Source organism: Argopecten irradians, chromosome 16 (assembly GCF_041381155.1).
Source record: "Argopecten irradians isolate NY chromosome 16, Ai_NY, whole genome shotgun sequence".
Taxonomy (NCBI): domain Eukaryota; kingdom Metazoa; phylum Mollusca; class Bivalvia; order Pectinida; family Pectinidae; genus Argopecten; species Argopecten irradians.
The window spans coordinates 14,039,780-14,165,331 of record NC_091149.1 but is presented as its reverse complement, the minus strand read 5'-3'; the positions used below and the strand labels follow the sequence as shown (position 1 = coordinate 14,165,331).

Below are 125,552 nucleotides of genomic sequence, written 5' to 3'. Positions count from 1 at the left end.
TAGCTTGGAATCAGGATTCAATTAAATACTTGGAAGACTTTTTCCAAAGAATTATAATAATGTACCATCATCGGTTTCCCAATTAATGTTGACATTAATTATTTATTAGCAACATATAGCTAACACGGAAGAATTCCTTGTCAAAATACTACTTTTTCACTTAAGCACGTCAGACACATAGCGGGGCCCTTTCTGACGTGTCAGTGTTCTAGTTAACTTTACACCATTACCACCATTGAAAAATTAAATTTGACCTTCTTATTTTACTTCAAATAAAATTATCAAAAACAATAAATTGTGTCTCGAAAAAATCCGACATACTGATTGTGCATGCACCAAAAGCAAAATGAATTGTTTTTATTGTATTTTTGTGTTAATCAGACACATTTATAGGTTTAAAAATCAGTGAATGTTGAAATGATAAGTATCATTTATGCTCTATTGGCAATTGAGCATCTTTAAGACATTTATTAAAATATGTCCTCTTTGATATGATACCTTATAAATGTTAATCATTTCCGAAAGGAAAGGTGTGTCATTGTTTTCAGACCTATACAATGTTAATTAGTATATGTCAACTAATTATAATTTCAAATACCAACTGTATGTTTTAAAGGGCAATTAACTGTAGATAACATTTTTCCAAAATTAGGAATTAATTAAAAAATTTGGAAGGATAATTTTATTTGTAGTGACATTCATTAACAGATTACAACTTTGAAGACTGAATTTAAGATTGTGTTTTATGTTGAATTATTCAAACAAACAATTTCCATGATTTGTGTATCTATAGGTAACTTAAACAAATATTGTATGATCCTCTGTGACGACCATTGATCTGATGTTGATTTCTAGAAACAAAAACAGTGACTTTAAAATCAGAACTTAAAATCTCTTTCTCGTGGGGGATTTTTTAATTTTTTTCTTTTTCAAATTCAATAACTATTTGCCTTCATTTGTATCATGATTGATAATTTCTTTTCAAATTCAAAATCTGCTATTTCAGTTTAAGATCATTTCTTTTCAAATTTTATATCTATTTTTCCCTCACTTGTATCATGAAAGATTATTTCTTTTCAAATTCAATGTCCATATTTCTGTCATTTCAGTTTAATACAATTTCTTTTCAAATTCAAAATCTGTTGTTTCAGTTTAAGATAATTTCTTATCAAATTTGATCTATCTTTCCCTCACATGTATTATGAAAGATTATTTCTTTTCAAATTCAATGTCCATCTTTCTGTCATTTCAGTTGAAGAAAATTTCTTTTCAAATTCAATATCCAATTTTTGATTAAGATTGGGGCCGCGGTGGCCGAGTGGTTAAGATGTACCGACATATTACCACATGCCCTCCACCTCTGGGTCGCGAGTTCGAATCCCATGTGGGGCAGTTGCCAGGTACTGACCGCTGGTCGGTGGTTTTTCTCCGGGTACTCCGGCTTTCCTCCACCAACAAACCTGGCACGTCCTTAAATGACCCTGGCTGTTAATAGGACGTTAAACTAATCAAACAAACAAAAAATGAAAGATTATTTCTTTTCAAATTCAATGTCCATCTTTCTGTTATTTCAGTTGAAGAAAATTTCTTTTCAAATTCAATATCCAATTTTCTGCCATTTCAGTTAAAGATAATTTCTTTTCAAATTTTCCCCTCGTTTTTGTACAACATATCACGAACAATTTTTTTCTAGTTATCTAATAGTAAAGTTGAACAAGCTATAAAGCTGCTCATCCTATCAATTCTGATCGTACTTGTACATGAGGCGAACCTTTCAAGTCTTAATACAGCTGGAGTGGTCTAAGCACTGCACGAGTCCTGATTACAAATCAGTGGAATATGAATATTTTATACACTTCTTTATAAAATCTATAAATCCCCGACATCCTTATATAATGTCATAGTTGGATTGGAATTATGAGATCTTACATGTATAGATATAGAGTATAGGTGTCACCTGTGAGTTATAAATAATTGTATATGATACAGGTAACAAAGATTAGCCTAATTTCTGGCCGTCTCAGTGGTGGCCGAGGCATGCAGCCAGTCGGCCAGCTTTACAAGGGTAAAGGGTGGGGATTTGTTTACATTGTTGTTCCTTTTCGTAGATGTATAGTAGATTTATACACCTCTGCCCACGCCCAGACAGGTGAATCAAACAGGTGAATCGGCCAAAAGTTTACAGGTAACTGTTCATAACATTTGATTTCTAAAACTAGTTTCTGATTTTAGTAAGTTTTGCCATACTTAAATTTTAGTATACAGTCGGTTCATATACATGAAGTATCTCAGTGTCACTAATGTTTTAACATAACGATCTACAATGTCACAGATTATAGAATTAATATTGTAACATGTAAAATACTTTTTTTCATTTGTGTAACATTCTTTTGATAGCCAATGTCATTTAAATACTTGCCAGGATTTAAGATGGTGAAGGAAATCTAGAGTACTCCAGAGAAAATCCAGCAACCAGTGATCAGTACTAATAGCAACTGCTCAGCCTCTGCATATAAGTCAAACTTACGACCCAGAGAGCATGTGGTAATATGTTAAGACATCTTAACCACCCAGCTTCCTATGTACAATTCATGTGTACATGTACTGATGGAGCAGGTTCATGAATTTGATCTTAGAAATGTCCTGACACTACTAGACTGGCCATGCACCAGTCCGTAGGTTAAATTGAAAGATTTTCTCAGCAGAATTCTAATACAAGATTACCTCTCCCTAGTTTGAAACATGTCTATAGAAGCAGACATGTTGCAGGAGACATAAAATAATCAAACCAAATTTTAGTGATGTTTTAATTAGATTCCATAGCTGGCAGCTGATCTGCCTCACTGCATGTATATGTATGTGAGATTGAATTTGTTGCCATCAAAATTATTGGGTGTTTACAGCAATATCAGGAGGTGGCATATTATATAGCTATTGTATATTGACAGGCACAATATAATTCAATAACTGAAGTCATTTTCATTACCAGTCAAGTAAGACCAGGACTGAAGGGAGGTAGGTATAGATACTTATATATATACACATTATAGAAAATTTGATGTATATGAAATTTCACTTACCAGTATAGATGTCTAAACTGAATTCATATTTAACTTAACAAAATAAAATTGTTGGTCTATTTTTAGTTTTGTGGATTTTATAATACAAGGGGAGTAAAAACATTTAAAAAGATTAAACTTCAAGATAAACTTCTTCAAAATGTTCAAACTTAAAGGGGAGATAATCTAGTATTAGACTTATGCTGAGAAAATCTTTCAATAATTAAGATGGATCTAGTATGTTGCCAGTTAAGGTTTAGAGTGAAGATCATGCTTTAGGGAATTGTTTGTATATCTTAAACTCATTCACCTCTGAAAATTGATAATCAACTATCCCAGCCTTTGAATCAGGAGAATTTGTATCAATCATAATTCAGAAGTATAGCCATTTTGTTTCTCTGTCACAGATTCTGGACATCTAAGGCCATGGTCCTAATTACTATGTTACATTAAAATATTGTTACTATTGATTGGAACCTATGTTACATAATCTAGACGTACAAAACATGAATAATACATATATGGTAATGGGAGTATTATATATAAAGACACATTATATAATGATGCATATTAAGAAAGATCAGACATAGTATTTGATAACTTAAACATATTGACTGGTATACATGTACAGGTATATATTTATAGATTATTAATATTTAAGCTAATAATAACTATATATATGGCCACCCTGAGGTAGTGATTGGTAACTATTTTGTCCCTATAGTTTAATTTGCATTGAGCATGGGGAAGTACAGAAATATTGTTATTCATGGAGTCCAGATTTACTTGCAAGCTTTTCATAAACTTGGCCAGAGTTCAGGCTTTTGTTGATGGGCTGACTTTAGAGATAGCTTGAGATATTTTGTCTCTTATCCTGTCTCTCTAGTCATGTAAAGGGGAGATAATACTTCAGGATTTGAAATATTTTATGCATGTGTGAAACAAAAAATCAAATGGAATTAAACGATTTTTGAGAGAAAAAAACTTGATGCAGGAGCCAGTAGAGGTCTATTATTTAGTACCAATTGTATATGTTTGTTTTATTTTAATGAGCATCAATGCTTACGATGTACCTTTTATCTGTATCATATTGCAGCAGATATGTCTTGAAGATATTTGAATTTTGATAATATTTATAATAATAATTATGTAACAAACAAGTATGCTGGTGTTTTAAATACTGGTATCATCCAATCTCCAGAATTCTATATGTATATTCTTTTTCTTTTTATATGGAAATGTTGGGATTGTTGATCGATGTTGTAGTTGTACAGTGATGTAATATTCATGATGCATTTGTCTTGTTACCTATTCCTTATCGTTGTATGGTCATGCTGAGTTGTGACTTGTAACACTGCCAATATTCCCCAAGACATTCCCTGAATCTATTCTGCCCCCTTAGTGCACACCAAGCATGATCTAGATAGATTTAATCAAACTTTGAAACTCTTAGAGATATGGTTTGTCAATTAAAGATAAAGATTTCTTTATCTGATTAGCTATAGTTTAAATAATGACAGCATGCATTCACAGTATAACCTGCCATAGTGACCTCTGTATGAATGAAGAGTTTTACGTGCCGTAACGCCATATATAACGTTTCGGGGCAAACCTCTGTATAAAGATCACCTGCTTAATAAGACCACTTTCCAAGGATCCCAAATGACCAAAATTTCAACACAATTCCACCTATGTATAGAGATTATCTGTATATAAATAACTTTCTTTCTCTGTCTCTTGGGTAGACTTTATAGACAATGTTTGTAATATGGGATTAAAGTAATATCTGTCTATAAAGATCACCCATCCAAGGGACATAGAAAAAAAGGCATTTGTAGTCAGGTGGCTTTTATATATACACAGGTATTGACATTGACCATATTTGTGACCCTGAGAAAACTAGTAATAATTTTGGTAAGCAGGTGGCCGTTCTACAGAGGTGGTTCAAAAGGCAGACTTGACTTTATATAAACTCTATATAAACTCTATATAAACTTCAATTGGCATATATAAAGTATGTCATTTTCATTAAGACAATGTTGCAACAAATGTCAATTAAGTTTTTTAGCAAAATATGCATGAATATTTTGTTTCATTTATTGTTTTATCCTGACGACTCACTAGCTCATTATAAATCTTGATATATAATATAGATAATATTTAGATGATGTGTCATATCTATTGTATTACCGTGTGATATATTTTACCTGCGCTGATAATTATTCACAAATTGACAGGTATGTGTTAACGATGATTGAAAATTAAAGCTATTGACTCCAGATTAGATCTTTTTTTTTCACAGTATAGTTAGTTACAAGTATGTCATTAAAGATCGCTATCTATATATTCTTAGTGGCCTTTAAGCCTTACAGCTGGTCAAGATTTTGCTGTCTGAAAATTTGAAAGGTACATAAATTTTGTATCTTCTCTCACCTGGTTAATTCACACCTATACAAACATACTTATTCCTCTACCACTAACGTGATGGTGTCAGCAGAATTTAACATATACAAGATGTACAAAATTTGTATATCGTCGGATACACTGCAGTCAAATGGGAATGTAAACAGATCGAGTTTAATTATTTTGTAGAGTTGCAAAAGTTATTTGCTTAATTATGCTATATAGGGATGAGTTGTATTGGGGTGTGAGCAGGATTTAATTGTACATTATTAAGATAACAAGTCCATCTTGTAGCTTCGTGCTTAATTATTAAAAGGAGATCAGAATTGTCCTGTAGTTCAGTCGGTAGATAGGGCAGTATAGTCAATATGTCTAGTAGTAATTAAGCCATATATAGACTCAGACCACGATGCAGACAATATTAAATATAATACACATAGAATCCCAGCAGAGATGATATCCCCCTAGTTTGAAACTTAGAAAGATTTAGACAAATTGTCACATAGAAAAAAATAACATGAAAAATTTTGGTGATAAATTTCTCCTCAGATTTCATTTGCTAGATTATCTCCCCTTAGTTTCAAATGCTCATCCAAGCAATCCTCTAAATCGTCCCCTAGAAGACACCTCTTTTTATGACCTGTCTTATTCTACAGTTTTAACAAGGGGAGATAATTGTGTGTTAACAGTGGGTCTGGTTTATGTTGGCCAGTGAGAAGAGAAGATGATCAGGGCATGGCATTATATGTTTATCTTTAATATACAGTACCGTATGAATAATTCACTGTAATTAGCACCCAGGGTTATTAGCACCCAGGGTTATAAAGAATTGTAACAAAAGAGGGGGGATAGGTGGGGGGCACATGTTAGAGAACCAAAATGTAAGCTGTGGATGAAAAAAAAAGACCGTCATCATATGAGATACATTATAATATCGTGCTTCACATTTGTAATATGGGATACAATACTGCTGAAAGTTAAAGTATCAAACTTTAGTGTTAAATCCATAAGATGGGGTAGGGGGTCATACAACTTCAACTCCTTCTTCAGGAAAGGGGAGGAACGGCACTAATTACGATGAATACAGTATTAATAATATAGCATACCAGAACCTAATGTGCACAAGATAGGAACACAAGATTAATACACAGATTGGGATAGAGGAGCGATGCCATCTTTTTGTTACTTAATCAATGAAACAATTTCAACAAAGAAAGGAAATATACATGAAGACTATGTTAAAGTATATATCATCAATGAACAGAGAAATATTTCATAGCCATCTTAAGTCTGCACTTACAGAACATATGTGTACATTAATGTGTACAGTATTTATTATCTGATATATCCTATATACATTGTATATCAACATTGACCCTTGACCTTATTGTATATATACATACACACACTTGTGTAGGATATGTATATTTGTGTATATTATTTTTAATGTGACAGCATGTGTGAGAGACAGTGTATTAAGTATCTTTTCTGTCATTAACTTTGTGTCTTATATTGTTAACATATATATCTTTCTATATTTTCTTGCTTGGGACTTAACTGTTACTTTAAAAGGTAACACTATATATTATGTAAGTATAAAGTTTTAGAAGCTGCATATTAACCTAAAAGAATCCGTATATATCAAGACATATATTTTAAGATTTCTCGTCAACAAACATGGGAAATATCCATTCATCATGCAATGGTGTTTGACTTTTATTAGCTATTAAGTTACAATATTCAATTGTAGTCTTCTTATTCAAACATGTTTATGTATAAAGATAATTTCATTCTTTTTAACTGCAGTTTGGTATAGTACTGTTAAGACATGACATCAGACTCTTTCAGTTTGAGCAGTATCATAGTCATGTTTAATACGCCATGGATTTACTTTAAATTTTTTTTTTTTTTTTTTTGGCTTTGATGATAATTATTTTATATTTCTTACACAGGTGAAGGAATCACACAGATCTCACCTAGAACATCAAGGGAGACAACTCCAACGAAATGGACAGATGCTGGTTGGGACGAAGAAGGAGGCCTAGAGCAGTGGTATAAGGAGGAAGGCGATTGGTTTAATTCTTTCAGCTACAGCACCAATCGTAGTGTAAAAAGTAGTCAGAGCGACAAAGGGCCAGTCAATACATGTCCGATTTTAAAATCGGTAAATTTCTCAAAATCTGCTGAATTTGTCGAGATATGGGATGACCAATTTGATTTCTGTGTGAAAGACGATAATCCACCGGATTCTGTAGATTATGATGTGAATTCGTCACCAAGTAAACGGAAAAGTTATCCAAAGAAAAAGGCCAGAGAAGTTTTCAATAAGAGCAAAGATTTCATTCGATCAAAAGTTGAATCATGTCGTAAGAAGCTCAATGCCTCGTCCCTAAATATATTCTCTCCAGTACACAGAGGCAAACATGGCAGATTTGTAAACAACTGTTGTGAAGGTAACATTTCACACCCAGAAGTTAAACAGATATTGGAACAGCCCGATAACCATGGCAACCAGGTAGAGATTTTAAATGGAACAACTTCTATCTCATCATGTGCAGGAGCTGTAGATTATTCTGACCAATTTGAACTGATGGTGAATGATATTTCACATAAGAATGGGGCAGGCAATGATTCGTCCTCGTGCAGTCCTTTACAAGGCCAGCAAGGTGATGTCGGGGAGGTGTGTGTTACCATAGAAACAGAGGAATCTCTTTGTACCTCCAACGCTGAAGAGCTCCAACACACAAGTACGATGCCTGGGCTTATCAGACGACAAACAGGTAATGATTGTGAAAGTATACTTGACCTAACTTGAACTTTATTATCAGTCTCGAGTGAAGATGGTGAGATAAGAGTCAGAGTTATCTTTAACTGTAAAACCCTCATAGATGTCCGAGATACAATATGTTTTATAAAGATGGGTAAATATTATATAAACTCAGATGTAATATATATATATATTTATGATATGTTATACCCCTGACATCACATGTGTGGGGGAGGGCAACACATTTACATCCTGCCCATCCTTATTTGTCCTGACTTATATGGTGATATACAGTCGGACCCTTGATAATCAGAACACTTGTTCCACAAACCCAAACTACTACAGGATTCCTAAGTCAATAATCAGATTCATTCCCTAGTAACTCTGTCTGTTTAAAGAATTTTCCTGACTAAATCAGTATCCAGATTGTTACAGGTTCAATTGTTCCACAAACCCAAACCACTGCAGGATTCCATTTCTTTAGTCAATAATCAGATTCATTCCCTAATAATAATTCTGTCTGTATAGAGAGTTTTCCTGACTATATCAGTATCCAGATTATACAGGTTCACTATACGGGGTAGGAACATTTCTAGTTATAATCACTACGGGGTGTGGAGGCACAACGTCCTGGGTTATGGAAAACGTAGAAATTCTTGATGGAATTAACCGGCCGTGGATTCAAAAGAATACAGAGGCCTCACTTGTAATCCAGGTAAATGTATAAAAGAGTAAGTCCAGCACGGTAGTTAGGGCCCCGCATCGAGATGCGGGTGCCCTATAGTAATCAGGTTGTCCGTCCGTCTGTCCGTCCGTCCGTCGTCCGTCTGTCTGTCCGTCCGTCCGTCCGTCTGTCCGTTTTTTTTTCTTTTGCACATTAATGATGGAAGGTAGTGGAGTTTTTTCCCCATATTTTACATGATGATTCCCCATCCATCCTAGATCTGCTTGGTAATTTTTCAGGCTGAAATTAAAGGCCCAATATCCGCATCTTTCTTATTTTTTTCATGATTTAGGAGAATGTTGAAAAAAAATCCTGTTGTAAATCATGCAGAGACAGGACTAAATCGAAGTCAAGATGAGCGATTATGATTCGGAATACTTTGATAAAAATCAAATAAATATTAAACATCGCTAGGTGGGTCCCACTTAGTCAAACAAGCCGAAGTTAGCCGACATTGTAACGTCGTTGCCGAGAACGTCATGTGACTACCGTTACTACGTAACGTCTGTCCGAACTCTTCCGAAAACGGGTCATGAACTTTCCGACTTCCGTTCGGTAATAATCGTAACTTCTATGGCGACCAGTTTAAAATGAAGGCATGTTTACATGTATCGACTTTCAGCAACTGCTGTACTAAAGTTATTAAAAAAATCATTACAAATATTCTTTAATATATCTTAATTTCAACTACATCTACAAATACTAACAATATCGGAGTCAAATTTAACTTGAAATTTTGTTGATAGTTACGTATAGTGTGGCTTTAAATTAAAAAATCGGCCATCTTGGATTTTAACATTTAAAAAAATCACAATGTTGTTGCTCTTAACTGATAAACATTTTGTTATAACATTATGATGCAAAGTTGTTCAGAATTTAACAAGGAGTTGACTGTCCAAAGGTAAGGTCATGGGCCAAGGTTACTAAGTCAAAGGTCAAGGTCAAATTTATTTGAGTTAATTGTATGCTCTTAATGTAATGTTAGCTTGGAATCAGGACTCAAGTTAAATACTTGGAAGACTTTTTCCAAAAATTATAATAATGTACCATCATTGGTTTCCCAATTAATGTTGACATTAATTATTTATTAGCAACATATAGCTAACACGGAAGAATTCGTTGTCAAAATACTACTTTTCCACTTAAGCACGTCAGACACATAGCGGGGCCCTTTCTGACGTGTCAGTGTTCTAGTTCCTTTCAGTAAGCTGAATTTTTAATCAGATAGTTGTTAACATGTTTCGACTCTAAGCAAGTCCTTACTGGAAGGAACTACCGTGTTGGACTCGCTCTTTTATACATTTCTAGTTATAATTATCTCTTTGCTCCTAGTCAGCGACCAATTCTCGCCAAGTACCAATTCTTGCCATCATATGTGTATTTGAATGGTTATACACACAAATATTTATATATAAAGTCATATTCTGATAGAAGACACAGTACAATGCAGGTTTCTATAAAATAATGGTTGAAAATTTGTGCGTCATACAAATACACATGCGATGGCAAGAATTTTTGCGTGGCGAGAATTGGTCACTTACCAGTATAGATTTTGCCTGAATTTAAAGAATGTGAGAATTACTATGATAGCAGTGTGTCACTTTGTGTAGCATGAAGGTTATAGGTACAGTATACTGGTGTAATTAAAGGGAAATACATATACCAATTATTAGGGTTCTAAAATTTAAACATTAATGAAGGGGACGATAATAGAACCACATTAAAACTGGCCTTTCATGAAATTATCGTATTATGAGTTTCCAATAAAAATCAGTCATTTGTCATATTTTCAGTTTGATCGATTTTAAATTGAAGGAAGTGGAATAGGTACCTCTAAAGGGGAGGGGTGCTAACAGGGACAATTGACAGTTTTCAGGACTATATTGGTATCAAGGTTATTGTAGATCCTTATTGTATCCAGGTACCCCCTTATTGGGTTTGGTTTTGGTTTCATTAGTTTAACTTCCTAGTAACAGCCAGGGTCATATAAGGACGTGCCAGGTTGGTGGAGGAAAAGCTGGAGTACCCAGAGAAAAACCACCAACCAGTAGTCAGTACCTGGCAACTGCCCAAATGGGATTCAAACCCGCATCCCAGAAGTGGAGGGCTTGTGATAATATGTCAGGACATCTTAACGACTCGACCACCGCGGCCCCACTTATTGGGTCTTAAACCCAACGTATCAGATTCATTGTATCGACTCAACCACTTATTGGGTCAAATACAGTAACTCACGTTTGAAAAAGAATGGAGACTGAATCTAAATCATGATAATGAGATTAAATACGATAACAGCCAGTATTTCCCAGGCATTTATTTTCTTCCTCATAAAAGTACATATACATCCTTCCTCAAACATTTTTTTAACCTAGGAAACAATGTAATCAATAATCCTATGTAGTAGTTAAAGTCATTCTACCCCTGTTAATTAACTCGGAATGAGGCGAGTTAATTACCGGTATTACCCATACCTGGCCTGTTCTACATCTCATGATATCGATATATCATGTCCGTACCATCTTATTGCATTCTATCTACCCCTTAATCATTTAAACTCTCTTTTCGATTTCCAGCAATTAAAACAAAACTACCTAGGTTCATTCAAACAAGAGCTAGTTGGAATTTGGGGCCCTGTGACATTCTGATTGTGCATTTTCAACATGTTATAACCAGATTTTTTGTCTTATGATATCATAATGATTTGTGGAAATTAAAAGGCCTTGCCATGATTTTCAAAATTGCAAAGATATATTAAATATAAAATGATAGGTTTTTATATATCATATTGTGAATTTATTTTAAATTTACAATGTATTAAATTTCTTCTTTTGAACGTTTTTTGAATTTCTTAACTTTTAATTTTGAATGGGGGCCGTGGTGTAGTTGTCCTGACATTCTTATGATTACCAAATATTGGATTAGTAGGCTTCCTATTCAAAATAAACTTTATTTTATTTACTTATTTTTATTGATTGCCAAACAAGTTTTACAACCTAATTACCGTATTCTACCCAATAAGCGCCCAGGGCATTTAAAAAATTGAAAAAGTGCTAGTAAGAAGAAATTAATGCAAATCTATACAGTTTTTTGTCAAAATTTATGCCTGGCCAATTAAAATGAAGGTCTCAAAAAATTGGGAGGGCGCTTAGAGGGACATGGGCGTTAATTTGGTTGAATACGGTATGCATATCACTTTTGATGGCCCAGATATAAACATGTGAGAGGTTTTAGCTTTCCACCAGTGGATTACAAGATTGCATGTGGACATGTGGCGTTTGTCAACTCATGATCAAGAACTGGTCATGATGAATCACAAATCAGTTGGGTTTTTTTCTCTGGAAACTCTAGCTAAGTCCACCTCCTTATACATTAATGTTTTAGAATTACCTTGACATTGTTGTAATTAGGATAGGATGTAAAACCAAAGATTAGATCAAATAAGTACCCAGGATGTTTAAAAATTAAAAAAGATGCTAATAAGATGAAATTATTGCAAATCCATACAGCTTTTATAGTTTTAGTCTTATGCCTGGGCATTGAAATTAGCCCTCAAAAAGAGGAGGGGCGCTTATAGGGACATGGGCACTTATTGGGCCGAATACAGTTAACCAAAACCAGGATATCTCAGTGTTTGTCCTATTGGCTCTGATTAGGTAATGAAAATAACGAAAGTGTTTTAGTGTTTTAATGTAGATTAATTTCACAAAAAAAAAAAAAAAGCTCAAATTGAATTTTCTTTATGTATTCACTAATAATATATATTTGAATTCAATAATTGATGATATACACTGAATAATACACACATTCATGAATTTAAGATTCCAAGATTTTATTTGCTCTCTGTCACAATGTACGTCTAACACGATGTGTTTAAAGCTCCAACTAGCTTCAGCACGACATTATTTAAAGGATAGACTAATTAACAGATGAAATTAAAGTGGCTGTTACAAACCTGCTAAAGATAATTAATTATGTACCTGCCATGCTCTCATCTTTAAGCTGACAAGCTTCCTATCGCTTCTTACTCCGATTGGTCTACAGTTATATATGGAAATTTTGACAGGATTTGGCCATAACTCTTATGCACTTGAAATCTTAGCCAGTGTACATTTACTATGAATTATATGAAAGATTTGTGTTTTTATTTGAATTAAAGTTTATATCCGTATGAAGAGTATTGTCAGACCTGCATCCTTCTTTCTTACTGACGTAAAGAAAATGTAGGTTTTAGTTTATTTCGGACGTCAGTTGGAATTACAAACGGATGATCATTATTTGATTGCTTTTAGTGAATCGGAGCATGTAATGTATACACAGTGGCTTCCGTTTGTGGGTGTCAGATGGTTATTTTGTATAGTCATAGCCGGTTCATTGTCATTATAGGACAATTAATGATACATACTTAATCAACTTTACTAATTAATGCTAAAGAAAATTTAATATATGTAATATACATTTTGTATAATTCCTTCGGTTATATAACTTACAATATTCATAATATAAACTGTCTTTACTCCAAATTGTTGCCTACATAGCCTTCGTTAAAGTATTCCTTGACAAAGCAAAGCTATATATATAAAGCTGAGAATTTGGAGTAGAGACTGTTTATATTATGAATACATAGTCAAACCTGTCTATATGGACCACACAAGGGGCAAAGAAAAAACAGTCTTTATAGCAAGGTGATCTGTATACAGAGGTTTAATTATGTTGAAATTGTTTATTGGAGACCCTAAGAAAATGGTCTTATATTATAAGCAGGTGATCGTTATATAGAGGTATTGGCTGCTATGACAGGTTTCATTGTAATATTAAGAATGAAATTGTTACAGATCGTTTAATTGATTAGTTTAATGTCCTATGATATATATATATATATTTAATTAACAATCAGGGTTATTTTAAGAACACACCTGGTTTAGAGGGTTGAGGAAAGCATGGGTACCCAGAAAAAACCATGGTATAATACAAATTTAGTTTACATGTAGCACATAGAGCAACTGAAATGAAAACAAAGTTAGACAGTTTCTGTTAACATTCATCAAGATTTCAAATGAATTCTAAACATGGCTTGTTGACATCAATACTAACATAAATAAATTCAGTTGTTTTGATTTAAGTATATATCTGTGTATATCAGAATAACTGTGTATAGGTATATATACATGATTTGATTCATGTGGAGCTTAAGTGATATTCATTGAACCGTAAACTTTCAAAATAGTCGACGATGTCTCAGAATATCTGACAAGTGAAAGTTAAAAGCTCTGGGGAATGTTAAATGAGATTTTATAGAGTCTAATGTCATACGATTCTATTGTCCTTAAATTATGCTTACGTCTTAAGGTCAATATACGTACATAGGCTGATCATAAATATTGGCATTTAAATTTTCCCGCACAGGTATTTTAAGCACACAGTAAATCATTCATTACTAATAAGTCATGCATGACCATTATATATATCATAAGATTTTTAGTGAATGATTGTATAAAACTATATTTGTGTCCGTGAACTGAACGCTGTGTACTAGATTTTAACCTCAGACATGTCTGGAAACAACTTACACATATCCTACAGTCTGATTCACATATGACAACAATAGTCCATATCAAATCATATATTACCAGGCCTACTGCATGAATTTAGACATCTAAACTATTCAAAATATCTGATATATTGTAAAATCTAGTGATTTCTCTTCTTAAGAGTTGAATGAAAAGACATTAAATTGTATAAGGTTGCATATTTTCATGTTTATAGCTGTAACTGAATGAGCTGTCAAAATCAACCAATTCAGATCCCTGTCTATTTCAACCTAATTGTATATATAACATTTTCCTTCATAATTGATAGATATTATAACAAAAAGAATATCATGTCATTTTAATTCTGATTATAAAATAATAACCTATAACCATCATGTGTGGATACCAAATGCTGTATATTGTATTTCAATAAAGGGAAACTACAATTGAAGTGAAGGGAGACAACTTGTAATTTGTTGAAGTCTCTTGATTATGTTTTTATCTTAACAGGGGAGAAAACTCAAGGTTTCTCTTTATTTATGTTTTAGGAATTGGTTATAAAACAGATGATAATCTATCTTATTTATATTACAGATGGAGAAGTGGATTATGGGATGGCACCCAGCATAGTAGTCCAAGAGGACGACATCGCCATGGAGAATATGGAACAAAGGTATAGTGTTTGTCTATAATACAATAATTTCATATTTAATCTTTAATATTATACTTGTATGAGGTACCACTGAAATATCTATGTCAGGAAATCTGATTTTGATTCTGTATACAATCATGATATATGTTTGTTCACAGATCTACAGAAATGATGGAAGACCATAATGTAAATGATGAAGATATTCCTATGGGGACAGAAGGTAAGTTTCTACATACAATTTGAGATATGGTCATACCGTTTGTCCTAGACTTGGGGGATTGGGTCTTTGTACTGGATAAAGGCTTTGAAACAGAAATTGTGGAATTTAGTAATAGTCAATTAAAGTGAATTTATACAGTACCCTGCAGAGCTACAGCATCTAAGCTATAAAATTTATAGTAGATCATGAATCGTGCTTCTGATCCTATGTCAGATAGTCTTCAATAATATATTATCTTTCACGTTGTGAAAATGTTTTAGGAACATTTGTGCTGCTAATTAATTATTGAAAAGTCTCTTAATGAGGGGAATCATTCTGGCTTCGATTTACTTCTGAGTTTGATGGCTACATTTTCTGTCATAGTCAGAAAATTTGTCTGGGATATATGATCATGAGCTATTAATAAATTATTGAAAAGTATTGATGAAGAGTATCGCTGTGTAGCTTCAAGTTACTTCTATTTTATCAAATAGTAAAAGCCTGCTATGAAACTGACTCTTAATGTCACATAGAAAGAGAAACGAAAATGTGAGAAAAAAAACCATCATGTCAGATGGATATTTGACATTTAGCAAACAGATTTGTACAGTTAGTGATAGCACAAAGGACCAAGCTACTTCTTTCATTTGTTGTTACACACAGTACCTTCAGTATTAAAATGACATAGTCCAATGGTAGAATTAACAAGACTGATAGCAACGTCTAGAGTATCAAAGATAATAAGGGGAGACAGATTCCTTGTCCTCAAAAGCAATTCTTTTTATTTTGATTTATAAATCTAGGGCAAGAAAATTTTAATGAGGAATATTTAAATATAGACAAGTATGGATTTAATTATTATAATCACATGTTTGTGGTTAATCAGTTTGGAATACCGTACTTGACCCAATAAGTGTCCAGGGCACTAAAATATTTTTTAAAAATGAGGAGGTGATTAATGGGACCAAAGTTCACAAAAGTATTACACTAAGTCAGCCATCACTTAATACACATGCAATAGAAACCAAATAGAGAAAACTACACAGATTTCATAGTTACTGTCTGTATTTGAATTTAGACGAGTAAAATCTTGGCTTCAAAGAGGTGGAGGGGCACTATTATATACATGTATACAGTGCTGAATTGCAGAAAATGATTGAGTATATTTTAGTACAAATCATTAATGCTGATATTTATCTCCACTCTTCAGCCTTTTTACATGTGTACTTCCTAGATTTCATTTACATACATTAACATTACAATAATATATGGGAAAACTTTAATTAAAAAAGTGAAAATACATCTTAGAGAAATATAATGCATTATAGACTCGTAAATCATTGAATCATGTGGAATTGAATTGAGTAATACAAATTGGATTTTTTTCAGTTTTTCAATTTTAAACATTTTGTTAAAGTTGGGTTGTTCATCTGACTTTCACACAAAAGTTGTAATATATTTGAACTAGTTTTTGTCATATTTTTCACAATTTTTTTTTTTTTTAATTTGCAGCCAACTCTTTTGATCAGAAGGAGAGGTAAGTAATGTCTATGTTTATATGATATTTCATCCTAAAATCAGTCATATGTAAAGATGCTATACTGCTGACAAATGGTAATTTTTCTTTATCAAAAACAGCAGCAAGTATTTTTTTTCAGTTACAAAAGTGACTTACTTTACACAATAACCACCATTCAAAAGTTTGAGCTTCTGATTTTACTGCAAGTTAAAAATATTAAAGGGACAATTCAGTCTAAGAGAACATTAAAATTTGTACATATATCGGAAAAAAACTAGTTCTAATGGAAATTAGATCAGTTGGTTTTACTGTAATATGCCTGAAAAGCCCATGGTTGTGACATGTGTGTAGATGTTCAAACTCGCTCGCTGTCTGCCATTACACACTGTGATCGAACTTATTGTATGCCGAACCCTGTCCCTTGCTGGTAGAGTAATGCAACTTTTGTCTAGAACTGCTCAAATCGCTCAAACAGTAGTGTGTTTACCTTATTAGGTAAATTGTCTTGCCTAAAAATCATTTTATCACCTTCTCAGTGGTTATGTAGTTCATTTGTTTAACGTGCGTGACTTTGGCTCGGGTATGGGTACAGCGTCCATATTGTACCTACTTAATCGTATTGATCAACGATTTGATATTTCAACGATATTAATTAAAATACTAAACAATGACGTGGAATTTGTCAATATTTTATGTTTCATAAGAAAGTAGAACAATACTTTTATGCCATATTTTGCTTCTTGGTTATGTAAAAGAATTAGCCTGAGTGAATTGTCCCTTTAAAGATGATTATTATTATATCCTGAAAAAAGTCTACGAAATAAAATGAAGTGCTGATTGCACATCAACCAAAAGCAAAACAAATTATATCATATTTAATTTTTGTGTTAATTAGACATACATTTACATGAGAAAACACCAATTATTGTTCAAATGATGCATACCATTAATGATCTGTCGGTGGTGGAGCATCTTTAAAAAAAATAATAATGACTGCAATGACCTCCTTGATTGATTTATATAAAGACATGCATAGGTAATTCTGAAAGCACAATTCATTTTTAGCCATTTAACACTTTGCATTACATTAATTGATATTTAATTTCATCTTTTATGCTTAATATATGTCCATTTAAATGGTGCTTTGATTCATAATACATAAATGTTATGTCTGCACAAATTAATTTTATCAAATTTATTGATGTATAAAAGTGATAAAAAAAATATGTTACCTTGCTGCCACCTTATAGGAAGTCTATAAAGGAAGTGTATATATATCAGACGTGTTTAAACCACAGAGCTAAGTAATATTGTGCTGTCGTATCAAAATGTTCTGTTATACTGTAGGGACCTCTTTTTGTTCAGTGTAACTTCTGCCATCTATTCAATATTTGCATATTGCAGAGTTACTTCCCTTTCGATAAGTTATTATTGCTCTTTACTGGTCTCTTTTGTTCTGTTGTAATAAATATGTGTTACTTTAGTTGTCTGTTTTCGTCTGCATATAACAGAGTTACGTCCCTTGTGTGTAGGTATCCGTAGTGATGTCAATGTGAAGTTTCAATCAATACCTACCTGCAAGGGCAGATAACTCAATATCATATGCAAATACAGAATTAATATTTCCTTTTCTTTACAGAAACTTTGTGACGGTGCTGCCACCTGTGATGGATAAGAGGTTACAGTGGTTACTTGATGCACCGCAGAACCACAACAGCTTCGCGTCGGATCTCTCCCAGAATACAACCACCAGCATGTCCAGTGACATCAGGTATATATATTTTATTTATTTTTATAGACTTAAATTTCTTAGCTGTACATTGGTCTTCAGTTTTGTTTAAGAAAAGAACATTAACAGACAAGCTACTATAAACTTATTTCTCTCACTGCTATTAAATTTTGCGATCTCCATTTCAAAACAAGGTTGCGAAGATTAGCATTTGTAGGTTTAAAAATTGAATGGCAATTTCGCGATCAAAGTAATTCGTAAAAATACATTGCACACCGAAAAATGTTGGTCTGCAGTATTGATTTAATCCCAAATCTTAATTTAGGATTACGTTTTGGTATCAAGAGTCAATATCATGCTTGAGACAGATTTATGGTGCATGAAAGAGATTTATGGTGCATGAAAGAAGTGTATTCTGGAACAGTATAAAGTTTACAGACATACTACATTTACAGGTTATATTACTATTTTAACGGTTATGTTATTGTTTTTGAATTTTTTTTGGGCATATATTGTTGCCCTATTTAGGGAAATTGGGCCGCGTCGGCCAAGTGGTGAAGATGTCTCGACATATTACCACAAACCCAGCCTCTAGCCACCTCTTGGTCGCAAGTTCGAATCACACGCAGGGCAGTAGCTAGGTACTGACTGCTCGGCAGTGGTTTTTCTCTGGGTACTCAGGCTTGCGTTTACCAACAAACCTGGCACATCCTTAAATGACCCTGGCTGTTAATAGGATGATAAACTAATGAACCCTAATCTTGATATTAAGTACCAATACTGATGTAATGAAGATAATTCCTGCTGATCATGATAATGTTGTGTGTAGTAGCTTTGCTTTTTGATATGATTATTATCTTTGAAAATGGTATAGAGCTAACTTAGAAACTGTCTTATATTTTTTATATGAATCGCAGTATGATACAGTGAATGTGTGAACATTTTCTCAATTGTTCTGAAAGTCCTCGGACATATTTTATATTTTGATAATCTCATGATTATAAAAACTTTTCCACTTTTACAGCCTGGATATGCTGCTGAATGACCGTAATGAAGATCCAGAAGACATTCTGATGGGTCTAGGCTTCGGTGATACAGACGAAACAGAGGATACCATCCAAAGAATCCCGGAACGTTTTCTTAGTGAACCCTCGGAACTTGACGGCATTGATATATCCGGACTCATTAGGGATAATCCGGAACTGAGTTGTCTGTTTCAAAGTTACATTGACTCACAAAATAGCAGCACCGATCTCTCAACCCAAGGACCGAATAGCAGTGGGATTCTTGACCGTAAGTCTGAAGATATTTTCTTAGAATATGCCATTCATAATCTATTGTTCAGATGTGTACCCAAACATTTCATAAATCCTAGCAGAATTTCAGAATTTTCAATTTTATGTATGAATCAACACAAGATAGAGAATGCTTTCCAGTCTGGTTGCTATGAAGGAAACGACCTTGAACTTGAGTCTTCACGTTCAGACCACCTTGCCATACATCAAGGTTATGAGAGTGTTACCAAGACAACAAGACCAACAAGTCTGGACATCCGAATTGAAAAGGAGCTTGGCATTTCACCAGCTGGTTCACTAAGAAGCTTGTCTTCCTGCTCGAGTGAATCACTCTCAGAAATATACAGTAATTTACTACTGTCTCCCGGTGAAACGCTTGTGTAGTGTTGTAGTCATATAAAAACCACAGTTGTTAGCCAAATCTAATTTTCAAATTATGATTTCTTCTAGCTATGATATGTTAATGTTTTTTTCAATCAGTTTTCTTCCCTGTAGGTTTTATTCTCAGGCTTAAATATTTTCTAAAGCATAGTGGTTAAGGTGTCTGACTTTATTTACATAAGATTTTGATCTTTGGGTCATGTTTTCAAAAATGATTTTGATGATTCCCCATGTACTGACTAAGCTACATCAGTACTGTTTATCCCTAGTACTATAGCAAACATTTGTTGTGGCAAATTAATTTTGCTTTTTCACACATAACGACTTTTTTCGCAACAATTTTACTTTGTGATAAAAACCTGTTAAGTTCTGCCTTTCGTGTATTTGAAACATTTTCACTGTAATTTTTATCACAATTTCTTTAATTGTTGGTGAAATAAGCGAAAACTTGTCACACAAAAATAATAAAATTAACAGTAATGTATCAAAACATGATATGTCTAAATTATAAGACTCATTGTAACTAAATTAGAATTTTTAGACATTATAAATTTGGTCTCTTATGAATTTCAAAAGTTTTAATCTAAGGGGAGGTAATCTTGTTACAACATTGTTGAATGCTGAGGCTGAAACTTGTGTCTGTTATTGTTATTTTTTAATAAATTCTATTTACCTGTTTTCAATTGCAAAGAAACATTTAAAATATTTTTCAATTAATTATATTTTTTTTTCTAAATACTGGATATAATTTGCTCAACTATTTGACAGCACTGTAATAAAGGAAACTATTTATTTTTAACATGACATGCTTATTATTGAATTGTTCACTGCCAAAATTTTGCAAATGTCTCTGAATTTGATGTTGAATTTGTTACACACTTGTTACTTATTAGCACATTAACCGATGAATAGTCTTTTACTTCAGAGCTTTCAATACCCACCTGCTGTTTTATAATAATTAAAGTTAATTAATTATCATTTTGTTGATTACAGATTTGCATTATTTATCTATTTCATTTATTGCATTTTAAATTCACTCCATATTTTGATACTGTTGCAATGTTGCAGATTTTGTCAAATATTTTTCTAATTTTTCATATGTCACAATGTAATTTCATGTCATAATCTTTGAATTAATTTATATAGTTTATATTTTCATATTGACTACTACATGCGGTACAAATGTAGCCCATCCAGATCTATTTTGTTTTATATCATAAAATAAAGGTTTTAAGCTATTAAGTATTTTAAGTTTTCATAGGTAAATATTCCAATATCATATAATATTATGCTATTAAAGATGTATTCCATGTGGGGAAGTTGCTAGGTACTGACCAATGGTCAGTGTTTTTTACTCCTCGAGTACTCCCACATTCCTGCATAAAGTTGTCACATCCTTGAACAACCCAGGGAGTTAGATAGGACATTAAAATAATTGAACCAAACTATACCAGATTTTGTTATCAAGTCACAAACACATTCATGACAGGGGAGGTAACTCTCGAATTTAAAACATGAATGTGCTGCTGTAAGTATTCCTGTCTTGGCAACACTGTCAATTTGTGTCTGTTACTTGAGGTGCTGATAGGTGATTTAATCTAGGAATGAGAGCAAGTTAGAGCATCCTTAAAAGTAAGATTTTTTTTCTTTGATTTCCTGTCGATGTACAGATCCATATAGATGTATATTAATAGATTGGTTCCTGCTTTGCATCATTAGGTTGTTTTGTCGACACGAGTGAGATCATTTCCTGTTTATCTGAGGCAAATCACTTTGAAGCTATTTCGAGGTGGAATAAAATAAATTTAAAAGAGATTGTTGTGTGTGGAAAGCAAAGATAATTAAATTTAAATTAACAACTGCATCATAAAATTAATGAAAAAGTTCACATTGTCAGCAGAAACAGAATTTAGTGTTTCAGAGAAAAAAAAAGATATTTTGCTATCTCTACCTAGTTTTGCATAATATTATTATTAACGTCTTTATTAAATACATCAATAAATAAAATCTTACTGCAATTTAATACTGCTTATGGGGTTAAAACCCTAAATTAATTATCCTTATAAATCATCCCCCCTCCCCGAAATTACATAATGAACTGATCCATTCTTAGAATAAGAAAAGTCCAATACATATTTTAGGGGTGAATTAGAAATGATGTTGATTTTGATTCATTAATATGTACACTAAAAGCTGCTTTATGAATCACCTCTGTATAAAGACCACCTGCTTAATAAGACCACTTTCTCAGGTCCCAAATAGTCACTTTCAACACAATTCAACCTGTGTGTAAAGATCATTTTGTTCCGTATGTGGGTGTTATAAGACAGTTTTCACTCAATACATATTTAATTTTATAAGACAGTTTTCACTCTATACATATTTAATGTTATAAAACAGTTTTCACTCTATACATATTTAATTTTATAAAACAGTTTTCACTCTATACATATTTAATTTTATAAAACAGTTTTCACTCTATACATATTTCATTTTATAAGACAGTTTTCACTCTATACATATTTCATTTTATAAGACAGTTTTCACCCTATACATATTTAATTTTATAAGACAGTTTTCACGCTATACATATTTCATTTTATAAGACAGTTTTCACTCTATACATATTTCATTTTATAAGACAGTTTTCACTCTACACATATTTAATTTTATAAGACAGTTTTCACTCTATACATATTTAATTTTATAAGACAGTTTTCACTCTATACATATTTAATTTTATAAAACAGTTTTCACTCTATACATATTTAATTTTATAAAACAGTTTTCACTCTATACATATTTAATTTTATAAAACAGTTTTCACTCTATACATATTTAATTTTATAAAACAGTTTTCACTCTATACATATTTAATTTTATAAAACAGTTTTCACTCTATACATATTTAATTTTATAAAACAGTTTTCACTCTATACATATTTCATTTTATAAGACAGTTTTCACTCTATACATATTTCATTTGATATAAAATCAGCAGGAAAATCAGCTGTTTGGCTTATGGATTAATGATTATAATTATGCGTGTGAAATCAAACTAACCTTTTGTGACGACCAGGACATATAGTTTTGATTGAAGCAACAAATCAATATTTTGACATGTCAATAATTAAAAGTTAATATCCATAAACATCAGCTATTTACCTAACACAAAGCAGATTTTGTTTGTACGCTGATGTTGACAAATGTCTTTTGTTAATTAGTCTGACTCATCAATCAACGTAAGATTTAATCATCACATTAAAACTGATGACTAATACGATGATATAGACGATAATCAGGACATACGTGTGGACAAATATTTATTGTGTAGGTCTACAACTTGATATGAATGAAATAATAATTATTTCCTATATACATAGATATATATTATTATGAGAGTGATGATCCTTTGTTATTAGCTGTTTATATTTATGCTGAGCCTGCTGTCATTTTTACTGACTGAGTGAAATTAACTTGTTTTAATCAGCTGTCTCTAGTGGGATTCACAAACTGTCATAACTGCTACAGTGGACCTATATGTAGACCTGGGGTCATGGGTTCGATCCCGACTGGTGCCATACTAATCTCTATTGTTATACTGTACCAGCTTTTGGAAATGGTACAATGTAAATATCTTTGCCATTGTGTAGAATGGTGGGCTAGTAGTCTGGGGGTCATGGGTTTGATCTCGCTCTATGACTGGAAGTCTGGGGGTCATGGGTTTTATCTCACTCTACCACTAGTAGTCTGGGGGTCATGGGTTTGATCTTGCTCTATGACTAGTAGTCTTGGGGTCTTGGGTTTGATTTCGCTCTACGACTAGTAGTCTTGGGGTCATGGGTTTGATCTCGCTCTACGACTAGTAGTCTGGGGTCATGGGTTTGATATCGCTCTACGACTAGTAGTCTGGGGTCATGGGTTTGATCTCGCTCTACGACTAGTAGTCTGTGGTCATGGGTTCGATCTTGCCCTGTTACACTAGTACACTATGCCTCTGATGTTGTAAGTGATAGAATGTAAATATGATTGCCAGTCAGTAGCATGGCTAGTAGTCAGTGGTCATGGGTTCAATCTCTCTCAGTTATACTGGTACAATATGTGTCACTGCAGATGTTGTAAATGGTATAATCAAACTGATATTATAAATTTTGTCAAGTTGTGTTGGCCAAGGGTGGATCATCTATTACGACTGTCTCTACTTAAAGCCTGTTTTATAAATGTCATCCCTAAAGACCAAAGGAGTAGTCATATAAATTGTGTCTATGTGCTGTACCTCATAGACGTAATGGCAGATTTAACATGGTCTGATCATGTTTTACAACTTGTTGGGCTGTGTTGACCTCTCGTTAAAGTCGACACCCACTCCCAAAAATGTCACTCACCGGAAAACTTCAACAAGAAAATCAACATGAAGTTGAGTTATTTTTATTAAAAAGAAAAAAAGTTGTATTGACAGACTTACATCATTTTGATTTAGTGAAATTCTTATTTCTATCAGTTGTGTATGGGACCACCAACAGGGAATTAACTAGTTTTTCATACGGAACTCACAGGTTGTGTTATAGATATATAGCTTCCTATTTCCAGATCTTTGGTTTGTTTTAAACAGCAGTTTAGTCAAAATGTTGGAATAGTCATTGGTTTGGACTGAAAATGAACTGAATGTTTTTATGCATATGAATCTGGTGAGTCATTGTTTGATCTATATGGTTATTGTTCATGATGTCAAATTTTGGAGTTTCGGAAATCCTTTAAACTGTATCTTGACATATATAAATGTATATTTATTTTTTGCTACTGAAAAAATTTAAAAGAAATATTTTTTTGAAAGTGCTGGACTATTTTTCAGGATCTATGAAAACATATTTTTAAAAAATGTATTCCTTCATTTATATAGCTCATTATCTAATGATAAAGGTAGATGTGATGGCAGTATTGTTTTCACCTTATAATAATTTGTAATGAAGTGTGCTTGGTACATTTATGTGATATATTTTCTTCAAGAAAGTCTGTCAGTTGAGGAATTGAGTTGTCTATACTACTTGTGACTGATTGTAAATTATGCCCTAGCATTTATTGGGATACACTCAAGTGGGAACTTATCTTACTTTAGTTCGCTATTCTGTTTTAAAATCATTCTGCTATCTGGACATGTTTATTCATCAGGGAGCCATTAGTTACCACTAGTCTTTGTTTTTTGTAGTTTGTCTTGAGGTGTTTTTCTTCAGTTCTTATATTGACTACAAATTATATGCAAGTGAATAAGGCTGAAGTTCCATATTTGGGATCAATAAATTTCTTGTTAAACTTCTCAAAGTGATGTGTAAAGATTTTGTCTAATTAGCTAATATATTTCATAAAAATCTAGTAATCAGTAATTTTGGGAAGAATCTTAAGAATGATAGTTATAAAGTTGTTCAGAATGAAAAATTATTCAATTCAATGGATTTTCATTTTTAGTAACAATTTTAGTAAGTAACAAAAATCTTCATCTTCATAGTTATCTTAATTTTTGCCTTGTTGGTTCACAGACTTTAGACTTTCATACAAAGTGAAGTGTGCACTTATCTGAGAAAAAATCTTCAAACATTAAAACATTTGGGATATACACTAACATTAAGAGTTTCTGAGCCATGTCCAGATTTTCAAGGTCGACGGAGTGGATATCAAGGTCACAGGAATGGTTACCAATGGAACTTCCACTGCTGTGTAGGTATCCTCACAAAGATTTAAACAAAAACATTCTTAAAATATGCACAAATTAACATATCTTAGAAAATATGAAGGAGACACTAACCGTTATTTCAAGGATTTTTAAAACCCATTTCAACCCAAGTCAATATGTAATGGTGTAACCTATACATGCAGTGAGTTGTCTGCCCCTGCTCTATCCTCTGAAATGTACATGTGAGACAAGAATCATCAGTGAATTAAGGTACAAATGTATTACCTAAGGCCATACATTTTTTCTCCTGGTACTCTGTCTTTCATGAAACCTGTTATATATTGTATCTTTAAATGAAATTCGCAATTTAATAGTATGATGTTATTTTTGTCCTCGCTCCACCCACAACCCCTGTGAGTTAGGGGGAGGGGGGTGAGGTTAGGGGGGGGGGGAGGGAGATCCATGTGCACTTTACGTGCTTCTTGTCCTGATTTCATACAAAGGGAGAGAGATTTATGTCATTACAGACACTTCTAGGTATCACACTTTGTTTACAATTATCCACCAAATTTTAGTATTACGGAATTGAACATGCTTTTCTGACAGTCTGTTAGTAGAATTGAAAATTACGATATTTGTCCAGCACTGCAGTTGAATTAAAGTCTACGCTGTCGCTTCCCACATATTGCAGTCTCCCGGGAGAACTATCCAACATTTCGACCTCTGATGACATAGACTTGATATATAAATCAATAGCGACATTGATCTGGCAAATCAGAGGCCTAAGTATAATCTCTTATATCATAGATCAATACATAGGTGGTATAGTTTTAGATCTATGAAAATAGGAAGCAAAATACAATCATAGATTTCTTTTTATTGTCTATCTGTTTGATTCCTGGTGGCCAATATGGACACACATCTGAATTACTTGACACTAACATTTATGTGGTTATATGAGTATTAATGGTGCAATTTATTTAGTGAAAGTGAATTTAGATTGATTTCATAGTTGTATGAACTTTAGATTCCTTGGCAAATTTTAGCCAAAATTATGGATGAACAGGTTTTATCCTCATCTGTGACATGTTTTAATTGTTGATTGATCAAACTAAAAGGTATTACCGAGGGATTATAACATACTTTTCTGAAGATGTTTCCATACAATCTCAGATACAACAGGAGAGGAATCCATCGCAGAGGTAGGTTACACTTGAGGTTTTGAACAGCTCTGGTCATTTAAGTACTTAATGTCAGGTTTAAAGAAGATGGAAAAACAGCTTGAATACCCAGAGAAAAAACACTAGCCTAAAATGATAGTCAGTGCTTGGCAACTGACCCACCTGTGATTTAAACTTGAAACCTAGAGATTGATGCAGGAGGTTTTATATATGTTGTAATACCTCAACCATTTGGCCACTGCAACTCCTAATTAATTTTTTGAACTGAAAAAAAAATACATTTGTATATAATGCCGTCTAGTTATCATAAATTCCATTACACATGTTTTTTTTTGGTTTTTGGTTTTTTTTTTAAAATATCTATCAAGCCTTTAATGCCCTTTTAAGTCTGATTTTTTTTTTCAAATTTCGTGTCTCAAAGATCTTCCAGAAAAAAATGTCAATTAAGTTTTGAGATTTGATGATCATCTGCTGATGTTATGATTCAACAATTTGCCAAAAGAAAGCTTCGTTAGAGGAGCTAAGTTTGTAAACAAAGAATTTACAGAGATATTGCATACATTCTTTTATAATTGGTTACTAATAATTACTTTTTTTGTATATATGTCTTTATAATTTTGCTGACATTTTAGTATCATTTAGGTATCATATAGAATGGCTCATTTTATCATGCTTTTAATTTGGGTGAAGCCTTCACTGCTGGTTAGCTTATCTTGGTTTGCTCAATTATAGTACAGTATGTGCCGCTATATCTGTTGCTGATAGATGTAAAGACCTATTGGAAAATAAGTGAAAATTCCATATATGAGTTCCAGTATTTTCATGTATAATTAATAACTTTCCTCCCCATTCCCATAGAGATATGTGTATGTAGTGTCATATTTTTTCGTTATCTTTTGGATTATGAAATATGACTCCATGATAGATATCAGTTAAATAATACAGCCATTAAATTATGGATATTAATAGTATCACATTACTGTAGCACACAGAGTTATAACAAACCTCTGGGGCCTTCAGACCATACTAATATTACATTGATATACATTATAACAAACCTCTGGGGCTTTCAGACCATACTAATATTACATTGATATACATTATAACAAACCTCTGGGGCCTTCAGACCATACTAATATTACATTGATATACATTATAACAAACCTCTGGGGCTTCAGACCATACTAATATTACATTGATATACATTATAACAAACCTCTGGGGCCTTCAGACCATACTAATATTACATTGATATACATTATAACAAACCTCTGGGGCCTTCAGACCATACTAATATTACATTGATATACATTATAACAAACCTCTGGGGCCTTCAGACCATACTAATATTACATTGTTATACATTATAACAAACCTCTGGGGCCTTCAGACCATACTAATATTACATTGATATACATTATAACAAACCTCTGGGGCCTTCAGACCATACTAATATTACATTGTTATACATTATAACAAACCTCTGGGGCCTTCAGACCATACTAAATTACATTGATATACTTATAACAAACCTCTGGGGCCTTCAGACCATACTAATATTACATTGATATACATTATAACAAACCTCTGGGGCCTTCAGACCATACTAATATTACATTGTTATACATTATAACAAACCTCTGGGGCTTTCAGACCATACTAATATTACATTGTTATACATTATAACAAACCTCTGGGGCCTTCAGACCATACTAATATTACATTGATTATACATTATAACAAACCTCTGGGGCCTTCAGACCATACTAATATTACATTGATATACATTATAACAAACCTCTGGGGCCTTCAGACCATACTAATATTACATTGTTATACATTATAACAAACCTCTGGGGCCTTCAGACCATACTAATATTACATTGTTATACATTATAACAAACCTCTGGGGCCTTCAGACCATACTAATATTACATTGTTATACATTATAACAAACCTCTGGGGCCTTCAGACCATACTAATATTACATTGTTATACATTATAACAAACCTCTGGGGCCTTCAGACCATACTAATATTACATTGTTATACATTATAACAAACCTCTGGGGCCTTCAGACCAAACTATATTACATTGTTATACATTATAACAAACCTCTGGGGCCTTCAGACCATACTAATATTACATTGTTATACATTATAACAAACCTCTGGGGCCTTCAGACCATACTAATATTACATTGTATACATTATAACAAACCTCTGGGGCCTTCAGACCATACTAATATTACATTGTATACATTATAACAAACCTCTGGGGCCTTCAGACCATACTAATATTACATTGATATACATTATAACAAACCTCTGGGGCCTTCAGACCATACTAATATTACATTGTTATACATTATAACAAACCTCTGGGGCCTTCAGACCATACTAATATTACATTGTTATACATTATAACAAACCTCTGGGGCCTTCAGACCATACTAATATTACATTGTTATACATTATAACAAACCTCTGGGGCCTTCAGACCATACTAATATTACATTGATATACATTATAACAAACCTCTGGGCCTTCAGACCATACTAATATACATTGATATACAATAACAAACCTCTGGGGCCTTCAGACCATACTAATATTACATTGTTATACATTATAAACAAACCTCTGGGGCCTTCAGACCATACTAATATTACATTGTTATACATTATAACAAACCTCTGGGGCCTTCAGACCATACTAATATTACATTGTTATACATTATAACAAACCTCTGGGGCTTTCAGACCATACTAATATTACATTGATATACATTATAACAAACCTCTGGGGCCTTCAGACCATACTAATATTACATTGTTATACATTATAACAAACCTCTGGGGCCTTCAGACCATACTAATATTACATTGTTATACATTATAACAAACCTCTGGGGCCTTCAGACCATACTAATATTACATTGTTATACATTATAACAAACCTCTGGGGCCTTCAGACCATACTAATTACATTGTTATACATTATAACAAACCTCTGGGGCCTTCAGACCATACTAATATTACATTGTTATACATTATAACAAACCTCTGGGGCCTTCAGACCATACTAATATTACATTGTTATACATTATAACAAACCTCTGGGGCCTTCAGACCATACTAATATTACATTGATATACATTATAACAAACCTCTGGGGCTTTCAGACCATACTAATATTACATTGTTATACATTATAACAAACCTCTGGGGCCTTCAGACCATACTAATATTACATTGTTATACATTATAACAAACCTCTGGGGCCTTCAGACCATACTAATATTACATTGTTATACATTATAACAAACCTCTGGGGCTTCAGACCATACTAATATTACATTGTTATACATTATAACAAACCTCTGGGGCCTTCAGACCATACTAATATTACATTGATATATACATTATAACAAACCTCTGGGGCCTTCAGACCATACTAATATTACATTGTTATACATTATAACAAACCTCTGGGGCCTTCAGACCATACTAATATTACATTGTTATACATTATAACAAACCTCTGGGGCCTTCAGACCATACTAATATTACATTGATATACATTATAAACAAACCTCTGGGGCCTTCAGACCATACTAATATTACATTGATATACATTATAACAAACCTCTGGGGCCTTCAGACCATACTAATATTACATTGATATACATTATAACAAACATCTGGGGCTTCAGACCATACTAATATTACATTGATATACATTATAACAAACCTCTGGGGCCTTCAGACCATACTAATATTACATTGATATACATTATAACAAACCTCTGGGGCTTTCAGACCATACTAATATTACATTGTTATACATTATAACAAACATTATAACTCTGGGGCCTTCAGACCATACTAATATTACATTGTTATACATTATAACAAACCTCTGGGGCTTTCAGACCATACTAATATTACATTGTTATACATTATAACAAACAACTTATAGGAAAATAACTAGGATATAACCATGACTTTATTGTACCAGTTATGAAAAGTATTTCTTATAACTGTGTTTTACTCGACATTTATTGACTTAAAATATAAAAGAATGTAACTTTGGTGAATACTAGCATTTAGCGATTTATATTTCGGTTACAGAAAATGTTTCTTTAGCTCAATTGGTTGAGTGACCAACTATTTAACCAGAGGTCCTGAGTCTGATTCCTAATGTAAAAATTCATATGAAATCCTGTGTTCTAGCTGTTACAAGCACATCTCTATATTTCCTGTAACCATTATGTCAAAACCTCTGTTAGTTCTAAATACACACATGGATAATTACATAATGAATGTACTATTAGCAGCTGTATCACAGTATATATTAGTCAGATTTAGTCAACATTCACGAATAACATGCAAGTTTCAGATCTCTAACATAGCACGCTAGCTAAACAACGGACTAATGTGCATCTCCCACCTACTATATGTTTGTCAGACAGTTTAACGACATGACACAACAAATTCTGGGCTGGCCATGTAATATGCAGCAGTGTCGTTCAACGTGCGTTTATTTTCTGATAAGTGGACGCTATGTTTGCTTTTATGGCTTATCAGCAGAGTAAAGGAGTTGAAATGTAGAAACAGGTGTTATCATATGGATGTTTGTAACCTATACAAATGGACACATATGTGTTGAAGCTTCTTGATGAGTATGAATTTAAGAAGTGATCGGGGAAATAATGTCGCATAGAACTCACGAGTAAAATGGATTACAACATGAGTCGCTACAGATATACAGGTATATATTATTAGTCATTTTTAATGCATTATGTACTCAATTTGTATTTTTCATGTCAATCATTTTGTATTGTTCATGTAAAATATTTTTTTTCATAAAATCTTGCAACAGTATCAAATTTAAGGTATTTACATGGAGTTTTCAATGTATGTAATTATAAGTTTTATTTATCTAGATTTTTGCTTACATGTAAATCAGATATAAAGATTTTATTGTATTTATGTAATAGCTAGTCTTTAAAGCTTTTTAAGACAGATAGGATGCTTATGTAATAAGTGTACATGTATATCTGTATAATGTATGTCTCTTCAAAAATCAAATTGTGTCAAGGTCTTTTTTCAATCAATAAATAGTTCTGAATCAATATTTTTGGCTTTATTCCACATTTATGTGTAGATGTATCTATGTTTCTAAATGTTTAAAATGAAAGTTGGTGCAAAATGAATTATTGTTACACTATTAATTTTGAACTTTTTTCTTTATAGTAGACAATTTTTATAGACATTTTAAATTAATTTTACTTTTTGTCACTTTACAATTAATTAAGGCATTGATGTATAAGAAGACTTTATATTGAGTGTATTTACTCATAGGTTTTCATGAAGTAACGTACCATGAAATATTGTTTTAAAGGGCCACTACCTTTCCGAAACGGCTTTTAATTTTTAAAATAGAAATGTAAAATGAGATCAATAATTTTGAAGAGTCGCAGAAGTTATTAACTATACGTTTACTAGCAAACTTATCATCGCCTTCAGAACTATTTAATTAGAATAAATAAAATGTTAATTTTCATAACACGGGTCGTTTTATGTTTCCCGCCGTCGTCCTAAATGCCGCACGGTAGTTGACTATCACTGCGCCAGACGACAAAACAGCGAAATGAATCTTCACTGTTATCGTACATTAGACAGGTAATCTTGCATATTTTGATGTTATAACCTCATCTTAAGCCATCGATATATATTTTCTTTTGTTATTAGTGTTTTTAAGAATCCTTTAAATTTTGCTCCGGAAAGGTAGTGGGCCTTTAAGATAGCTTGCTATATATGGGTTGAGTGTTAATACTATTGAATTATATAATATCGCAGCTGCTGTGAGTTGTAAATATTCCATTCTGCTGTAGTAGATATACATTATATAACTGAATGCAGGCTATATACATGTATATATATATATTTATAATCTGGTCCAACTTTAACACATGACTATCATTCTCAGTATGACTTCCAATATTAAATATGACATTCCAGCTCGAAACATGATTTATATTTCTGTATTTCATGAAGTAGAAGTATTGGTTCTTCACATTATAAAATTACTTGGTCCAAAGTGACCCTGGTTGTCGATGAGTCGTTAAGTGCTCTGCCTATAATGCTGAAGAATACAAAAAATTGGGCCATTATAGTTGTAATATGAAGCAGTTTTTTCCAGCTCCAAAATAATTTTTTGTCTTAATATACATATTTTTAGGAAGATAAATTTTGGATTGTTCATGATTATTGTATGTGTGACTCGGGTTTGACCAGATATTTACAGATATGATTTAAATTATATATCTTCTTATGTCTACATATACCTATATATATTTATATGACATATGTTTTCTTTTCTCTATTTTACAAAGTAAACAAATTGTTTTGTTTCTTATCTGCTGCTTAATTACTTATATTTACATTTTCACTTCGCCCCGCCTCAATGAAACTAGTAAACTCTGATCACTTCATTTCCCATGAAGATGCTTGGTCACGCGCTGACCTCTGACCGGCGTGAGAATACATTTTGACATTGTTTACATTTTGACCTAGTTTTACGCCGCTTCAGTTTTGAATGAACTTTCTGCCTGTCTTTGTACATTCAGAAATGCTTGAGAAAGTGATATTAGAAATTGTCAGTAATATAATATTATACAGATATTTTACACGTATTTTGGTGAAACGCTGACTTAGGCTCAAGCCCCGGAAAAATGCTGAACATAGGCTACCGAACGCATGAGGTTCACCACTCATCGCAAATAGGCATAATCGAACGCAAATGGTTATGATAGGTGCACAATATATGTGATGCGGTGATATACATGCAAGCTTAGAAACGATAGATTCCATTAAATAGCAAACAGGCTGATTTCAGTGAAATTAAGCCTAACAAAACGATTCTGTGAGTGTCGAAACCCACAGCATTGGAGGGGTCGTTGGAAACCGCCAATATTATCAAATCAATGTTTCTCTTACTTACTTTATACAGCATTTTAATCCCAAAACTCCAGTTGACAGAGAAGTTATCACATTTCAAGAATAACACAGAAAGTCTTCCAGTGATCTGCGACTAACATCCCACATTTTAACACGTTTTTATTGAGCCCCCGGAAGCACCATGTTATTGTCGGCTGCATCACCATACCATAGACCACAGGGGTTGGATTTCACAAACATGTTTTAGTTAATAAACATTTAAATGTCAGCTACAAATAATTACCAGACGGAAATACAACATTCAGTTACATTCCACAACAATTACAATTGAATTTTAAAAGGTTTTGATTATGTTTGATATACCAACTATTCAGCATTTATTCACCACGAATCATCATTTTCTTCAAAACCGGACACCTGCTAAAGAATCGAGCCAACCGGATTACACACTGTGACTGCACTGCTAGTACTGCGCAGCAATTTTTGTATTTGAAGCTACATAATGTTTTTATGATAAAATTTAAGCCATTAATTCCTGTACATAGAAAACAGTATTTAGAAATCGCCGTTTTTAATCTTAACAACGCACAAAGAATGAAGTTATTTTCGGAACTACATTTTGTGTTGCCTTGGTGACGAGAAGAACTGACTGGCGGCTGTTCCGTAGCTGTACATACATGTACGATAACTGGTACAATGTTGCAAATTTGTATAATAATCTGATACCGAATACATATAATTTGATTTTTTTCAACAGCGGGATTTTTAAATTGATTAACGTAAATATAAGGATTGATTATCAATTTTGTTGCTTGCATTGACTGATGAAGAAAGTTAATCTCGTGCAAATGTTACATGAACTGCTTCGCAGTTCACTTCATTTGCACGAGATTAACTTTCTTCATCAGTCAATGCAAGCAACAAAATTGACAATCAATCCTTAAATGCTTGAATTTGACCTTATTGTAAGAAATTTTTAACTTCATCGTGTTATGTCTAAAAATAAACTTCCAAAATGCGTCATTTGCCCCCTCATTCTGACTGATGTATAAACACATCCTTTTCCATCAAAAGACATCAATTTGGTTTAATGTAAAATTCATCAAGGCTCAGAGTGTGTGATATTGTCAGGTAATTTATTTTCCTCTATGACTTGTACACTTGAAGCAGATCTTGTACACTTTGAGGAGATAAATTTAGACTTTTGGTGGTGTTTTTGTCCTGGAAGGCATTTCACCTTAAAGAAACTTCACCACTTTGAGGAGTTAAAAGTAGACTTTTAGTGGTTAATTTTTTGCCCTTGAAGACACACTACCTTAAAAATAACCCAAATAGGTTGTCCAGTTCGTTTATCGCTTATCACTTTTTCACCAGCAGAATCTAGATACTTTCTATTCCTGCACAAAAGTAACTGGCCTCATCTACTAAAAATGTCCATATTCAATATATTTTGTCTATAAATGGTTGAATTATAGTTAAAATAGAAACAGTTACAATATGAATGCAATCATTGTGAATGATTTTGAATGATTTTTCCTACATTATGACTCGGTCGTCTCTTATGCACATTGACCCCATGCAGGCGATTTATTTATGCTAGAAACTTTCTCGGGAACTTACTTTAGTTCAGGGTCTGTAAAAATCTTTTGATCAATACCTGAATAACAAATAAAGACATATTGATTGGTGTAAAGGTTATCTGCAGCAGGAAGTGCAAGTTCTCTGGCTGGGAAAAATCGATATGATAAGATCAGGAACAATAATATTATAGGTTCTGATACTTTTAATCAATACCCACAACTCATTTCAAATAAGATATGGGTAACGCATTCACCCCTGAAGACACATGTAGGCTCTTCTAAATCAAAGACTAGACCAGTCCATTATGAAATTTCGGGTGAATGGGTTAAAAGTCAAAAATTAAAAATTTCAACATATTTCATATTTGATTCAGTGTGATTATGTTATATATTTTCATATCTAAAGCTTAATCCATGTGTTATATGTTATGCTGTATTAATATTGCTGCTGTAAAGTTTACATCGAAAACAGATACTGTATGATATAGATCAAATCACATAACTGAACCATTCAACCATGATGTCATACAGCCATGTAAAAGATAATGTAGTTACGACATGTAGGTACATTTGTAATAACACTGTGATGTACGTCACAGGTAATAATAGCTTCATACACTATCATCAAAATATGACGTTGTTAAAGGCCCAATATCCGTATCTTTCTTATTTTTTCATGATTTAGAAGAATGATGTAAAAAAATCCTGTTGTAAATCTTGTAGAGACAGGACTAAATCGAAGTCAAGATGAGCGATTATGATTCGAAATATTTTGATAAAAATTAAATAAATATTTAACATCGCTAGGTGGGTCCTACTTAGTCAAACAAGCCGAAGTTAGCCGACATTGTAACGTCGTTGCCAGGAACGTCATGTGACTACCGTAACTACATAACGTCTGTCCGAACTCGTCCGAAAACAGGTCATGAACTTTCCGACTTCCGTTCGGCAATAATCGTAACTTTTATGGCGACCAGTTTAAAATGAAAGCATGTTTACATACATGGACTTTCAACAACTGCTGTACCAAAGTTGTTAAAAAAAACCATTATTTATTCTTTAGTATATCTTAATTTTAACTACATCTACAAATACTAACAATATCAGAGTCAAATTTAATGTGAATGTTTGCTGATAGTCACGTATAGTGTGACTTTAATAATTGTTTCGTTACATCTGAGCCTGATTTCATCTCTCTTGTATAGAAATTATATTGTGTGTGTATACAGAACAACATGGTTATAATGAACCTCTATGGACCCTACAAAATTACTTCATTTTAAGCATAGTTCGTTATACACATATTAGAAACATCTTATGGAAAATTGATGGGGAATTAAAATTACTTCGGTATAATCATGAATTTGATGCAGGTGTGTTTGCTATAAACATGTTTTATAAATACTGTATTAGAAACACTTAATATGACATTGAAGGACAAGGGAAATTAATTTGTTATATCAATATATTTGTTATAAACATATGTTTTACTGTATATTTCCATTGACATGATTTATATGAGAATAGAATTTCTTGTCATCATGGTTACACAATATGAATTTTATTAAACTCGTTAAAAAATTTAATGTATGTATCACTTGTCTAAAGGCTTGTGGCATATCAAATTATTGAAATTGTTTAATAAACTTCATTATAACCACGTATATAAGATCCTACATGTATTGTTGTAATATATAATGGATAATGCCAAGACCCACAAAAAAAATAAAAACTCCTTAGGACTCATTTCATAAAGTCTCATATGACATAAATAATCGTGTAATATCCTATATGTTTATGTGTTTGATGCTCAGTGTTAGATTGTCATCGAAAAAATTGTCTTCCTGACTATAGTTACCATGTTCAACCCAAAAAGCGCCCAGGTTGCTTAAAAAACAAATTAAAAAAATACGGGTAAGGGGGCGTTTCAAAGAATCTAATTTAGACCAGCCTTTCATAAAGTTATTGCACAAAGTAATAATATACTACAGTGTAGCCATCATTCAGTTTGCAAATGAAATAAAATAATTATATAGCCATAAATTCATTTGCAAAAGAAATCAATTTTCAGTCAGCATTTAATTTGTAGTAAGTGAAATTGAGACCTGAAAAAGGTTGTGGGGTGCTTATCAGGTCGAATATGGTATTTTAAAATTAATTGTTAATTTGCTTTGTTTAAATTCACTGCTGTACTTTGAATCAATGATAGATTTATTATAATTATGTTCAGAATTGAATTTACTTTTTGTTCCTAAGGTACATTGCTGAGTAAAGTGGGATTTTTTTTCATTTCCATAAAATGATGTGGATTTGTTGTAATTTTTATAAGTTTCTTATAATCTTTGTTAAGATATATTTTTTGTTACTCTATTTGTTACATACCTATTTTTTTGTAGAACAGAAAAGAAATAAAATTTCAAAACCAGTACCGTCTTTATTTCTGCTGTACATAATATATTCTGTATTTGCATATAACAGAGTTATCTGCCCTTGCGGTTAGGTAATGATTGTGTGGTCGTGTGTTTGCAAGCCTAACATCTTACTTTTGCAGAAAAAGGGGGATGTGAGTTTCGCTCAAAAAACAATGACATCTCAATGAAGACCTATACTCACAAGGGAAATAAGTCTGTAATATGCTAAGATGGAAGACAAAACGTTGGAAAAATAATTTTGATTTAATGACAAATTTTGTCAGGTGACAATCATAATCATATTGATTAAATATTTACATTTGGATCTTTTTTATGAAAAAAATACATATCAAAAGAGAAAAAAAAAATGCCCTATTTCGGAAATCATTACAAAATCGTGAAAAAATGAAACAACAGATAAAGGGCGATAATCCTAATTAGAAATTAATTGGTTAAGATGATAATTAAGTGTACACTAGTATTTATCAGATCAAATTTTTTGGCTTATTTTGGAGATCGTTAAAAAATCATGGTAAAAAACGAGTATGAAACTATTGATAAAGGGAGATTACTCTAAATACAAATAATTGATAATTAAGATCATCATATGATATACAGATGTACTTGATTAGTAATGTCAGTAGATTGAAAGCTGAATATATCTATGATTATTAATTAACAAATTTGAAGATCTCTTAAAATTATGAAAATAATGCAAAGATAATTTATGATTATTAATTAAAGATATTACAACAAAAAACAAAATGGCGAATTGTACAAAATCTGCTCCACTTCATATGCAAAGTCTTCCAGAGTTCTTTCAGGTACAAGATTGTTGGAGCTTCACAACAACCTGTTGGAGATGATCATGAAGTATGTTGTATTTGGTGACTGTATGACCTAGCTAGCCTTTGTTTGTTTTTGTTTTTTCTGAATCCTTAAAAACCAGCATGAATTATGTACAGTACATTTCACTCAATGATTGCATTTTCATGTTTTGTTTGCATTAATATTTTTGTTTCGTTCATGCAAAATGTAGAATTAAAGTTATAAATAACCAATTGGGTATAGCATGTTAGAAACATTCATTATGAAACCAATATTGTTTATTGAGATAATTTTCCAATTTTGTTGTTGTTCTTTTCTCCCTACCCAGGTTAATAAGGTATGGATTTTGATTAACCCGCTTTTGATATTTCAAAATATTTTGTAGTTGTTTATTTGAAAAAAAGTATTTGTACCTCTAATTGTTACATAACTTTATTTTTAATGAAAAATTTGAATGTAGATTGTTAATGATGAAAGATGCTCCACAGCTGACAAACGATATTTTTTCTCTATCAAAAAAGGAGCAGAAGATTAAGTATTTTTCTTCAGTTACAATTCAATAGTTACTTACTTTACAACATTACCACCATTGAAAGGTTTGAGCGTCAACTTTTATTTAAAAAATATTAAAGCAAATTAACTGCGTGCCGAAAAAATCCATATGGCACTATGTCCTATAGGGAATTTAAAGATACTGATTGTGCATGAAATAATTGATATCATTTTTGTGCTAATTAGATATATATATATATGATTAGACTCCAAGTATCTTTAAAATGATGAGTATCGTTTATACTCTGTCGGCAGTGGAGCATCTCTTATGACTTGATGAATTTGGAATGTTGTTTACCAAACAATTTTTGTTGTGTTGCATTGTTTACTTATGGCATGGTGTTTTTTGGGATTTAAGGTATTCATGATTTTTTTTTTTGCAAAATTTTGTTTTTGCTGTCATGGGGCTTACTGAGGCTTTTTATTTATTGTTTTCAGGTTTAAATAAACTTAAATTTATAATTGTTTGTCAAATTGTTATTCAGTGATGAAGGTTTTACACAAAAAAATTGAATACTGCACTTTTAATTTTAAATAAGAATTATCAATTTTTCTATTAAATTAATATTTAGTTTTAGAATTAATTTAAAAGTAAAAGTTATCAGCTTTTCACAAAATTTTATCAAAATTTGAAACCCAGCAATAATTTACTGTAATTAATTAGAGGTTTTGTTTGCATTTTCTACCCCCTATCTCTATTTTGATTTTTGGAATTGGATTGAAATAGTTTTGCATACCTAAAGTTATGTGTTTTTGATTTGGTGTTTGATACCATTGTTTGCTTTCACTTTTACAATGCATTATAATAGATAAAGTCTAGCTTTATTATCCTGAATAAAGAATAATAGAGTAACAGAAATCTCAGCGTTCTAAAATTAATTTGGTAAAAAAAAAGAATTAAATGATGAACATTTTCTGAAGATCAATGCTGTTGAGTATATATATATATATATATTATATATAATATCTCTGAATGTTTTTCACTGGTCACGACTGTTCAATTAACAAAGTTTGACTGTAGATTTATAATTTTGTATATATGTACATGTTTTTATTCTGATAATTTGTTATGCTTGAAGCATGTATTAATGTTTGTCTATAAATTATCCATACATTATATAAGATACTCAAGATTTATGGTAATAATTTTGGTTAATTATTGCATAACGATGAAATATACTTTTTGTGCTATATAAAAAATATTGATGACTGAAAGAATTCAATAGTTTTCTCGCCAATAAATTACAATCTAGATCTACTTTCAGGGGCAGACAACTCTATAATTTAGAAAACTGAGAAAAATTATCGATCGTGTGCTTCACTATAAATGCATACTATTTCTTTGCATTAAAATATTTTCTGTAGAACTTTTTTTTGAAGTTTTGTTTGCCTTTTAATTTCTTGATAAGACTGACTGGTGATATTCCTTAATTTTGGTTTTAATTTCCAGATTTTGATGTAGGTGACATAAAAAAAAGACATCTAGGCTATAAGTAAACCGATTAAAAAACAAGTAAATGCTTCTAATTATGTATATACCCTGCAAAATAATTCATAGTACAACTGTGTGTCTTTGTATAGTACTGTGCTTTAGAATTTAGATGAATTATTAATATATTTACTGAAAAATGTGTATAAACGAAAATTAAGTGTTGTGCTTATAGATTATGTGATAACTTTGTCATATAGATCAGATATGTGTATTGACTAACAGTTTGGTTCACAAAGATAGGTACATAAAAGTTTTGTCTAAACTTTGTGGATTGAGCAATTACAAATCATCATAACCAAGGTAAATAAAATGAGGATTGATGTCGAATTAAGATGTGATTATATAAAGCTAGAATCTCAGCTTTAACAACAAGCAACTGGGCTGGTGCAAATAGTATGAAAGGATATTTATATATAATGAAACATATAGATAATATCATAGATAATGGTCTTCCAGGGTGCTCCGGACCCAGTTCCATGAACATTCCTTAAATTTACGGAATCCCTTAACTTAAAATTCCTCTTAGGAAAGCATTACAGTTTTTAAGGAAGGTTCCTTAACTTAAGATTTCTCCTTAACTTTTATAATGCTTTCCTATGGAGAATTTTAAGTTAAGGAATTCTTTAAAGTTAAGGAATGTTTATGAAACTTGGCCCTGCTGTACCAAATATTATCAATCTTATTTAGATTCAGCCATCAAATAGATATAGGAAGATTAGTGGTTAAAAACAGGTTTCAGTAACATCAATTAAAAAAAAAGAATTAATCTGTATTTGCCACAAAGACAGATCTCATTGCATGTTTAAAGTGTTTTGTTTAGTTTTAGCATTTTAGTTTATCCTTCATTTGTTTTGTGGATCGTTTTATATATTTGTAGACTTAATTAATATTAGCACACATATCCCTAATATTAAAGTCAGAATGTTTTAAACTTTTTGTTTAAAATACATTAATGATTATATATATCCTGATGCTATATAAGGAAAAAAGTAGCATGTCCCTGATGCTATTATAGACTTGTGTGTCAATTAACGTTACAAAATCATTGTTTTATTGTTTTGCAATATTAAGCCCTAGCTACTTCCCCTATGTTGAAACTTCATTGGAATTTATTGAAATTTCCTGGTTTTTTTCATTGATCCATGTTTTTTTCTTCATGATCCTCTCATCTTTCCTTGTCCCCCTGCCTCCCCCCCCCCCCAAACAAAAAAAAGCACTAACTCCACCCCGTCCCCTATATCGTTGCGATTTACATCTATATCCGGTAGGCATATTGCAGGATAAATAAAGTAATAATGTTGTGAGATAGTTATCAAGAGGACATTTTAATTTTTACAGATGTTGCTCAAATCTTGTACATATAAACGATAAGACTTACCTATGTATTAGATGGCTATGAAATGCTGATTTAAATAAATGAACATATAAAGTCGCATTGTGAATTACTTACATGTCTATGGAATCAATTATAAATGATATTCAAAACTATTAGGTTATAGATTATTTGAAAATTCAAATGGAGTAGCTTGACTGCATAACTACATGATTTTCTTCCAAGTTTTAAATGTTTTTGTAAGTCTGACTATTTTGATGTAGTTATATAGTGTTTTTGTTTGAGTTTAATCCTCTGTTTTGTTTTCCCCTATTTAGGTAGCCCACACTTGAACACAACTTTTTGTTCTGTTATGAACAGCATGAAGTTCTTGCATGCCTTACAATCTCCCAGTGCGCAAATGCAGCAATCAAACTACGATACGGAGAACGATGGCGTTCACAGTATTTTGAATCCTGAGAATCGTGACTGGCTGGCACGTCAGGGATATTACCTTACCAAAGGGGGCGCTGCTCCCTCACCTCCTAAACCTGTTCCTACCTCAACTCACAAACTTGCCAAATCGTGGTCTATGGATGCGCATGAACGACGTAAAGCGTTCGGAAAAACAAGACGGCATCAGCACCGGTCGTTGTCAGATTTAAAAGAAGTGGATGAATTAACTTCACCTAAGGCTGAAAACCGGACAGGGACCTATAGTTTTGAAAGTTTGGGCAATTTTAACAGCGTTGAAACGTCGACGGATTCATTTGATAGCGTTGATTCGAACACTCTTTGTGTAGGACGTCAAAGTTTGATGGAGGGTCGACGAGGATCTGGTGTAATTATACCAGTTCCACTACCGATGGCTGAGGATCGTGCAATTACAAATCTTCGTAAACAGGAAGTGGAAAGGATGGCATCATTTCCGGACACTGATGGTGATTATAACGTGTCTCCTCCGCTATCTGCCCAATCTAGTCTGGAAAATACTTTAACCACAAAACAATTACATAAATTATCAACAAAGTCCTCAACGTGTACACTTCTTGGGGATACTGATGTTGAGCCAATCGGCAACGAATTTACATCTGAATCAACCAATCAGGAAAGTGATAACACATTTATAGACAATGAATCCGACCCATGTCGTGCTAATTCCGAAAGTTCAAGTAAAAAAGAAATTGAGCCATGTATTGTGAAAAGTGAAAATAAAGAAAACGAGAATTTGTTAACAAGTCAGGTAAAATCTAAAGATGTGGACATGGGTGCCATTAAGGATGTGTTGACAGTGTACAGTGTATTTTACAACAAATTCTCTGAAAAGGAAACAGTGAAAATGGTACGTAAAAACAGTGTGTACTGTGTATGGGTTTTTAGGTCATATGACCCGAAGGGTCAGGATGACACTATAGGAGTCGATCGTTATCGTCAGTAGTCGTCCTGCCAGTCCGCCGTGCGCCGTGCGCCGTTCCGCACCGTCGCCGTGCGTTAAACTTTTCACATTTTGAATTCTTCTCAAGTGTGTGATTTAGCTGAAACTTACATGAAATGATCTGACATGGGTCCCCGACAAAGTGTTGTTATTTTTCGGGTCGATCCGAAATCCAAGATGTGCCGCCACAGCCGCCATCTTGAAAAACACATTTTGAACTTCTTCTCAAGTTCTATACGGTGCGATTTGGGCTGAAAACTTGCTAATGAAATGGATCCTGACATGGGTCCCGACAAAGTGTTGTTATTTTTCGGGTCGGTCTGAAATTCAAGATGGCCGTCACAGGCCGCCATCTTGAAAACACATTTGAACTTCTTCACAAGTTCTACCGGTGCGATTTGGCTGAAACTTGCATGAAATGATCCTGACATGACAACAGACAGACATGTTACCTGGAAACAGGACAATTACTTTAAAGGTAAAAATTCTTTTATTTCCTTAATGGTGTAGGTGCAGTGAAGTTGAATGATACTGATATGTATTACGGTATTCGACCCAATAAGCGCTCTGTGCGTTTAGAAAATTGAAAAAAAAAACAATGAAAAGGTGCTGGTAATAAGACAAAGTTATTGTAGATCTGTACAGTTTTGTGTAGTTTTTGTATTTATTTATGCCTGGGCAATTGGAATTGAGGCTTCAAAAAGGGGGAGGGGCGCTAATAGGGACATGGGTGTTTATTGGGTCAATACTGTATACATGTATATAAGGTCCTTCATCAGAATACAGTCAAAACTTAAACCCACTTAAGTCCCTTAAGAAAGTTGGTCCCTTATAGCCAGGTGGTCTTAATACACAGGTCAGGCTGTTATGTTAAAGTTGTTGCCATTTGGACCCCAGAAGGTGGTCTGACCAAGAGGGTGGTCTTTATACAGAGGTGGTCGCTAAGGCAGGTTGGACTGTAAGTTGGAACCCCAGTGCAAGAATAGTCTTATTTAGAAGGTGGCTGTTTTACAGAGGTGGTCCCTAAGGCAGGTTTTTATTGTATATAAAAATTTAACACATATAACCTTGCCTATTTATATATAGATAATTTATTTACTTAGTGGTAATCCATCATCATCATTGTTTTATATCACATTTAACAATTATACTGAAGCATTGTTTATCCCTACAGGTTGTGGATAGACCTACCGGAGACATCATGGAAGGAACAGACGCTAAAGTTAACTTAGGTAAGCAACATGGCACTGTCAGCTTCAACAAGCTTTGTTAGAGCCAATTATGAAGTCAGCTATAAACAATAAAAACTTAACTTATGTTAGCTGCTTTCTGTTTGATGGCTTCAGTTAAATGATATATTGTCATTTACCAGTATTGGCATTTATCCCTTCACCAGGGGGAGGGGGGGTGTTCAAACTCACATATGACAGTTGCCAGAAATATACTGAATGTGGTTTGGTGCTTTTTTCTGGGTACTCTGAGTTTTCTCCACCTAGACATGACAACTTTAAATGGCTGTTCATAAAATGCAAAAGATAAAAAACTGATTTAAAATCAAATTACCATGCATGCATGCACATACTGTGGAGTAATTAATCGTGTTACATGTAAAAATAAACTTGTTCAGAGAACACGTTAAGGTGATACTGTTGTAATATTGTAATTTGACATACATTCAGACATGTCTATAATTATAAAGACCACCCAAGGGAAAAGTGGTTATTGTCAATAGCCAGGTGGTCTTTATACACAGGTCAAAGTGTATAGCAGACTTATGACCTAAGAAAGTGGTCAATCTTATTAATTGTTCAAACCAGTTGTCTTAAGAAGTGGTCTTTATAGCAGTTTTTATACAGAGGTGGTTGCTAAGACAGGTTTCACTGTTATACCAATGTCGAAATGAAATGAATTCATTAAAAAAAAAACTGCTTAAGGCTACAACTGTACATGTAGTATTATGTAAATATAGATATGTATCTACTATGACATGTTATCTGCAGTGTTTGATTACCAGTTTATCTGTACTAACTTGACATGGATGTCAGTTTCACAAATATTTACATTATTGGTTTATCTTGATTACAAATACTCTAAGTGTCAGTCAGCAGACAATCAGCATATAAATGGTGACGAGAAACTGATAATTAATTAGCAGAAGTAAAGCAGGACTTTTTATAGACGAGCTGCTAATTATTGCAATTTTAATTAAAAATGTATTTCAGCCTGGGCTGGTATTTTAGTATTAAATGTCATATCATGATCATATTTTTAAATGTCAAGCATTTCTATTGAGCTTATATGGGTCAAAGGGAGATAATTCTTTTTTGGAAAAAAAGAACAACATTTATTTACTGGTAATAATTGTTGTTTTTTTCTCACGGCTAATTTGATTGGAAATATTAATGATCATTTTCAGGCCTCAACATTTCTTCATTTGGATAGTAAAAGCAGAAAGATAAGAAAGTCATATTTTTTTTGGGTAAAACTGAATTCATCATAATTATGTTTTTATTAAATTCCATAGGAATATTTATTAATCATAAAGAATTGAAGTTATTTTTGTTGCATTAAAAAAAAGTTATATTATTGATTCTTTTGAAAATTGTAGAATAAAACAGGAGGGTATCAAAAAGGATGTAATATATAAAAAAAATCGTTTTTTTATTTAAGTTTTCTTTTTTAATGTGTGAAATTTAAAAAGTAATTATATATGCCTTTAAATCCTTGTTATTTATTTTTAATCTTTATACTAGTTCTAGTTGAGATTTTTTTTTAATTGATGGCCTGAACAGTTGGCTTGTTAGTAGTATTAGGGTATAATTAAACGGCAGGTGGCTTGGCCTGTTGTGTCCCCTGGGGGCTTGGGCCGACAGGTGTATATTGTTAAAGGTACTCAATAGAGTTTTCCAGGAATGTGTTTGTTGGCCACCCCTTAATGACACAGGTAAATAAATTTTATCATTATTGGCTTGACTTTGTCCTGATTAGCTGGACAGTGGCTATTTGTGCTAGATCTCTTTGATAACATTGAGCAACAATAATTTGTCATTCATGGAAAAACATGGATTGTTTAGGTGTTGGGGTACCCAGCTTGCCTTTGAGAGTGAAAACAGGCTTTTTCTGTATAATTGAGTTAACATTGTCAAAGGGAATTTCTTACCCAACTGTTTGTGTGAGTGATAAATATCCATGTTTTCATAGAAGTTACAATCACACAACCATCGAAAGTTAATCTCGTTGAGCTACCTGTATGGACCATGCTACCTTAATAATCTGCATGTCCTTGTGATTGGACAGCTGCAAATAGACCACGGAATGTTATAAAGTTGTGAAAAACTTGACCAGTTACAACCAAGTTTGTACATGTAGTGGACAGCACCAGATGGTCAGTACAGTGAAAAAAAAGTGCTAAAAAGTGGCAACAGCTGGACTGAACTGAAAGCCCCAGTTTATGAGTGTCTAATGTATACTGTGGAATTAATTAATTATTTTGTGTACTGTGCTGTATGACAATACATCTGTACAATTAAGGATGGGGCAGACTAATGGTTAGTATATATATCTAATATTATTTATGAATTTATTTTAAGTTTATTTCATTTAAAAAAAAAATATTTAATATCTTGATTATTTCATGGCAGCATAGAAATTATATATACATGTAAATTATTTATTTATGAGTTAAATATTTAAAGTTTTCTTTCATTTTCAAAAGGTTTAAAAAATGATTGATTTGCAAGTTATATAGTTATGTTGAAAAAAGTAGCAAATGAGAAAAAAATGACAGGCACACTTACAAGACAACAGTGAATGATATACAATCCTATCTTATATTTAATTATATATTTACCAGGCGTTGTATATGTAATTTGAAAATCGAAAAGTTTTTGTATCTATATGACAATGCATGCAGATGATACAAAAAACTAATATACATTTAATTAAGATAATGTTATAATTAATACTTCCACTTAAAAAATAAACTAGCGCTATGTTTTAAAATCTGCATATATCCTAAAATGATTGGTTTTTCAAAAAAGATAAGAAATATTATCTATTTCTGTATGCATTGTTTATAAAAATAAAAATTGTGAAAATATTTCTTCTAAAAAACTTAATTTGATGTGTGAGTTTAATGACCATTGATCATTTACTACAGGTACTGGTGTTTCTATATGATTGTATGATAATTATAAATGGGATATTAGTATATATTAAGTATAATAGCACATGTATACACAAATTTACAATGAGCTGTAGGCTAGCTGTCTGATCAATCTGACTTCATGCAAGATGGGTGTGTTGATGTAAATGGTATTCAGGTATACATATGTATATATATACAGTATAATATATACAGTACATACACCAATGTCCAGTTGTGCAGTATAATACTGGGGATGTATTGATTCATACGGAATGTGAGGTACGTATGTTAGAGAAAAATAGGTCAGAATAATAGTGCTCCCCCATGATAAAGAAAAGATATATACTTTGTTTTTTTCTGTCATTAGATTCAAGGGCGCATTAATTACTGGTTAATGAAGAATAATGAATAGATTTGTTGCTAGGATATATGGCTTACATGTACAAAATGTTTGTATCATGGATATTATGTAGATTAAATGTATATTTTATGTAAAACTGTTTATAGCATTGAATTCTGCAGTTTATCACGGACATCAGAGTGTTATTATAAAAGAATACATTTTAATATCAAATATTATCATCTGTATTTTGATTGTAAGATTTTACATACTGGCATTTTCTATAGCTATAATATACATTCTGAAGAGACGTCACGAAATGATGAAATTGCTTCAACTGGAATCAAGTATTTCGTCATATATTTTTGTGATGTGTACATGTACATGTACAATATAATGCTTGCTTGTTTGCAAGCATCTTAAATATGCTTTAGAATTTCTCTGATGTAATGGAATTTGTCGGGAAGATGATGAGCTGTAATGATTTTTGCTTTAACATTCGAACACAACATTAAATATAGTGTATATATACATTGTATTGAACGAATACTGAAAATGCGTCAATAGATGACGCAGGATGTGATGTACGCTTGTTATTAATTTTTAGTTAAGATCGTGATCACCAAGCTGTTTGTGTGTTATTGTCTGGTTCACAAAGTTTCTATGTGTACAGGACAGTCTGATCTATCTAGAGTGGGAAAGTCTGATCTATCTAGAGTCAAAGTTTGTGCAGTAACTTAAGTCTTCGAGAATGCATGACAGTTCTTCAAATTCCCTTTGGGATCTTTTAATTGGACAACTGAACCAATTAAGTATGTGTTGATTAATATAGAAAATGTTATATTAATTACTAGTTCCTTACAGGTTTATATTGTTAGATGTAATCATAAAGCCAAATTGAAACATGGAAATGAAGTTCTCTTACTAATTTTTGCATGATCCACAAGGCTCAGATCGAGCTCGTAAAACATGCAGTTATAGCAAGGATTTTAAAGTGTTCATGCTAATTTTCTGTGGAATTTGAAGCTTTGACTTAATTTGCACTCTGTATTCCTCCAAGTAATGTAACCTGAGTCTTACTTAGTATTCCAATGCTCTACTGAGGATAACAAACCATTGTGGTCCAATTTATTCCTCAAAACGGAATAAGTTGGAAGTAGCATTAGTGATGTCCTGACAATTTTTAAACCTTACAAATTGAGAAGTCCTGGTAGAACAATATATATGTTGAAAGGAAGCATACTTTATATTGAATTTTATTTTCTGTTTTAGAAGTTCTTGGCAGGATGGAGAGCGTTCAGTCTGACAGTAGTGGGTTCGCTGAAGGAGATCACATCGAGGTACAGGAAAAGGTAGGCCAACTCAACTTTTTTGACCCCAAAATAAACACCTGACCATAAGCACACCTGACCATAAGCACACCTGACCATAAGCACACCTGACCATAAGCACACATGTCCTAACAAGTGTTGTCCTCTTCCCCTTTTCAAGATAAACTTGGATTGTTTCAGTTTCTGATACAGACCACAATATATATCTATCCACACATGTGGCATTGCATACTCAAACTTATCAAGATATAAAGTTAAGTAGCCTTTGCATGAAAGTCAATGGAGTTTATATACTTCACTAACGGTAAATATATGGTTTTAGATCACTACTTAATTAATTTTGTAAGAATTGAACCTGTCGGTAGAACCTCAGGCCACGTTTCTCGAAACCAACATTTCTACTGAGAAATTTCAGTTATTCCAACTAGAGTAAAATAAACGTTATGAAGTTAAAGAATCAATTGAATCCTACAACAGTAACAACACACTAGCATGGATATTTATTTAAGGGCTGTTTTGTAACATCTGTTGCTAATAGAACAGGATGGTTGAGATCACATGTCAATACAAATATCTGAGAATAAGTAACACAAAGAAAATACTCATTATAGATAAAAGATATACCCTAAATACTGCTTTATTTGTAAAAATTTAAACCTTATTAAAGATGCTCCAACGCCGACAGAGCATAAATGATATTCATTATTTGAACAATAATTGGTATTTAATCATGTATATATATGTCTAATTAACACAAAAATAATATAAAATAATTCATTTTGCCTTTGGTGCATGCAGGCAATCATTACTTCATTCCATATAGAATATAGTGCCACAGATTTGTTTCGGGATGCAATTAATTATTTTTAGTATTTTTAACTTAAAATAAAATTAGAAGCTCAAATTTTCAATGGTGGTAATGGTGTAAAGTAAGTAACTTTTGTAACAGAAGAAAAATACTAAATCGTCTGCTCCTGTTTTGATAGTGAAAAAATACCATTTGTCAGTGGTGGAGCATCTTTAAATGAAGATAGGAATATCTTGTTGATTCTTTACAAATTAATTTGTAGTTTAAATATAATTACTTGAACAACTATGCTTCAATTTGAAACTCCTTGATTATCTCTTTCCTTAATTCACTATATGGTGAACCCTCTGTAATATGGAAGCCAATATAGTCTGGAAACTTTACACTCAGGACGAAAATATTGGAGAACAAAGTTGATTATTATAACTAAGTAAACAAAATTTGACTGTCCTGAAAACTCATATTCTGGACAAATTGGACTTGGAGCGTACATAATATCTGAAATATTGATCGAGGGTTCACAGTATTGCATTCTTGCTGGAAATTTATCTGAATAATGACACTTTATGAATGGATAATGTTGTAATTCTCTGAAATATATTTAGTGTATTCATGCTGTCTGTGTAATGATTATGTGCATAATCAAGGCACATAATCAGAGTTCAGAATACATGCATATGAATATTCATGACCTTTGTTGTAGGATATATATGAATATTCATGAGTTTTGTTGTATATTAACAATATATATGAATATTCATGAGTTTTGTTGTGTGTTTACAGGTGTCCAGTATGGGCAGTAGTGCAGAAAGTGACCAGACTTACCAGAGTAGTGCTACAATCCTCCAAAACGTCCCAGACAGACCGTCGTCACCAAATCCCTCGACAAATAATGCCATCCCGCGCCCAGTGTTCATCGCCCCCGGCGACAAAAGGGCACTTAAAAAGGATGCATCAATCTCTACTGACGATATGTTTATTGGTTCTGATTTGACAACTGGATTCGACAAGAACTCATCTGTCCATCCGGATCCATGTGATTCCGGAAATGAGACTCTGTCTGACAGATCTGTCGTGTTGACGATAGAACTCCCAAGGGAGTGGATAAAATCAGGACAGTTATCAGGGCCTGGTACGGAAAAAGGAGTTATTTCCCTTTCCTACCAGGACAGTGCTGTTCAATTATCTCCAAAGACAGATTCAAGTCACGATATTAACGAGAGCTATGGATCTATTACTTCAAGTGCTTCTGTAAATCCTCTAGAGTTAACTCCCTTTAAAAGACCTCTTCGACCAGAATGGGCCTCAACACCAAATCATCATGAGAGCCAACACCCGTACATATCGCACCAGCATTCAATTACAACAAAACACAGATCAAAGTCATCCAAAGTCTTGTCTTCAAGTGAATCCCTTTATATGCCTTACAAACGTCAATATGACTCAGACACTGATGGTGATCATAAACATCAAATTGATTCAGACACTGACAGGGATCGACGCAGTCGATTTGCTGACCTGAACCACAGTGTTAATTCTTCATTGGACGGAAGCGTGTCAAGTATTGCAGATGAATCTCTAGAATATGTTAAACTTAAACAACTAGTGAACAAACCTGTGACATTCCAGGTAAGATATATAACAAAAAGATCAGCAAAGAACAAATAATATTTTCTCTTAAAAGAAAATTGAAGCAGAGCAATTAAAAATTTACTATAGTCTAAATATCTAATTACCAGTTCAAGTGTTTGGTTTCTCAGAAGTATTTTTTGTTAACAGTCCAATTTATTTTAATTCCAAAGAGTTTCTTATCATGATATTTCATATCTTTACTGGTAATAGTGATTGATGGCAGGGTGATGACTCCTTATTTAGGTCGTGATGGAAAGGAGGTAACTTTTTATATAAGGTCATGATGAAGGGAGATAACTCCTTATTTTAGGTCATGATGTAAGGGAGATAACTGTTTATTTTAGGTCAGCCATGAAAGTAAATGTTATTTATAAATGTTTTTCTCTGCAGCAGGAAACACGAGGCTCTGTACCAGTGACACGATATCAACCAAAACATCCCATCAAAACATGGCCGTCCATTCAGCAACGAATCGTAAGTCAATTAAAATAATGTGTCTAGTGTTACCAAAAGTAGTCTTTCAATTGTTTGGACAGGTCCTGATATCTAGAAATAAAAGCGATGACTCAAGAAAAAAAAAGATGATATTATTATTAATATGTAATCTATGTTAAAACATTTGACAAAGGAGTAGATATGATCAGACCAGTATTTGGCCTTAATTTTTCGGCCGTAGTTTAGGCCGAAAAATATTAACTCTGATCCACATCAATTTCACATCAATAAATACTCTCATACTTGCCATTCATCAAAACATGTGGGATATTTTCAGGATGTAATGTGTTAGCAAATGTATTCAACTGTTATATGGCCAAATATGTTGTTCTATACTGGAGAATTAATTTTGCGGCCATATTTGAGTCTTAACGTACCTTCTCCATTGAAATATCTGAGCCAACGCTGTGAAACTCATATCTGTCCCCAGTCATATGTAGGTAGTCATGAATTCTAAATTTCATTAGAAAGTAACAAGACTAGATTTCTCGCAAATTAAGATTTGTACATGTTATATTGTTTAACCATGTGGCATTAATTATATTTGATCAACATATCCAACGATAAAGTTTCAAGTATCATGTAGGTTAAATAATAATATAGAACGTGTTAAGGTAATGTATAACATGTTTGTGTTACAGCTACTACAAGAGGAGACCCAGTTAGTACAGTATGCCCTGCATCGTTATAAATTGGAGCTGAACATCTTAGAAACAACTTTCCTGGTTAACAAGCAACTCGCGTGGGATGAGCTTACGCCTGATGAAAAGTAAGACACACTATATTGGAGTATTGTGAATCTGTTATTGCTGTCTGGTATAAGTGGCTTCCACATTACTGGAATCTACTTTTTCCTATACCTTATTGATATCCATTTGAGTTGAAATTATTTTCTGACACCTTCTTTTTATATAGTGTAAGTGCAGATGTTTTTGTGAGTGTTTGATTACGCGATTTGTATGCATTAAACTTAAGCAGTGGTATTATTTTTTCTGAAAACACAGTTTATATACATTTACAAAAAAAATGGGCAAGAAACATTTTCACAAAATAAAGTTACCCGTACTTTCGTACAGTAACTTCTATTAAAACATAAGGTACATGTCAATGTACCACAAGAAAATTGTAATATAATATTAAGACATTTAACAATATTTGAAAACATTTGAAAGGAACAAACATAATTGGATTACTATTTTCTGTCATAGGATGGAACTGGATGAGCTACAACATCTCTGGACCGAAGTTAGGAAGGAAGTCACAGAGATGGAGCAGTACCTCGCAAACAGAATGGCCTCAACGCAAGTGGGGAATGATAGATTCCAACCTCTACTGGTACTGGAAGTCGTCCACAAGGTAAACATGAGCATTTATTGGTGGGTTTACTGTAAGCAATAAGAACCAGCGGTATGAGGTCGACACAAACAAGAGTTAATACAAAAGTAAAATAGGACTCATTGAGATTTTGATGGTAAACTTTGAAAATGCTTGTAAAAATATCTTTTTAAATTTTTGAAATTATGATAAAACTTTATGGGATGAAAATTGAAAATGAAAATGGGGCTATACGGAATTTCGGTTGTCTGTTTGTGTCTGTTAATCTGCCTTAACTACTGGAGGGATTTCAATAAAACTTTGTGGCATTGTAGATCTATTGAACAAGAGGCATCCACCTTTTTCAGAGTTGTGCCCCTTTGTCACAAAATGGTGGGGTGAAGGATGGGTGTGGCCTACTGGACAACAGTTCTAGTATATACAAATTGAATTAGCGAGCCTTATAGCGTTGCATTGTGTTTCAGATGGTAAATCTCCTCCGTGAACAAATGTATCAACAGGAGATTTACAAAACCAAGATGGACCTTGAGCTTGACCCGCCATTCCAGCCATCCCCTCAGGTTCCCTGGTGGCCGGAAGTGTCTCAGATGTTATGGGACATCAAACAGAAGGTTTCTGAGCCCCCGGCAATGTCAAGTGCCTCTAGTGTAGCCTCAGGCAGCATGCAAGACGTAAGTTATCTCCCTTGTCATAGAGTTACTTCCCCTTGATCACTCCACCTACATTTGATAGAAGTTAGTCATCTGTTGATTGCATGACCTTATAAACAGACTTTCTAAGTATAGGATTTTTAGTAGAGGGGAATTATTAATGAATGTAAGTCTAAGTACAGGATTTGAAGGAGAGGGGTATAGTAACGTATGTAGGTCTAAGTAAGGATTTTAATTAGAGGGTATTAGGTCTACAACACATTGAATGACAGAATTAATGAGTTAACTGATGCATATTCAATACAGATGATGATTTTGTTTTTATCTTCCACAGCTAAGACAAATCATCCGCGAAGAAGTTCAGCAAGAGTGTCGTGACAACCAACGCTGGCTTCACAGAGAACTAGAAGTAAGTCTGGTCGTCAGTTGTATTGTTGCAATTATTGTAATTCATATTGAAAGTGGTCAACTTTTCAATATTACCTAGGTAGGAATGGCATATACAGTCAACCTTGTCAATTAAGACCACCCAAGGGGTAAACTTGTCTCAATAGCCAGGTGGTCTTTATACAGAGGTCATTTTGTGTTATAATTGCCATTTGGGATGCTAGGGAAGTGGTCTTTATAAACAAGTGGTCTTTGTACACAGGATTTGGAATCTTCATATATTATACATTCTTCCAATAGCTCTCCACCTCAACCCAAGGCAGTGAATATTAGGCTTTTGGTTTTGGATATTATGTAATACTAGATCTATATAGTGGTGGTTACATTTCATCTGAAAAATTATCTTGTTTTCTTCCAGTGCTGAAACCTGCATGGCATCTACAAAATGTAGAAATTGTTGAAATAAGCAATGCCTCAAAATGACCTTTTCTCTTCAGAAAACTCCATCTGATTCAGTTCTTGTAAATCAAACATTAGGATGAAATAGAGTTTTTTGCAATAACAGTCTATTGATATTTTAACAGATTCAGAATATATATAATGATATAACTTAAAAACAATTAGTTGCAGCGATACATATCTATCGTTTGAATATTTAGCAAAACACATTTTCCTGACTTCATCTCAAGTTATTTATTTTAATCATTTGTGTTTTTCAGGCAAAAGAAAAGGAGCTTTGTCAGCTGAGAAAGGAAATGATGTCTCATAGCATCAAGGAAGGACAGACAAAAGTAAAGAAATATTACGAGAGCGTTGTTTGATTGACAGATCAGGGGCTCTGATATTCTAAATATGATCATAGTTCTACTATGACATGTGAACCCGAACAAAACTACAAGAGGTTCCGGCACACTGTAGTTATAATACCATGTGAACTGTGATTGTGAAAATTCATAATTTGAAGCATTTTAGTGCCTTAGATGAGCTTTAAGCCCCAGAGCATTGAACTTTGAGCCCAGAAGCTAGCGAACTTGAAAATAAGGATCCATTGGGCTATTAACCCAGAATCAACTGAACTTTGAGGCCAAGAGTCAATGAACTTTGTGTCTGCAATTCACTGAACTTTGAGCCGAAGAGTCACTAAACTTTGAGGCCAAGAGTCAATGAACGTTGAGTCTAGAGCGGATGAACTTTATGGCAAGGAGCCTTTTGAGCATATGCCCCATAGTCAAGCACTGTATTGTCTTGTAGGAAATTTAATTTTATATCCAAGTCTCCAGAGTGTGGTTGCCTTGTGTCCAGCTGAATCAGGGGTTAAATACAGTACTATGAGATAGAATCATGAGTAACTTATGATAATTCAAATCCAGAGTGCAATCGGTATGATTAAAGTGCTCTGGTGTTGATATGAAGCGTCGTTCAAAGATTGTGATTTTTCAGATTGACGGGCACTTTGATTTAAAAAGGTTTGACAACCTTCAATTGTTTCTTGTGGAAGCTCAGAGTATGGACTCTTAACAGGAGACATATGCACTATTGTAGTGCCTTGTATACATTCTTACTGTGATTTCAATGGCATTGTACAACTTATTTGTATTCAAAATGAACTTGTTTTCAACTCCATTTGAATTCAAAACACATTGGTTTGCAACTCCATTTGTATTTAAAATGCATTTGTTTGCAACTCCAAGATTACAAGGAGTCTCTCTTTCTCAGTTAAGGTTGTGATTTGACTGATCTTTACAAAGAAAATAAGTTTAAGTCAGATATTTTTTTATTCCAACATTGCTTAAACGTCAATGATTATTTTAAAAATATGAATTAATAGATTTGGATTACAATTTGTTTATTACAATTCTGTATTTGCATGTTACAGACTCATGTGCATAGGTATAGATTATTGTGAAGTCATTTGTTTGCGATGAGTATTGCTTGCAAAATGATGTCAATAAATATCTCCCTGCAGGGGAAGTAACTCTGTAAAGTTCAAAGACAGAAAAAGGCAAGTGTACATACAAATATAATAATATTATTATTTCATCACCAAATATTTTATAAAAAGATGGCTTCTGTATGATTTATAGATTTTTACTGTGTCTAGTTTGAAAACCTCTTCCTTTAAAATGTTTCATTCATTTCTTGCAATTTCAACTATCATGATTTGAAATTTAAAATGAAAAATTTGTTTTCAAAAAAGAAAAGAAAAAGTTAAACTAATTTTCAATAGCTTAATCAGATCAGCCCAAATGTTTTCAATGTACATATATAGTAAAATTGTATTTTTGTACACAATTTTTGTGAAATTAGATTTTGTTATGTCACCAAAAATTTGAATGCAAGATAGAAACGACAGGCTCGTCAAGCATTGGCAATTGACAATATGTATTTAATTATTGTATTTTGATAATCAGTTAATGCCATTGGTGCTATTTATTTCCATTAACTGATTCTTAAATATCATTCCAGTATATGACTGTAGATAATTAATAATATTGTGTATATTATATTTCTGAATGCTTGCAATTGTGCTTCAAAGTCTTTCATTCTTAGAGATAAAAATATATTTATGAGCTTTACACCTTTTGCATTCTAGTCTTTTTCACCCTTTTCTATATCTAACCTTTAATGAAAGAGAAACGTGAAAATGTTGATACACTGCTCACATAGAAGTTGTGTATATATATATATATGTAGAAGCAATTTTATATATTCAAGTTGAAATATATTTCAAGAATTGATTTGATCAATCAGAAATTGTAAATACTACAAGATCATTTTAAACAAAGCTATATTTTTGTAAATATTGAATTTGATGTAAATAGTTAAGTTGTCTATATGTTCAGACAAAGTTGTGTGTTTTTGGATCAAAGATAATATATGTACACCTGGTATGTATAATGGAAAATGAAAGTAGAATGCATTTATTGTAGTGTGTTTTATAGATATTTAAATAACAAATGTACATTACATTGTGTCTATTTATCTGTTAAGTTTGATTAATTAAACAAAATATCAAAATGGTACTTTCATTATTGTTGTTGGATCGCACAACATAAATGATGTGCACAAAATGTATGAAATGTGCAATTTGTAATGTGTGGGGAAATTTGCACACAATATTATGATGGACTGTTTGTGAGTATAATAATAGCAATCATTGTCATAAAATTCGAACTTGTTATCATATATTTGTTGAAATGAATACATTAATTGAGAATAAATCATTTGCTGATATTCACAAATTTTATGTGTTTCATGGTGAATTTGAGAATTTAATTTGCTTGGACAATATTAAGGACACCATTGCTCCCCTACATCTTTTTTTATGAATTTGTCTATCCTGAAGAAAACTCTGAAAAGATTTAAGATTTCAAATAAGCCAACTAGTTTCTATTAAAGCTTTATGAAAATATTTCCATTTTATAAAGAGAATTAAGTGTCCTATATACATGTATATGCTCACTGAAAAAAAAATAGGTGTAGGATGCGTATTGTTAATTTTCACAGGGATGTTATTTCCATAGCTTCATGGGACATTTCTATGATCAAGACAAATTAATCGGGAACATTTGAAAAAATGGATGAAGTATATACACTTGTAATATTCTTTTAACCAAATAGAAACAGTTTCTTGTCTTTTGAAACTTTGTTAAACTTTGTTTCAAAAGATGAGAAATGCCACAAGTTAATCACGCAGCTGGTTAATATTAAAAAAACAATTAATAAACTTTGATGATTTGTACTAAAACTGAAAAAACAAATTAGGGGATTTAAACCGTTTCTATTTGGTTAACTATCCTACACAGCGTGAACATGATGACTTCTATACATGTGTGTATCTATTTGTTGTGCGATCTCCAACAACTGTAAATCAGGTTTTTTTTAAACCAAAATGTGCAATTTTCAATTATAATTTTAACATTTTTAGTCATCTTTTAATTAGGTGATGAAATTTCTTCTTCCATTTGTGAAATAAAATAAATGCCATTGAGAATATGTGAAATGTCTATTTTCTATTCAATATTGTTTATTTCAATACATGTATCAATGTTAGTTCACTCTAAAATTTGTCTATTCAATCTATACCCCTCTTTACTCTGTAAGAATCTTCAGTTCAATAATTTTATTTCTTTTTACATGTAATTATTATGATTTTTTTTTTTAAATATATCTTTATTTATATGTTTCCACTTTGAAGAACAAAAGTTAAAGTGAAATCATAATCATAAAGTGAAAAGGTTTGAAAGACAATTTTTTCATTTGGCTATTGAACGATTAAAACAAAATATAGTTTAACACTAACTTAAACTACAGGTAGCATTATGATGTGGTATGCCTTCAATCTAATTTATTAATTTTCAGAATGTTGATAGATTGAACAACAACAATATATATTTTTTTATAGTAATGATATTCAGACAACTTAATTGAACAAAAAGGATTTTTGAGATTATCATTTTATGGAATTCTTTTTAAATTTAAATTGAACAGATTCTAGGGCTTTTCTTTAGATATAAATTTTCCACTGGGTTTGAACAATTTGCTTTCATGCAGATGTTCTTTGAGAAATCTTTGTTTTTAGGAACATACATGCCAAAGAAAATTCAAATTTAAAGCTTTCTTTAATTTTATTTACTCGTTGGTTATTACTACAAATGCTTTGAAGACATCTGGTTTGTAAATCCAAGTAATATAGCCACAAGTACAAGATTCTATTTATCACATAATGAATAAAACAAAATATTTATTTCAATTTCTCCCCTGCAATTCTTGTTTTCTAAATAAGTGACATACAAACAGTGATTGGTCGATAGATCTAGTTTGCTTCCTGTCTTAACAGTTATGTGTCCGATAAAGTAGACTAGATCCATTTTTATGATGGTATAGAATTACTGCTGACCAGTGTTTTATAATGCAATGAGAATATCCCACCATTTTTTCCACTGCAATGAGACAGTTTGTATCAGTTGTCACCATTTTGGTTGTCAACGACAACAGATCATTTAATCAAATACTCTCCAAAAAAACAAATGTTTTATAAGTAAAAAAAGTAGTATCTTATTCTTGGGCAGAACTTCCTTAACCCGGTCGCCCATGCATCTGTTGTTATATGTGATTCCTGACAATGAAATAAAGATAAATATATTTGTTGAAATATTTAGAATGTTTAGAACATTTTTCCATAGAGATTATCGATACATTCACATGATTGTAATTTATACATTCCAGACAGAATAAAATAAGTTTATATGTGCCTCTTTTAATGATTGATATTAAAATTCTATACGTGTACCTAAAAGTAATTTATAACCTGATCTCAGCCAAGACTCTCCTATGAAAAATGATTATTATTCTGTTCTGTAAGAGTTATTTCCCTTGTTTCACTCTGTCAGATAGCAATTGCTGTTAACAGACTCTAGAAGGGGCCTCTTGGCCTCTTGTTTAAGCTTTCATTTGTTTGATTATAATTAGTTTGATTGTGATTTGATTGATCGTACGCGTGACATTTACCACATCACCATGTGATCAGATATATATAATACGTGTCTTGAGTAAATCAGATTTCTACTTAGAGACTCACTACCCTTCAAAAACAAGTTGTTTTTTAAAGCGAATAGTCGGGCAAAGGAAACCAGTCTAAATACGTTCTTTGGCCTTCCAAAAGTCCTTGTATACCATAATGATGGTCAAGTTCTGCTTACGGTGTCCAGCTTTGACCATTGAAATTATGGGGAAGCCCCGTGTAAATTTAGCACAGTTCTAAATATAAATTCACCTAACTCTTTGAAAACGAGGCTGCATGGATATGCGTTAAGAGTGAACTGCACTGATAGCCGGTCGGGAAGACGTATTAGGATTCCTATAATATATATTAATTTCTTCGCATACAGAGCGATTTTGATGGGAGATTTTATTTTTCTATTTCATAAGAAATTACACTGGATATATTAACACCATTTTTACCGACTTAAGCCTTTGTTTGTCCGACTATTCGCTTTAAAAAGGAGATTATAAAAGGAGATTGACAGTTTTGTGGAGTCACAAAAGTTATTAACTTAGTACCAGAAATACTACACCTAGCATCACCTTCTGAACAATTTTATTAAAATAAATTAAATGATAATTTTCATAATGCTTGTCATCTTGTTTTCCAACATCATCCTAGTTACCAGGGATTTTTTTACTATCACTGTACCAGACGGCAAACAGTGAAATGAATCTTCATATTAAACATAGATGACTCATGGAATCTTGCATTTGATATAAATTGTCTTGTGTTATAGTTACTTTTAGGAAACTTTTATTTTTTGTTTCAGAATTTTCGGTAGTGGGCCTTTAAATCACCACTGTCTTGATGCAATTTACTTTTTCTGGCTTACTAGAAATTATAAGGACTTATTCATTAAGTTGTAGATATTTCTTTGTATATATTTGTAACTTTTTATTACGTACCCCTGTGATTCAATTATAAAAGTGATGCAAAAGTTGAGTACAGTTTTGGGTATTTACTTACCGGTAATATCTTTTTTATTACATAAGATGATGCATTTAAGCATAACACCGAAAAAAATATTATGAAATATGCATTATGTTTGAAATGAATTTTAAAAGATTTGTAGAGTTTATTATGTGATAGATATATATGTTATGTATAGTTTTTAATGCACACCGAATTATTATTTTCCCAATCAGCCAAATAATGTATAGACAATAAGTATTTAACCAAGACATTCCATTGAAATATATCTGTTTAGATAATATGTTTCAAGAAGTTAAGTTACTCATGCTATAGACTGGAGAATTAGTAATTCTCAATTTTACTGCCGGAATATTAAACATTTTCACTGGATCTATTACAGTTTTTTATTCTTCTATTAATTTCTTAATACAGACAGAATATTCTTTATAATCATGTTACAGACTGAATACTGGTTATTATCATATTATGCTGGCAGAATATTGGTTACTATCATGTTGCAGACATAATATTGGTTAAAGACAGGAGATTGGTTAATATCAAGTTAGACGCAGAAACTACATATTAGGTTAACATGGTTACAGACAAATATTGATTATTATCATATTCAAAGAGAGTTTACATATTGACATGGTTACAGAAAGAATACTTAACTGTCATGGTTACAAACATAATACTGGTTATTAACATATTACAGACAGAATATTGGTTATTATCATGTTTCAGACAAAACTATTGGGTGTTTTCATGGTTACAGACAAATCATTTGGTTATAGTCATGATTACAGACAGATTAGACATATTTATTGGTTATTATCATAGCACACAGATAGAAAACTGATTAATATCATAGCATACAGATAGAAAACTGGTTATTATCATAGCATACAGATAGAAAACTGGTTATTATCATAGCATACAGATAAAAAACTGGTTTTCATCATAGCATACAGATAGAAAACTGGTTATTGTCATAACAACAATCAGAATACTGGATATTGTCATAGAAGTGGTTATTTTCGTAGAAACAGACATAAAACTGGTTATTTTTTGTTATTCATTGGTATGAAGGTCGTTTCGAGAGAAATTTCAACATGATCAGTCATTTAAAATATTTGTTACAAAATGTCATTCATACATCAGTGAAAAACAAAAAAAAATACCAATTATTTCTTATAATAATTAGAAAGAATAAATCTTGTATGTTACGTCAGATATATTATTGTTAAGCCAATTAATGGTTGCGATATGTTTTTGCAGACAGCAGATGGACCTAGCTGTTAAATGAATGTGTCTTATCTGAAGTTTGAATGGCACCAATGTATTCAATAAAATGTCCAAATATTAATCCCACGGCACATGCAATGATTTGAAAATTTATTAAAATAATTTGTTGAAATATTCCTGTGTTATTCTTGTTTTTGCTCCGGAGTGGTCTACACATGTTGTTTTATATGAATTAAACAAAACCATGATTTTTACGCTTAAGTCAATATAAGCCTAAAAATACAGCGTATTGTGGTTGTCCCCTGAGGTATACAAGGAATTTCCCTTTTGACTATGACACCACCTAGCGTGAAAAAAGTACTGCACCTCCCATCTAAAAATGTTCATCTTTCTCAAGCATATTGAGGGAAATAAAGAGTACAATTTTGTTTAAAATATGCACATATTAAAAAACTTGTTTCTTAAATTGAGAACATATTAACATGAAATTAGGAAATACATTACACCAAGGAAGGACACCCATATTGAACCATTGGGGTAAGGATAACAAAGGTATAATTCTTGTGGAAATATATAAGTATCTTTTAACATAAAATTCACATGACAATTGTCATACCAGTCAAAATGGGGCAATAACAAGAGGCCAAGAGGGCCTGTGACGCTCACCTGGCCCCGCCCCTTCTCCCCCCGAGGGAGTAAGAACCAAATTTATACAAACCCTGTTCCCCCTTCCTCCAAGGATGTTTCTGGCCAAATTTGGTTACAATTAATGCAGAAGTCTATAAATATATATCTATATTACTATTTAAAAGGATTTACCAATATTTACCCGTATCAAGTCCTGTTCCTGATCTTCCTGCCCCAGTGGAGTCAGAATCACGATTTATACATTAGCTCAACTGTTCCTCTTCCCCCAAAGATATTTCTGGCCAAATATGGTAACATTCCGTGCAAAACTCTAGTTACAACTAGTAGCTATTTAAAGGAAATAGATAGATGAACACCGGACACCATGCTATGACATAATCTCAACAGCACTTCATGCCAGGTGAGCTAAAATTCTGCCTTTGCATATTGCAGATCAAATTACCTCCCTTGCAGGTATAGGTATCAATTGTGATGTCATTAATTAGTAAGCTGAAAATTATGATGTAACACTCAAAAACACCTGACGTCTTAATACATATCTGGCCCTGCAAGGGCAGATAACTCTGTAATATAATAAAATAATTAACCAAAATAAACTATTTACAAAGAGGTGCCCCTTGACGACGGACAAAGCCAATCAGAATAGTTAACTTTATCAGAAAATGAAAAGAACAAGTAAACTCAAAATTCATCAATTCAAAATGGTTTATTTTTCACAAAAATATCAAATTTCATACAAGCAGTGATCATGAGTGCTTGTTCAGATAAATTTTATTGTTCTTCAAATTTTCACTAACTAAAGTGACTTGATTATTTTTTTGGAGTCCAATTTCATAATTTGTTTATCACCTCATTTTCACATGTTGTACAAATTGATAAAATCCAATTAAGTTGAGATTCTCTATTGTCTAAACACCAGCCAACTAAAGTATTCCTTTAATAATAAACTTTGTACATCTACAAAATTAATGTACTTGACCCTAATTAAAGTATTAAGACACTAGGCAAAAAAAATAGAAAATACTAACACAAAACAACCTCAGGTTTAGGATGTGGAAAAAACTTGAATGTCTGGAGTCAAACCACCAATCAGTTTTGCTATGAGATATCTCAAGGGAGGATATAATGGCAGAGATAGTAACCCATGGAATATCAAGGATAGGTGAGAAATATATTGGTAGTCATTGAGATAAACTCTTTGTAATTATGATCGGGACAGAAAGGTCATGGGCACAGAACACTAATTTAATGGTGGGTGCATGAATTTTTATGGATTTCATTTTAACTTTTTTTAATCTATGACAATAATTTCTTATGGTTCCAAAATGGAAAAACTTCTGAAACAAATACTTTCATTGAGGGTTTATTAGCTTAACGTCCTATTAACAGACAGGGTCATGTAAGGATGTGCCTGGTTTGTTGGTCGAGGAAAGCCAGAGTACCCGGAGAAAAACCACTGACCAGTGACCAGTACCTGGCAACTGCCCCACATGGGATTCGAACTCGCATCCCAGAGGTGGAGGGCATGTGGTAATATGTCGAGACTTCTTAACCACGCGGCCCCATCAATTTCAATGATTGAAAACAGTGGAAACATAATATGTAAAAATGACTTACAGAAGCATAGGGTTGTGAGCACATACATTACATGATTATCAGTTGAATTTTTTATAAAAAAGAAAAATAGATAGAACATATCCTAAGGAAACTTTACAATTGTAAAATGTTACAATTGTTCATCATGCATGATAGTATTCAAAATGAGACGTACAATAAATTATAGTACCATGAATTTTTTCTTGCAATGTTTGTGACAAAATTTGTAAAATGATAAAAATATTTCACCATGATAGTATTCAAATAAATATTTGTAACAATTTTTTTTTCCTGTAGTTTGCAATGTGACAAAATCTAAGTACATGTCATAAAATCCACAGGGGCCTGGCACGAAAATTTTTAACCAATGGTATACATATATATATTATAGTATAATATACTATAATATATATATATGTATACTGTTAGTTTAAAAAAGTCGTGACAGGTCCCTGTGATAACATCTGGCTAGACCACTCAAAGAATCGAAGTACTGAAAGTACTGAAACTCAATGCAAATTGTTAGTGGATAACATTTCTGTATGTTATGTGCAGGTGTTGAATTGGCCATTTTGGACAGCAGGTCCCAATTTCTTGAAACAAAAGTGCACACTATAAAGTCTTAACTTAAGATTTTCTCCTTATGTAACTTTTAAGAAAATTTATGACTATAAAGTCATTTTTTGAGTTCAGTTTTTTTTGAGAAATCCGGGCCAGGAAAGAGGATGTGATCATTATACAGAGGTGGTCACTAAGGCAGGTTTATAATTCTATAACTGTATCTAAGTATATTTTACAACTAAATACATACTGTACATAATACATCTACTTAAAGGCAAAACATAATCTTATATTAATTAGCACCAGGCCCATTCATGTATAATCACAGGGTTTTGATTATATAGATTCCGCTTTAATATTGTATAATACTTGACCAGGGTTGGGGTCAATTACATTGCAATGTAATTAATTACAATTACAATTGCTTGGTCTAAAGTCAATTACAATTACAATTACTCAGTTTTGTAAATGTAATTAATTACAATTACAATTACATTCAAAAAGTAATTAATTACAATTACACATTACATTTTCCTAATATGTTTATTTTTGATAACGTCATACAATTTAGCATAATATGTTTATTTTTGATAACGTCATACAATTTAGCATTGATACAGATATATAAGTCAATATCAGTAAATTCTGACAGAACACATGTTCACTTCACATAAACCGCAAGTTACAATTGAGTACTGGTAGCTAGGGTGTATTAATTTTACATGTACATTTTTATTGGACCTAGCAGTAACATTGGCAAATGTGTCAACTTTAGGTACCAGGTATTCATGTTTTTGAATTGCATTTTATCATCATCAGCTTGAAAATTATCATCAGACAGTCTGATTATGTGTGATCGGAATACTTTGGCAGCAGCACTAAACAATCTCTCTACTGGAGCAGAAGTGGCTGGTATAGCTATAAATGCTTGCTAGCTAAAATAGACGAATTTGGATATCAGCAAGGATTATCTTTCCAGAACTTTAATGGGTCACAACATCTCTCATTAAAGCATTGAATTTAAGACCTGAGTTGTGTCTCTTTCGTGGGGGTGTAATGGGAAGAAAACTGAAAAAGACTTCTGTTTTAATTTTCTTGGCAGGGGGCGGTGAAGACTAATATGAGCTATCATCTATACTTTTGCCTTCATTAGATATGCTAATTAGTGATCAACAGATGTTATATAAGCAAGACCTTTGTGAGTTGTAATCACAGGCTATGTGTTCACACCTCACACCTGTATAGTGCCTGAGGGGTAAACTACAGGTAAAACAGGTACAAGTGTAGTGTATACTATGGTCACTGCCTCACATATGTTACCTGTTTAAATTTCTATATAGCCAAATATATGTCATTAATTAATCTTGGTATTAGACATTAGTAAATATGTATTATGTAATTGAAAAGTAATTGAAATGTAATTGTTAATTACACATTTTTAGAATGTAATGAATTACAATTACAATTACATGTAATTGAAATATTTCTTAATTACAAATTACTTTCAATTACTTGAAAAAATGTAATTAATTGCAATTAATTACAATTACATTTTTAATTACCCCAACCCTGTACTTGACCCTGTCTTACTCATATAGAGGTGTCTGTAATATACCATATCTTCTCACACTGATATCTGTGCTATCAAAATTATTTGCATAAGTTGTATGACTTGTTTCGCAATTAAATAAATAAGTTTATTTTTTATTATAACCATATGATAAAGCGCCTGTGTGGTATATAATTACAGATCAAAAGTGATAGCACATATACTGCAAGATATTAAAAATAAGATTAAATGCATCGCTAATAACAAATACTTCAAAAACAACTTCATAAAACAACTTCATGACTAGCTGTTAAAAACATACAAAAATCTTTAAAAATTTTGTCCTTGTTATAAATACATGTTACAGGTCTTCAGTAACCTCATGCTGTTTATATTTGATGGGACACACTGTATTAAAATGTTTGCATCGTACATCATGAATTTACCACTGTAAAAAAAATTGTCACCAATCACAATAGCACCAGTATACAGCCACAATCGGTTAGCCTCGAGTTTTCAGGCATCAGTGGGTTTTTTCTTTCCATGTCGACATGAATATTCAGTTGTTTGAGCAGCTCCATTCCGACCTCATCCGTGCCAACTCCTCAACTTTCCTAGTAAATGTAACCATGGGTTCTCCGTTCAGGAAATGTTCAATCTGAAAACAATTGATAACAACTAAGAAATTGCTGATAGCTTTTTAGTAACTTATTTTTTTTAAATTCTGTAGTCAATCAAATAAGTGCCAAGCTTTGCGCTTAAAAAAAATTATGAAAAGGATGCGCTTAAACATGGGTATATATGTACATGTATTTCCAAGTGTGAAAATTTTCACTATACAGTTGCATTTTTTTTTTTAATTGTAATTACTTATATATCATTTACATGAGATTCTCAAAATTTGTCATTTTCAATATATTTCTGGAGATTTAATGAAAGTGAAATAAAGAAAATTTCCATATTACAAATTATTTCATTTAAATTACACTTATGAAATTCATTGTTGATATTTAAGTAAGTTTTCAGGTATTGGTTACAGGTATTTTGTGGAATTTCTGCACTAAGCCACCTACCACATGGCGAAGGGTGGGACACAATTCCGAGTTGCACCTTCGGACTAAAGTCAATACATTATCAGGAAGCTCTGACATGGCCTCCATCAAGTAACAACAAGCTACGAACTCTGGTGTAGACACAGCTGGTGATCGTATCTCTTCATCCTGAACAAACAAAATATTCAAAAATGAGATCTCCACTGTTTCAACTGTATGTACTCTCTTTGTTAACCAACTTTCTTTCGTCTGCAATTTACATCCGCGATACATGTAAATTTGCAAAAGTTTATTGCCATGAATTAACATCTACTTTATATATATTGATATTGATTACCATTCAAATTTAATATTTGCGAATGTTAATCTTCGCAAACTTGTATTGATTCAGAAACGAAAATCATGAAATTTAGTAGCTGTGAAAAATATTGGGTTTACTGTATTTGACAAGGTAAACTAACAATCCATCATCAGATACTTTCTTAATATCAATTATGGTATATGCCATGATGATGCCATTGCACAAGATCAATTCTGTGCTGAAACTTGATTGGGTAAAATAAGTATGTGTTTAGTACCCAAAACAACCCCACCTAATTACCACACAAACAGGAGGGAGAGGATAGGGAATTATAAGTTATACAATTACCTACCTTAAAGTCAAATCCAGCCAAAGCAAGGAAATCACAGCATGCTTTTTTCTTTGTAAATTTCAAGTTTTTAACTCCAGGGTGAGTGAGCACATCATCATTGGTCTTATCATGAAATCTGTTTTCTACTTGATCAAACTGAAAAAAGACAAAGGCAGTAGACAAACAAGAGGACAGCAAAACAGGACAAATATTTTTCTATATTTTGATCCTTTGACTATCGCCAACAATTTTAACCATTGCTATTATGCAAAACACTATTCCAATATTCCAACTCCATTTATACAGTATTACGATAGTATTGGATTCTGAATTCTTTCAAATTCTATTCAATGACTTGGCTGTCATATCGTACATCTAGTGCAGTGTTGGTTTAGAGTTATCTCCCTTTACATGTTAGCGTCAGTAGCAACCCCCAACACACTGACAATTGTGATCGAGAACAACATTAATGTTTGCTTTTTAATTGAATAGCATGGGAAGAGTGACATTTTATCGTGACTGCTAGTCAGTTACTATATAAATCCTCTTGAGTACAATCATATTAGTCCAAGCAACAGAAAACTATCTGAAACTATCAATAGCTTGGCATACTATCCGCAAATATTATCGACTTGTTCAATTTGCCATCGACTGATCGAGTAAAGATGCATACAATCGCAATATATTGATAGTTTGATGTACTGGTACACCCCTACATGTATGTAATGTCAGTAGTAAAGTGTCAGAGGTAATTACATATCCCTTAGAATATGTTAATTTTTGGTTTGAATAGTTTAACGTCCTATTAACAGCCAGGGCCATTTACAGTAATACAAAGATGTCCCTGGTTTAGATGGTGGATGGAAACTTTAGCTACAGATAGCTACAGGTACTAAAATTCTGTACGGTAACTAATGTTTATGAGGCATTATTATAATTTTTTGTCTGTGCCCTAGAATAATTTTTACGACTGAATACATCAAACGTGATGGTTTTCAATACATTACTGAAGAAAAAATAACATGCCAAAATTTTCGCCACGTTACAGCACACATTAACCATTTTCAGAATATGAATCTTACCAAAATGTCAAGCTTTTCGAAATCCTCTGTTGATGCATTGAACAGCAGGTCTTTTATTTTTTCTCTGTCTACTTCTGGCATGGAGAAGACAGGTTGTAGGATTTGGGAGACTTTCTCCGGCTTGTCTGTCGGACTTTCCAAACCAATGCTTGGAGCACCATCTGTTTCCAGGCGATCCATGTCTACAATTAAAATGATTACTAGTCTACATCTAATCTGATTAAAATACAGCATTCGACCCAATAAGTGCCCCTCTCCCTACAAGCGCTCCCTCTCCCCTCTTTTGAAGCCTCAATTTCAATTCTGGACATGTAGACAGAACTTGACTGTTGTTTTGCTATATAAGGACTTTTGGAAGGCCAACAAATGCATTAAGACTAGATTCATTGCTCGACTATGACACTTAAATTATGTGTAATTTTGTGAAATGTTAGCTCAAAGGACTATGCATGGTTTGGACCCATTTTGGCTTCCAAATCCATACATTTTTTAAACTAAGAATTAAGAAATAAAATTGTTACATAAGTACATCACTGATTTAATTGTACATTTTGTATTAATTTAAATTATAATACGGTACTTAGCTATATTACATAGTAAAACTTTTAACGGTGCAATGTACTTTAATACTTAGAGATTACAATGTAAAACTGTGAACAGTGCACTGTACTTACTTCCACCTGAGTCTATGGTGGAGGATGGCTGGAGGGGGCGTCCTATAATGTCTTCTTTCTTCATAAATCCTCCAGGAAAATCGCCGGTGATACAGGGTACTATCTCACCTCCATGTTTATCCACCTGTAACTCCCACACTTTGTAGGCTATCGGCTGACCTTTAAGGAGCCCTATATCACGAATGTTCTTGTCATCAAACGATTCTGATGCACTTCCACTTACTTCACTTGCGCCCTGCAATAAAATGTTCAAACAAAATCAATTTTAAATTGGATGATATTTTTACTTTAATACTAGGGTATTCGAGAAAATCGAAATAGTTTGGAAATGAGCAATGAGAGTCGCCATAGATGTTAACATACTACACTGAGATGTGTAAACATAAACAATAACCAACTGATATGGTGTTTATCACAAGGTCTTCAGGGTGAAAATCCACAGCTCTAACCGACTGACCCTAAAAACCATGCTCCGTCAGCTGTGTAACAGAGATCATATTTTACACTATGTACATGCCATACCGATCAGCTCCTTTCATAATAATTTACACATGACATAGATTTCTGAAACAGCCGGCTTTTAGTTTTCAAATGGTAATGAAAATGAAATTGATAATTTTATAGAGTCACAAAAGTTATTAACTTACCGGTAATACTACACTTACACTACCATCACATTTGTAACAATATAACTTAAATAAATTTAATCCTAATTTTCATAAGGCAGGTCGTTTTTGTTCCCGCCATTAGTTGATTTTCACTGCGCCAGAAGGCAAAACAGCGAAATGAATCTTCACTGGTAACATATATGTAGTTTTTGCAGGGAATTTTGCATTTGGTCGGTGTCCTCTTAGGCCATTGATATATATTTTCATTTAGTATTATTGTTTTAAGAAACTTTTAATTTTTGTTTCGCAAAGGTAGTGGGCCTTAAAATTTCTACCCATCTTTCACTGATATTGAATAGCCCACCATCTGATGATGGTGGGCTAAAAATAATAAATCCACATGTAGAGAGCATCATACCGGAACTCGAGCATTGATGCTCCCTTCTAAATTAAGTTTATCCGTTCTTGTAACTTCAGCATCCTGTGAGAGTTTGACGATACTCTGGACAACACACAGCACACTGTTCTTCTTATTGCGGATTTGCTCGATTAAAACATGGGCCAAGTTAATGCGCCTGTATTAAAAGAAAAAAAGAATATTTCAAAATACACGGTTGTGACAAAAGCAAGAAGTCAACATCAATATAGATCCCTATATATACCGTATTTGCTATAATTAGCGCCTTTCCTACAATAAACACACCTCTTGTCTTCTGGAGGATTGAAATTACATAAACGTCCCCATCCCATCTAATGGATTTAGCGATATTTTACCACTGTGTGGTGCTTTCATCATCAGTATTCTTTCACATGTAAATCATGACATATTAGTATGTATCAAAGGAATGATGCTTATCTTTTTATCTTTATCACATGTTTATTGCAACGGATTAATGTGCCATGAGACGGAAATAGTAAAATACGACTGAAGTTTTTTTGTCCTCAACTTATATTAGTACCCCCTTTATCATAATTTTTAAGTGCACTAGGTGCTAATTTTAGTGAACACGGTATAGGTATATACCTATAAAGAATCGCACCAAAATAGATTCCTGGAAATTCCCGAAAACTTTGCACAGGTTAAAGGTTAATCAATGTCTTGGAGCATGTTGGTTGGGGTAAAATGTATTTAGGTTGCATTGGTTTCAAGACTTTAATATGTTCATTGAGAAATACATGTAGGTATAAATTACGTAAAGAATTTTATTGATTCTTTTAAGTCAGTTTTTGTCAAGGGAGATAATCAAGGGAACAATTTGTTGATTTTTTTTGCGATTTACTCTTTGATACTATTTGCAGGGAGAAATGTTTGCATATTTATAAATGTCTACCTTTAATAATCTATTCAGATTATTTTCTTGTCATTCTTTCCATTTAATTCATAGGTTTGCAGTAATAAACTTGACCTTGTGAAATTTTATGAATAAAATCAACTATACCTTAATTATGATATGACTCACCTTTTAATAAGCTCTCGTTCTAGACTTGCTGAATCCAGCTTAACAAGGTTTAGTTGACCTAGATTTGCTTCAATAGTAACTGTATCGGATGTTGACAATGTCACGTCGGCCAATTCCTCCAGAATATCCACACCAAATTTACCACTAAGTGAGAGCTCAATGGTCCTGTGCCATTTACAGAATCCCTCCTGGGATATCTCATCCACTCGCATCACAGAATGGGGTTGTAACAGTACGTCATTTAGCTGTCGGAAGTGAAGTTAAAATCTTCATTACGACAAAATAATCAAGAAAGGTTGATAAAGTCAAACCTGGCTATGAAATCCCAAGGGAGAGAGAAAATATGTTCTTTTTTTGCTAAAATTAGCCGTCGAAAGTGAAGTTAAAAATCTTAATCATTATAAAACAAGAGGCCCATGGGCCTTAACGGTCACCTGAGTTTCAGGGCTACAAATATTGTAGAGGGCCTTGAGACCTTTAATAAGTTGAGTAAATCAGTTTTGAAATTTTAACCATTTTGACTTTTTTGGGACCCCTCCCCCCTGGCCCCTCTGGCTCAGCAAGTACCTAAACAGATGTGATAATAAACTGCTATCTCAGGCTAATGATTCTAACCAAGTTTGCCTCATTTCCTAAGAAAATCGAGCAAATTATGCTCATAAGTGTGTTTTTTTCAAAAAGGTATACAGTCAAACCTGTCTACGCATGAAGACCATCCAAGGGAGCAGGGAAATAAAAATGAAATAAGTACTTACTTCAAAATTATATGGCTTGTAGGTCACTTTATTCCAGAAAATGTAGTGTCTTTTCTTTCGCTTCACTACAATTTGAAAGAGTTTGAGATCGTGTGCACTAGCGATGGATCGCACGGGAATGAATGTATCATCGCCGTCAACCATCTTGGTAAACTTCTCAGCAATAGCAGAAAACATGGTTGTTTTACCTAAAAGAGAAAATAAATACATATCTGCAACCCACTTAGATTTTAAGTAACCAGTTTTAGTAATTTAACACATACTAATTAAGGTTTAAATTGCCATCCATTTTGGTACATGTATACATTGCAACAAAACAATCAAAATTATATTTTCACTGTCAATGTGTCATTACGTTTGGTCAAATCAAAAGTGATATTTTCACGTATATTTTCACCATAAAACCTTATATTTTACTGAGGAAAATGTAAATAAGTATCGTATTTCATTCTTACTTATTAGTTATTACTTACATATATAATTAGTTATTACTTACATACATAATTTTAAAGAAAATGTAATAAACAAATGTAAAGAAATACCATGCAATACAACAGCCATATTGTTTTTGGCAATGACAGGAATAAATGCACTAGGTAAAATTACAGAGTCCATGCAGTTTTAGCATTATCAAAGATGTATTTCCTCTATAATTACACATATAACAGTAACTGTGCATATTAGTTGTAACATGTACATGGTCAGGCAATTGAAATTGAGGCCTGAAAAGGGGGAGGGGCGTTTGTAGGGACATGACACTTATTGGGTCAAATACTGGATTAATGGTTTCATAAAACATGTATCCATATGTTTTACTTGCTCTGGTACTAAACTAAGTATAGACAGTCTTGGAAATAAATAGTTCAAGACCATTTGATTTGACAATATGAATGACGTCTTCTGCTGTTTGCAAATATTGCTGTTTCTGATTTCTGATATTGGCTATAGGGTACTGCAAGCAATGCTACTACTTTGGAGTTAAATAACTACCTCTTAATGTAGCATCTACCTCTAGCTGCATGTATCACACCATTATTTGGTTGAGCATTCGCAATAGACTACAAAATATGGTTCCAGTGGAGCAGGACTCGGACATGGTCGATCATCTGTGACCACATAAATGTAGCTTAAAGATGCTCCACCGCCGACAAAGCATAAATGATATTCATTATTTGAACAATAATTGGTGTTCAATCGAGTGTATGTATGTCCAATTAGCATAAAAAATAATATAAAATAATTTATTTTGCCTTTGGGTTATGCGCAATCAGTACTTCATTCCATATAGGATATAGTGCGTCAGAATTTCGGGATGCAATTAATTATCTTTCATATTTTTAATTTTGTTAGAATTAGAAGCTCAAACTTTTCAATGGTGGTAATGGTGTAAAGTAAGTAACTTTTGTAACTGAAGAAAAATACTAAATCGTCTGCTCCTGTTTTTGATAGTGAAAAAATACCATTTGTCGGCGGTGGAGCATCTTCAATGATGGTAGAGCAATATTCACCATTTAGTCTAGTGTTCGGATCGAGGTTCCCGATTCTAAATTCGGTCTGCATTGGCCACTATATTGTCTCCTCTCTTGCTTAATTATAGTGAGTGAGGTAGCGATTCATCCAGGACCCAGGTTTAATTCCTACATTGTATGCCTGATCTAGCTACATGTACATGCATATGAACATTGAGTCTTGTTCTTCGAATTCCATTGAAGTGTCTGAGTCAGCTCTTAAAGATAGAATGTTATCAGCACTGTGTTGAAGAGCATGCAGTTCAAACATTTGTAGAGGTGGCACATTGCTTATTTCTCATAGATAAAAAAGAGATTAAAATAATAAAAAAAAAATATGTGCAAATGTGTGGTTCAGCAGAGATAGCATTCTCGATATTCCAGGAGTTCCGATCACTTATAACCTCTATATCCATAGACTGCCTCATATTAAAACTGAAGACAACAGAACAGAACAGATATCTTAGTCCTTTGATGTCACAAAATAGCCGTATAACGGTACACTGCAGTTGACTGTGTGGCTTTGAAAATGGACGTCGCGCTCTCTCTAGTCTCCAAAGGGACCCCTGGAGTATGATTCAAGGATGCAGAGATAGGGGTTGAAGCTCAAGACAGACAATGTATAGGGCTCATTGAAATCTGGACAGCAAGCAATATCAGAAGTCAAGAATTGCATCTGATGATCGTATGAGGAAAGAAGGAGCATATTTATAGCACGTTTTGACAGCACTGATTTGTTGGAACCTGTGAGCTCCCTTGGTTCCCGTTATCCTGTGCCCATGATAGTGTAAGTGGTAAAAATCATAAGCTCTGTTACACAAGCAATACATAATAAAGATCGTATATACACGCGAAATTGATAATCTTATAGAGTCACAAAAGTTATTAACTTAACGGTATTACTACACTTACACTACCATCACATTTGTAACAATATAACTTTAATAAATTTAATCCTAATTTTCATAAGGCAGGTCGTTTTCGTTCCCGCCATTGGTTGGTTTTCACTGCGCCAGAAAGCAAAACAGTGAAATGAATCTTCACTGTTAACATACATGTAGTTTACGCAGGGAATCTAGAATTTGGTCGGTGTCCTCTTAGGCCATTGATATATATTTTCATTTAGTATTATTGTTTTAAGAAACTTTTAATTTTTGTTTCGCAAAGGTAGTGGGCCTTAAAATTTCTACCCATCTTTCACTGATATCGAGTAAATTTTACTCGATATCAGTGATACTAAAAAATAATAAATCCACATGTAGAGGCAGCTTCATACCGGACTCGAGCATTGATGCTCCCTTCTAAATGGAAAGAGTTTATCCGTTACTTGTAACTTTTTTCACATGCTGAGAGTTTGACGATACTCTGGACAACACACAGCACAGTTCTTCTTATTGCGAATTTGCTCGATTAAAACATGGGCCAAGTTAATGCGCCTGTATTAAAAAAAAAAATGATATTTCAAAATACACGGTTGTTGACAAAATCAAGAAATCAACATCAATATAGATCCCTATAATACTGAAATTTGCTATAATTAATACTTTCCTACAATAAACACACCTCACTTTGAGGATTGAAAAACATAAATGGTCCCCATCCCATCTAATGGATTTAGCGATATTTTACCACTGTGTGGTGCTTTCATCATCACAGTATTGCTTTCACATGTAAATCAGGGGACATATTAGTATGTATCAAAGGAATGATGCTTATCTTTTTATCTTTATCACATGTTTATTGCAACGGATTAATGTGCCATGAGACGGAAATAGTAAAATACAGCTGAAGTTTTCAGAAGTTTTTTGTCCTCAACTTATATAAGTACCCCCTTTGTCATAATTTTTAAGTGCACTAGGTGCTAATTTTAGTGAACACGGTATAGGTATATACCTATGAAGAATTGAGCACCAAAATAGATTCCTGGAAATTCTGAGAAAATTTTGCACAACTTAAATCAAAATCCAATGTCTTGGAGCATGTTGGTTGGGGTAAAATGTTTTAGGTTGCATTGGTTTCAAGACTTTAATATGTTCAACTTGAGAAATACATGTAGGAATGCAAATTACTTTGAGAATTTTATTGATTCTTTTAAGTCAGTTTTTGTCAAGGGAGAAATCAAGGGAACAATCCTTGATTTTTTTTTCATTTACTCCAAGATACTATTTGCAGGGAGAAATCTTGCATATTTATTAATATCTACCTTTAATAATCTATTAAGGCACAATTTTCTTGTCATTCTTTCCATTTAATTCATAGGTTTGCAGTAATAAACTTGACCTTGTGAAATTTTATGAATAAAATCCAACTTCAATACCTTAATTTATGATATGCCTCACCTTTTTAATAAGCTCTCGTTCTAGACTTGCTGAATCCAGCTATAACAAGGTTGAGTTGACCTAGATTTGCTTCAATAGTAATGTATCGGATGTTGAACAAAATCCCGTCAGTAATTCCTCCAGAAATATCCACACCAAATTTACCACTAAGCCAAGATCTCAATGGTCCTGTGCCATTTACAGAATCCCTCCTGGGATATCTCATCCACTCGCATCACAGAAGGGGGGTAACAGTACGTCATTTAGTTTGTCGGAAGTGAAGTTAAAATCTTCATTACGAAAAATATATCAAGCAAGGTTGATAAAGTCAAACCTGGCTACGGAAATCCCAAGGGAGAGAGAAAATATGTTTCTCTTTTTTTTGCTAAAATTAGCCGTCGAAAGTGAAGTTTAAAAATCTTAATCATTAAAAACAAGAGGCCCATGGGCCTAAACGGTCACTCTGAGTTCGGATCAGGCTGAAACAAAATATATAAACACTATGTAATTTATACCCTTAGTTCTTGAACTCGAGTCAATTTAGAATGCAATTTGACCTTTCAATCTTTGAGAAATAGTTTCTTTGACTTCATTAACATCTAAGTTTACATTTCTGGAAAACACACAGTACAAATGTGTTCTAATTTATTGCGTTTTTTTGCTCGATAAAAACATGGTAAATTTGCGCCTGTATTTTCTGAGAATATTTCAAAATAATTGGTAGAGGGACTTGAACCTTTAAGAAGTGAGTAAATCAATTTAGATTATTATACCTGTTTTGCTATAATTTTGGTACCCTTTCCCCCCCCTGGCACCCTCTGGCTCAGCAAGTACCTAAACAGATGTGATAATAAACTGCTATCTCAGGCTAATGATTTTAACCACTGTTTGGCCTCATTTCCTAAGAAAATCGAGCAAATTATGCTCATAAATGTGTTTTTTTCAAAAAGGTATACAGTCAAACCTTTCTACGCATGTTTAAGCAACCTGAATCCAAGGGAGCAGGAAAATAAAAATGAAATAAGTACTTACTTCAAAATTATATGGCTTGTATGTCACTTTATTCCAGAAAATGTAGTGTACTTTTCTTTCGCTTCACTACAATTTGAAAGAGTTTGAGATCTGTGCACTAGCGATGGATCGCACGGGAATGAACATGTATCATCGCCGTCAACCATCTTGGTAAACTTCTCAGCAAAATAGCAGAAAAACATGGTTGTTTTACCTAAAAGAGAAAATTAAATACATATCTGCAAACCCACTTAGATTTTAAGTAACCAGTTGGGGTAATTTAAAATGTACTTTAAGGTTTAAATTGCCATCCTTTTGGTACATGTTCATTGAACAAAACAAGGTATAAAACGTAAAATATTTTCACTGTCAATGTTGTCATTCGTTTTGGTCAAATCAAAAGTGAACATTTGTCACGTATATTTTTTGCATGAAACCTTGATATATTTACTGAGGAAAATGTTTGAAATATTTAGTATAATGTCGTATTTCATTCTTACTTATTAGTTATTAGTTTGCTTTAATATATATAATTCTTTATTACTTTACAATTAAATACATGAAATTTTATGAAAAATAAAATGTAATACCTTAAATGTAATAAAGAAATACCATGCAATACAACACCATATTGCTTTTTGTTGCAATGACAGGAATTAAATTCAATGAGTAACCGTACTAGGTGTTTACAGAGTCCATGCAGTTTTAGCAATTATCAAAGATGTATTCCTCTATAATTATACATATAACAGTAACTGTGCATATTAATTGTAACATGTACATGGTACAGGCAATAAAAAATTGAGGCCTCAAAAGGGGGAGGGGCGTTTGTAGGGACATGACACTTATTGGGTAACATACTGGATTTAATGGTTTCATAAAACATGTCATATGAATTTAAAATTGCTTGGTACTAAACTAAGTAAGACAGTCTTGATAATAGTTCAAGACCATTTGATTTGACAATATGAATGACGTCTTCTGCTGTTTGCAAATATTGCTGTTTCTGATTTCTGATATTGGCTATAGGGTACTGCAAGCAATGCTATACTTTGGAGTTAAATAACTACCTCTTAATGTAGCATCTACCTCTAACTGTCATGTATCACACCATTATTTGGTTGAGCAATTCGACAATAGACTATGTAAAAATATGGTTCCAGTGGAGCAGGACTCTTGAAATCATGCATTTCGATCATCTGTGACCACATAAATTTGACCTTTCAAGATTTCCACCGCGACAAAGCATAAATTTGATATTCATTTTTGAACAATCTGGTGTTCAATCGAGTGAAAATGTAGTCCAATTAGCATAAAAAAATAATTTTTTCAATAATTTATTTTGCCTTTGGGTTATGCGCAATCGAGCAAATTATGCTCATAAATGTGTTTTTTTCAAAAAGGTATACAGTCAAACCTGTCTATGCATGAAGACTATCCAAGGGAGCAGGGAAATAAAAATGAAATAAGTACTTACTTCAAAATTATATGGCTTGTAGGTCACTTTATTCCAGAAAATGTAGTGTCTTTTCTTTCGCTTCACTACAATTTGAAAGAGTTTGAGATCGTGTGCACTAGCGATGGATCGCACGGGAATGAATGTATCATCGCCGTCCACCATCTTGGTAAACTTCTCAGCAATAGCAGAAAACATGGTTGTTTTACCTAAAAGAGAAAATAAATACATATCTGCAACCCACTTAGATTTTAAGTAACCAGTTTTAGTAATTTAACACATACTAATTAAGGTTTAAATTGCCATCCATTTTGGTACATGTATACATTGCAACAAAACAATCAAAATTATATTTTCACTGTCAATGTGTCATTACGTTTGGTCAAATCAAAAGTGATATTTTCACTCTAGTTAAACTATCACGTATATTTTCACCATGAAACCTTATTTTTACTGAGGAAAATGTAATTACGTATCGTATTTCATTCTTACTTATTAGTTATTACTTACATATATAATTAGTTATTACTTACATACATAATTTTAAAGAAAATGTAATGAACAAATGTAAAGAAATACTATGAAATACAACAACCATATTGTTTTTGGCAATGACAGGAATAAATGTACTAGGTAAAATTACAGAGTCCATGCAGTTTTAGCATTATCAAAGATGTATTTCCTCTATAAATATACATATAACAGTAACTGTGCATATTAGTTGTAACATGTACATGGTCAGGCAATTGAAATTGAGGCCTCAAAAGGGGGAGGGGCGTTTATAGGGACATGACACTTATTGGGTCATATACTGGATAAATGGTTTCATAAAACATGTATCCATATGTTTTACTTGCTCTGGTACTAAACTAAGTATAGACAGTCTTGGAAATAAATAGTTCAAGACCATTTGATTTGACAATATGAATGACGTCTTCTGCTGTTTGCAAATATTGCGGTTTCTGATTTCTGATATTGGCTATAGGGTACTGCAAGCAATGCTACTACTTTGGAGTTAAATAACTATCTCTTAATGTAGCATCTACCTCTAGCTGCATGTATCACACCATTATTTGGTTGAGCATTCGCAATAGACTACAAAATATGGTTCCAGTGGAGCAGGACTCGGACATGGTCGATCATCTGTGACCACATAAATGTAGCTTAAAGATGCTCCACCGCGGACAAAGCATAAATGATATTCATTATTTGAACAATAATTGGTGTTCAATCGAGTGTATGTATGTCCAATTAGCATAAAAAATAATATAAAATAATTTATTTTGCCTTTGGGTTATGCGCAATCAGTACTTCATTCCATATAGGATATAGTGCGTCAGAATTTCGGGATGCAATTAATTATCTTTCATATTTTTAATTTTGTTAGAATTAGAAGCTCAAACTTTTCAATGGTGGTAATGGTGTAAAGTAAGTAACTTTTGTAACTGAAGAAAAATACTAAATCGTCTGCTCCTGTTTTTGATAGTGAAAAAATACCATTTGTCGGCGGTGGAGCATCTTCAATGATGGTAGAGCAATATTCACCATTTAGTCTAGTGTTCGGATCGAGGTTCCCGATTCTAAATTCGGTCTGCATTGGCCACTATATTGTCTCCTCTCTTGCTTAATTATAGTGAGTGAGGTAGCGATACATCCAGGACCCAGGTTTAATTCCTACATTGTATGCCTGATCTAGCTACATGTACATGCATATGAACATTGAGTCTTGTTCTTCGAATTCCATTGAAGTGTCTGAGTCAGCTCTTAAAGATAGAATGTTATCAGCACTGTGTTGAAGAGCACGCAGTTCAAACATTTGTAGAGGTGGCACATTGCTTATTTCTCATAGATAAAAAAGAGATTAAAATAATAAAAAAAAAAATATGTGCAAATGTGTGGTTCAGCAGAGATAGCATTCTCGATATTCCAGGAGTTCCGATCACTTATAACCTCTATATCCATAGACTGCCTCATATTAAAACTGAAGACAACAGAACAGAACAGATATCTTAGTCCTTTGATGTCACAAAATAGCCGTATAACAGTACACTGCGGTTGACTGTGTGGCTTTGAAAATGGACGTCGCGCTCTCTCTTGTCTCCAAAGGGACCCCTGGAGTATCATTCAAGGATGCAGAGATAGGGGTTGAAGCTCAAGACAGACAATGTATAGGGCTCATTGAAATCTGGACAGCAAGCAATATCAGAAGTCAAGAATTGCATCTGATGATCGTATGAGGAAAGAAGGAGCATATTTATAGCACGTTTTGACAGCACTGATTTGTTGGAACCTGTGAGCTCCCTTGGTTCTCCTGTGCCCATGATAGTGTAAGTGGTAAAAATCATAAGCTCTGTTACACAAGCAATACATAATAAAGATCGTATATACACGCCATGTGCGCACATCTACACGTGGTTATACTGTTATATATTTGGTGGTGCACATCGCGATCTACCTAAGTACTTTCATTGACTTACCGTTGATGTCTTTCAACGCACTTCGTTTTAAAAACGTGGGTAAATTCACATTGGCATGCAAAAATGAAATACAAGTTTTGGCTTATCTATCATTCCTACAAATATAAAGAAACTAATGTTATAAGCGGTCAACAAATACTTCCTGATTTCGAACAATGGCTTCCGCTTTTAACTATGTAGCATAACATCGACTATAACATAGACCTAATATATAAAATGAAATGAAACCGGAAGCTTCAAAAACAGGAAGCAAAACAAAGTGCTAGGACTATTAAACGTAAGACAGTTTCTTCATTTTATTCGTTTGTGTAAAACGTGACCATTTAATTATGTCTATCGTATAGTATATTTTAACAATAATTATAGGAGTCATTTGAACGTGAAATTAAAGGAGTTATCACTTACCCATTACTAATTCGGTGTTAGTGCGCAGGTGCAAAGAAAATTGCAATTATAGAAAACGAAAGTAAAAGTAACAAGAGATCCCAGAGGGATCTTGGCGCCCACCAAAGAATGATCTATGTTTGATAATGGAAAGAGGGATCTTTTCCCTGCTTTTTAAACTTTTTCAAACATACTACATATGAAATTTAAGACAGATCGCTTCATTACTTTCTGAGAAACAGTGGTGAAATCCAAGATGGTGGCCGCTTGGCCATTTTGTTGACAGACTAGTCCCAAAGGTACTATGCACAACTAGGGCCCAAGGGGAACCTATGCATGGAATTTGAGAGATATCCCTTCAGTGTTTTCTGACAAATAGCGGTAACTATCAAAATCCAAGATGGCGGCCAGGTGGCCATCTTGTTGACCGATAAATGCAATATGCACAACTAGGGCCCCAGGGGAACCTACTTGTGAAATTTGAGAATGATCCCTTAAGGTACTTTCTGAGAAATAGCGGTAACAAACTTTATTTATCTAAATCCAAGAAGCGGGCTGTCGGCCATCTTGTTGACCTATCAGTCCCAAAATCTTTATGCCCAACTAGGGGCTAAGGGAAACCTACTTATTGAATTTGAGAGAGATCTCTTCAATACTTTCTGAGAAATAGCGGTAACAAACTTTAACTATCAAAATCCAAGATGGCGGCCGGTCGGCCATCTTGTTGACCCATCAGTCTCAAATTGCTATATGCACAACTAAGGCCCTAGGAGAACCTACATATGAAATTTGAGAAAGATCCCTTCAGTACTTTCTGAGAATTAGCGGTGTAACAAACTTTAACTATCAAAATCCAAGATGGCCGCCGGTCGGCCATCTTGTTGACCGATCAGTCTCAAATTGCATTATGCACAACTAGGGCCCTAGGAGAACCTACATATGAAATTTGAGAAAGATCCCTTCAGTACTTTCTGAGAAATAGCGGTAACAATCTTTAACTATCAAAATCCAAGATGGCCACCGGTCGGCCATCTTGTTGACCGATCAGTCTCAAATTGCAATTTGCACAACTAGGGCCCTAGGGGAACCTACATATGAAATTTGAAAAAGATCCCTTCAGTACTTTCTGAGAAATAGCGGTAACAAACTTTAACAATCAAAATCCAAGATGGCCGCCGGTCGGCCATCTTGTTGACCGATCAGTCTCAAATTGCAATATGCACAACTAGGGCCTTAGGGGAACCTACATATAAAATTTGAGAAAGATCCCTTCAGTACTTTCTGAGAAATAGCGATAACAAACTTTAACAATCAAAATCCAAGATGGCCGCCGGTCGGCCATCTTGTTGACCGATCAGTCTCAAATTGCAATATGCACAACTAGGGCCCTAGGGGAACCTACATATGAAATTTGAAAAAGATCCCTTTTGTACTTTCTGAGAAATAGCGGTAACAAGAATTGTTAACGGACGGACGGAAGGACGGACGGACCACGGACGAAAGGCGATTTGAATACAGATGGTGGGCTAAAAATAGACTGTACTACCAGAAACATATATACATATATATTTCTGGTACTACCTATAGCTTTTTTAAATACGTTATTTTTGCGACATTACGTTGCTTTTTACGATCATGCAATCGTTGGAGATTATATCACAAAAAAACTTTCATTCATATTCCCGTCGCCCAGTCCAAGCAGAAACATATATATATATATATATATATATATATATATACAATATATATATAGAACATTGTACACTAGTATAGCTGTCTGTGTATTCATGTTTCTGATCCAAGTGACCCTATTGTACTGTACATATGTACGATTAAATCCTCGATAATCCAGGGGTTCCGATCACTTACGATTTCTACACCCTGGTCTATTTCATTATCAAACTGGAGGTTGGAGGAAAGCTGGAATACAAGGAGAAACACCCCCCCCCCCCCCCCCACCCCAAATTGGCCAAATTAGTGTGTGAGAGCCGAAGGCGCGAGATATTAGTGTTTTAGGTGTCTGAGGGTGACCCCCGGGAAAAAAATAGTAATTTAGAATTGCTGAGATGAGTTTTACGATGTATTTTAATGATTATAAAGCGTTCTTAACATGGTAATTTTTCGATTTAAAGCTGCTTGCATTTAGAAATGATAATTGTGTCGTCAAAACATTATGCAACCCTACTCGATCTGAATACACCGGCTTCACACCATCGGCACATGGTTGTGTAACATAAAAAATGAATTAATTGTCTCGCTAAGACATAAACAAATTGATCTTTTAAAAGATTTTTTTTTTAATAGTACATAGAATCCTTTGATGGACATCTTAAGTCTAGTTCTGTGTATTAAATTTTGACTAGGCCTATTTAAGGTTTAACATTTTGTGCTTGAATGTTTTAGGAAATGCGCTGCGCAGCGGAAAATTTTCTAGAATGATGTACGAAAAATGTGCAGGAGGACCCTTTTTTCTTTCAAATAAGCATTTTTAGAAAATTTTAGTCGGCGAAAATGGGGGGGGGAGGCAAAATAGACATGTTTGCCCCCCGTCCTGGGGAACGGAGGGGTGGGGCAGTTTTTTCCTGGCACAAATTTCTAAACAATATTTATATACTAGATACTATAATATATAGATTTACCTGTTGGTTAGAAATTTGTACCATGTCCCAGTGATAAAGAGTGAGAAAATAGACCGATGTCCTGATCATGGGCTTTACTAAGGCCTTTGACAAAGTTATTAAAATTCAAAATTGTTGATTGTTAAAGATGCTCCACCGCCGACAGACCATAAATGATATTCATCATTTGAACAACGATTGGTGTTTAATCGTGTATATATATGTCTAATTAACACAAAAAATATCATAAAATAATTTAGTTTGCCTTTGTTGCGTGCGCTGTGATGAGTTTTACGATATATTTTAATGATTTTAAAGCGTTCTTAACATAATACTTTTTTTTTTTATTCAAATTTACCTGCATTAAGAATCGGTAATTGTGAATGCCGTCATATCTATGCAACTCGATCTGAACATACTGGATTCACACCATCGGTACATTGTTGTTTAACACAAAATAATAATGAATTAATTGTTTTGCTAAGTCATATAAACAGATGAATCTTTTAAGAGACATTTTTTTAAAATAGCACGTAGAACCCCCTGATTGACATTTTAAGTCTAGTTCACGAAAATGTGGAGGAGGACCCTTTTTTCTTTCAAATGTGCAATTTTAGAACATTTCAGTCGGCGAAAACAAGAAATGTTTGCACTCGTCCTGGGAAACGGGGAGGCAATTGCCCACCCCCCCCCCTCCCCCTGACCCCTTCCAACCCCGCCCCCACCTCCCACACCCCGCTTCCTACGCCCCTGTATCTACATTGCCAAGTAAAACAGCATAGTTCTATGAAGCTTTATAGTATTTGATGGAAATATGACAAGAAGTGAGAGGTATTTTCACCCGTTAATTATGTATATATTATACATGAATACAGGTGTACATGTACATTATTAAGCAAACATATATGTACATAGTATATGTAAGGTATATTTTTGCTTTGAATACATAAAAGTACACATAAAATTTAGATATATAGTTAGGCTGATTTTTTTTTAAGTAAATCAGATGTTAAAAAAGTTATATAAACTAGTGACATATAGGGGAATGTCCATTAGACGGATAGAGACTATAACTAGGTATATATAGGGAATGTCCATTAGACGGATAGACACTATAACTAAGGATATATAGGGAATTTCCATTAGACGGATATATATTATAGCTAGGGCTATATAAGGAAAGTCCATTAGACGGACAAAGACTATAACTAGAGATATATAGGGAATGCCCATAAGACGGATAGACATTATAACTAAGGATATACCATATATACGGAATGTCAAATATTGATATAATGATAAAAGAAATACACGTACTTATTTAGTCCGCTAAACATGCCTATATTATGAGTTTTTCGTCATTTTTTCCTTATTATAAAGTCTATATATTAGGCCATTTTTTTAAAAGCCTAATAATATTGGCAGGTTTAGCGGAATAGTACATAATATCATGACAAATGAAAATAAAATAATGGTAGAAGCAAGTATAAAACCATATAATATAATGAAAACCCTTCTTTATGGCTACAAAAACCTGTACAGTATAGGATTATTTACACTTAGAAACTCTTCACAAAACTTTTGCATACGTTTCAACGTTTATTAGATTGACACAGTAATCAGGAACCTGTAGTCGATAAATTTGTGTTTTCAGTCGATAGTAGATATGTCCATTAGACAGATGAGATTTCCTTCGATCGGATGTTTGGAATGTTCACGCGTCGCGCATGCACATAGGGGTTGTTTACACTCGCCGAAAGATAATAATATGAAATAGTGACTAGGTCGGTCCTATTTATTTTCAGTTTTTCTCCATTTTGAACAAAATTGTTATACAAACTTTTAAATATTGTTATTAACACAAAGTACACAACTTTTACAATTAATTTTAGTCCTATAATTCTTTTTATCTTTTATTACATGATTTTTAGCGATTTAGTCCCTTTAAATTTTTGTTAATTTTATTATGAGATTTTGTGAAACTCGTCACGAAAAAAATAAAACTCCTTAGACTCGTTTCATAAAATCTCATATGAAATGAACAATTATGTAAGATCCAACTGAACATGTAAATATAATGAAAGATTTCTATTTTTTGCAGTTCTGGAATTTGGACATGTCATTTTTGCAATTTTTATAGCTTTGTCAAAGAAACAAAAAAGTGCAATCTTGAACAAACTTTATATTTACTGAGAATATGTAGACACTCGATCCAGTTGCAGATATAATATAATGAAGCGGTACATTTTGAAAAAAATGCAGAGTTTGTTCAAGGATGCACCTCTCTCTGGTTCACGTACAAGGTTGAACAAATAATACATTTAATTCTAATATAGTTAGATATCAATAACATATTTGTCTGTTTGATTGCACTTTTACAAACATGAGAAGTTATTGTTCAAATAAATGACGTTGATCTTCACCCATTATATTTCTGTAGCCTCGCTTCAGCGGCAGTAATTTCAGTACTTTGATATATACTATCCGAACTTCAATCGGGAACTTTCGGCAGTTTCCGTAGATTAGTACTTTCAATCGGATCCCCTCGGAGAAATTTCCGGTAATCTTCGGAAATATAACACCTCGGGAGTGTCAATCGGATCCCCTCGGAGAAATTTCCGGTAATCTTCGGAAATATCCGACGATTCACGGAAATTACTCCGAGATGTCGCGATTGTAGTACTTTCAATCGCGACATCTCGGAGTAATTTCCGTGAATCTTCGGAAATATATATTTCCGAAGATTACCGGAAATTTCTCCGAGGGGATCCGATTGTAGTACTTTCTGAATTCACTTCCGGTTGGCAATTTTTTGATACAGTCACGTGAGTAGATACTATTTTCTTCTGGTAAGCATAATTTCCCTACAAATAGATAGTGTTTTGTATCACACAGATTATAACCTGTTCTTTACATCCAATTTTAATTCTTAATTATATTTGCATTCGAAAAATCCCATTTATTTTGTTTCAAGCCAGAATCCACGTGTCTTGAACAGAATGTCGCAAGTTTTCTTCGACATCTCCATTGGGGGAAAGCCGGCAGGAAGGCTCGTCATGGAGGTTAGTATGGTTAGAAAAAAAACCCACGTGAAAAGCTATCAAAATATATGACATTAAAAATAGCGTCAGCGACTCAGCATGTCGTAGTACATTGTAACTAGAATCTAGTAGAAGTAGGCTTTAACTGTTTGACAGTTTTTAATTTATGCACATCCCCGCCTGTCCAGGATTGAATATGCAGTCATACGCAAGATCTAATATTCCTATTCAGGCGAATTCCTCTCTCATCACATCTATCAAATGTCCTATATTAGAGTCTTGTGGAAATTTCCAATGAGCAGTTTTTGAGCGATTTGAGTAATAAATAATATAAGATAGTTCTAATGTATTGAAGATAATTACAGTTGGTAGTAGACTAAAGGTTACACATTGTGCACACGGTGTGAACTACGAGTGGACACGGAGTGCACGAGGTTTAGACTACAGGTAGACACGGAGTGCACGAGGTTTAGACTACAGGTAGACACGGAGTGCACAAGATTTAGACTACAGGTAGACACGGAGTGAACTACGTGTGAACACGGTGTCCACTACAGGTGGACATCGTGTCCAGGTAATATGTCCACTACATTCAGACAACAGACAAACTAGATGATGTGTTACAGAGATATGAGAAAATATTTATTTATTCTGCAGTCTATATGGACTTTGACATATAGAAATATTTATTGCGATCAGAAACATACATGTAATATTTATTGCAACATAAAACTGCCCTTAATTACTAGAAACCATTCGCACGGTAATGTTTATTTGAATTGATACATATCATCATTCAATTTAATTTATAAATCAAAACTTTTAGTAGAAGTTATAAAAGCAAATTAACTGCGTACAGGTTGTTACGGTAAACCACGTACTGGTTATGTCTCATCAATGGATCGTTCAAGTCCGCATTTTCCCAGTAAAAACTTGTTTCTTGCTAGTGATATATAGTTTAAACATTGACTTTTTATCTTATAAATCTTACTTTGGATAGTTCGAACCAAGGACGTAGATGAAATTCTTGTAAGAACACATAAAGTGATGAACCTTACGTGAAGTAAGATTTTCAGTGTTCCAAGAGATATTTTGATCAGCATTCTTTTTATAGCAAGGACATATATAATAAACATAAACAGATTAAGTCCTTCATAAAATGTTTAACTTTGTATGCATCGAATATTGTTTTCAAAACGACAAGGTGTGCGAAATAGTTTTAAGCCCTGCCAAATGTGTATACGTGTGCATTTGCTTCATGGAACCTGGTGCATTGCAAAGCATTGGAAATATGAAAAATAGTCCACAGACGTTAAAAGACGACATTAGAAATTGCATTCTATTGTGTCAACCGATTAAGGAACCTGTAAGCACTGGCTTAAGAAAGTAAAATTTAGTATTGGGCATGTGGCTGCTTGCTAGCATCAACACTGATCAAAGGACGGTTAACAAAAATGTAGGTCACATGCCTGATGATAAATTAAACAGAGTCAAAATAAAGTCAACTTCTGTCCATTTAAACTGTAAATACATAGTTGTTGATTAGATTATGAATTTGGCACAATTGTTTTAATTTTAGAAGCTGATAATTTGACAATATCCTTTTACAAACCACGTGAGTTATGTGGTAACAAAATACTTGATTCATACATGTATGTAGTATATATATATATTGTACGCTGAAAATATGCCTGCTCGAAAGGTAGACCCCTAGGCTAGGACTGCAGTTGCCATGGTCACTTGGACTTCACACTGTTCCATTAACCACACGGGTATGATAATTCAAATTACCTAACATTGGTCAGACTGGGGCCTGGGGCCTTCATTGGCCCCCCCCTTCAATATGTTCAGTCAGGTGTATCACAGCTAACAACACCTGTATACGTACCTTATCCCAACCCCAAGAGGTCCATTTATAGCATGCTGTACTTAGGTGGCAGCCCCTCTACATACATATATACATTGTACTCATCGTACAAATACGTACAGTTTTAAAACGATGCTCGTCAATAGGGATATGTATTTCAACTGGTTGTTGCACTTTAATTAATTTGATAATGAAGCTTTATATCAAGGATTTATAAGTGAGATATCATATACGTCCTTGTTTATATATTAAAATAAAAAAAAACAACAATAATCAAAATACGTGTATTATTGGGAAATGCATGGTTGTGACTGACATGCTTGATTAACACGTTGTACAGCTCCCGTCATCTCCACTACACGGCTGCCTGTCATGACAATAATTATAATTGAGGTGTATTCGTCATCACTTACTGTGTTTTCCCAGCTAGTTTTTACCTCATCCCAATTGCAATCTACCCCCCAGAATACGGTGTACGGTGTACCCAGGCTTTCCAGCATGTATGTACATGTATCTATTGTGATTTTAACGAAAAAGAAACTGAATCACATTTTTTATGCGACTGTGCCTTTTACAATGAAGAACGGCAAAGACTTTTTAACAGATCTAATAGTATTAATAATGACTTTTTAAAGTATAGTTCTGATGAAAAGTTTTATTTCTTGATGTCAAACAGTGAAATGCAGTCGATTTTAGCTAGTTCTATATTCAGATTTTTAAAGAAAAGACGTTCAATTTCTTTTTAGTTACATGTACATATTATCAAAGCTATAACGTGTACTACATCGAATGTTTATATTTTTAACAGTGTCTTGTAAGACATTTTAATTCAAATATATTTTATTGTATGTTTGAAAAATGTGTGACACGTACTCTAATAAAATAAATTATTATTATTATACATCTAATAAGAATGGTATTTTATGTGTTTCAAATTCATAAACCTATATGATTTTTAAACGGTAAAGTATATTTGTTTGTCTTAACAAACTTCCATTGTAACAATTTCTAAAAATCACATGTACAAAAATAATACTGCCCCATTCTCATGAAGCCGTGCAAACACAGAAGGCAACGATTCTGCCCTCTGGCTATATCTATCGATGGTCACCGTGAGGTACCTATATAGCTGGATACTGGCTTACCTGTATGTTTGACAAGTTATAATTATTGGACCATGACACAATATACGGTCAAGATAACTTGCGGGGTCGGGCATATTGTGTTTACCGGTAATTAAGACTTATAGGTAGACTAGCCACCAATAAGTGGAGGACGTCACATACTTTGAAGTGGATTTAATTATGCATGGTCTTTTATAGACTTTCAGTTTTTAATAAAGGATACGTAATTAAACTCTTTTTACGTACACTACACTTAGAACTTAAATTAGCAAAGAAAAATAATATATAAGTGTATATATATTTTAATGAAAGACGATCTAGAACAGTATCGCTAGATAACTAATTGATATGCATCAAATCTTATTTATTTAAAAGCAATGTATTACCCGGTATATGATTGTATTACTTACATTGTATAGTTTATTATGAAATAAAAAGTGTCTCAAAAGCACAATAAGACTGGTTTATGCTGCAATTCACAGCTGTTTTTGACTTGTGAAAATGCTTGTATTTCATGTAAATGATATATATATTTAATGCAATCTACCTATAATACATTGACTTTTGAAAACGTAATATATTTTAGATAAGAAATGGAACCTACAGATATAAAATCAAATAGACATATACTTAATGAACATAAATTTATCTTTTTTACTTTTGCAATGAAAAGGTTTTATTAATTAATGTAGCAGAGATGTATTTATATACTGTACACTTCATTGTAGATGTTGTAATTAAAAAAATAAACTCTAAAACATTATAATTATGTATTCTTTTAAATCGAAGAATGTATTCCCCCGATCCCTAGCTATAACACATCAACTTGTCTGTCTAGGTCTGAATGTACCTGGACACCATGTCCACCCGTAGTGGACACCGTGTCCACATGTAGTGCACTCCGTGTCTACCTGTAGTCTAAACCTCGTGCACTCCGTGTCTACCTGTAGTCTAAACCTCGTGCACTCCGTGTGCACTAGGGTGTAACCTTTAGTCTACTACCAACTGTAAGTAAATGCATGTGTTTCTGCCAACGCCCTAAGATTAGAAAATGTTAGTCTATCCTTGGTCACAGATCATAATCAGCAGGTTTCCATTTTCTAGGTCACACTTAAGTACTATCGCTTTAACAAATACTTGGACAATATAGGCTGCATGCATCTTAACAGGGATATCATGAATAATTCATGACTCAAAATGTCTCAAATCCTTCTAATTTGATTGGTTTGCAACACACAGGCAGAGCAAATCAAATGTCATGTCTCAAAACATACTTCGGGTATGCATAATGCATTAAAGTGGTACACTATATGTAAAAGAATGCATGATTTCCTCCTTGATGCATTGTATACTTGCCTTAACTTCAACTCTGTGTGTAACTAATTTAAACTTTGTAAATTAGATTTTTTGTTTTATTATTCTATTGATAGTGAATGATGCAATAGACCTGTTTTGCTTTTTAAAATAGTCGTCTGCTATAGAACTGCCCTGTGTCTCTATTGTGACATAAATTACATACATGTACATGTCATGCTTGATTGGCTCCCCTGCGCATGCGTCAAGCATGTAGTAACTACCTCAGACATAATGTTAGTACCCAGACTTATATTGTATATAGTTTTGTATTTTGTTTCTCTTACATAAGGGTTCTGATAATTATACAGATTTTAGTGGGCAATTTTTTTTAATGTTTTTTATTTATTAGAACAGCAGTGAAATGCAGTCTATAGGTGGCCCCATCAGTAATTACAGGGTTATATACAGTAGGGGACGTTCCATGAGACCCTTAAACAGATAAAATTGTGCTTACCGGGAAAGAAAAGTTCACTCTTAACAATCTCAAAGGGCTCTTAAAAGCAGGGGTGTAAAAATCCACTAGCCCTACGCCCAGGGCTACCACATTTTCAGCTTGGGCTAGTGGAAATTTTAGCCATACTAGCCCGGGGCTAGTGACCTTTTTCAAAGATATTTCAAAATGAAAAACATCAAAATTCAGTCAAAATAACACTTTAAAGCATTGCAATTCTATGTAATATTCGTATCTAACTATAAATCTTAATCTTCGGTTTGATGAATTAGTTTAACGTACTATTAACTGCCAGGGTCATATAAGGACGTGCCAGGTTTGTTGGTGGAGGAAAGTCGGAGTACCCGGAGAAAAACCACCGACCAGCGGTCAGTACCTGGCAACTGCCCCACATGGGATTCGAACTCGTGACCCAGAGGTGGAGGGCATGTGGTAATATGTCGGTACATCTTAACCACTTGGCCACCGCAGCCCCAATCTTAATCTGGCCCCAGAATCATGAAACAATCTAAGACTGAAGTTTAGACTTAGCCAATCAGAAATTACGTAACTTTTTGTGACATCATCTTTGATTGGCTATGTCTAATTAACTAAGACCTTTTCATGATCTTGGGACCTGGAGTCATATTGTCTAATTTATTGACGACTGTAGACAGGTACACTAGACCTCCCGATCATCACAGTGATTACAGTACATCACGTGACAGAATACCGGATTCTAATTGGCTACACACATGGGTACTATTTGCAATAGTGCCCGGTGTCATATCAAAAAAGTATCCCCCATCAAAAAAGTATCCGGATACTTTTTCTGCCCATCAAAAAAGTATCCCCCCTATCAAAAAAGTATCCCCCCATTGTCTGTTTATGCTTTCCAAATAAAGATTGGTAATGTTGAGAAAATGAACAGAAAATCAGCAGTATATGCCTATATAGGTGACAAAGTGACTGTACAGGTAGTAAATTACACCTGGTCTACCTGTATTACATAACAGCACACTGGGGGTCACACCTGACACTGATACAGGTAGAGGGCACCCATAAAAAATACCTGTGTGTATATAGCTACCACATAATCACAACAGTGAGAATAAAAATCAATCCCAAACCAAACTATGAGATAAAATTTGTTTTGAAAATATAATTATTATACATTTTTAGTGTACAGATGTATTATGAAACTTGCATTTTAGGATACACTAATAAAGCGACAGTGTATACAAACTGCATGCACTAGCTATCAAATAAGTATAATATAGTAAGGAAATAATAATGATTATATATAGAGAGAATTGATAATATCTAAAAGCTAATGTAAGAAATTCTTTAATTAATTTTATGTGATCACAAATTAATAAACAATTAAATTAAATGGACAATCAGAAACTTTATTAATATCGTGGTATATTTTGCTGATATATATATGATTCGATCATTAGTAAAGTGGGGCATTATTAACATGCCTGCAGATATAGATGTTATTGCAATTTGGAAACCTAATATTTTCCAATAAATAAATGGTGTATACATGTGATGTATAGATATTTTTTAATGATTAATTAGTTTGTTAAAGTGTCATGCATTGATAGTGAATGGACTTCTGCAGGTAATACGTTTTCATCTAAACTTGCATATAAGATCAAAAACATCGAAACTTCACCGTGCATGAATTCTAAATTATATCTGTAAATTATCACACATGTTTATCTTTCAATTTGAATAATTTTCACAGCATCAAACCTTTCATCCCGCGATGGACTATCTAGCTTTAAGATTTGGGAAGCATTTATAAATAAACATCAATAATTCAATCCTCAATATTTTTTACTGGAATTGTACAAACAGGGGGGATAAATAAGTGTGTTATCTAAGGGGGGGGGGGGATACATATCTGATGACCATGCATTAATAGAAAAATTATCGAGGGGAGATTAATGTAATATCTAGGGGGGATACAAATTTGATGGCTATCGAGAAAATATCTAGATAGAAATTAGTGTAATATCTAGAGAGGATACATATTTGATAGCCATCGAAAAATGTATCTAGGGGGAGATTAGTGTAATATCATAATGGGATAAGTCAAAAGTCAAACAAGACATTTCATTAGCCCACCATCATCAGATGGTGGGCTATTCAAATCGCTTTTCGTCCGTGGTCCGTCGTCCGTCCGTTCCGTCCGTTAACATTTCTTGTTACCGCTATTTCTCGGGAAAGGGCTGAAGGGATCTTTCTCAAATTTCATATGTAGGTTCCCCTAGGGCCGTAGTTGTGCATATTGCATTTAAGGACCGATCCGTTAACAAGATGGCCGCTAGGCCGCCATCTTGGATTTTGATAGTTAAAGTTTGTTACCGCTATTTCTCAGAAAGTACTGAAGGGATCTCTCTCAAATTTCACATTTAGGTTCCCCTAGGGCCTTAGGTGTGCATATTACATTTTAGGACTGATCGGTTAACAAGATGGCCGCCAGGCCGCCATCTTGGATTTTGATAGTTAAAGTTTGTTACCGCTATTTCTCAGAAAGTACTGAAGGGATGTTTCTCAAATGTCATATGTATGTTCCCCTAGGACCCTAGTTGTGCATATTGCATTTTTGGACTGATCGGTCAACAAGATGGCCACCAGGCAGCCATCTTGGATTTTGATAGTTATCGCTATTTGTCTGCAATTACTGAAGGGATATCTCTCATATTTCATGCGTAGTTTCCTCTTTAGTTGTGCATAGTAACTTTGGGACTGATTGGATCTTGGATCTTGGATTTCACCGCTGATTCTCAGAAAGCAATAAAGCGATTTGTCTTAAATGTCATATGTTGTATATTTGAAAAAGTTTGAAGAGCAGGGAAAAGATCCTTCTTTCCATTGTCGGACATAGATCATTCTATGGTGGGCGCCAAGATCCCTCTGGGATCTCTTGTGATAGTTAAAATTTGTTACAGCTATTTCTCAAAAAGTACTGAAGGGATCTTTCTCAAATTTCATATGTAGGTTCCCCTAGGATCCTTGTTGTGCATATTGCATTTTGGGACCGATCGGTCAACAAGATGGCCGACAGGTGGCCATCTTGGATTTTGATAGTTAAAGTTTGTTACCGCTATTACTCAGAAAGTACTGAAGGGATCTTTCTCAAATTTTATATGTAGGTTCCCCTTGTACCTTTTAGGACTGATGCATAATGCCTTTCGGGACTGATCGGTAAACAAGATGGCCAACCGGCCGCCATCTTAGATTTCATTGTTGAAGTTTGTTACCACTATTTCTTAGAAAGTACTATAGCGATCTGTCTCAAATTTTATATGTTGTGTGTTTGAAAAAGTTTGAAAAGCAGGGAAAAGATCCCTCTTTCCATTGTCAGACATAGATCATTCTTTGGTGGGCGCCAAGATCCCTCTGGGATCTCTTGTTTGACAGGGCACCGCCAAGGGAGGTTCCTGACTTATTGCACATATGTACATCACGCAAGTATAAAATAAGGAGTTGCTCCCGTCTCTTGCATTTCAGTGATCCATTTATATTTACCTACTTTCCTAATCGCCCATGTTACTGACTCTTGATCATGAGGTACACCGTTTTCTATCGGAATTAATTCGTTTGTGTTCGCTTCACCCACGTTTTTGACACACCATTTTATTTACATATGCAGTGCATTGTGGCCGGTCACTAAAGTTCAACACTACTACGTTTCAAAAATTCGACCGGGCCGGTTCAAAATACAGAAAGATAGAATATCCATTATAATTATTTTATTTGATACATTTGCACAATAACTGATATATATTACTAGTAAGGTATCTGACACGTCTTAAAAATGTATTTTACTCAAATTTACATGGTTTATTTAGGTTCATGTCCCTTTAAAAGTATTCGAATTCATATAAAAATACTGGTAATATAATTATATAAATTTTCCATTTTTAGCCCACCATCATCAGATATATGGTGGGCTATTCAAATCGCCCTGCGTCCGTGGTCCGTGGTCCGTGGTCCGTCGCCCGCCGTCCGTCGTCTGTCCGTAAACAATGCTTGTTATCACTATTTCTTAAAAACTGCTGCAGGGATTTTGTTCAAACTTCACATGGAGGGTCCCCTTGGTGCATATTTGTGCCATACAGATTTTGAGGCTGATCGGAAAAACAAGATGGCCGCCAGGCAGCCATCTTTGATTTTGGCAGTTGAAGTTTGTTATCGATATTTCTTGAGAACTACTTAAGGGATTTTGTTCAAACTTCACATGGAATTTACCCTTGGTCCCTAGTTGTGCCATACAGATTTTGAGGCTGATTGGAAAAACAAGATGGCCGCCAGGCAGCCATCTTTGATTTTGGCAGTTGAAGTTTGTTATCGATATTTCTAGAGAACTACTGAAGGGATTTTGTTCAAACTTCACATGAAGGTTACCCTTGGTCCCTATTTGTGCCATACAGATTTTGAGGCTGATAGGAAAAACAAGATGGCCGCCAGATGGCCATCTTGGATTTTGATAGTTAAGGTTCGATATCCCCATTCCTCAAAAAGTGCTGAAGGGGTCTTTCTCAAATTTAATATGTAGGTTCCCCTAGGGTTAACAAGATGGCCGCCAGGCAGCCATCTTGGATTTTTTTATTTCAAAGTTTGTTATCACTATTTCTCAGAAAGTACTGAAGGGATCTGTCTCAAAATTCATATGTAGGTTCCCCTAGGGCCCTAGTTGTGCATATTGTGATTTGGGACCGATCGGTCAACAAAATTGCTGCCAGGCAGCCATCTTGGATTTTTATATTCAAAGTTTGTTATCGCTATTTCTCAGAAAGTATTGAATGGATCTTTCTCAAATTTCACATGTAGGTTCCCCTAGGGCCCTAGTTGTGCATATTGTGATTTGGGACCAATTGATCAACAAGATGGCCGCCAAGGAGTCATCTTGGATTTTGATAGTTGAAGTTTGTTACCGCTATTTCTCAAAAGGTACTGAAGCGATCTGTCTCAAATTTTATATGTAGTATGTTTGAAAAAGTTTAAAAAGTAGAGAAAAGATCCATCTTTCCTTTGTCAGATATAGATCATTCTTTGGTGGGCGCCAAGATCCCTCTGGGATATCTTGTTATGTTCAAAGTTTGTTATCGCTTTTTCTCAGAAAGTATTGAATGGATCTTTCTCAAATTTCACATGTAGGTTCCCCTAGGGCCCTGGTTGTGCATATTGTGATGTGGGACCGATTGATCAACAAGATGGCCGCCAAGGAGTCATCTTGGATTTTGATAGTTGAAGTTTGTTACCGCTATTTCTCAAAAGGTACTGAAGCGATCTGTCTCAAATTTTATATGTAGTATGTTTGAAAAAGTTTAAAAAGTAGAGAAAAGATCCATCTTTCCTTTGTCAGATATAGATCATTCTTTGGTGGGCGCCAAGATCCCGCTGGGATCTCTTGGTTTTTTTCCGCTGAGTTAGTAAATATTTAGGTCGGGCTAGTAAAATTTTGGCTCTGGGCTAGCGGTTTGAAATAAATTTTTACACCCCTGAAAAGTTATAACAAACAAGGGAAACAAAATGAAAGTAAAGTTTAATTAATAAGTTGTAATCTTCAAAAAAAAAGTTAACTACCATATTTTCCCTATAAAGGGTGCCTCAATTTTCTAATAAGGGCGTCCCCACATTTTTTGCTCAAATCTTTCACATCAGTCTGATGCTTAACATGTATCTGATCATCTAGACTTGTATAAGAACTAAATCTATTGCATTTGACAACTTAGGATCAGACAATCACGAAAGTTGAAAAAAATGGCTGGACATTCATGGTTCTTAACAGATGTTTTTAATATACTGTGTGCTTTGACGGTCATTGACCAACATCTGATGACTTCAAGAGTATCAGCTAGAATATATTTTCTTTCATACCTGCGGGTGTAATACTGGCTGGTCTAGGGCAATACACTCATGTCGCCTGGGACTGTATTGCATGGCTACCCATGCAATAAAGCCTCGTGACGTCATGCATATGGCGTCAACAAAATTTTTATTTCCTCAGTAAAATTTTAACATTTTTTTTACAAACTTGACTGGTTTTACTATAAATGATGCAAACAATGGAATTTTTGTTGAAAATATCTCGTAATTTTTCATTTATGGAAAATTGACTCTCAGTCGTGGATTTCTTCAAATTTATTTCAAAACGGTGGGATAATATAGTTGTAAAATTGGAATAAAACGTTGAGGTATGAAAGAAAAATACTCTTTCATAAGTGGATATGAAGGATAGGGATATTCTAATCTCGGGATCACAAAATGTTGCAAAACCCTCGGCAAGCCTCGGGTTTTACTACATTTTGTGACCCTCGGGTAGAATATCCTTATTCTTCATATCCACATATGAAAGAGTCTTATAATACCCTGTATTATTCTGGGTTCCACAATGACCTTCGGTAAACCGCTGAGAATATAGTATGGTTTTTGTCTCTCAAAAATCAGTTTTGACTCTTGGGTAAGGTTTGAAGCATATGTTTAAAAAAGATGTTGAAATGGTAATATGATTAAGAAGAATGACAGTAAAACTGTTTCGTATGATTTGGCTTGTAAGACATCTGAGGAATGTTTTATTTGACTTCTAAAACTGTGAATAAAAAATAAAAGTCAAATAAGGATTCACTGGATTTCTATTCCGTCTTTGCATATTAGAGAGTATCTCCCTTGTGGGTATATATGTACGTAGGTATCAATTGTTACGTCATTAAAAATTTTGAGCAATTCACGTCGTTTACTCCAAAAAGTATATTATGCTCGAAAACACATGACGTCACATTCAATACCTACCGGAAAGGACAGATAACTCTGTAATATGCAAATACACCATAGGCCTAGCCCCTGCAGGTCGAGTTAGAGGTTTTACGGTAATATATAGTAATAACTATACGTTATCTAATTTTTGTTGCAGTTGAACACGAATGTTGTCCCAAAAACCTGTGGTAAGTTAATAAAATCATAGTCAATAAAACGAATTACAAAATCTAGGTTTCATTTCATCTTTGTGTATTACAAAGTTAACTCCCTTGTGGATATATAGTCAATAAAACAAATTACATAATCTAGGTTTTATTTCATCTTTGTGTATTACAAAGTTAACTCCCTTGTGGATATATTGTCAATAAAACAAATTACATAATCTAGGTTTTATTTCATCTTTTTGTATTGCAAAGTTAACTCCCTTGTGGATATATTGTCAATAAAACAAATTACATAATCTAGGTTTTATTTCATCTTTGTGTATTACAAAGTTAACTCCCTTGTGGATATATTGTCAATAAAACAAATTACATAATCTAGGTTTTATTTCATCTTTGTGTATTGCAAAGTTAACTCCCTTGTGGATATATATAGTCAATAAAACAAATTACATAATCTAAGTTTTAGATAACTCTTAATTCATATGCAAAACATGATGAATGATGGATTTATCTATTAAAATCACAGACAGAATGTTTATGGATCTTTTTGAAATTTCTCAATATGTAGCCTATAGCTTAACATTAGTTTCTAGTTGTACAAATTGCATTTTTGGGTCAATCCATAAACAACATATTTGGTCTTTATTCTTTAAATACAATTTTATGTCTGTTAGGAATATTAATGACACTTGAGAACAGATACGCCTACAGGTATACATGAACCTGTTACAATTTCTACATCACAATGTAGATTAAAACTGGAAAACAAATTGTTTCAGAGAATTTCCGGGCTCTATGCACTGGTGAGAAGGGTTTTGGGTACAAAGATTCCAAGTTCCATAGAATCATACCTGGGTTCATGTGTCAAGGTGGTGACTTTACCAAAGGCAATGGAACTGGAGGAAAGAGTATCTACGGCAGTAAATTTCCTGATGAAAACTTCATATCGAAGCACACCGAAAAAGGTAAATCCAGTACTACATTAATTAATGATGCTCCATTTCCACTGACGACAGCATAGAAATACATATATGTAGAAGTAATTTCTTTCTCCCCTCTGATGGTTTTTCCAGGGAACAATATAGGCTAGCTTGTACTTAGCCATAGTTTCTCCCCTATGAAATAAATGAGAGGGGTGATCAGCTAACCTATTATTTCCCTTGTAAATCTTTCAGCTAGTTGATTCTTTCCCAGGGGAAAAAGATTTGGCTGTTACACTGGGGTCAACGAAATGATACCAGTGTTTAATAATGTTTATACTTTTGGAAGAAATTAAGAAAAAGACTGTTGTTTAAAGTACATATTATAGATTTCATTTACTTTAACAGTGTAATTATATACAAATGTATAAGAAAATACACAAGTTGTTTTGTATAATGTATTTTTCATTATAAAAAAAGTGCAAGACTTTTAAAGATCATGTTTGTACACACAGTGCTTAATGTCTCCTTCACTTTGTTACTTTCACAGGTGAATTTTGTTTAAAAATAAAAATTAATATTCCACTTGTAACTTGATATGCCTCTTGCCTTAAGGCTTGTTACCAGTGTTCAATCTACAGTGGAACCTCCCGAAACCGATCATGGTCGGTGCACATAATTTCGGCCGGTTTAGAGAGGGTTCGGTTTGGAGAAGTGAATCGAATACCGATCATTACGATCCAAATTTAATCGATCGGAAGTCGTTTATTACACTAGTGTACCGCATGTATGCCTAGTGTTCGTTAAAACCGACCGATATTGATTGTTAATGTGAATGTTATCACAAAAGAGAGAATCATACGTTTAAAAGGAATGAATTACAACAATCTTGATTTTGTTACCGCTTATAAACGTAGTTTGGTTAGTTGCGTGAATGTTCTTGTGGATGTTCTCGTCTGCACTAACCTACATACGGCCGATCGCTTCCGGTTACGTCAAGAATCAAATTATATGGTCTAATTACACGATGATCAGTCGATGCCGGTCATTATATGACATAGTCATTTTCTAAAACAATACGTGGCTTCGGCTTCTTCATACAGATCATTTACGACATATGTAAATAAAAAAAAAACCCGTGTGATTTGAATACAAACTATATCTTTATTACTAGCTCTGCTTGTTTTCATACAGTAAACAAACCGCGTGCACGTGGTAGACTTTCGTTAAATATCTAAACAATAGACATGATTAAATAATTTCACCACTATCTCGGGTATAATTACCATGTACCTAATAGCCTTCACATCTGTATACATGCCCCAGGACATGGCATGCGACAACTATGGTACAGGTACGTGTGTATTTCACGGTCGGTTGATCAGACCTCAATGCAATCTATCGGTGTCGCTCAGGTTAAGGCCGGTTTTCAGAAGTGAATTTTAGTTATATTTGACTATTCCGATCTCAAAATCGGTCCGGTATTCGGAATTGGGAGGTATCGGTTTTGGGAAGTTTTATATACTATTAATAAAGAGGAATTCATTCCGTACATGACATCCATGTTCGGTTTCTAGAGGTGATCGGTTTTGAGAAGGTTCGGTTTCGGGAGGTTCCACTGTACTATTATTTTTCGTGGGTCCTTTTCAATGGTTTTTGTGAAAACAATGGGTCCCACAGTGTTATAGATATCCATTCCCAGAAATTTCATGGGTCCTTTTAAAATTCTGTGAGTCCAGGACTCTGGATGCGCACGTAGATTTATCACTGCCTTGTTGCATATCGCATATAATTAATATTGAACTTGTAAGATAAATTTCATATCACTCGTGTACGGTGCTCTATTTATCACAAACTGGCCCGTCCAGTCATGTCATACGGCTATCATGTCATAATTATCATATTAAGACATATGTAATAATACTATTATGACGTCACATGTCAGGGCTTGAATTTTACATTTTTTGTTACTTGCTAAAAATAGCAAGTGGCCTAAATTTGTACTTGCTAAAAAAATTAACTTGCAATTAAATATCGGAATTCAAATCACAGTTTTGTTAAATATAAAATAATTTGTTTTAGCATAATGATATGAGGTGTATGGGTACATTATGTATATCAACAACATTATTGTAAAAACTGTGTCTTCATATTTTCCATTAGAACAATATTTCACAATCGATATGTCAATTTTACAGTTGTCCATGAAAAAAACTACTTGCTAAAATAAGCAAGTGCATATTTTTTTCACTTGCTTTTCTTGTATATCTTCTTGCAAAAATTAAAAGTAAGTAAAACAGTCTGAAATTTGAGCCCTGCATGTAGATTTCACGTCATAATCTATGATGTCACATGGTTGTCTCAGTAGAGGGAAATGTCACATTCCAGTAGGATTGCTACTGTTTTATATAGAGACGAAATTCGTAGTTTGACTTACATTTCTATTAATAATTAAAATTTATGGGATAAATTAGAATCTTACACTTGTGACTATATGCAAGGACGTACATGAGAAGGATAAGTCACACTGGGTTTTGGGGAAGTCCAAGGCAAGCGCTTTTGTGTTTGTGCGCATGCACTGACCGTGACGTTGGGCGACGACTGATTTCCCTTTGATATCCGCCGGCGCAGCCTTTGATGTAGCTTGCGGGTGCGAGGGTTACCGTCTTATTTTCTGAAGCGGGGCCATCATTTCATGAGCTGTCGATCTTTTTTAATGAAAATTTAAGACATATCCTCTAAATATTCCGTCTTTAAAGCAAGTAATATACGTCGTGAAATTTAATAAACTTTACAATGGTGTTTCGTTTGACTCGATAAGACAAGTATTTGTTGAGAAAAACGGTTTTTATTCCCGGTTCATAGGCGTCTCGCGTGGTGTTTAGTAATGTAAAGAGACAGTCACAAATCCTTCTCACTTATAAATCCTTGCTATATGATAGGCTTGTGGCATATCATATTATTGAAATCATATTGCATAGTAACTCATGTTTTAAATATCCTCTATATCAATGACTATTGATTTTATATTTTTTGTTTTTAAAGGAATCCTGTCAATGGCAAACTCTGGTCCCAATAGCAATGGATCTCAGTTCTTTATTTGCACAGAAAAAACAGCATGGTAAGGAATTTGAAATTCAATATTGACCATGATGTTTCCCTACCTTGAGGGTGAAGTGTAACTAATAGAATATTTCCCTACCATGAGGGTGTCTAATAGAATATTTCCCTACCATGAGGGTGTGTAATAGAATATTTCCCTACCATGAGGGTGTCTAATAGAATGTTTCCCTACCATGAGGGTGTCTTATAGAATATTTCCCTACCATGAGGGTGTCTAATAGAATATTTCCCAACAATGAGGGTGTCTAATAGAATATTTCCCTACCATTTGGGTGTCTAATAGAATATTTCCCTACCATGAGGGTGTCTAATAGAATATTTCCCTACCATGAGGGTGTCTAATAGAATATTTCCCTACTATGAGGGTACAGTATGTCTAATAGAATATTTCCCAACCATGAGGGTGTCTAATAGAATATTTCCCTACCATGAGGGTGTCTTATAGAATATTTCCCTACCATGAGGGTGTCTAATAGAATATTTCCCAACCATGAGGGTGTCTAATAGAATATTTCCCTACCATGAGGCTGTCTAATAGAATATTTCCCTACCATGAGGGTGTCTAATACAATATTTCCCTACCATGAGGCTGTCTAGTAGAATATTTCCCTACCATGAGGATGTCTAATAGAATATTTCCCTACCATAAGGGTGTCTAATAGAATATTTCCCTACCATGAGGCTGTCTAATAGAATATTTCCCTACCATGAGGGTGTCTAATAGAATATTTCCCTACCATGAGGGTGTCTAATAGAATATTTCCCTACCATGAGGGTGTCTAATAGAATATTTCCCTACCATGAGGCTGTCTAATAGAATATTTCCCTACCATGAGGGTGTCTAATAGAATATTTCCCTACCTCTAGGGTACAGTATGTCTAATAGAATATTTCCCTACCATGAGGGTGGTCTAAAAGAATATTTCCCTACCATGAGGGTGTCTAATAGAATATTTCCCTACCATAAGGGTGTCTTATAGAATATTTCCCTACCATCACGGTGTCTTATAGAATATTTCCCTACCATGAGGGTGTCTAATAGAATATTTCCCTACCATGAGGGTGTCTAATAGAATATTTCCCTACCATGAGGGTGTCTAATAGAATATTTCCCTACCATGAGGGTGTCTAATAGAATATTTCCCTACCATGAGGGTGTCTAATAGAATATTTCCCTACCATGAGGGTGTCTAATAGAATATTTCCCTACCATGAGGGTGTCTAATAGAATTATTTCCCTACCATGAGGGTGTCTAATAGAATATTTCCCTACCATGAGGGTGTCTAATAGAATATTTCCCTACCTCTAGGGTACAGTATGTGTAATAGAATATTTCCCTACCATGAGGGTAAGTATGTCTAATAGAATATTTCCCAACCATGAGGGTGTCTAATAGAATATTTCCCTACCATGAGGGTGTCTTATTAGAATATTTCCCTACCATGAGGGTGTCTAATAGAATATTTCCCTACCATGAGGGTGTCTAATAGAATATTTCCCTACCATCACGGTGTCTTATAGAATATTTCCCTACCATGAGGGTGTCTAATAGAATATTTCCCTACCATGAGGGTGTGTAATAGAATATTTCCCTACCATGAGGGTGTGTAATAGAATATTTCCCTACCATGAGGGTGTCTAATAGAATATTTCCCTACAATGAGGGTGTCTAATAGAATATTTCCCTACCTCTAGGGTACAGTGTGTATAATAGAATATTTCCCTACCATGAGGATGTCTAATAGAATATTTCCCTACCATGAGGGTGTCTAATAGAATATTTCCCTACCATGAGGGTGTCTAATAGAATGTTTCCCTACCATGAGGGTGTCTAATAGAATATTTCCCTACCATGAGGGTGTCTAATAGAATATTTCCCTACCATGAGGGTGTCTAATAGAATGTTTCCCTACCATGAGGGTGTCTAATAGAATATTTCCCTACCATGAGGGTGTCTAATAGAATATTTCCCTACCATGAGGGTGTCTAATAGAATATTTCCCTACCATGAGGGTGTATAATAGAATATTTCCCTACCATGAGGGTGTGTAATAGAATATTTCCCTACCATGAGGGTGTGTAATAGAATATTTCCTTACCTCTAGGGTACAGTGTGGCTTATAGAATATTTTCCTACCATGAGGGTGTCTAATAGAATATTTCCCTACCATGAGGGTGTATAATAGAATATTTCCCTACCATGAGGGTGTGTAATAGAATATTTCCCTACCATGAGGGTGTGTAATAGAATATTTCCTTACCTCTAGGGTACAGTGTGGCTTATAGAATATTTCCCTACCATGAGTGTGTCTTATAGAATATTTCCCTACCATGAGGGTGTCTAATAGAATATTTCCCTACCATGAGGGTGTATAATAGAATATTTCCCTACCATGAGGGTGTATAATAGAATATTTCCTTACCTCTAGGGTACAGTGTGTCTAATAGAATATTTCCTTACCATGAGGGTGTCTAATAGAATATTTCCCTACCATGAGGGTGTCTAATAGAATATTTCCCTACCTCTAGGGTACAGTGTGTATAATAGAATATTTCCCTACCATGAGGGTGTCTAATAGAATATTTCCCTACCATGAGGGTGTCTAATAGAATATTTCCCTACCATGAGGGTGTCTAATAGAATATTTCCCTACCATGAGGGTGTCTTATAGAATATTTCCCTACCATGAGGGTGTCTAATAGAATATTTCCCTACCATGAGGATGTCTAATAGAATATTTCCCTACCATGAGGGTGTCTAATAGAATATTTCCCTACCATGAGGGTGTCTTATAGAATATTTCCGTCTACATTTCCTTTAAATCGCTACTAGTCATAGAGTTCTGTATGGAATATAACCAAATTTGGGCAGAAACATCCTTGGGGGAAGGGAAACAGAGTTTGTATAAATTTTGGCTCTGACCCCTGGGGGGCAGGAGGGACGGGGCCCAATAGGGGAGATAGAGGTAAATCCTTTAAATCGCTACTAGTCATAGATTTCTACATTGAATGTAACCAAATTTGGCCAGAAACGTCCTTGAAGGAAGGGGAACAGAGTTTGTATAAATTTCGGCTCTGACCCCTCGGGGACAGGATGGGCCCAATAGGGGAGATAGGGATTTTCCTTTAAATTGCTACTTATCATAGATTTCTGCATGGAATGTAGCCAAATTTGGCCAGAAACATCCTTGGGGGAAGGGAAACAGAGCTTGTATAAATTTTGGCTCTGACCCCTGGGGGGCAGGAGGGACGGGGCCCAATAGGGGAGATAGAGGTAAATCCTTTAAATCGCTACTAGTCAAAGAGTTCTGCATGAAATGTATCCAAATTTGGCCAGAAACATCTTTGGGGGAAGGGGAACTTAGTAATTAATAAGTATAAATTTTTGCCCTGACTCCCCCTGGAGCAGAAAGAATGGGTCCCAATAGGGAAATTTGAGGTAAATCTTTAAATTGCTTTAGAAAAGAAACAATGACCATGTCATCAGAACATTACTTAGCATTACAATTACGAAGTGAGCAATACAGGCCCACTGGGCCTCTTGTTTGATGAACTGTAAGGCTCAAAGAAGTAAAGAATCCAAATGCAGTCACTACAGCTAGGGTACAGTTTTGACAAATATAATATTTCCCTTCCACGAGGTTACATTTTGACCAACAAAATGTTTCCTTACCATGAATGTAGAATTTGAATAATAAAATATTTTCCTACCATGAGGGTACAGTCTGACTAATAGAATAATCAATATAATAATTCCCTATCTTTAGAGTGTGACTAATAGAATATTTCCCAACCTTGGGGTACTTTCTGTAATGATACACAACCATCATACCAATTTTATCAAGGATGTGTTTCTACAGTTTAATCGCTATATAACAGGTTTGAAAATTTGACAGTTTTGGGGTCCAAAAATACATGTGTAGTTCCTTTTTGTGACTAATTGAAAGGCAATACAGTGAATACACAGTGACGTCCAACTTTTGATTCTGACCATTTACACGACTTTAAATAAAAACAAGAAAATAAAAATTTAAGCGTTTTTTTAGAGTTTCATTATCTAGCTTTAAATCATATCATGCATATATTTCCCTTGGTCCCTAGTTGTGTATCATTCATTTCAGTGTAATGGCTGCTCTTTAAAGGAATATGTCATAATGGAAATATTTAATGTATATAAATTACTTACAATGTGACTGCATAACAATTTTATCGTTTGTTGAACCAACAGGTTGGATGGAAAGCATGTAGTGTTTGGAAAAGTTACTCATGGATTAGACGTTCTTGGTAAAATGGAGGAGTGTGGATCAAAATCTGGAAGTGTATCAAAGGAAGTTAAGATTACTAACGCTGGAGAACTTTAGAAATTAACCTACAAAAAATCTGTGTAATCTGTATCAAAACTTTTCAGTCTATCTTTTTGGAAATGTTGGGATATCTTTATACTATTAATCTAATATTTCATGCCATTGAGAATTTCTCAAATTTCTACACACTAGATTACTCCCATATTGGTGATACACATACACATTTTGGTCTGATGGAATGACAATACATGACTGAAGTTGCATAATAAAACCCTGATGCTTAAAGTGTATCTATAAGACACCTTGTAAAAAGACACCTTGCCAATTTTCCATATCATGATTTAATTGAATAAACTGCTGCAGCCTTAGAATCAGCAAGGTTCAAATTGTGTCTTCAGTGGCGAAGGAGTGAAAGAATATAGCAAATTTCATTTATTCTATTATGATCAAATTATATGTAATACACTGTAAATGTGCTGCTATGTAGAATTCAGGAATAAAAGGAAATGCTGCCCATTATCTTGTTCACTCCTGGAAAGTCATAATGAACTGTTCCAGCCCTTGTTTTAGAAGGGTTCATATGTGTCTTGAGGGGTGACAAGAGTTAAAGGTTGTTATATACCTCAAAACAAACTGCCAAAATGCCCTTCCTATAGTCTTCATTGATTTTTAGCAGGTTGAAATAACTTTGATTCTTCTCATTAGGAAATCTTAGCTCAAATTTATTCACTCTTGAAATTTCATAATGAATTGATCTACTGTTTGATTTAGAGTAGTCTGAATATATTGTTGGGGTTGAACAAGTTAAATATTTAATTAGCTAATATAAATTAGGAAATATTAATTGATACAAACATAAAAATAAAACTGATAATGGATTATATAAAATTCTTTTAAAAGGGCTTGTTTTAGTATTATTGTTATTTTTCAGTTCAAAAGTTATAGTTTGATTTTGAAGAGCCTAAATATATTGTCGGGAATGAACAAATTAAATAAATTTTATCTTATTTAAATAAGAAAATTTTGATCGATACCAATGTAAAAATTGAAAATAGGCCATATCAAATACTTATAGAGGACTTGTTTTATTATTATTGTTATTTTTCAGTTCGAAAGTTGTGAGTTGATATGGTTGTATACAGGTTCTTATGATTAAAAACTTAAAATTTTAATCACAATTCTAAATAAAGTGCTATCTGATTAACATACATTAATTTGTTATTCTTTTCATTGTATTATTCTGTATTTATCCCCCGCCCAACGAAGTTGGCGGGGGATATACAAATGGGTTCCGTCCGTCCGTCCGTCCGTCCGTCCGTCCGTCCGTCCGTTCCGTTCCGTCCGTCCGTCCGTCCGTCCGTCCGTCTGTCCATCCGTCCGTACGAATGGTTTCCAGAGCATAACTCTAAAACCAGTAGAGATATTTCCACGAAACTTCATACACACATTGGTCTTATGGTCTAGTAGTGCCTTTTGCTATTTTTAGGTTTTCATTTTTTGCATTTTTTCCGTAACCATGGAAACATTGCTGAAAATGGCAGATTTTTGTGTAAGAATCGTTTCCGGAGCACAACTCTAAAACCAGCAGAGATATTTCCATGAAACTTCATAGACACATTGTTCTTATGGTCTAGTAGTGCCTTTTGCTATTTTTAGGTTTTCATTTTTTGCACTTTTTCCGTAACCATTGAAACATTGCTGAAAATATCATATTTTTGTACCAGGTTCGTTTCCGCAGCATAACTGGAAAACCGGTTGAGATATATGCACGGAACTCCATAGGCACATTAGTCTTATGGTCTAGTAGTGCCTTTTGCTATTTTAAGATTTTCACTTTTTGTACTTTTTTCTGTAACCATGGAAACATTGCTGAAAATGGCAGATTTTTGTGTAAGAATCGTTTCCGGAGCACAACTCTAAAACCAGCAGAGATATTTCCATGAAACTTCATAGACACATTGTTCTTATGGTCTAGTAGTGCCTTTTGCTATTTTTAGGTTTTCATTTTTTGTGCTTTTTTCTGTAACCATAGAAACATTGCTAAGAATATCATATTTTTGTAGCAGGTTCATTTCCGGAGCATAACTCTAAAACCAGCAGATATTTCCACGAAACATCATAGACACATTCTTTTTAGGCTCTTTATAATGACACTGTCATTGTACTAGTTATAAACAGGTTAATAGTTTTTCACCTATATGCTTCACATTCATAAAACTATTCACCTTGCTGTATCTGCCCTTACCAGAAAAGAAAGAAAACATTTGGATTATATTCGTGGCAGTGTTATTTGGTGGATGAAAGAAATACGAATTTAAAACTGCGGTCAAATTTGAATGATATATGTATCTTAAGACATTAGACAACACAGACCTTGAATTTAATACTGTGTAGAGTAAAATATTTTAAAAAAAACGGGAAAATTATCACCAACAAATGTCAAGGCTGTATGCCTGACTCAACAATTGCAGCCCCGCTCTACTTGAACTATACTCCATCTTTCTTAAGCTCAACTTCCTTTTTCCTGTTTTTTTTCTTCATACACATAAGTCTCCACAATCAAACTTACTTCAGCTTTGATATCTAAATTGGCGGGGGATCTGAATGACTATGTCCTTGTTGCGTATTACAGAGTTTTTAATACAACGTAGTGATTGTATTATTAATATCTGCCCTAGTTGGTAGGTATTGATAATGACATCATGTGTTTGCGAGCATAACGTCATACGTTTCGGAGAAAATAACTTGAATTGCGCTCACAAAAATGTTGTAACAGTCAATACCAACTTGAACGGGAGCTAGCTCTGTAATATGCAAAGATGGAATATGTTTATCGTCATCAATTATTTACAGTAAACATACAGTATTGTACTTAATTTTCTGCAGTTTGATTTTAATGAAAAACATTTTTGTGCAGGCTAACACTGATGGTTTTGTGCAATTATCACCTGAGGTTGTCAAAGAATTCATTAGAACTTGTTACTGTATTTCGAATCACGCTGATTTTCGAATTTGTCCGAGATCTTTCCAATGTTAGTCTATATACAAAGTTTCATTAAGCTCGGTGTATATTTACTCAAGTAATCGTGTTCAAAATATCCAATAATAATTGGGAGGTGCTGAAACTCCCTGTGGTGTATACATTCTTTGCAGTGAATCTACAGTTTACACGCACTACAATACAGATATGATAGGTGGAATTTACTTAGGTGTTAAATGCGTTGACAGATGGAGCAGACACAACATTCTCAGAAAAAGAGTTCCATGATTGAATGACACGATTACTGAAACAAATTCCGAATTGATTGTTTCTAAAGTGAGATTCTAACAGTTTTTGAGAGTGTCCGCTTGTGGATTTATAACTATTCCCTTCAAAGAATTAGTTTTTGTAAAAGTTATCCGCTTGATTCAAAATTTTGTAAATTTGTAACATGTCAGCTTTTTCTCTGCGATATTCCAATGCTGGTAAACCTAGAATTTTTAATCTTTCAGAATATGGCTTGTGAAATAATGTATGAACGCGTTTGGTAGCCCTACGCTGGACTTCTATTATTGCATTTTTTTCCTTGTAATGTAGTGGTGACCAAATAACTGACGCATATTCCAAATGTGGGCGAATACCGTATTTTCTGGACAATAAACCGCACCTGTGTATAAGCCGCAGAGGCCTTTTTCACGATTTTTTCAGGTTTTGTACATGTATAAGACGCACCGTTATATAAGCCGTACCCAAAAGTTAGGCCCATGTACCCACGTAACCATCTGTGTACATACGATCGATCTCTATTGAAGTAGGGGTAATGCTTATCGATCGTTTAGAATCACGAAAATTGTCTGTAAACTTGTACTGTAAATATATAACAAATAAAACTCACTATGATGTAAACATCTTTAGCAAAATGGACTTGGTCATGTTTCTGTTCCTTGTTTATTCTGCTATTACGTAAGCCTACTTTGTGTAAACAAACATGGCGGCCGTACGATTTCACACTTTCTCTCATATTTCAGCATGCCGGTTAAAATAATTTTTTCAGTATGCATATGATTTTATTTTATCTCTATTTTGATGTATTTCGCGTATTTATTATATTGATGTGTAAAGGATTTACTGTATTATCAAGGCTTGCATCAAACCTAAATCTGACTTCGATTAGAGTGTTCTCTGTCAACTTGCCATCCCATGATGCAATTCACCGAAGCCTTATTTTTGTAAACTTCCGGATACTATTTTCGCTACAGAGATCGATTAAATTATTTTAATATGACTGTGCGATGTTTTACACTCGGTATAATGTTCTAAATTACATGTGATTTACGTTTATAAACTTGATTGCTGATTATTTCATTAAAATCACGGCGACAGGATTCCGGGAAATCCCCCTGTTGACCGACATATATGTAACACGTAAGTGTGCAAGTTTGAGTACATGCTTACTCTCGTTCATATTTCAGTACGCCGGTAAAATACTTTCTTCAGTAACGTTATGCATAGGAATGGATTATATTTCTTTTTATATATATATTTTGTGTATTAAATATATCTTGGTTCATTTAGAGTGTTCTTCCACTGTTTGTTAACTAGCTAGGGATCCCATGATGCAACTCACCGAAGCCTTATTTTTGTAAACTTCCGGATTAAGACCTCGTGGTGTTTGCCGCTGCAGAGATCGATAAAATGATGTTTTATAGACTGTTCGATGCTTATAACATCGCTAGAATGTTCTAAATAACATGTAAAACACGCGAATAAACTTGATTACTGATTATTTCATTGAAATCACAGCGACAGGATTCCGAGAAATACACATGTTGACCGAGTGTAACACGTGTGCAAGTTAGCAGTCATTCATGATCAGAAGATCGTTTTCTTGCTGTCTGTGGACATTTCTTGCACACACATAATATTTAAATAATGTATTTAACTTATTGTTTGATATTTGATGATTTTTGACGTTTTAGTTATTATTTTCTTGGTAACAAACCTGCAGCAAATCGAGAGCGAAATCAGTCCGCCATTGTGTTGTGACTGTAAACAACCACGCTTCAGTCGGCCGATTTTCCGTGAATTAAACAATTTTACGATTGAACATGTATCTGTTATGTTATTATTTTTAGCTCACCTGGCCCAAAGGGCCGGTGAGCTTATGTCATGGCGCGGCGTCCGTCGTCCGTCCGTCCGTCAACATTTCCTTTAAATCGCTACTAGTCATAGAGTTCTGCATGGATTATAACCAAAGTTGGCCACAAACATCCTTGGGGGAAGGGGAACAGAACTTGTATAAATTTTGACTCTGATCCCCCGGGGGCAGGAGGGGCGGGGCCCAATAGGGGAAATAAGGTAAATCCTATAAATCGCTACTTGTCCTAGAGTTCTGCATGGATTGTGACCAAATTTGACCACAAACATCCTTGGGGGAAGGGGAACAGAACTTGTATAAATTTTGGCTCTGACCCCCCGGGGGCAGGAGGGGCGGGGCCCAATAGGGGAAATAGAGGTAAATCCTATGAATCCCTACTTGTCCTAGAGTTCTGCATGGATTGTAACCAAATTTGGCCACAAACATCCTTGGGGGAAGGGGAACAGAACTTGTATAAATTTTGACTCTGATCCCCCGGGGGCAGGAGGGGCGGGGCCCAATAGGGGAAATAAGGTAAATCCTATAAATCGCTACTTGTCCTAGAGTTCTGCATGGATTGTAACCAAATTTGACCACAAACATCCTTGGGGGAAGAAGAACAGAACTTGTATAAATTTTGGCTCTGACCCCCCGGGGGCAGGAGGGGCGGGGCCCAATAGGGGAATTAGAGGTAAATATTAAAATTCCTACAGAAAAGAAATAATGAACCTGTATTCAAAATATTACTTGGCATCACAAACCAGGTGAGCGATACAGGCCCTCTGGGCCTCTTGTTTATCTTTATTATATTTTCATCACATATTATATTGTTTAAACACTTTTACAGTGATTTTTTTCAGTGTATAACTTACTAAACCGCCATTGTGTTGTGAACACGTTTCTGTCGGCGGATTTCCTTGAATTAAACAATTTTACGAGTGAACATGCATCTGATACGTAATTATTTTCATCTTTAATATATTTTCATTGCATATTTGATCTTTTAAACACTTTTACAGTGATTTGTTCGATGCATAACTTTACAAAACTGGCGAGTAAAACTTACGATTTTCACATGTGAATCACGACGTAATAATGCAAAAACAGGGTCAGATTTTGGTTTTTGTCCACGGATAAGCCGCACTGGTGTATTAGCCGCACTCCCGATTTTCAGGGAAAAAGTCGCGGTTTATACTCCGGAAAATACGGGGTAAGAGTTTTGTAGAGGGTAGTGAACATAGATGGGTTCATATAAGTAAAAGTCTTGAAGACCATTCCAGTTATCTGATTGGCTTTCCTTACAGCTTCCTGGACATGTACTGTGTATTTCAAACCATCATTGATATTTTCTCCCAAATCCTTTTCATTCCTTGTTTTAGATATTACTGATGTGTTGCCTTAATGATGTAAGGTATAATGTGATATTTTAGGTCTCGCACTGATTTCAAAATGTTTACATTTTTCAATATAAAACTCCATTAGCTAGAGGTCTGCCCAGTCACACAATCTGTCTATACAATTTTGTAGTTGGTTCCTATCCTCTATCGTTGAATCGACGAATATTTTAGTATTATCTGCAAAAAGTTTCACAGTGCATTTTATCATATCTGGTAGGTCGTTTATATAAATTAGGAACAATATCGGTCCAAACACGCTTCCTTGAGGGCTTCTACGTGATACCAGGAACTCTTCGGATGCTGTTCCTTTGATAATAACTCTTTGTGATATATATTCGGGAGGAACGACTGAATCCAAGAAAGCGCTTTTCCTCCTATTCTTTATTTTTGAAACTTGAATAAAAGTGCATTGTGTGAAACTTTGTCAAAAGCTTTACTGAAAACTGCAATCCAAGTATATAACATCAATGTTTTTTTTTACCTTCATCCAAATATTTACTCCATATTTCAAGAGTTTCTAGAAGTTGAGTCACACATGACTTTCCAGACCTGAACCCGTGTTGATAATCCGAAAATAGTTCGTTTTCATCACGATGTGAAAGTATGGGATCTATAAATCCGTTGCAAAAATTTGTAGGGGATGGAAATCAGGCTGCTTGGTCTATAATTTGAAAATTCTGTTTTTGATCTTTTCTTGAATTTGGGTACCACATTTACTTTTTTCCAACCTGTAGGGAGGGTACTCTCGTCTAACGATCTCCTAAATATTATTGCCAGATACTTGGATATTATTTTGCATGTTTCTGCAATGAATTTTGTCTGGACAAGGAGCTTTATGAGGATTCATGGCCCTTATAGCTTTGATGACACTTTCTTTTGTAACAAAGATATTATCAAGTGAAGTTCTTTAAATCTTATCCCTGAATTCTAGAAATGTACCTTCGTCATCCGGTATGAAAACACTATAGAAATATTTATTAAACACTTTTGCCGTACTTCTGTCATCAACAGTTAATTGACCATTATGATCTTGGATTCTTTCAGTTGTTGTCTTGGTTTTTGCATTCCTTCTGACTTGCTTCCATGACAGTTTGGGATTGCTTTAGAGTTTTTCGGATAATTCCTTTTCATATGTATATATTTGACAAGGTCATTGGAAGGGTAGTGTTGTTTGTTACCTAGCTGCGATCACAGGGATCTATGAATTAGTTGCAGATTATATAATGATGGACCCACCAGAGTGCCCAAAGACCATTTTTAGACGTTTTAGAGGTCTAGATCAAAAAACTATAAAAATCATACTCTACATGGTACTATATACGAGAAGAGTGTAAACTCACAGACTCCAAATTTCTAACCCGCCTATCTGTAGCGGCTATAAAAACACATTTCTAGTATATCGTCATAAAAACGGTTACTACCGTTGAAAAGAGCGATAATTTTCCTTTCAAAATCATCCTACACATCTATACAAAGTGCTGTCATTAAGACGATATAAGCCCCATTATAACAAACATCTAGAAAATCATCTAATTAAAATTCATTCTGTTTTTGTGGCCGATATAATATGCATGAGCAATCTCATTTGCCGGCTTAAAAAGTCCACAGTTGTATATGTTTGAATAGTAACGGCATAATCCATATATAGATGTACAACGGCACCGGATGACATGGTTTCCGGTACAAGCGAAAAATCTAAATTGATTTGCAAATCCAGTTGCACCTCGCCGGACGGCTCCGCTGCCACATCCATACTCGTAACATTGGTGGTGTCCTCCTGATCATCGTCCTCATCGGAGGACACATCTCCGATGATGCTTGATAGATTACCGGGATCGGCGTCTTCCCATGTCTCATTTTGCTCGCCAGAAACTCCTTCGTGTTTTCTCGCGACATGGCATGTCAATGTCGCTTTTCGTTCTGATCGAAAGTTGCACAAGTTGCATTTGAATTTCTTTTTACTGTTGGCCTCTTTCACACACTCAAATAGGTGGTCCCTCCATTCGCTTTCAGTTGGCAACCTTTGAAGGCATAAGGGGCACACTATGCCTGGCTTAATCCTTGGTGTAATCTTCGTTTTTGGCATTCTGGGTGAACCTGAAACACACCAATTAACACTTGGTTCATTTTCTTTAATTGTTGTTTACAAAATATAGTGTTCAGTCAAAAATATTGGTTTCCTAATAGTTCACCCACTAGTTGTTCTTTCCTGTACCTCGACATCTTCAACAGTGTCCTCAACACTATCCTCCCCAATTGCATTTTCCCCTTGCAAAGTTTGTGCATGACATGCCCTCATCCTATCTACATGAATAACATATGTTTTGTTACCCTGTTTGTCAACGACTTTGTAAACTATATCAGAGACTTTAGACACCACCTTAAATGGACCTTGCCAAAAGCTCATCAGCTTTGGTGATTTACCAATTTTTCTTTGAGGGAAGAAAACATAGACCAAGTGATCTTTTTCATAAGAGCCCCAAATAAGCTTGGAATCATGGTAACGTTTTTGACGAAGCATAGCCCCCTCAAGGTTATCCCTTGCCAACCCATGGGCCTCAACTAATTTCTCTCTTAGTTCCCAAGCCCACTGACTATGCATAACAGGTTTTGCCTCACTGGGTAAGTCATAGAATAGATCTACTGGGGTAGAGACTTCACGACCTAACATGAGCATATTCGGTGTAAACCCTGTACTTTCTTGTTCTGTCGATCTATAGGCCATCATAACATAGGGTAAGTGTGTGTCCCAATCACGTTGGTGATCCTCGACATATGCACTTAGCATTGTTGCTAAGGTACGGTTAAACCGTTCAACCATTCCGTCTGACTTCGGATGGTACGGTGTTGTCCTTGTCTTTTTGACTTCCAACAAATGACACATCTCCTTAAACAGCTGACTCTCATACTGTCGGCCCTGATCGGAATGTATGACATCTGGTACGCCAAAGCGCACAATTAGCTCTTCCACAATCAGCTTTGCCACAGTTATTGCCTCCATATTCGGCATACTATACGCCTCGGTCCATTTCGAGAAGTAGTAACTGACAGCAAGGATGTACTTCATTCCATTCTCTTTCTCAGGTAGAGGTCCTAGAATGTCAGTAGCTATCCGCTGTAGTGGATATCCTGTAGGTTCAGTTTGCATTGGTGCTCTACGCTTGGCACATTCTTTCCGGCACACGCATTGCTGACAACCTGCTATGTACTGTCGTACATCTTGTTGCAGTCCAGGCCAATAGAATCTTTGCCTAATTCTGCTCAGAGTTTTGTGCACACCAAGATGTCCACTTGTCCGTATATCATGACATAGGTTCAGAGTAGTCTTCCTCTCTTCAAGTGGAATAACTATTTGGAATTTTGTTTGCTTTGATGGGTTTACCCATTGTCGACACAATAACTCATTCTCTCTAGTCAATTGATCCCATTGTGAGCATAGGGACTTGACCACCATGTTGTGTGGTTTTACCAAGTTTGAAGTTGGTCTTGATCCAGACTTCATCCAATGTTTGACCATACTGATGTCCTTGTCTGAATCCTGTTTGTCTATCAATGTCCTAGATAGATCCTCTGTCTCGTTCTGTGTAACATTGGTTTTCGCTCGTGTCTGTACTACTTGTACTTTGGTTTCCTGTGTGTCTTTTGCCTGATCCCAATCACTGGAAAATCCACACTGTTTACATGGAATACGACTCAATGCATCTGCATTCCGGTGTACCCTTCCTGGTCTGTGGCGAATTTCAAGATCATACGTAGAAATAACTTCTAACCAACGGGCTAGTTGACCCTCTGGTGATTTGAAATTCATCAACCATCTTAACGTACTGTGATCAGTCCTGATTACAGTTTTGTGTTTGTATAGATAGGGTCGGAATTGCTTGATACAATGTACTACTGCTAAGAGTTCCTCCCGTGTTACACAGTATTTTCTTTCTGCTTTGGTCAGAGACCTACTTGTATATGCTATCACTCTCTCCTTCCCATCAATGTTCTGTGACAATACCCCGCCGATTGCGAATTGACTGGCATCTGTGTTTACTATAAATTCATGGGGGAAATCTGGATAGCTGAGAATAGGCGCTGTAGTCAAACATCGTTTGAGTGCATCAAACGTAGTCTGACAATCATCTGTCCAAATGAACGAAGTTCCCTTTTTTGTAAGTCGGTGTAGAGGTCTAGCCAAATCTGCAAACCTCTGAATGAAACGACGATAATAGCTACAGAGACCAATAAATGATTAGACCACAGTTTGTGTAGTGGGTGTTGTCCACTCTTCTACCGCCTTCACTTTTTGATCTGTTGAGATTCCTTCACTAGACAAAATGTATCCAAGGAACAGTACCTTTTTCTGGAATAGGTGGCATTTCTTTGCCTTGAGTTTCAAACCTGCGTTCCGAAGTCTGTCTATAACCTTTTCCAGGTTACTCATGGCTTCATCGAATGTTTTACCAAGGACAATTACATCATCAATGTACACAAGACATATGTCCCAGTTTAACTGAGCTAATACTGTTTCCATCAGTCGCTCAAATGTCGCTGGACTGTTGCACAGACCGAATGGCATGACCTTAAACTGAAACAACCCGCTTCTGGTCACAAAAGCTGTCTTAGCCTTGTCCTGTTCCTCCATTTCTACCTGCCAAAATCCAGAAAACAGATCCAGGGTAGAAAACCATTTTGAACCAGACATTCTGTCCAATGATTCATCCACCCTCGGCAAAGGATATGCATCTTTTACCGTGACACTGTTGAGGTTCCTGTAATCCACACAAAACCTTAAACTGCCGTCTTTCTTTTCTACGAGAACTACACCCGATGCCCATGGACTAGATGTTGGCTCTATCACATCTCTCTCAAGCATACTTCTTACCTGTTTATCTACTTCTTCTGCTGCGTGATGAGGCAGTCATCTTGGTGGTTGTTTTATTGGCCTGGCGTTCTGTGTTTCAATTGTATGTTTTACAACATCTGTTTGTCCCAATCACAGTCAGACTTTGCAAACATATCGCCAGATCGAATCAACAAATCTTTGACCTTTTCCGCCTGTTCCTCTGTGAGTCCTTCCTTGGTGCTTTCATACAACTTTGTAAGATGTTCAGGTAACTCATTACCTGTTGACAAAGGTTGTTCTATTGGCTGTTCTAAAATCTTGCTACCTGGACTAATTTTCCCTACATGTGTATTTCTATACACCTGCACCACCTCACATGAGGGATTAAGCAATCGAATCGGTACAGACTCTTTTGCCTCAACAACTGTTCTGGCAACCAGTGCTTTTCCTGACCTCAGGAACTCCTCACTTGACTCAATAACACATGTCTCATTTGGTAAATTTGATCCTTGGGTACTTTGACCATACCTTCACAAATGATCTCAGTTTTTGGAGGAATACTGACAGTATCCTTGATACTTATCCGGAAGCAACGTAGTTTACCCTGAAAAACCAGTGCGTTCCTCACATCTCCAATTCCCAGGGTACCTTCAGCACAGTTAATACTACTGTTGCTCATCTTGAGGAAATCCAACCCTATGATTCCATCTAGCGTCAGGTCCACAACAACTGCCATTAAGTTGCATGTGAAAGGCCCCAGCGTAATGTTGAATGTCCCTTTACCAACCACGTCCAGAGGTAAATCATTTACTCCCCAAATTTCTTCATCTATCGGCTCAAGAGGTACACCATGTCCTTCACCTATTTTCTCATAGGTCTTCTTGGACACCAGAGTCAGAGTGGCACCTGTGTCAATAAGGAACTTTGCCTGGAAACCATTTATTTCCAATTCTGCAAAAAGTCCAGCCTCACAGCCTCGACTCTCCTGTACACACTTCAAATGCCATGTAGAAGATGTTTGTTGGTCCCTTTTTACCTCTGTATTCTTGGCCAAAAACTTTGGACATTTCCTCTTTATGTGACCATGTTCTTTACAAAAGTAACACTGTACTCCTGTAGCTACATTGTCTCTTTTAGTTGTCCTATTTGGAGACCTCCCACTAGCTCTTTCACCTTGACGCTTGGCTTTAATGTCTATCATTTCTTTTTCCAACTGTGTGATAGCTGCTTGTAGCTTCTGGAGTACATCGGGTCTATTGTCTTTCGGCTCCACGTCTCGAGTCTGGGATCTTGTAGCATCATACCCACTTGCAGCCCTGACAAACTTTGCTTCTTCTTTCTTATTCTTCTCGGTTCTACAAAATGCTTCTATTTCCACTGCCAAGCCAATGGCTTCATTCAGTGATCTTGGTCTTGACTGCTTGATCCGTAACCACATAACAAAATCAGTCAGTGCGTCAATAAACTGGTCTTTGGCTATCATCTCAGGGACATCAGCTGGGACTGTTGGATAGGCCAAATGTGTCAGTCTTTTGATTCCCTCTCCAAGCTCTGGTGTTGTCTCTGAAGTTTTCTGTTGTCTTTCTTTTAACATCGCACGGTACAGCTCAGTTTGGTTTGCTGGTGCAAATCGTGCCTGTAAAGCTTCTGTCAGCTTTCCATAGTCACTTGGCTGTCCTTTGGGCATATTACCTAACACCGTCTGCGCTTGTCCCCGTAGAGACGCTGCCAAATACAAACCCTTCTGACCAACTGTCCACCGATTTATATTGCTGCATGCCTCAAAGTGCGCCAGGTAATCAACCCATGATCCCGTGCCATCAAAAGTTGCAGGCTTCATGTAATTTGTCATCGGTCTATCCTGTTGTGTTCTGGTTACCACGTCTTCTGTCCCTGCCCTTGGAGCATGTTCCCTGGGTTTTCTAAGAGGAACCCTGTCTTCATCCATGCTTCTATAGTGAAACGAGGAACTTGTAACACGTGTTGTTGGAATAGTTCGTGGCGGGGGCAAATTCAAAACTATACCTACTTCTAGGTGTGAATGTGTCTAATGATGCGGCATTATATTGTGGATGAGTTGTCCTAGGTGTACGCCAGGTTTTAGATGCTGTTACCCCACCCCCTGTGCCATAATTACTCGGGCCAGTGAGCACATCCCCATAGCTAACTTTCGGGGTAGTCATGATTTGATGGGTAAGATCCCCTACACCCAGTGTTACGTTTGGACGAGTATATAAACCTACGGATATTGTACTTGGTGTACTAGCGGAATGTCTACTGATCATGATATCCCCAGTTCTGTCTAGGTAACTCTGTCCTAATTCTAAAGCCTCTGTGTCATACCGCACTGTGTCTGCATCATTCTGAGTAGGGGTCATAGTATTTACCCCAGAATTCCCAACTGTTATTGTGAGGCCCTTGGCCCCATCTACTGTTTTTGGTGTCGATGACATTAGCCTAGCGCTTTGTTCCATCAATTTTTCTACTCTATCATTTAACTTGGACATATTTTCTTCAAAATTGGAATCAGTCATTTTTGTAAAAGTGACAAAAACCTACTCTAAACAAACTGTACAAAATGTAACACAATGTGTATCAAAACTACACACGTAACAAAATCTCAACTCAATGAGTAATAATGACAATAAACGCAAATTTATATTTGTACATGTATCAAAAACCGTGACAGGATCCCACCGCTGCCACCAAATCTGTAACGGATTTCACCGTTGTTAGCAATATTTCACTCTGTCCTGGATTCGTACCAAGTTCCGACCTGGACCGTAAATTCACGGTTAATAACAAATACTTCAAACTACCAAAAGGGTTATAATGCCGACAATATTTACAAATATGGCTAACTATTCTACTAGCATTATGTACACAACAAACCCGGAAGATAAACCATTCCCTTAGCAAATTAATAACGATTCCCAAAAGTCACAAATTACACTATACAATGAGCCATGGGCCCCTCTCCTTTGACGCTGTCTCTTGTCACTACACGTGTAACACCATGTGCTATACGCTCTCTGTGTATAAACCCCAATACACTACGCTGTGCGCGTTATCATGCACACAGTTAAACTGACCACCGCGACAAGGTTAACCCGGGACACTGTCCCTGCCCGACACTGTAACTTGCACTGTGTGCTGCTACAGAGATAACAGCACTCCGTACCCCTGACTTTTGACCATAGCACTGTAATTCCTTAATCAGCTCAGCCTACTACACTTATGCAGTGTAGTACCAGTACTACTTATATCTTCTTACCTATAGAATCGTCTGCTAGCTATATCTGTGGTCTGTACCTGATGCTGGATGTAAAAATAATGAGCCCCGCAGGTATTGCTTGCCGGCTATTTATACTGGTAGGTATTCCTTTTCCTCCCCAGTATAAGAACTGGCCATTCTGTTTACCTCCAAATACAATTTGGACCTCCAGAATCCCGAACACTCGAGCGTTTAAATGGATGCCCTTTTTCCAAGAGTGATCTTGACCATGTGTGTTTCTTCCGGGTTCAATGAACTGTATACAATAACAACAAGATAAGAAGGCTATTCTATTTTTATTTAGACAGGTATACAAGTAAAACAACAGAGAATGTTTAACAATATAACACATCTCTTCAGTACTAATAGAAATTAGATTAGTTGGTTTTACTGTGATATGCCAGAAAAGCCCTCTGTGATGAAAATGTATGTGAAATGTTCAAACTCGCTTACTGTCTGCCATTACACATAGTGGTCGGATGTCTTGTCGGGTATGGGCACAGCGTACATGTTTTATCTACTTAATCGTATTTATCAACGATTTGGAATTTCAACGGCATCAATCAAGATACTTAACAGTGTCGTGAAATTAATCAATATTTCTTGTTATAGGTTTCATAAGGAATGTAGAACAATGCATTTTTGTCATATTCCGCTTCGTGGTTATGTAACAGGATTAGCCTCATTGAATTGTCCCTTTAAGTAACTTTCACATCACACAAGAAGGCGTTTGTCATTGATTTTTACTGAATTAAAGTACATTGTACAAGGAAATCAGGACCTGACCGTATACAGTAACAATTCTTGGAAGAGATCTCAACATTTTTAACGCTTCTATGACAAAGAATGTCCGTCCGTTTTTGTCTATGTATTCATAACCTCAACAGATATTGAGAATGATGCTTATAATTTTATTCAGATAACTCAATTGGGTATTATTAGACAAAACTTTCCGTAATTTGACTATATTTTACAATAAAACATATTGGGTTTTGGCGCAGCGATATCTTACCCATAAATTCAGTTTGGTTAATGACTGTGTCGCTTTTCAAATTTCTCGCGTAAACGTTCTGCATATATGATGTCATAATACCTGACGAACAATTCTTTCGGTCTATTGAAAATAGCGGCAACGATATAACGATCAGAAATGAGTGTGAAAATAAATTATTCTCTAGTATTCGAAAGAAGTGCCCAAAGATATTACAATATACTCGAACTTCTCTCACTTTGTTTGTTTGTTTGATTTATTAACGTCCTATTAACAGCTATGGTCATGTAAGGACGGCCTCCCATGTATGCGTAGTGTTGCGTGTATGTTGTGCGAGGTGCGTGTTACCAATCATGTGCGTTGTGATGTATATATGTACACTTTTATGTAATAATACAGTGTATAGCCAAAGGGAGATAACTTATTTATTACTACTGTGAAGCAAAAGGGAGATTATTTATCTACGATAACTGTAAAGCCAAAGGGAGATAATCTGTTTACTACACATGCAAATCTACAGGTAGATAATCTAATTACGTCGGAATACTTTTCGCCAGATGAATTTTAAGGCTTCTCTCATTTCTGGTATTCTGAAGGAATACACAATAGGATTACAGGCAGAAGACAGACAACTTATGGAAGTCAGGGGCAAGTATGTGTCCGGAAGTATATCTTCTCCAGATATACCTTTCGAAAGAACATAAATGTAAACTGGAAACTCAAGTATCACTTGTAAGGATACAATTATACTTAATGTTATTATCCCTCGATATTCTTTAGTAGGAAATTGCATTATCACTTGTGTTGACACTCTGCCTCCTCTTTTTATGATCCCAAAGCACTCTTATGTTTTTACACGTAACCAAAACGATGATAATGAGAAAACAAGAATACATTATGCCATAATATAAAGTGAAGTATCTCAAGTTTTCTTCAAAAAGACATTGGATTGTGCAGTCAACTATCACACCAGATTTTCTTAAAGCTACAAATGGTATTGCATTCAAAATTGTAACGATGAGGAAAATACCAGTCAATATTTTGACTAGAGGACTAATGTTTTTAGTAATTGATTTCCACGTGATGCTTTCAAACTGGAGTAACCGGTCGAGCGATATCAAAACAACTTGGAACATGGACGATGATGACATGACTGCTGTGACGAAAAGCCGAGTCCAACAAAACCAGTAATTCCTTTGGTATTTCTTGTGGAACTGAAGCACGGCAGAAAACACGAGAGCTGCCCCAACAGCAGCGTCCGACAGGCTAAGACTGAGGATGTGAAGGTACACAAAGTTTGAGGATTTCACCTTAGTGAAAAAGACTGTTATAATAGCTGGTACATTGGATATAACTATTAAACATCCCGCACATAAAATGACATACTTTGTTAGAGGTGGAATGCCATTGATCTGGATATCTCCATCAAAGTCATTTGGGTATCCGGTCATGTTTGATATATTATTATGAGATGACATAGCTGGGTCCGTGAGAAGTAACCTGAATGATGAAAAAGAACACATTAATGTATATATTACACATAGAGCTCCTTTCACACTTCACTGAAAAGACCCCGAATCAACACGAAGTTTAACGTACATTTCCGACAAATATTCTCTCTTATCCCGGACGGTGATATCCGTAATTTTACAAGTGTAAGATCTTTCTATCTCGCCAAAGGGTAACGACAGGTTACACGAGATCTTTGCACGTGCTTAACAACTGTAAAATTAAAGTAGCACTTGCACACAGGGTAAGAGAAGAATATACCTTCATCCACTTTGTGCCGAGAACGGAGATCTAAAGTTGAGATTCTCAACTCTGGGGATAACATTCTTAAAACACATTTTTTCAAAGTATATTTTCCTGTCAAAGTAATATTGTGGAGTTAATTTGCAACTCGCATTTTGGTTCTATTCTTTCTGCAAATGTTGCTG

The 125,552-nt window shown here is 34.3% G+C and overlaps 3 protein-coding genes across 5 annotated transcripts; 2 read left to right on the top strand and 1 right to left on the bottom strand.

Moving 5' to 3' along the window:
• Positions 1-7,415: 7,415 nt before the first annotated feature.
• Positions 7,416-62,683, top strand: LOC138310017 (protein ITPRID2-like). The gene is made up of 17 exons (XM_069251168.1): positions 7,416-8,242; positions 15,076-15,154; positions 15,292-15,353; positions 16,845-16,869; positions 18,491-18,622; positions 19,605-19,873; positions 42,583-43,586; positions 44,119-44,157; positions 44,854-44,911; positions 49,439-49,518; positions 51,089-51,934; positions 52,328-52,411; positions 53,074-53,201; positions 53,641-53,788; positions 54,232-54,438; positions 54,752-54,826; positions 55,524-62,683. The coding sequence occupies exons 1-17, from the start codon at positions 8,053-8,055 to the stop codon at positions 55,623-55,625; spliced, it is 3,528 nt and encodes a 1,175-aa protein (XP_069107269.1). The 5' UTR covers positions 7,416-8,052; the 3' UTR covers positions 55,626-62,683.
• Positions 62,684-67,333: 4,650 nt separating this feature from the next.
• Positions 67,334-82,252, bottom strand: LOC138310016 (gasdermin-E-like). Its single transcript, XM_069251165.1, is given in 10 exon segments — positions 67,334-67,458; positions 67,461-67,521; positions 67,937-68,083; positions 68,569-68,703; positions 69,630-69,811; positions 70,304-70,538; positions 71,330-71,486; positions 72,372-72,616; positions 73,127-73,314; positions 81,897-82,252. Coding segments are annotated over 9 exon segments (1,464 nt in total). The 5' UTR covers positions 73,304-73,314; positions 81,897-82,252.
• A 5,349-nt stretch (positions 82,253-87,601) lies between these two features.
• Positions 87,602-109,215, top strand: LOC138311170 (peptidyl-prolyl cis-trans isomerase-like). Of its 3 annotated transcripts, none has more exons than XM_069252648.1 (6): positions 87,602-87,723; positions 87,873-87,960; positions 99,648-99,678; positions 100,437-100,622; positions 103,623-103,698; positions 107,930-109,215. In XM_069252648.1, exons 2-6 carry the CDS (start codon positions 87,898-87,900, stop codon positions 108,060-108,062), a joined length of 489 nt encoding a protein of 162 aa, XP_069108749.1. In that variant the 5' UTR covers positions 87,602-87,723; positions 87,873-87,897; the 3' UTR covers positions 108,063-109,215. The 3 variants fall into 3 exon arrangements, with proteins under 3 accessions (XP_069108749.1, XP_069108748.1, XP_069108750.1); XM_069252647.1 differs by having other exon boundaries at positions 87,602-87,747; XM_069252649.1 differs by having other exon boundaries at positions 87,702-87,723; positions 87,877-87,960.
• Positions 109,216-125,552: the final 16,337 nt, after the last annotated feature.

Excerpts from the sequence above, each read along its gene's own strand:
- LOC138310017 (XM_069251168.1), top strand. The coding sequence starts at position 8,053 with ATGGTGAATGATATTTCACATAAGAATGGGGCAGGCAATGATTCGTCC. Across the intron at positions 44,158-44,853 it reads ACAGGACAATTACTTTAAAG|GTTGTGGATAGACCTACCGG; the intron begins GTAAAAATTCTT and ends TTATCCCTACAG. Across the intron at positions 53,789-54,231 it reads TACTGGAAGTCGTCCACAAG|ATGGTAAATCTCCTCCGTGA; the intron begins GTAAACATGAGC and ends ATTGTGTTTCAG.
- LOC138311170 (XM_069252648.1), top strand. The coding sequence starts at position 87,898 with ATGTCGCAAGTTTTCTTCGACATCTCCATTGGGGGAAAGCCGGCAGGA. Across the intron at positions 100,623-103,622 it reads ATCGAAGCACACCGAAAAAG|GAATCCTGTCAATGGCAAAC; the intron begins GTAAATCCAGTA and ends TTGTTTTTAAAG. Across the intron at positions 103,699-107,929 it reads TGCACAGAAAAAACAGCATG|GTTGGATGGAAAGCATGTAG; the intron begins GTAAGGAATTTG and ends TTGAACCAACAG.